Source organism: Bos indicus x Bos taurus, chromosome 26, assembly GCF_003369695.1.
Source record: "Bos indicus x Bos taurus breed Angus x Brahman F1 hybrid chromosome 26, Bos_hybrid_MaternalHap_v2.0, whole genome shotgun sequence".
In the NCBI taxonomy this organism is placed as follows: Eukaryota; Metazoa; Chordata; class Mammalia; order Artiodactyla; family Bovidae; genus Bos; species Bos indicus x Bos taurus.
The window spans coordinates 50604551-50748729 of NC_040101.1; the positions used below are offsets into that span (position 1 = coordinate 50604551).

The 144179-nt window shown below is 42.2% G+C and overlaps 1 protein-coding gene across 2 annotated transcripts; it reads left to right on the forward strand.

Annotated features, from left to right (window-relative positions):
• The first annotated feature begins 7149 nt into the window (after positions 1–7149).
• Positions 7150–44971, forward strand: UBE2D1 (ubiquitin conjugating enzyme E2 D1). Of its 2 annotated transcripts, XM_027528556.1 has the most exons (7): positions 7150–7424; positions 33896–33959; positions 34053–34084; positions 36101–36178; positions 37588–37693; positions 42014–42107; positions 42826–44971. In XM_027528556.1, exons 1-7 carry the CDS (start codon positions 7401–7403, stop codon positions 42869–42871), a joined length of 444 nt encoding a protein of 147 aa, XP_027384357.1. In that variant the 5' UTR covers positions 7150–7400; the 3' UTR covers positions 42872–44971. The 2 variants fall into 2 exon arrangements, with proteins under 2 accessions (XP_027384357.1, XP_027384358.1); XM_027528557.1 differs by lacking the exon at positions 36101–36178 and having other exon boundaries at positions 7178–7424.
• Positions 44972–144179: the final 99208 nt, after the last annotated feature.

A 144179-nucleotide genomic window follows, 5' to 3' on the forward strand; every position in this document is an offset into this window, starting at 1 on the left:
TCTTCACTGTTTGCCAAGCGGCTGACTTCTTTTTACTTTTAAGTTTTACAATAGTTGCAGCTCTAGGCACACAGGCTTCAATAGTTGCAGCCACCTGGACTCAGTAGTTGTGGCATGTGGGCTTGGTTGCCCCGGGGCATGTGAAATCTTCCTGGACCAGGGATCAAACTGGTGTCCCCTGCAATGGCAGATGGATTCTGAACCACTGGATCACCAGGGAAGTCCATTTTAAATAGTTTTTATAGCATTAACATGCTTAATATTGTTTAAACTGGGGAGAAAAGTTACTAACATCCCTTTCTCAGTAAATTGTCATTAATTGTCCTGGATTACTTGGAGAATTTACAGTGGAGCAGTCATATATTGCCTCTAAAGAATAATCTTTACCACTACATGGTAATATAAAATGGAAAAGGAACTGTTGTAAAATAGAACGAAAATTCTCAGAGCAATGAAATCTAGGGGTGAAGATGAAAGGCTGCATCCATAATATTTATATCATAGCCTAATATAACAAGTTGTATCAAAGAATGAAAAAACTAAGTTAATGAAAATACTTGTGGAGAGGCAAGAGATGTCCTGGATAGAGAGAGAATTGGTAAATGGAATTGCAATAAATAAGAGAGAGATCTGAGAAGGAAGAATTCTTCAAAAGAGTAGAGCACATCTAATCAGAATAAAATTCTCTGTACATATAGCTTTCCGTTCTAGGACTATCACTGCCTTAATCTGTTTTACATTAAAATTTTGAACTGAGTTAATTCATGACATTTTCTTACAGAGATTTTTCCCCCTCATTTTAGAGAAGAAAACATGAGGGGAGACTGCTGTATGGTCATTGTTACTTCTTTAAAAAAATTTACACAAATGAATTCATGTAATATTTATATAATTTATCAAAACACTTTTTTAATGAGGGCCACATCAGTGAGTCCCTAACCCATTTTTCAAGTACAAAGAAGCTAATCTTCTAACCAAGTCTAAAATAGAATCCAAACACAATAGCAGTTAACATTTTTCTGAAAAGTGCCATGATCCCCTCACTGTGATAAGCGCATCACATGCATTACCTCGTTTTATTATATGAGGTGGTGCTATTAAACCCATGTTTATATGAGGAAACTTACCCACGTCCACTAAGATAGTTTAGAAAAACAAGAAAAACAAGTGCTCCAGTTCCTTTTGAGGTTGAGAGAAGCCAGGCCTAGAGCTTCATCTACCCATCTGCCCTCACCCCTGTTTTGTCCTGCCTTCCACAATCCTAGTCCTAGTGTCTGGGACTTCAGTGAAACACTGCTCTGCCTCAGAGAGAACAGTCTGGAGCCTGCTTGCTGGACACTGTGCTAAAGAATAAGGTGACTCAGCTGCTCTGTTTAAGAAGAGTTCTAGCTACCCAGATGTGCTTAACTTTATGTGTCCACTTGACTGAACTAATGGATGTCAAGGCAGCTGGGTGAATGTGAGACAGTGACCACTAGACTGAGTAAAGAAGAGCCACCCTCACATGTATACACTGTGTGTGTGTGTGTATGCTCACTCAGTCGTGTCTGACTCTTTACGACCCCATAGACTATAGCCCGCCAGGCTCCTCTGTCCATGGGATTTTCCAGACAGAATACTGGAGTGGGTTGCTATTTCTTTCTCTGGAGGATCTTCCTGACCCAGGGGATCAACCCGTATCTCTTGCATCTCCTGCATTAGCAGGAAGGTTCTTTACCACTGCGCCACTTGGGAAGACCTGTATATATACACTACTATGTATAAAATAGATAACTAATGAGAACTGGGGCGGGGGGCTTCCCCGATAGCTCAGTTGGTAAAGAAGCCACCTGCAAAGCGGGAGATCATGGTTCGATTCCTGGGTCTGGAACATCCCCTGGAAAAAGGATAGGCTACCCACTCCAGTATTCTTGGGCTTCCCTTGTGGCTCAGCTGGTAAAGAATCCACAGGCAATGTGGGAGACCTGGGTTCAATCCCTGGGTTGGGAAGATCCCCTAGAGAAGGATACAGCTATCCACTCCAATATTCTGGCCTGGAGAATTCCATGGACTGTATAGTCCATGGGGTCACAAAGAGTCAATCAGATACAACTGAGCAAGTTCCACTTTCACTTTTCACTTAATGAGAACTGATTGTATAGACAGAGAACTCTACCCAGTGCTCTGTGGTGACCTAAGTGGAAAGCAAATCCAAAAAAGAGGGGATATATGTATATGTAAAGCTGATTCATTTTGCTGTACAGAAGAAACTAACACAGCATTGTAAAGCAATTATAATCCAATAAAATAAAAATACAGAAGATCCACCCTCACCAATGTGGGCAGGTGTCATCTAATCCTTTGAGGGCCGAATAGATCAAAAAGGCTGAGAAAGGGCAAATTCTCTCTCTCTCTTCTTGAATTCAGACATCCATTTTCTCCTGCCTTTGGACATAGGAGGACACAAGAGTCCCTGATGTGGGACCTTTAGACTCCAGAGTTTACACCAACACCCCTCTCTTTTCTTCCTCTGTCTCAGGCCTTTGGCCTAAGTTTGAAAATTATATTATAGGTTTCTTTGATTTTTAGACTTTCAGGCTTGGACACCACTGGATTTCCTGGTTCTGTAACTTGCAGACAGCATATCATGGCATTTCTCAGCCCCCGTAATCATGTAAGACAATCCCCATGAAAAATCTCCTCTTACCTATCAATGTACCATACACCTTATTGGTTCTGTTTCTCCTGAGAGTCCTGCCTAATACACAGGGCTGATTAAAACTTTATTAAAATAGATTATGACTGGCACCACAGAACACTTTCTTTTTCAGACCTCATCAAACAGAAAACAAAAAATAAACATTCTTGTGCTTGCTGTTCATCATTCAGTTGGTTTTAATTAACTATTTAAAAAATATGTTAAAAAATGGACAAAAACAGTTTTGAAGGACAAAAGGCCCTAGAAGGGTACACGTAACAGAAAATACCCATAAAGGAAATACCTGCCTGTCACTCCTGAAAAGTTTATAGTTGATTTCACAACTTTTGAGGCTGTCTGCACTGTGCCCTTCTTAATCCATGGTTCTGGCTTAGTTTCAAGCAGACGCTCAGTCAACACTGGGTCCTGACCCTATGGAAATTTACTTGCGCACAGGGAAGTTCGTGCTTCAAGCCCAAGCCCCAACTGCGGAATGGTCCCCTTGAATCTTCTGGCCTTTAGCTAGAGAGAGTTAGTGAGGGAGGGTGTAAGGATAGAATCTGTGAGCCAACAAGCCAGACAGATATTATGGAAATACTTTTGAAGGTATTCAAGAAAGAATGCTTGAATTATATGTGTGCCAAACACCTGTTCTGAGCCATCCCAACTCTCCTGACTGAGTTTCGGCTCCTGATGATTCTGGTTTTCAGTTATGGGACAATAGACTCACAAGGGAAAAAGGCCCTGCTGTGTCTGAAGACCATACCATGGGTCGACTGTCCTAGGACAAATGAGAGATCTCATCAGCCCAAAAGAGCACACAGAGGTCAAAAGAAAGGGGAGCACTCGAGTGGGGAGGTCTTTCACAAAGGCTTTTATTTATTCAATTATTTTTGGCTGCACTGGATCTTCATTGCTGCATGGGCTTTTCTCTGCAGAGAGCTGAGGCTACTCTTCATTGCAGTGCTTCAGCTTCTCATCCTGGTGGCTTCTCCTGTTGCAGAGCACAGGCTCTAGGTGCTCCGGATTCAGTAGTTGTGGTGCGTGGGCTCAGTAGTTTTGGTGTACAGGCTTCATTGCTCCACAGCATGTGGGATCTTCCCACACCAGGGACTGAATCCATGTCCCCTGCATTGGCAGATGGATTCTTAACCATTAGTCCGCCAGAAAAGCCCTGCAAAGACTTTTGACAGCACAGCCACAAAGAGGCACAAAGAAGAAACCAAAGAGAGCTCTTATATTTGCAAAGACAAATGTGTTTTCATGGAGAACAGGTGGAAGAGAAGCAAAATTGGCAATCAGTGACTGTTCCCAGAAGTACCTAGGAAACAAGTAACTTCCGTTCCAAAGAGGCAGAGCTGGTGGTGATATTCCTAGCAGGGCAGTCACTCTGCTTGCCTAACTTATTCATGGTTAAGTTCAGGAACTATCGACTCTGGACTCCTGACACATGCCCTGTTTCATCATGCCACACTCATCAGGAGTGCCTGAATCTTTTCATCAAACCCTTCCTTTTCACTCTACTCTGAAAATTTCTGGTTAGAACAATGTGTTAGTTTCTCTAGGGTCTTCATTAAACTGCCCAGATTGTTGCTTTGATCCTATCAAAGAGTCAGCACTCTCCTCTTGGTCTCAAGAAGCTCTTCATTCATCTCTTTTACTCAATGAGCAAACCTCTCCAGAGACTTCTCCAAATGGTTTAATTCCTTATTTCAGTTTCTTCCCCAGGATCATGCTTTTTCCTGATAAACAGCATCTGGCAACCATTCCATATTCCAAGTGCTAAGAATGACTGTTTCATATCCTGAAATATGAGTTTCTGAAAGTAAGCACAATCCCTCTCATAAAGTCTGTATCATTTGAGTTGGGTCATGAAGGATGTGTTTGTCAGGTGCATGGTGGGAGGTCATTCTATGCAAAGAGAATACATTGTGCATAGACACATGACCATGTGTGAGCTAAAAGATGAAAAGGAGGCATCTAGGGACAAATCAGGATGGGTATTTTTCAGTACACTGAGGCATTGAACTTCCAATAGAAATTTTTAAGCGGTGGAGTGATATGAATAGTATGTCTTTTAGTAGTATGTATGGTAACCTGGGGAGAAGGCAATGGCACCCCACTCCAGTACTCTTGCCTGGAAAATCCCATGGATTGAGGAGCCTGGTGGGCTGCAGTCCATGGGGTCGCTAAGAGTCGGACACGACTGAGCAGCTTCACTTTCACTTTTCACTGTCATGCATTGGAGAAGGAAATGGCAACCCACTCCAGTGTTCTTTCCTGGAGAATCCCAGGGACGGGGGAGCCTGTTGGTCTGCCGTCTATGGGGTCGCACAGAGTCGGACACAACTGAAGTGACTTAGCAGCAGCAGCATGGTAACCTGGAAACCAACTCTTTGGAAAAGACCCTGATGCTGGGAAAGAGTGAAGGCAAAAGGATAAGGGGGCAGCAGAGGATGAGATGGTTAGATAGCATCACCGACTCAATGGTAATGAATTTGAGCAAATTCTGGGAGACAGTGAAGGACAGGGAAGTTTGGCATGCTGAAGTTCATGGGGTTGCAATGGGTCAGACATGACTTAGCAACTGAACACACATACACACACACACAATAGCCTTGAAAAGGGAGAAATTAATGCCAATGTCTTAGACTCTCAGTGTCTTTTGAATGAAACTGCCCTGATTGTCATCTCTGACTGTGTGTTTTTATCTATAGAGTGGTGATAGACTGACTTATCAGGACTGTCCATTTAACAACACTGGAGGGTTTTTTCCTGGGCTTTCTGGTAATGAGCACTTAATTGGAATTAGTGCTTCCCGTAGTGTGAGTGGCTGGGGATGGCCTCACTTGCTGCATTATATCCAGATTCTATCAGCTTGAGAATGTAACTCTCCAACGCAGCTGGTGCCCAAACCCAGACTGTTTCTCCCCTATTTACAAGGACATTCTCACACTTGCCCTATGAAAAGGAAGAGCAATGTTTTGTAGGGTCCCACTTTCAGGAGCCCAAAGATGGTGCATCAAGCTAGCCCCAGTACAGCTCTCTGCAGGATCATATGACCTTGCTGGCGTGTTTCAGAAACCTGTTTGCCCCAAAGTACTTTAAATTTCCCACAGCTGATTGGACCATGGTTGGCAAACTAATCCAAGAGTGGTCAATCTATACTTTGCTCATTAGCTGAAAATGTATAGCCTGAAGTAAAAAGATGAATTGTGTCAATGGGATTCTTCCCTTTAGGGAGATAAATAGGGAGTACCAAAAGGCTTGGCCATTTAGCAGCAGAAACAGTTGCTTGAAGAGTGTCAGAAAGTGGAGTAAGGGCGGTGGGAGCTCATACCCTGTACAAGAGAAGTTAAGGGGGAGCTGGAAAAAGGAGGGTAGGCCAGCATGCAGAGAGAACCAAGATCTCAGGAAAAGAAAAATAAGAGAGTAGTCAGACTCCAGACTGGTTTTAGTTTTTATGTTTATTTTGGATGTAGGGGGTGGTGAGAAGGGAGAATGAAAGGCTTCTAAATTAAGTTTCAGATTCTATTAATATTTCTATCATTCTTTCACTATCTTATTTCCCTGAACATTTTCTTTTAAGTTACCTGAGTGGATTTTTGTTCCTTGCTCTTTGTAAGCATTTAGAATGGTATGGTGGCTATTGTTTAGGTTTTCCTGGAAAGCTTTCTTCCAACCCTCGCCTTATAACACATTCTGATTCCTGGCCACAGGGAATAAATGTGGACATGTCCAGGAGGTTTTTGGACATGAAATGCTGAAACTGGGGTAAGAGTTTGGCTGGAAAGAGAGATCTTAAAATCATTATCATGTACATAAAAACAAGGAAATAATTTTTATAGAGCACTTTCAACATATTAGGTAGTGTGTTTAGCACATTATATTAATATCAGTTAATTCTTACAATAATATATGGAGATTATTTTTTCTTTGGACTCGCAGAAACTGAGGCTTAAAGAATTTAAGTGCTACAAGGTCACACAGTGGATAGGGATCAGAGCTTGGATTCTATCCCAGGAGAGGGGTCAGTCCACAAAGCCCATGCTTCTCCAGCTATGCTAGGTGGCCTTCCAGTTCACGGGAGGATACAAGGTCTATCGTCTAGGAAGATATTAATGGCGAGAGGTCTGAGATTGGAACTCCAGGGCACTCTAACTCTTGAGAAGAGGATTTGGTAACAGAAAAGGGGAAGATGAAAAAAAAAAAAAATTACAAGATGAGCTAGCTGTAGCACACATTAGAATCCGGTACATGTTTTTCGAGCTAATTTGTTATTCTCATTTTACAGATTGGGAACTCCAGTTTCAGTTACTTGATCAAAATCCATCTGCAGAGACTAACCCAGACCTGGCACCTCTGAGCCCAGACAGTGGGTGAAGGTCTCCGACCTGGGCAGTGGCCGAGTAGGATGCAGGAACTACATTTCCCAGTATGCTCGGCGGGAGGGGGCGGGGCCGGGCGGCCGCAGGTTCCTTCCCAGAAGCAAAAGCGGAAACAAAAGAGTCTCGCCGGCGTCCCCGCCCGCACACTCGCACACTAGTGCTCGGGCGCACTCGGAGCAGGCACCCGCGCCCAGAGCTAGCTAGACAGCAGCGAACCGGGGACCCATCCGGCTGAGCCAGCCGAGCAGCCGGCGATCCGAGCCCGCACTACCCCACGCCCCCGAGCCCTGCAGCCGTGCCCCGCCGGCCGGTGTCCCCGCTGCCCTCCCTGACCGATGGCGCTGAAGCGGATTCAGAAAGTGAGTGCCGGGGCCGGGCCTGGGGCAGCGGGGCGGGCTTCGGCTCGCTGCCCACGCTGAGCCCAGTGGTGGTCCCAGGAGACGCGCTGGGAGGGAGCGTGCAGGGAGGATGGGCTAGGGCGGGGACCGGGGGCCAGAGATGCCGGCGGGGCCAGCGGGCACCCGACAGGTGAGGTGGGAGCAGCGACAGGTCCCGGGTGCTGGAGGTGCTTGGAGGCAGGGGGCCCGATGTGCGCTCATGCCGAAGCTGCGCCCGGGGATCCCTGTCAAGAGAGCCTTTTCTGTCTCCAGACCTTCCCAGAATATGTGCCGCTCGGCTACTGTTGGATTTTGCCTCACACCCGGCTAGCTTTGGCCCTTGTCATGCTGCTTTCTTCATGCTGTTTCTGAAGCCTGTCCTCTTTTATGATCTTGCCTTCCCGTGCTCCCGGGAGGGCATGGAAGGTGTGGTGGGCCTGCAACCTTTCTCTGCGGAGCTGTTGGGTTTGTTCTTTCTCTCCTCTGCGGTTGGCTCTTGCTCAGATGCCCGAATGGGCTGGGAAAGACCATTTGGGGCCGAGAAACCAGGAGAAGCCTCCTGCCCTTTCTATTTTGGTGCCTCTGCTGCTGCCACTTGAGGTCACATAGCTGTAGTGAAAACATAGTTGCTGATACACAACAAGATGACCTCCTGGCTGTGATTCATGGTGAGTCAAGCCAAGCAAGTTTTTTTTTTTTCCTCGCCATGATAAACTTATATGTAAAGTTTGAGACACAACAGAAACTGTCACAAATTTAATAGTTACATGCTTTGACACATGGGTATAGAATGAGGAAGAAATATGTGTATACATTAAACAAATATGTGTCCGTCCCAACTCAGTGTAAAGAATTGTTTTCTCTTAAATGTTTTTTGCTACCGTCTCTAATGTGAACATGTTACAGACCTGAGGTTGGGGCGTTTTCTTTCTGTTCACTTTGTTTCTTGTTGGGTTATTTGGTCTGTTCATTTTCACAAGTTTTAGGCTTTACTGTTATGGTTCACGTGGAGAACACTGAGAATTTGTTTTTTTTAATGGGAAGTGCGTTCAGCAAGTTAAGCCAGCAATGGACAGCATATTTTGTAAAGGATTTCAGAAGAAATACTACCAAAAAATTTTTTTATCAACTTTTTCAGGCACGAATCAATAGGGCAGTGATAGGCAAGTATACATTGTATTCTCAGTCACCATTGATGTCATCTTCTGGTACAGAGGACAGCAACTTTCTGACCCAGCCAATTTGGTGGTGGTGAAGGGGAGGGGTCAAATGATAGATCTGAGAAATCTGTTCTTTTTTGTGCCTGTTAAGGTTACTCTCACTGTAAAGCACATAGCTAAAATCAGCATGTATTGATTAATATGTTTTCTGATTGGAAGATAATGCAGTTACACACTTTTTTTCATATACATGATTCTAATTTTGAAACCCCACTCAGCATCTTTGCCATGCCTTGTGTACTTTTAAATGATGATGTAATGTTGGCTCACATTTGAGGTCAACACACATTTTCCAAGCAAGTCTTAAAATTCCATTTCCTTCTTCCATAGTTGTGAGAGTTTTTTGCAAGACTGCATGTACAGTAGCTTCAAATAGTGTAAAATTTGTCGACAGTAAGTGGACATTCAAAGAAAATGGACACTGTTAAGTGTCCTGGGCAGTTTATCAATCTCCTTGCTGAGCCAATGTATTTGGCTTATAAAAATATGGCACATACCCAAATTATATTTTTAGTCACTATTATTATTAGTTTATAACAGAGTTGTCTGGTTAAAAAAAACAAAACGGGGATGACATAGCATCCCATTTCTCTGTGTGTCAATCTTTGGCTTCCCTTCTCTGTTACCAAAAAAAGTGACTTGTACAGATCTCTTTCCCATTAATCACTTGTTCAGACCACTCTCAACTTTAGGAAGTATTTTGTTTGATTCACCACATTTTCTCTTTCTTTACTACCTTCTTGATGAGAAGTGAATTCCAGGGGAGGTGTGCTGTTTGCCATATAAACAGTTAAGTTACAGAGCCCTCTTTGATATCATCAATATATAAATTCTTTTTGAATCTTCCGTGCTTCAACAAAAGAATCCATGTTATTAACTTCTGGCCTTTCTTTTAAAATGTATTAAAGTAACACTGTCAGGTAAGGTCATTGGGTTGCAATTTTCCTGGGCCTACAGTGGCAGGCTTTGGAACTGTGCAGAACCTTAAAGAACTTTCAGGAGTGAAAGGCAGGGGAACAGCTTCTAGGGTAGTACATCAGAATCAACCATGGGACATTTCAGACCATCCCCACTGTTGTAGTCCATGAGGTTGCAAAGAGTTGGACACGACTGAGCCACTGAACTGAATGAACCACTGCTGTAAATGGAGAGATGCTGGTGAGTCCCTCAGATGGGCTGCTGTGGAAAAAAGGTCGTGAACCACTGACTTGACATTCTAGTGTACTCACTGTTGTTCAGAGAAGGAGCTTGAGGTCTGGAGTGGAGTGCTTTGTCCAAGTTAATCTCTTAAGAAGTGATTTGGCGTGTTTTAAAAAGGTCATGACTTCACGGTTTTTCACTTCATAGGAAAAGATGAAAGATGGTTGAATTAAATGTATTTGTATGAATATACAAAGCATGTGGATATGAGTGCTTAAAATATATTTCTATGCTAAGAGTATGCTAAGTAATTTAATACTCTAATTTAGACATCCAGTGCCAGTTTTGCATTTCAGCTCATAAATTCACACACTCTTTCCCTATTTTTAGATACAGTGGAAGATGTTGTCACAGTCACTTAAATCACCAAAGGGAAAAAATTCGAAGAAAGTCTGAGGAAGGATACCCTCAAACATGTCTGAAAAAGGAGTATAGTTTTTCAGGTGGACATTTATTATTTTCCAGAATTAATTCTGAAGTGTTTCTTCTTCTTTATTCTTTTCTTTTTTTTTTTTTGAAGTTTTTCTTCTATCAGTGGGGCTTCCCTGGAGGCCCAGATGGTAAAGCGTCTGCTTGCTAAAGCGTCTGCTTGCAATGCGAGAGACCAGAGTTCGATCCCTGGATTGGGAAGATCCCCTGGAGAAGGAAATGGCCACCCACTCCAGTACTCTTGCCTGGAAAATCCCATGGACAGAGGAGCCTGGCAGGCTACATTCCATGGGGTCGCAAAGAGTTGGACACACTCTCTCTCTCTTCTATCAATACCAACTTTTGTAAACATATTTTGGAAATCATTTTTTAAATTGCAAATATCATAGTCCTAAATGTCTTGAAAACCAGAAAAAAAAAAAAGGAAATTCTAACACAGTTATCATCTTAGTATTTTCCTTCTAGATTTGAGTTTTGCTTTGCAAATATAGCAACACAGATGACTGTTCCTCAGTGTATATATACTTATGTCAACAAAATGGAATATTTATATTTTTAATTTAATTTCAGTTTAACTTAAAATGTATATATATAATATAGATTAAAATACAACTTTATAAGTGTTTTGAGCTGTTGAATTTTTTGATTTGTACAATTTCAGATTACACTGATTTTTGTCAGTCTAGAAAACCTTCTGATACTTCAAAATTGCAACAACAACAACAAGCCCCAACAACAACAAAACCCCAGCCTTTTGTGGATGAAACATCAAATGGGAGAAGAAGCTATGGTTTCTATTCCTGGCTCTGTGACTTACTAGCTTGTTTCCCTATCCATACAGTTATGCTGCTGCTAAGTAAAATTGGCATGTATGACATATAATGGTTACTGTCTGCTAAACACTGGATTAAGTACTTGACATATATTAGTTGATTTAATCATTAGTGGACCCACGAGGTAGAAATGATTATTATCCCCATTGTACAGATGATGAAACTAAGGCACAAAGATGTTGAGTAATGTACTCAGAATCACATTCTGTAATTGTAAGTGGCAGCGCTAGGAGTCCAAACCAGACAGTTGGCTCCAGAATCCATGCTCTTAACTATTTCGGTATATCCAGATGGACTCACATCTTCTATCTGTTGTACTTAAATTGAAGGACATAGAGTCAAATGAATTTATGGACATGTTTTGCAAACTGAAACATTCTATACAAATGTAAAGTGGTGTTATAATTAATACCTTGGAATATTTAATCATCTTCATAGATACATCACTCAGTGTGTTGACTGTGCATTGTAAATTTCAGCTTTAAAGTGATGTGCACTAGACCAGTTAACATGGTAAAAGAATAATATAACTTTGTTTATCTTTGTTCCATAACTTAAAATTTTTCCCCTGTGAAAGAATTTAGGAAAAAATGGTTGTAATTCATAAATGTTCTGTCAAAAGAAAATTTCATTGTGAAGTTTTTTTTGAGAAAATGTTTTATGAATTAATCTAGCTGTTAGTTCCTATAATGGCTTTGAAAAGTAGTCAACAGTTCAGATATGTTAGAAAGATTTTCAGATTATAAGATTAAGACTCCAGGTTTCTTCCATTAAAAAGGATATGACTTAAAAAGTTTTAAAAAGAAGGAACACAGTATTTGTGCTTCTTGGTAGATAAATGGTTTGCCTTGAGATGAAAGGAAGAAAATATGCTTTTTCTAAAAAGACACTGTATGAATTTTTCTGCCTTTAAATCTTTGTAATTAAGTTCAGTCTTTCTTTTGCCTCCAGGATCATGTATTTGTTCTTCCTTTATCACAACAAAGTTGTAAAAAGATTAGATAACCTATCCTACTTTAAAAGTTCTGAGGTTCCTTCTCTGTGGAAATAAATAGCATAGATCTAAATATGGCAGTTTATGCCTATTTTAGGAAGCCAGGCACATACAAAAACTAAACCTAGCAGGATGTGGGATTGCCTCCAGCAAAGCAAAGTAGCATCCTTATTCATTTTATTTCCCTGAAATACATGTAGAAAACATATTTAATGAACACCACTAATCAGAGTGATCAGTTAGTAATACTTTCCATCAAACTGAGCTAATGGTTGTCTATAATGAATTGGCTCCCCCTTCCCCTTTTTGAACACTGGATAAATTGAGAGTATGTTTAATTAAAAATAAGTATTTAAATACTTATCCTGTCTCCTCTTAACCCTGTATGCTGGCTTAAAAAATACTGGAATAGGGCTTCCCTGGTGGCCCAGTGATTAAGAATCTGTCTTGCAGTACAAGGGACATGGGTTCAATCCCTAGTCCAGGAAGATCCCACATGCCTTGGAGCAACTAAGTCCATTTGCCACAACTACTGACGCCCATGCACCTAGAGCCAGTGCCTGCAACAGAAGAAACCACCATGATGAGAAGCCCATGCACCACAATGAAGAGTAGCCCCTACTCACTGCCACCAGAGAAAGCCCACTCACAGCAACAAAGACACACCACAGCCAAAATAAATCTTAAAAAAAAAACACACAAAAACTGGAATATTTAATATAATCCAGATTTGCAGGTTTGGGTATTGGAGGGAGCCTCAGGGCACCTCAGAATAATTGAAGGCAAGACAGTTTCTATTTTTGTTGGTCTAGATGGCCTCTGAGAAGCTGAGGGTTTTCCCCCCCAAATTTTACTTGGTTCTGGGCAGAATCTGAAGGTTCAGTTACTTACATTAGACAGTAGTAATAGATAGGCTCTTATGCTCCAGGAGCTGTCCTCAGTATGGGGAGGAAACCACCATGACACACTTTATCTACCACTGTGGGTCGAATCACCACCATGCTCTGCAGCTTCCTGTCTTGCCTTTTCCTGGATGTTGTCCCCACTCTTCTCTATTCATATTATCCTGTTTGCGTGGCTCTTCTCTTTCACTGACAGCTTATTAGATTCCTACTCTCTTTTCAGATTTAGGAAAGCCTTTCTATCTGGGGTGAGGTGGGGGTTGATTCCTTCACCTTTATTAGCAGTAAAATTAACCCAACGGTTTTCCCTCCAGGTTGCCACCCTCATTTTGTGAGCAGTTTGGATTGCTCTAGGGCATCACCGACTCAATGGACATGAGTTTGAGTAAGCTCTGGGAGCTGGTGATGGACAGGGAAGCCTGGAGTGCTGCAGTCCATGGGGTCACAAAGAGTCGGACACGACTGAGCGACTGAACTGAACTGAGAGGGAACCCAGCTGAGGTGGTGACCTGGGCCTGTTGTTCTTCTCTAAACCCGTAAAACTCTTGAGGGTGTTTTATTGCTTCCCCCTAGTTTTAATGTGTTATATTTTCATTTAGTTAAAAATACTTTCTAATTTACCTTTTGATTTCCTTTTTGGTCCTTGAGTTATTTAAAAAACATGATTTATTTTCCAAATAATTGGGATGTTATAGAGCTTTCTGTTACTTACTTCTAACTTAATTCCATTGTGATCATAATATATGTTATTTGATGCCTTTAAAATTTTTGACCTGTTTTATGGTCTTTATTTTTTACTTACACAATAATAACATCCTTCTGGCATTCAACATAGATTTTGGAATGAATAGTGTTTAGTGATTTCTAGTCTTAATTTTGCCCATCTCTAGTTGGCATCTTTTGTTTAATTGCTTAGTTGTGTCTGACTCTGTGACCCTATGGACTGTGGCCCACTAGGCTCCTCTGTCCATGGGATTCTCCAGGCAAGAATACTGGAGTGGGGTGTTGCTATTTCCTTCCAGGAAACCTTCCTGATGACCCAGGGATTGAACCCCAGTCTCCTGCATTGCAGACGGGCTCTTTACCGTCTGAGCTACCAGGGATTTCTAGTCTTCATTTTGCCAGTGTCTGGTTGGCTTCTAGGCTATGGTCTAAGGAATCAATGCACCTTGCTGATATTTTAATGTTTTCTTGCACTTTTATGAGCTTTCAGAACAGGGGTGACAAAATCAGTTTAGTGGATCACAAACAGCAGCTTTAAAAATAGAATAGAAAATATTAGTGCTTTGGATATAGTAATGGTGTTTCATGAGACCTTAGTTTTAGTTATGTATGTGTGTTCCTGTGCATGTGTGTTATATGTACTAGGTTGTGGTGTATAATCCTTTTTTTTATTAGTAATTGCTGTAATTAAAGTTTCAAAATCACTGTCCCATAGCATAAGATCTTTAGGTAAGATCACTATTGTCGGAAATACATGCCATATATTTATGCATCCATGCATGGTCAGTCGCTCAGTCTTTGTGACCCCATGGACTTTAGCCCACCAGGCTCCTCTGTCCATGGCATTACCCAGGTGAGAATAATGGCATAGATTGCTATTATTCCCTTCTCCAGGGGATCTTCTTGACCCAGGGATCGAACCTGGATCTCCTGTCTCCTGCATTGGCAGGCTGATTCTTTACCACTGAGCCACCTGGGAAGCCTACCATATATTCATACATATACCTATATGTGTACATATATAGAGAGAGAAAGCCAATGAACCCATATACATACATACAAGCACACATACAGACATACACGTACACAACACGTAAAATGTTCTAGTCTTGGAACATTTCTGTTTGATACAAACTGTCAGTGCTCATTATTTTCTACTACAAGTAGCAGCATTTTATAGTCACTGAGGTACAGCTGCAGTATTCAAGAATAGTACTGGGTGATACTAAGAGAGATTTCTTATCTTATTATGAAAATGCTTATTAAGTGCCTACTATGTGCCAGTTATTAGGGATGAAACTGTAAAAATGTAAATATTGGTAGATAGGTTTATGTTTTAAGTAGGCTTTGAGAAATAGGCTGCTGCCTTTTTTTCTTTTTCCCTGAAGCATATCTTTCTTGGTTACTATGAAATAAATGATAACTTTTGATAATGTAGCATTTAAAATGCTCTGTGTTGCATGTTCCATCATGTGTCAAAATTCTATTATGTATGTAATTTCCTATCATGTTTTTCTTGCTTTTCAGAGTGTCTGAACACAGACGCCCTCAAAGCTTGTAAAGTAGTGTTCATTTCTATCCGTTTATAAGGGAGAAGCCTCCTGGGAAAAGATAATAAGAATTCCTTTTCATTCCTTCATTCGTCACACTTTGGTTTCTCTTGAGCATGACTGAAATGTGCAAATGGCCTTAATTCAGTACTGGAGCATTGTTGGCTTTAGTGTCAATTGAAAATAATGTGCTCTAGTTATTACAGCCTTGAGATGAGTATTGTTTTGCAGTAGGAAGAGTGCTTAAAGTGGAAGTCAGATGGTCTGAGCCTTTGTCCTGGCTTTCGCTTTGTGACCTTGGCCAAGAAACTCATAGTCCTTATTTTCTTTATCTAGAAATTTAGTGGGTTGAACTAGGTAACTACAGTGGCCTTTTCTGACTTGTAATTTTCATCACATTTAACTAATGTTATGTGCTGTTTTCCTTTTGTCCTGCAAACAGCAAAAATGGTCATAAAAATAAATACAGAGCAGTGGTACTGTTTTGCTGCTACATGAAACTTGAATTAAAATTGTATTTTAAATTGTCAGAAGTGAAATAAATGTGGGGATCTTCAGTTCAGTTCAGTTCAGTCTCTCAGTCATGTCCAACTCTTTGCAACCCCATGAATCACAGCACGCCAGGCCTCCGTGTCCATCACCAACTCCTGGAGTTCATTCAAACTTATGTCCATCAAGTCGGTGATACCTTCCAGCCATCTCATCCTCTGTCTTCCCCTTCTCCTCCTGCCCTCAATCCCTCCCAGCTTCAGGGTCTTTTCCAGTGAGTCAACTCTTCACATGAGGTGGCCAAAGTATTGGAGTTTCAGCTTCAGCATCAGTCCCTCCAATGAACACTGAAGACTCATCTCCTTTAGGATGGACTGGCTGGATCTCCTTGCAGTCCAAGGGACTCTCAAGAGTTTTCTTCAACACCACAGTTCAAAAGCATCAATTCTTCATCACTCAGCTTTCTTCACCGTCCAACTCTCACATCCGTACATGACCACTGGAAAAACCATAGCCTTGACTAGACGGACCTTTGTTGGCAAAGTAATGTCTCTGCTTTTTAATATCCTATCTAGGTTGGTCATAACTTTCCTTCTAAGGAGTAAGCGTCTTTTAATTTCATGGCTGCAGTCACCATCTGCCGTGATTTTGGAGCCCCAGAAAATAAAGTCTGACACTGTTTCCACTGTTTCCCCATCTATTTCCCATGAAATGATGGGACCAGATGTCATGATCGTAGTTTTCTGAATGTTTAGCTTTGTGTATAATACAAAATTAATGAGTCTCTAAATATATATTACCTTTTGATTAAAGAGCATTTATTTGAGATGCAAATAAGATTTATTTCTCTTTTTATACTTGTAACATAATGTGATTTTCTCATTCCATTTAGCACCCATCTGTTTCACAGGTATCTTTTGTACTTTAAAGATAATTTTAGGACTTCCCTGGTGGTACAGTGGATAAGAATCCTACCAATGCAGGGGACATGGATTCAATCCCTGGTCTGGAAAGATTTCACATACCACAGAGCAGCTAAGCCTGTGTGCCACAACTACTGAGCCCACAAGCTGCAACCACTGAAGCCCCTGTACCTAGAGCCTGTGCTCCACAGCAAGAGAAGCCAGTGCAATGAGAAACCCAGCATGCACTGCAAGTAGAGAATGGTCCTTGCTCACTGCAACTGGAGAAAGCCTGTGAATAGCAACAAAGACCCAGTACAACCAAAAAAAAAAAAAGATTATCCATATATTTAGACAACTGCCTTACACAACTGCTTTACATATAGTAGATATTTTAGATTCAAATTAATGCATTTATGGAGCACCTTATGTATATAAGGCATATGCAAAATATGATAAGAAGATGTATGGGAAAGCAAGGTATGAGCAGTATTATCTAAAAACTTTTAAACTAATAAATATATGAGATGTATCACAACAACTTGGATACTAAGGAAAATACACCATACTTGAGCATAAAGGGAGTCAAAGGTGGGAGAGGCCAAATTTATTTGGGGGAAATCAGGAAAAAGTCTATGGAGAAGTTAGAATTAGATATAGGTTTGGAAGATTGGGTAGCATTTTTTTTCCTATTGTAAAAGAAATCCATGTTTATTGTAGAAAATTCAAACTGCAGACTAAAAAAGAGTAGAATGGGATTTCCCTGGTGGTCCACTGGCTAAGAATCCATGTTCCCCATACATGGTGCCCAGGTTCATTCCCTGGTCAGGGAACTAGATCCCACATGCCACAGCTAAGACTGAGAAGAGCCAGATAAATAAGTAAATATTAAAAAAAAAAAAAAAGTGAAATGATGGTGTTGGTTAACAAAGACATGGAAACCAGGTTCATAGAGGAAGCTACAGAAATGCAAGCACTAGAAAGTACATGACTTATTTGGAAAGGAATAGATAATCCTGTTTTGGGGGGTCAGAAAATAGTATGACCTTAACACTGTGGAGGGCCTTGAATACCTGTACTGACAAGTGTTAGCCTCTCAGTTGTGTCTGATTCTGCAACCCCATGGGCTGTAGCCCACTAGGCTTCTCTGCCCATGGGATTCTCCAGGCAAGAATACTGGAATGGATGCCATTCCCTTCTCCAAGGGATCTTCCCGACCCAGGGATCGAACCCAGGTCTCCTGCATTGCAGGTGGATTCTTTACCGTCTGAGCCACCATGTGGACAAATGTGTTCTTAATGCAGAAGTTGGTGGATACCATTGAAGGTTTTTAAGTAAGAAAGTAACATTCTTAATCCTATTGCTAGATATACATTCTTGCCCTCATAGAACACAGATTCTTTACCGTTTATAGATTTGTCACAAAAAGGGATGTATAGAGTGCCATGTGAATATAGCAGGGACCCTTTGGAGGGTTCAGGGAAAGCCCCCTTAAGGAAATGATATTTAAGATGTGACAAAGTGATTGTGTGTGTGTGGGGAAGGGGGGTGGGTCGTGATTAAGAGTCTTCTGTCTAAAAAGAAGTCATGTTTGAAACTAGAGACAAGACAGCATTTTGGGGAAGTGAAAGTCATTATGACTGATACAGAGAATGGTTGGGGGAAAGTGGTTGCACATGTGGGGCTAGAGAGGGGACAGATCCTCAAAGTCATTTTAAGGATTTATAAATCTTCTATTAAGGCTAATGAAAAACATTGAAACGGTTTGACAGGGTACTTTAAGATACTTTGACCACAGAGTGTTGGTAGAGAAATAGGTTAGTTAAGACTTTATTGCACTGGTTCAAGTGAGGTCCAGGAGGGTCTGAGCTAGCCTGATGGCAGAGGACATTTGGAAAGAGGGATATATGAGAAGAGTTGTAGGATGATTGTACCACCCAGCCTTTTTGAGTTGGTCTGACCCACCACACCTCCCTGTGCTTGGCCCTTCTGGTCACATCTCAGGCTCTGGGCCTTAGAGTCTCTACAGACTCTTTGGTCTACTGCCCAGTCTGATCCCAGATTCTTTAATAGTGTCTCCCTGGTTCAGACCTTTGGCTTGTTATTCTGAAATGTCTCTCTGACTTTTCTCAGAGTCTTCTGCCCTTTGGATCTCAGTTTTTCTACATGATGGGCCTCCTCCTGGGACATTTCATTGGGAGGATTTGGACTAAAGGGGAATCTGAACAACCTGGTACTGGTTAGTGTAGAGGGGGATGGGGTGTGCAGGAAGGAAGGAATCATGGTGATCCCAAGGTTTAGAGTTCAAGTTACTGGAATAAGTGCATTTTTACCATAATCTTCATAAGGTGGACTCAAACACAGTTTTTACTGGGATACCTTGAATTTGTCAAGATATATTTTTATTTATGTAAGTCCTATGGTGGAAATATTATGTATGGTGGTGGTTTAGTCACTAAATTGTGTCCGATTCTTGGGACCCCATGGACTGTAGCCTGCCAGGTTCCTCTGTCCATGGGATTTCCCAGTTGAGAATGCTGGAGTGGGTTGCCATTCCCTTCTCCAGGAGATCTTCCTGAGAAAATATTATGTATGAAGTGAAAGTCGCTCAGTCGTGTCCCACTTTTGCGACCCTGTGGACTGGAGCCTGCAAGGCTCCGCTGTCTGTGGAATTCTTCAGACTAGAATACTGGAGTGGGTAGCCGTTCCCTTCTTCAGGGGATCAGGGATCTAATCCAGGTCTCCCACATTGCAGGCGGATTCTTTACCAGCTGAGCCACCAGGGAAGCCCAAGAATACTGGAGTGGGTAGCCTATCCCTACTCCAGTGGATCTTCCTGACCCAGGAATTGAACTGAGGTCTTCTCATTGCAGGCAGATTCTTTACCAGCTGAGCTACCAGGGAAATATGTATAAAGGAAGATTATTGAGTCTTTTCTTTAAAAGGAAGTCATGTTTTAAACTAGAGGCAAAATAACATTTTGGGAAATTGAAAGTCATCATATTGTGGTACTGTAGAGAGCACTGGGGGAAAGTGGTTACAGATCTGACTGAGACACTGGCTAGATAATGTCCCTAAATGACCTCCAACATTTATTCTAAATTGTGCTCTTTATAGTTCAGACTCAATAAATAATACTTTGATGCAGCAAAGTCAATAGTGTCATTTCTTTCTTCATCATCTTTTTGTGTGGGATTTGGCTGTGATATCATCATTTTTAATAGACAGTCTTTGCCAGAGATACCTGATCCAAAGAGACAGTGAAGCAGCCAGGACCTTTTTATTGAAATTAATTTGGTTCCTCTAATTTAATTAATTGGATGTCGTCAGCATTTTGAAGTCTTCCAGAAGGAATCTTCATGGTCTAAAATACTTTTTTTTCTTTTCTTTTAAATTCAAGGGCTTGGAGAGGTTCTGTATTCAGAGACATTTCTGAGAATTGTTTGACATCTCCTTATTGAAATAGCTCTAGTCAACTGGATAAGGAGATCAGAGTCTGAACTGAAAGCCCATGAATTGTTTATTTACAGACAAACCAAATATAGCTCATATATCCCTTTAGAGACAACATCAAAAATGCAATCCAGTAAGAATTGCTGTCTTGTTTTAGGAGTTTTGAGATAAAGATGGTTGTGTCACATTAATTAATTGCCTGTTGAGCCAGGATTTTTAAAATAACACTTTCATATGCTTTGGGTTCAGTAATTTAGATTTTGGACTGTTAATCAGTTCCTGTGCATGGGCTGCTAATGTCTTTTATGCATACCCATTGGGGTATATATTTTATCTATTATGGAGATTGAGACCTTCTGAATGTTGAGACTAGAGAACAACAAAGCATTTTCAGTATGGTCAGCACAATTTGTTGGAGAATATTTACTGCATCCTGTCATATTAAGGATGATGGTAAATAAGGAAACTCTGACTTGTCAGCTTTCCTTCTCCACTGTTCAGATTGGGCTCTTACCCTTCTGAGAGCTGAGAGATTAATGAGGCTTCTCTGCTCTTACATTCCCTTCTTTGTTTCCTTTTGTTTGTTTACTCTCTTTGAATTAGGCTGCCTCATCTACTTTTAGATTTTAAGTCCCTTCGAGGCAGGGACTGTGTCTAGGTTGGTTTTATGGAGAACACTCAGCATATTGTAGGGATATTATAAACATGCCATCTGTGCCAATTTAAAATTCAGTTTCAGGCCTCTCAGTACTTTTCTTTGTGTCTGGTTGGATGTACAAATCTAAACTAAAGTAGAGGTGCTTAGCTGTGTAAGGCTGTATAAATTCATTAAGTACATGTTTTTGTGGACTCATAGTGCTTTTATAGTGCTAGTCATAATTCAGGAACAGTATCTTGTAATCTGCCTTTCATTGCTGTATCTGGTATTTTTTTTCGAAATTTGAATACCCTAATTAATTTTTTTTTTAAATTTGAGTGTCAGATTGGAATAGAAAACTGCTTCATTGACTTGGACTATTTTGGGGTATACATTCACCACTTTGATATTTATTGCATAGTCTCTGTTTAATTATAACATTAGTTTGTTTTAGGAGAAGGCAATGGCACCCCACTCCAGTACTCTTGCCTGGAAAATCCCATGGACGGAGGAGCCTGGTGGGCTGCAGTCCATGGGGTCGCTAAGAGTCGGACACGACTGAGCGACTTCCCTTTCACTTTTCACTTTCATGCATTGGAGAAGGAAATGGCAACCCACTCCAGTGTTCTTGCCTGGAGAATCCCAGGGACAGGGGAGCCTGGTGGGCTTCCGTCTATGGGGTCGCACAGAGTCAGACACGACTGAAGCAACTTAGCAGTAGCAGCAGCAGTTTGTTTTAAGCTTACATTGTCTCAAAGAAGACAAAAGATGAAACTATGTATTTCAGTTTTCAATTTAAAAAGCCACCAGAAATGAAATGAAAGATACACACACAAAACCTATGTATACACAGTGTGTTAACTATAACGAGTTCTTTTCATATATAGACTTACAGCTATATATATAGTCTCATTATTTGGTGACCATCTTTTACATTATGTGATTTCTCTCTGTGTAACTAGCAGTAGAATTCTGGATCATGGTATATTCCTGTGTTCACCTTTAATGGTCACTGTCAAACTTTTTTACTAGCAGCATGTGAGAGTTCCAGTTGCTTCACATCTTTGCTATCATTTGTACTTTTCTTATAGTTTCACCATCCTTTGAGGGGTATAGTGACATAATATTTTGGTTTTAATTTGCATTTCCTCGATGACAAATGAAGCTGGTGCATGTCGGCCAGTTGGATACTCTCTTTTGTAACGTGCTTATTTGTCTGTCTTTGAAAAATTGATCTGTAGGAATATATTTTTTTAAACATATTCTGGATTCAAGCCTTTTGTCAGATATATGTATTACAAGTATCTTTTATTTCATGGTTTACCTTTTCACACTTTTAATGTGTCTTTTCTGTGAACAAATAGATGTTGTTTATTTTAATCAAGTTCATGTTTTTCTCTTTTTTTCTTATAGTTAATGCTCTGTGTGTCTTATTTAAGAAATCTCTGTCTCCCCCAAGGCCATGAATACATTCTATGTTTTCTTTTTAAAGTACTACTACTTTACCTTCCATATTTAAATCTATGACCTGTTTAGAATTGGTTGGCTTTTTTTGATAAGTTTGAAATGGAGGAGATCAAGTCTTTTTTTTTTGCCCTACATTTTTTCCTCAAGTTGACCTGGCAGCGTTTATCAGAAAAAAAACTTTCCTTTTCCCTCCACTAAAATGTCACTGTCTTCACTTTTAATTTTTGAATTCCAAGCTTGCTATTTTCTTTCCATTTTCAGTACATTGTTGAAGTAAAGTAAATGCTAGTAGTACCACTCAGATGTCAAACACTATCCCTTTTGCTTCTACATCAAAAGTGTTATTTGTTTATTCAAAATAGATCATATCCTAAGTTGGGTTTAAAAGATATGCTTTCCATTTTTTAAACATGCAGCTTTCTGTAGTGAAGTTTTGTAGAGCCCCGGGGAACACCAATCACATTGAAATCTATGTGAATGGTGCCACTTAGAGTTGGTGCACATGGCCTATGGGACAAAATGTAGCAGCCCTGAGTGCTGTGTTTAGTAACTGGCAAATTAAAAAAGAAAAACTATTACCTTTTTCTGTGCGCCAGCAATCCACATTTTTAACAAATAAGCATTATTTGTGTTCAAGTATTGTGATGTGCCACAATTTTAAAGAAGTGGAATGAAAAAAGAAAACAAAACTCTGAGGTGATTCGTGTGGCTGTTCAGAATTTACTAGCTCTTATAACTTTTTTAATGTTTCACATTTGAGTTTATTTTTTATCTAGAAAATAGTTTGTGTCAGACAAGATATTTTATACCAGTTCCTTTCTAGATCACACTTTGTGTCCTAGGAGAAACTTTCCAGGACTCCCTTGAGTGATCTAAACTTTAATGGACACATTCCAGAGGTGACCCTTGAGGCCTGTAGCTACTCTTATATATATTTTCCTGGAGACATGTAAGGTTCCAGAGGACCTCTTTTATATATCTTTTAAGCTATATCTAATGAAGTTACTTTTCTCCACAAATAAGTTCTCCTCAAATTTCATGCCCCGGTTTTAATCATCAGCAAATGTGCCTGACCAGTGACTTGTGAGGATTTTTTTTTATTAACATCATAATCTTATACCATTAAAAGAAATCTTGAAAACATTGGGAATGGAGTTGGGATGAGAATGTAAAATCAAAATCATGACCCCTATTAGGAAGGATATGGAAGTGCTTCATTCCTGCTAGGCTCAGAACTTCATTCCTTGGTACAAGTAAGAAAAAAAACCTCTGTTGGTGCCACAGACTGTAGCTCTGCTGTGGGTATCTCTGCCACCAAGGATCGCTGGTGACTGGCAGACAGCTTAACTTTGAGACTAGGTCAGCTCAGCACAAAACCCTAACTCATCTTGGAAAGGCAGCCCAAAGCTATGTTCTCAAAGTAGGTCAGCAGCATCTTAAATAAATAATAAGGATGGAATATTTAAACTTTTGAGGTCTTCCAAATCAGAAGAACCACAACAAAAAATGTCTAACAAAAATTTTGTGTGGCTTTAGACATTTCACTAGAATATAATATATTCTGTAAATTGAAAATAGTTGTCATGGCAGCATATGTTTTTGATACCTTAATGATGAATATTCTTTAGAGATGCATTTCTAGATGTTGTTATATGTTATTTAAAAGGCTGCCCCTGCCTTTTTAAGTGACCTGCACTGTTCTCTAACACCTGTTTTTAAGATTTTTTTTTTTTTATTATAGGCAATCTACATAAGGGAGCATTGATTCTGATTCTGTTGTCAAATCTAGTTAGTTGCATTTTGGAAAAAATAGAAATTTGAGAGATTTATGCTCTTCTGATCACACTGTTTCTTCAACTGTATTAACTCAAACAATATCAAGCACATTATGTGAAAGGCATTGTGCTAAGTATAGTGGAGGAGATCATGAATAAATGCAAAAAAATTTCTAGTTTTAAAATAATATTCTGGTAGAAGAGGAGAGGAAAGGAGAAAATTAGTATTTCTTGAGGTTCTATTATACATGCTAGGCATTAAACTACTTCAGTTACATGTTTTCATTTAATTCTCAATGTGGCAACCCACTCCAGTGTTCTTGCCTGGAGAATCCCAGGGACAGGGGAGCCTGGTGGGCTGCCGTCTATGGAGTCGCACAGAGTCGGACACAACTGAAGCGACTTAGCAGCAGCAGCAGCAGCATAGTTCTTCCAGTGATGTCCTCATATGAGGCCTTTGAGCAAGGGGTTAAGGGAGTTGCCCAAGGTCACATAGCTAGTAAGGGTCAGTAGTAAGGCCAGATCTGTCTCCAAACCTCTTGTTTTTAAAGTGCCCATTGAGAAGACAGCACTGTTACTGTTAAGAAGAAGGGGTAAAATTTGGGCATAGGGAGATAGACGGAAGGTTGTTTTAGGGGAGGGAAAATTTTGAAGGCCAGAAAACTTAGCCATGTTCAGCGAACATTCAGGTACTCAGGCCAGACCTGACTACATGGTTCTCAAATTTTTGGTCTCAGGAGCCCCTTATATTAAAAGCATTGAGTGCCTCAATGAGCTTTTGTTTGTATAGGCTGTATCTATTAGTATTTACCACATGGGAAATTAAAACAGAAATATAAAAATATTTAGCAATTTAAAAATATCAATAAACTCATACAGTTAGAACTGGACATGGAACAACAGACTGGTTCCTAATAGGAAAAGGAGTACGCCAAGACTGTATACTGTCACCCTGCTTATTTAACTTATATGCAGGGTACATCATGAGAAACGCTGGGCTGGAGGAAGCACAAGCTGGAATCAAGATTGCCAGGGGAAATATCAATAACCTCAGGTATACAGATGACATCACCCTTATGGCAGAAAGTGAAGAAGAACTAAAGAGCCTCTTGATGAAAGTGAAAGAGGAGAGTGAAAAAGTTGGCTTAAAGCTCAACATTCAGAAAACTAAGATCATGGCATCCGATCCCATCACTTCATGGCAAATAGATGGGGAAACAGTGGCTGACTTTATTTTGGGGGGCTCCGAAATCACGGCAGATGGTGATTGCAGCCATGAAATTAAAAGATGCTTACTTCTTGGAAGGAAAGTTATGACCAACCTAGACAGCATATTAAAAAGCAGAGACATTACTTTGCCAACAAAGGTCCATCTAGTCAAGGCTATGCTTTTTCCAGTGGTCATGTATGGATGTGAGAATTGGACCATAAAGAAAGCTGAGCGCCGAAGAATTGATGCTTTTGAACTGTGGTGTTGGAGAAGACTCTTGAGAGTCCCTTGGATGGCAAGGAGATCCAACCAGTCCATCCTAAGGAAATCAGTCCTGGGTGTCCACTGGAAGGACTGATGTTGAAGTTGAAACTCCAATACTTTGGCCACCTGATGTGAAGAGCTGACTCAATTGAAAAGACCCTGATGCTGGGAAAGATTGAAGGCAGGAGGAGAAGGGGACAACAGAAGATGAGATGGTCAGATGGCATCACCAACTCAATGAACATGAGTTTGGGTAAACTCCGGGAGTTGGTGATGGACAGGGAGGCCTGGTGTGCTACAGGTCATGGGGTCACGAAGAGTCAGACATGACTGAGCGACTGAACTGAACTGAACAATATGTATTAACATAAATAACATTTTTATTAAAAACAACTATATATTCCAAAACAGCAACAACAAAAATAAAGTGCCACTGTTTTATACATGTTCAAACCTCATTATAGTCCGGCTTATAAATGATAGTTGAATTCTCACATCTCATGCATTCAGTCTGTCACAGTATTACTTATCTTTAACCTGGAAAATTCTACTGTATACCCATGAGATAATTGAGAGTGAAAAATACAAATATTTTAGTCTTATTATGAAATTAATTTTGACTTCACAGATCTCCCCAACGTGTTTTAGAAAGCCCAAGGGCATTCTTTGGAGAATTATTGGACATGTTTGTGAATGGGAGCCCTATTGAAAGAGTAGGGTTAGGACTAGAAAATGAAAAGACCTTCATTGGTTGAATTTGGTTTTTAATAAATAATAGGGAGCCACTGACATTTTCTAAACAGAAAAATGAAATAAATCAAACTGTGCTTTTAGAAGATTGTTATGCAAGTAATTGGTAGAGTATTGGGAAGCAATTATAGTTGAATTGTAATAGGTTTTTGAGGTAATAGTTTACTGGGGACTTCCTAGGTGGCTCAGTGGTAAAGACTCTGTCTGGCAAGCAGGGTTCAATCCTTGGGTCAGAAAGATCCCCTGGAGAAGGAAATGGCAACCTACTTCAGTATTCTTGCCTGGGAAATCCCACAGACAGAGAAGGCTGGCAGGCTATAGTCCATAGGGTCACAAAAGAGTCAGCCACAACTTAGTGATTACACAACAACAGCAAATAGGTATTGGGGTAGAATATATTATTTTGTTTGTCTGACGAGGTGAACAAGAAAAAGGGGAGTCAAAATGAGCCTGGTGACTAGGAGACTAATAATTCCATTAATAAATAAAGGGAACACATAAAAAGAAGGAAGCTTGGAAGGAAAATTGTGAATTAAATTTTAGAATATGTAAAAAATATTTTTCATTATTTTTTATTCTGAAATAATTTAGTCATATAGAAAATTTGCCAAATTAGTACAGAAAGTTCTCATAAATCCTTCACTTAATTTCCCCTATTACTTACAATTTACATAACCATAGATATAGCTCATTTGGTAAAGAATCTGCCTGCAATGCAGGAGGCCCCAGTTTGATCCCTGGGTTGGGAAGATCCCCTGGAGAAGGGAAAGGCTACCCACTCGAGTATTCTGGCTTGGAGAATTCCGTGGACAGTATAGTTCATGGGGTCGCAAAGAGTTGGACACGACTGAGTGACTTTCACTTCAATTATAGTACAGTTATCAAAATAAGGAAAGGAACATTGATACAATATTGTAAACTAAGCCACTGACCTAATTCAGATTTTACCATTCAGTTTTTCACTATTGTTTTCCTGTCCAAGGATCCAGTCTGGGATCCTTTCCTGTCCAAGGATCCAATCTGGGATCCCAGATTTAGTGGTTGTATCCCCTTTGTGTGTGTGTGTGTGTGTGTGTGCGCACGCGCTTCAATCTGTGACAGTTCCTCAGCCTTTCCTTGTCTTGTAAAAATTTTTAATTAAAAATAAATGACAGAAGGACTTCCCTTGTGGCACAGTGAATAAGAATCTGCCTGACAATGCAGGGGACACAGTTTGGTCCCTGATCCAGGAAGAGGGCATCTAAACCCATGTACCACAACTACTGAGCCCGCATGTTGCAACTACTGAACCCTGTGTGCCTAGAGCCTGTGCTCCATGACAAGAAAAACCAGTGCAGTGAGAAGCCCACGCATCTCAACAGAGTAGCCCTGCCTCACCACAATTAGAGAAAGCTGGTGCACAGCACCGAAGACCCAGGGCAACCAAAAATAAATAAGTTAAAGTGATCTTAAAAAGAAGATGCTTATATGTAGTGGGGGAGAAAAGTGTCATTTAATCTCTCTTAAAATGCACAAGAAGCTGAGAAAAACAGCATTTTTTCCCTCTAAAAAGTTGAAAAATTAGGGAGGGTGGGAGGGGAGGCTCAAGAGGGAGGGGATGTATATGTAAAATTTTATATATATATATAAAATTATGACTGATTCATGTTGTATGGCAGAAACCAACACAACATTGTAAAGCAGTTGTCTTTAAAATTTAAAAAAAAAATTGAAAAATTATTGTGAAAATTTAGAACAATGTAAAAAGAATAAAAGGTGACAACCCACCCCTAGAGATAACTACTATTAAGAACTTGGTGTGTATTCTTCTAGTTTATTTTCTATGCATGTATAGTATTATGGGATCTTTTGGGCATACTTCTGCCACATATATTTTTCACTCAAAAACTGTTTTATTTTCACACAACATTGTTTGATGTCAACATACATCATACATATCTCATTCTTTTTTTCTTGGCTCTGTAGTATGTGGGATCTTAGTTCCCTGGCCAGGATTTGAACCTATACCCTTTTCAGTGAAAGCACAGAGCCTTAACCACTGGACCACCAGGGAAGTCCTCTCATTCTTTTTTTTTTTTTTTTAAACATTTATTTATTTGGCTGCATCAGGTCTTAGTTGCGGTGCTCAAGTCATTTGGGATCTTTCCTTGAGGCATGTGGGCTTAGTTGCTCCACACATGGGATCTCAGTTCCCCAACGAGGGATTGAACTCATGTTCCCTGCATGGCAAGGCGTATTCTTCACCACTGGACCCCCAGGGAAATAAATCTCAGCTTATACTCCCTCCAACAGCAAGTGACATGCTTTCCTGCCAAAGTCATAATGGAGGTATTCTAATAGGGTGATAGTGGTTTGATTTGGGTAATAACCTTATGGGTGTCTCACAGTTTATACATTGCTTTATCTTATTTTTCCCTACAAAGCATTATTTTGCTTTGTTTTGCTTTTGTATACACACACACACAATAATTAAAATGAATGATTCTGAATGCTTTGTCTTTGAGATCTTTTGCTTTTGATCAGCATGGAATACATTGGGTCTTATGGGGATCTTATGGACTTGAGCAGCTTGTGTAATTCACAAGACGGTAGCTCAGTATTAATTCTTAAAGAGTGGAGAGAAGAGCAAAGGAAGAGATTACTGACCCTGGCATTGCTTTTTAAAATAAGAATCATTAAATTATTTTTAATACTCCATATGTGGCTGTGATGCTTGAAGTAGATACATAAGAATTCCAGTTATGGTAGAGAAAGCATAAATCAGGTAACAGGGCAGTTTCTGGAAAACTTTGAGTAAATTAAATCAAAAGGGAGAAGTATAAGTAGTCTTTGATTTTTTGTGTTTAAAAGTACACTGGCTTCTGAACAGACTTAGAGCAAAAAGGTACAGTTTTGATATGTCAAGTTATAGTATTTTGTTTTATATTTTTACCTCCCTAGGATATCTCAGAATTTTTCCTTTTCCAAATATGAGGTCTGTCTTTTTGCAGGCAGGGGAGGGTATATATTGTGTTTTTTGTGGGTCACTCTGTCTGTGCATATATACCATAGATTCAGTCACATATTTCCAAACAGTGTAACAGGACATATTTCCAGATACATATTTTTTTTAATATAAATTTATTTCAATTGGAGGTTAATTACAATATTGTATTGGCTTTGCCATATATCAGCATGAATCTGCCATGGGTGTACGTGTTCCCCATCCTGAACCCCCTTCCCACCTCCCTCCCTGTACCATCCCTCTGGGTCATCCCAGTGCACCAGCCCCAAGCATCCTGTATCCTGCATCAAACCTGGACTGGTGATTTGTTTCATATATGATATTATACATGTTTCAATGCCATTCTCCCAAATCATCCCACCCTCTCCCTCTCCCACAGAGTCCAACAGACTGTTCTATACATCTGTATCTCTTTTGCTGTTTCGCATACAGGGTTATCGTTACCATCTTTCTAAATTGCATATATATGCATTAGTATACTGTATTGGTGTTTTTCTTTCTGGCTTACTTCACTCTGTATAATAGGCTCCAGTTTCATCCCCCTCATTAGAACTGATTCAAATGTATTCTTTTAAATGGCTGAGTAATACTCCATTGTGTATATGTACCACAGCTTTCTTATCCATTCATCTGCTGATGGACATCTAGGTTGCTTCCATGTCCTGGCTATTATAAACAGTGCTGCAATGAACACTGGGGTACACGTGTCTCTTTCAATTCTGGTTTCCTCGGTGTGTATGCCCAGTAGTGGGATTGCTGGGTCATAAGGCAGTTCTATTTTCAGTGTTCTAAGCAATCTCCACAGTGTTCTCCATAGTGGCTGTACTAGTTTGCATTCCCACCAGCAGTATGAGGGTTCCTTTTCTCCACACCCTCTCCAGCATTTATTGCTTATAGACTTTTGGATCGCAGCCATTCTGACTGGCATGAAACGGTACCTCATTGTGGTTTTGATTTGCATTTCTCTGATAATGAGTGATGTTGAACATCTTTTCATGTGTTTGTTAGCTACCAGATACATATTTTGATAAAGGGATAGAACATTAGAAATTTCAGTTCAGTTCAGTTCAGTCGCTCAGTCATGTCCGACTCTTTGCAACCCCGTGAATTGTAGCATGCCAGGCCTCCCTGTCCATCACCAACTCCTGGAGCCTACCCAAACTTATGTCCGTTGAGTCAGTGATGCCATCCAACCATCTCATACTCTGTCATCCCCTTCTCCTCCTCCTGTCCTCAATCTTTCCCAGCATCAGGGTCTTTTCAAATGAGTCAAGTCTTCGCATCAGGTGGCCAAAGTATTGGAGTTTCAGCTTCAATATCAGTCCTTCCAATGAACACCCAGGACTGATCTCCTTTAGGATGGACTGGTTGAATCTCCTTGAAGTCTAAGGGACTCTCAAGACCCTCCTAAAAATTCTAGAATGTGTAAATCTCACCAAAGCACTTGTGTCATTTTTAGTAGTAACTAATGATTGATGTGACTATTAAGAATGTTTGATGTACCATCAGCTGCCTCTTTTCTATAATAAGTGAGCTTTCCTATAATGTCAGCTTTAAATAGACAACTTAAGAACCTGGCTTTTGCAGGAGTTCTCTTATTAGATTTTATCTTTCTCATCCTTAGCTCTAACTTCCAGCAGGAGGTAGAATCAGGGCACAAAAATTTAAGAACGTGATAACGAGTATTTTTCTATACTATTTTGAAGGGATTTGAAAGAACAGTCTGACATTTGAAATTTGAATGCTATTCAAGGCTATTCCAAGTAAAATATGGTTTGGGTTTTTTTGTTAGTAAAGTTAATTTTGTATGATTTACTCACATATGCATTACTCTGTAAAATATATACATGCAAATCATTAACAGTTTTTTAAATCTCAATTAGAGACTTTTTTTCCTTTTTAAAATTATTTTTAAATTAAAGTATAGTTGATTTACAATGTTAATTACTGCTATGCAGCAAAGTGTTTCAGTTATACATGTATATATACATGAACACTCACACACATTCTTATGTATATTTTCTTTTCCATTATGGTTTATCATAGGAATATTGAATATAGTTCTCTGTGGTATATAGTAGGGCCTTGTTGTTTATCCATTCTATATTTAAAAGCTTACATCTGCTAACCCCAGCCTCCCATTCCACCCCTCCTCCAGCTATGTGTGTGATTCTGTTTCAGTTTCATAAGACACTGTCATTTTTCACTTAATTAGTTTTCTAGTTAAAATAAGGGCCAAGAAGTTCCATTTATTCATTTACACTAATGTTTAGAAAACACAACATGATGAATCTTTTTAAAAGCAATCTCCTATAAGTCCAAATTAGAAAATCGTTAAATAAAGCGGTCATTCTAAAATGAGGCTATGGGGAATTCCCTGGCGGTCCAGTGGTAAGGACTCTGTGCTTCCACTTTTGGGGCCCCAAGTTTGATCCCTGGTTGGGGAACTGATTCCTCAAGCCACTTGGAGAGGGAAAAAGAGATTTTGCCCAAGATCATGTGGCAAATAAGTGATGGTACTTGGACTTAAACTTCAAAGCCTTGCTTTTTTAACACTATCACTGACATCTTGCACTTTATCGTTGAACTATACTGGGACCAAAGAAGTTGCTAACTCTGTTAGTTAATTCTTGTTAGGAAGAGAAGCACAGCACAAGCTGTGGGGAAGAAACAACAGAAACAAAAAGGAAAGTACCGAGTTACACTGGAAGGGACTAGAAAACTTGGAAGGAGACCTGAGTTTGCACTTGGCTTGGTTATTTAGCTCATGTATCAGATTCTTAGGAAAGAAAGAAATTCTTAGGAAATCTAATCATGTATTAGATTCTTTTCCCTACCACATCCTCTTTCTTGTTTGTCTCTGTTAGAGCACTAAACTCATTGCAATGATGCTAAGATGCCCATCTTTTTCATTTTAACATTTCTAAAATCTGGATGTGCCTTGTAATTGATGTGTCTTAAAATTAATCAGCAACATTTCTGCTTAATTATTGGTACATAAGGATGTGATTTACCATTGACAGCATCTTAGATTTGATGAATGCAATATTTGTTTACGTGTGTTCCCATGAAATTGTTCACATCATCCCCACAGTTTTCAAATACAGAGTATATACAATGATTTTCTAATTTCTAGTATCATCCTCTTTTAAGCTCTAGCCTTGTATGTTGAATAAATTTTTCTTTGATATCACTGGGATCACAGATTTGGTATATCTACTTTCCAGATCAACATCATCTAGTATATTCCCACATCTCAGTAATTGGTATCTACACCTGTAGAAGGCCTACTGGCAGGGTCTGAATCCCAGTTCCACACTATACTAGTTCCGTGAGCACATAGTGAACCATGTCACTTTTATTCTTTGTTTGTAAAATGGGAAGCATAATAACACCTACCTGACAGGATTATTAAGATGATAAAACATTGAGTAAATATTAGCTGCTGCTTGTTGTCATCATGTATATTTGTGACTTTTCTCCTTCCTCTATACACGTAATTCATCATCAATCCTGTCCTAAGTAGTGTTTTCACAATATCCCAAATTCATCCTCTTTTATCTCCCTCTTCTCTAGTCCAAGCCCCTATTATTGCCTGTAGCAATTAATTTTGTAGCTTCCCTTTTTTCCCGTCTCTGATCCATTCAGTACATAGTCAGAGCCATCTTTTAAATCAGATTATGCCACTTCTTAAAACCCCTCCCAATGCACTTGGTATAAAGCCCCCAATCCTTAATATGATGTATATTGTTCTCAGTTTTCTGCCTGGCCTCTGCCTGCTCTTTCAACCTCATCTTATGCTGCTGTGCCTGACAGTATCAGTTCTCCCAAAACTAACTTCTACTCATCCCTTTAGATTCAAGCTGAAATGTCACTTTCTCAAAGACATCCCCTAACTGATTGCCTAACTAAATTAGGTTCTTCAGTCCTAATTTACAGTCTTTTATATTGAATTTATGCCTTTCAAAGTTGGTGGTGGTCATTTCCTTCCCAACTGAAGGTAAATTACTTCCCCACAGTCATAGCGTTAGTTATGGTAGGACTGGAATGCCAGCCTAGGACTGACCAACTACGACTGTGTCATTTCCATGATCTTTTGCTTCCTTGAAAGCAGAAAAGAGCATATGAATCAATGTGCTAGGCTTTAAGATATGGCCCAGCTGCTCTCCTTTCTTTCCATTTAACCTTCATGTTGTTCCTTAAATATCCATTTGTCCGTGAGCCTTCACTCTCCCAAATTAGATTATAAACTGGTTGAAGTAGGATCTGTGTGTGTGTTTTTTTTTTAATCTATATTATATACCTAGTACCTATATAAGTACTAGGTGTATAATATTGATTTGAGGGAAAAAAAAAATTCTAAGTTACACTGCATATAATAGATACTCAAAAATATTTTGTATTAGGGATGCTAAAGAAAAACAGTATTTTAATTCATTTAATTTTTTAAAATTTGGAGCTGTCTCATGAAGGAATTTAATATCTTATTCCATATTCTTGTATCCATCAGTGACGTAGTACATTTTATGTGTCCATATTTTGAATAGAACTGCCTAAAATGATATTTAAATGAATTGTTTGTGTCTTCATGGATTATTGCACTTGTTTCACTGGAAAAGAATTACTCTGAACTATTTTTGCTTTGCTTCAGGAGTTAAGTGATCTACAACGTGACCCACCTGCTCACTGTTCGGCTGGACCTGTGGGAGATGACTGTAAGCTTGACTCTCTTGCTAGGATTTTGGTACCATTAATAGTACAGGTTTGAACTCTTATTAATGACTCCAAAACTCCTTTGTTTGTTTCAGTGTTCCACTGGCAAGCAACTATTATGGGGCCTGTAAGTATGATTCATATATGTGAAATTAATCCCTTCAACCATCCTTCATTCTTACCATTTCATCTTTGATCAGATGTTTGTGGCTAGGGTTGAATTTTCTTGTACTCTGAGTCACTCAGAAAGCAAAATATGAGTAAAGGATTTATGATGATTTTCTAGTGCTCTGGTGGCAAATACTTGCTTGGAACACATTTACAGTGCTTTACCAAATCCCTGATCATTATGCATAGTTTGCAACCAGGCTTCGTGTTTGCTTTATCTTTCTTTAAATACAGAAAGTTGTTTGGAACTAAGCGTAGTTACTCTCAACGTTTTAGTAGGTTAGATATAAGTCTAATTAACCCAATAATGGAATTCCTACAAGTAACAAGCAGTAAGTTTCACTGCAGTGTTTCATCACTGTGTGAGAGATCAGATACAATTTTGCAGTGGCTCTGTTGGCATCTCATGAGCTTGCCTCTTGTTGCATTGTCCTGAATTCAAAATCACCTGCTGTTCTGTAACTGGCTTCTCATTATACTCATTGCCTTTGTTAAGCTTATTTCTTTCTACACCTGAGAAGCAGTTGTGACTTTTCTTTTTGTGGGCAAAAATCTGATTGTATGAGAATGGGCACTGACACCTCAGGTCTGCTTCTAGACAAGAGTATGTTAGTAACATGTTTCCATGAGCATCATTCTGTCCTCCCTCCTTTGAAAGAGCTTTATCCAGGAAGCCATAGAGTTTTTAATCATTGCCTCATGCTAAGCTTTTAAAACATACACCAGTTACTGAATTTTCAGAGCAAGGGTCCTGGGCAAATGTTTAAAATCACTAAATTGTTACATTAAGTTCTTTTTTTAAAGGGTGAAGTGCATCATGTTTATTTAACTACTTTGATAGGAATCTTTTTTCATTGCTTACCAAGAACTTTCAAAACATCACCTCTCACTCTTACGAATTATAGCCCTCCACAAATATTTCGCAGGTGAATCACATGTAGCAATTTATGTTACTCATACCCCCCTTTATTTTAGTAATGTAAATATGCCACTGTATAGTATAATTGAGTAAGAAGATCATATCTGTTGATTGTAATTAACTTATATTTTCTACATTCCTTATAATTTTTGCTAAACTAGAATTAAACAATGTATATAGTAAGAATAATTATACAGTATGGTCCTCTAATATCTATGTAGAAACTTAAGTAGGAAGTAATGATAGCCTTCTGTTCTTACCAACATGTTGACAGAGTATAACATGATACATTTAATTAAAATAAATGAATTAAAATAGAATTTAAAGGTATTTTTGCTACTTTTTTCCCCTTTCCTCCTTTTTTAAATCATCCTTTTTTTTTTTCTTGCTTGTAACATAAGTATTTCCTAATTGCTATAAAGGCATATGGCGAAATTTAAATTCCTCTTATAAAGTTGATTCCTAATTTGATAATTCTATGAAACTGAATTTCTCTAGTTTCATTAGTGGCTTTTTCGCATTTTCCACATTATTTTGTAAACTGTTACTAAGTGAAGATTTGAGGTTTAAATTATGTAATAGTGTCACTTAGCCTTTTCTTTTCATAAATCGGTCATTTCAATTTATCTCTATTCTTGCCCCTTTAAGGGAAGGAGCATGAAAACCTAGGTTTTATAATTAAGAAGAAATATACTAGCCTCAACCCTTTTCTTTGATATTGATTACTGCTGCGAATCATCATTCTTTTCTCACAAAGTCTTGTGTGTATACTTATCTTTAACAACCGGTACTCACAAACAGGTTTATTTGGTCAAGTCATACCACTCTACTGTGTGTGTCCTATTTTTGTTTTGTTTTAAACTATGATTTTGGCATGATTGCTGGAAAATCCTCCTTCATGCCTACAAAGAGAAACCTGTTTTCAAGGTAAATGATTTGAACTTAAGACAAAAGGATGGCATTTTTTTTTTCAAACCATTATATTTGGAGGGAATCATCTTGGATTACTAATAAATACAGCAGTCAGACACTGATGTAATTATTTTGTAATTTCAGCCTGATAGCGCATATCAAGGTGGAGTCTTCTTTCTCACTGTACATTTTCCGACAGACTATCCTTTTAAACCACCAAAGGTATTTTTATTTTTATCATTGATGTCACCCCTATGTCAGGGAATTTACTTTCTATCCAGAGATGTTTTCATGATGTCAAAAGACTGTGGGTGGGTTGGCGTGTCCAAACTTTTACATAAAGCCACTGAATCTAAAATATGTTTCCTCATCAAATATTTTACTATGTCTGTAAACAAAAAGCAGTATCTGTTAGGTTAGAAATTAGCTTCCCTAACCTATCTTACCTTCCTCCTTACATATGTGTAGTTTGGAAGTGTTTATGGTCAAGAATTAGACTTTTCCATTCCGGGGATTTTCTTTCCAAGGCTGATCCTTCTTTCTCAATTTTTAAGTATTCAACCAACATTTATTGAGCACCTACCATATTCTGTTGCACTGGGGAATACAAAATATAATAAATAAGATACAGTCCTTTTATTATATTTAGTATAGGAAAGATTAAGGGCTTCGGTAGCTAGCTAAGCTGGTAAAGAATCTGCCTGCAATACAAGAGACCCCGGTTTGCTTCCTGGGCTGGGAAGTTCCCCTGGAGAATGGATAGGTTACCCACTCCAGTATTCTTGGGCTTCCCTGGTGGCTCTGTGGTAAAGAATCCACCTGCAGTGTAGGAGACCTGGGTTTGATCCCTGGGTTGGGAAGATCCCCTAGAGGAGGGCATGGGAACCCACTCAAGTATTTTTGCCTAGAGAATCCCCAGAGACAAAGAAGCCTGAAGAGCTGCAGTTCATAGGGTCACAAAGAATTGGACACAACTGAGCAACTAAGCACAAAAATAGGAAAGGTTAAAACACATTCTTATTAAATTTAGCTTAGCTCTAAAAAGGAAACCAACAAATGATGGGGTGTCAGTGAGGGAGCGAATCATTAACAAATTCTGTCACTCATGAGATAATTACCTTAGATTTTTAAAAACATCTGATTATATATGAAATGATACAACAATTCTTGTGAAAGATTGGAATTCTTGGTAGCTTTCTTAGCACAGGTAATAAGCTGGGGCCCCTTAACTTTCCTCCAGAATAGGGTCAGCATTCTATTTCTAGACTCAGGTGTCAATTGATCATTAAATTAAGGAAAGGGTCGCTTTGAGGGGTGATGAAAGCCATGGTTAATTATCTCAGGTGCTACTCAACTAGTCATACCAGCTATTACAGACTTATTTATTACAATTTCTAAAATACTTCTCAATTGCTTGGTGTTAGGAAGAACAGGAAACTGAATTTATTTGCTTTCATATTATCAGTAGCTAAAGCTACACTCGGATAAAGTAGATGCTCATCTAGTTTGTGTTGAATACATTTCTCCTCTAAGGTCATATGAAATTGAGGACATTTTACCTTAGAGCAAATTGGTTCTGTTTGCTTTCATAGTTCATGGATTATCAACAATTTTTTTTGTTTTATGTTTAGATTGCTTTCACAACAAAAATTTACCATCCAAACATAAACAGTAATGGAAGTATTTGTCTTGATATCCTGAGGTCACAATGGTCACCAGCTCTGACTGTGTCAAAAGGTAATTTCATTTATCAGACTTAAAACAGTTAATAACAGTGAGACAGAAAAAATATAGCAAAAAGGTCTTAGGGACCAAAGTTTGAAACAAAAAACCAATCGACTGTTTTCTTCTGCTTTGCTTTTGCTTTCCTTTCATAGCTTTTGTATTACTTATGCTTAGGGGTGTTGATGGGCTGATCTAAATGATGAAATGAGAGAAATTTAAAACGGTAGAACTAGAAATTTGGGGATAAGCCTGTTGACATTTCATTCCTTTAGTTTGGGCTTTATCTTTAAAAACAGACAGGGACACAGAAAGAGATGCACACACAGAAGTAAAAATAAGATTTTAGGACCAGTTGTCCGGTTCATTAAATGGAATTATTTATTGACATAATAAAGCTTTACCTCTCTTTTACTTCATCTAAGAAGTAATGGCAAACTAGGCAGATAAAATAAATGATTTAAAAAGACAGGAATTTGCTTGCAGTCCAATGGGTAGGACTCTAGACTTTCACTGCCAAGGGCCCCAGGTTCAATCTCTGATCTGGGAACAAGTCTCATGGTATGGCCAAAAAAAAAGAAAGACATATTTACACTTTAGAATAATGCAGTACGTATAGCATGTTAGTCTAAACTTTAGGCAATCAATAGCATCATTGTAAGGACTGATAAATACTCCATACAGATTCTCAACTTTCACAGTTATATAGCATTATTCTTTGAGATGTGTATATAGGGCATCTGAAGCTGTTTGTTTCATTCACTAACGCTGTTTGCTTTGCCACCCTCTTGTCTTGTCTCTAACAGAAGAGAGCCTGAGTTACTATTTTGATATAGAAACATCTGCCCCTCAAAGTAACTTGGTAGTTTTCCCTTTTTATAAAATTTAAGGAAACTATTTCTCTTGAAGAATTTAGAGGAAGAATTGATGATCATTAAAAAAAATTTAAATAAATGCTACCTGATTACATAACTTGTGTAAAAATTGATAAGCTTTATAGGAAGCAGTGTCTACAGCCATGATTATTTCAAGTATTAGACAAGTAACAGCCCTTCAGATGAGTTAGTTATTTATGAATGGCATTTTTTCTGACCTAAAATGTCCCTATAAAATGTTTGTGTAGATGCTAGTGTTTTTAAAAAAATCTTTCACATAACTGTTACATACTAGATATAGGAAAGATAACTGTCATAAAGTTATTCAGATTAATAAACTTTCCTGGAATAGTATCACAAAATGAAATTCAGTTAGCTTATGCAGGAGGAGAAGGGGATGACAGAGGATCAGATGGTTGGATGGCATCACCGACTCAATGGACGTGAGTTTGAGCAAGCTCCAGGAGTTGGCAAAGGACAGAGAAGCCTGGTGTGCTGCAGTCCATGGAGTGGCAAAGGGTTGGACACAACTGTGCGACTGAACTGACTGAACTATGCAGCTAAATAATTACAAGAGAAAGTGCAGACTGTCAGGTGTTAAATACTTACCTTCTGATATTGGTAGCTTTTTATAAAAAACAATTCATTTTGTCGACTTCTAGAAACTTAAAAAAAAATTGTTGGAGTATATTTGCTTTACAATATTGTGTTAGTTTCTGCTGTACAGCAAAGTGAATCAACTTTACATATATATGTATCCCCTATTTTTTGGATTGCCTTCTCATTTAGGTCACCGTAGAGCATTGAGTAGAATTCCCTGTGCTGTACAGTCGATTCTCATTAGTTAGCTTAGGAGCTGTCCTTTAAGAACAGTTTCACGTAACCTTAGTTTCCTCATATGTCAAATAAGAAATTATAATAGTATTACTACATATGGTCACTATGCAACTAGCACATAGTAAAGCACTCAGTTCAGTTCAGTCGCTCAGTCATGTCTGACTCTTTGCGACCCCATGGACTGCAGCATGCCAGGCCTCCCTGTCCATCACCAACTCCCGGAGTTTACCCAAACTCATGTCCATTGAGTTGGTGATGCCGTCCAACCATCTCATCCTCTGTCGTCCCCTTCTCCTCCTGCCTTCAGTCTTTCCCAGCATTAGTGTCTTTTCCAGTGAGTCAGCTCTTTGCATCAGGTGGCCAAAGTATTGGAGTTTCAGCTTCAACATCAGTCCTTCCAGTGAACACTCAGGACTGATCTCCTTTAGGATGGACTGGTTGGATCTCCCTGCAGTCCAAGGGACTCTCAAGAGTCTTCTCCAACACCACAATTCAAAAGCATCAATTCTGCGCTCAGCTTTCTTTATAGTCCAACTGCCATAGATGACTACTGGAAAAACCATAACCTTGACTAGACGGACCTTTGTTGACAAAATAATGTCTCTGCTTTTTAACATGCTGTCTAGGTTGGTCATAACTTTTCTTCCAAGGAGTAAGCGTCTTTTAATTTCATAGCTGCAGTGACCAACTGCAGTGATTTTGGAGCCCCCAAAAATAGTCAGCCACTGTTTCCCATCTGTTTGCCATGAAGTGATGGGACCAGATGCCATGATCTTCGTTTTCTGAATGTTGAGCTTTAAGCCAACTTTTTCATTCTCCTCTTTCACTTGCATCAAGAGGCTTTTTAGTTCCTCTTCACTTTCTGCCATATGGGTGGTGTCATCTGCATATCTGAGGTTATTGATATTTCTCCCATAATCTTGATTCCAGCTTGTGTTTCATCCAGCCCAGCGTTTCTCATGATGTTCTCTGCGTATAAGTTAAATAAGCAGGGTGACAATATACAGCCTTGATGTACTCCTTTTCCTATTTGGAACCAGTCTGTTGTTCCATGTCCAATTCTAACTGTTGCTTCCTGCCCTGCATATAGATTTCTCAAGAGGCAGGTCAAGTGGTCTGGTATTCCCATCTCTTTCAGAATTTTCCAGTTTATTGTGATCCACACAATCAAAAGCTTTGGCATAGTCCATAAAGAGAAATAGATGTTTTTCTGGAACTCTCTTGCTTTTTTGATGATCCAGTGGATGTTGGCAATTTATCTGTGGTTCTTCTGCCTTTTCAAAATCCAGCTTGAGCATCTGGAAGTTCACGGTTCACATATTACTGAAGCCCGGCTTGGAGAATTTTGAGCATTACTTTACTAGCGTGTGAGATGAGTGCAATTGTGTGGTAGTTTAAGCATTCTTTGGCATTGCCTTTCTTTGGGATTGGAATGAAAACTTACCTTTTCCAATCCTGTGGCCTCAAATGAACATTAACTATATTTACCTTTTCCCTTAAAACATTTGTTTTGTATGCATAATAGTGAAATCAGGGTACAGGGCTCTTGGTAGCAGGAGGGAGGAGATGAGGAACCTCCTTCTTGCTTAGTTTATAAAGTAGCGTGTATTTTCTTTATATGTGTTCATTTTTCACTTTTTAATATTTTAAATGTTTTATTTCACTTTTTATCATGAGTTAAGTTTGGAAACTTTCTGGAGACATGAGCCCAGATAATTTACCCTGTTTGTTTAATATACAGACTTAAATTTTCTTTGGGTAGACGGAAGATAAAAGAGGAATGAAATGTTAGTTTTTCTTAGCCCTTATCGCCCCCTTTCCAGGTCATTTAAGGATCACCTCTGCCTTATAAATTCACCTTTGGATGTGTAACAGTAGAAAAAGATAAATGAACATAGTAGAGGAAGGTGAAGATGGAAGATTGTTCCAAAGACTCCATGTATCCCCTTGGAAGTGGTGGCATGGAAGCAGACAATGAGGAACCAGAGTCCTTGATCCCTTCTTTTTCAGACACTTAGTTTTTTTGTTGGTTTGTTTTTGCTTTTTAAAATATAGCTATTTGCATTAGTATTTGGATTCAACATGGCAAGAAACAACTACTATATTTTTTCAATTTTAATTTACATTGTAAAATATACAAGTTATGTAATGATAGCTGTGCATATTATTTTTAAATGCATTTGATACAAATACTGTACATGTAATAAAAAATTTCATTGAAAATAATTTACAAATCTTCCCTCTTTAGCTCTAAGCTCAAATAAAAAGTGCATGGGCTCAGTCTCCCAAAATAGTTTGAACTATTACCTATAATTTGATTGTTTTACCTTGAATTGATTAGAACACAGATTTTTTGCATTAAAATAGAATAAAAAGTGGACAGTTTTCTTGTTAAAGTAAAAAAGTATCTCTAAGAAACATCTGAGGTTAGGATGCTATACTAATATTTTCCAGCTGTGTATTTGGAGTCTGTATGTTTTAATCTCAAATGTAATTTAATGTGTTCATTTTGCTTTTTTTCTTTGTAAGTTTATTGTGTATTCATTAAAATTATTTTTACATATGTACTTTTGTATAAAGTAGAAAACTCATTACCTAATATGGTGTTCTCTTTTAAATCTAGTTTTATTGTCCATATGTTCTCTGCTTTGTGACCCTAATCCAGATGATCCCTTAGTACCAGATATTGCTCAAATCTATAAATCAGACAAAGAAAAGTAAGTGTTTGCTTACATTGGTTTCTATGCATTTCTATGTAGTCTGCCAAAACATAAGTATTATCAGTGTATTTAAGTACATTTAGTTACGCTTAGTATTTTTCTTGTTTATCTTTCCAAAGGAGTAAATCTTTCTTTTAAAACTGTTACTCTTTTTACAAAAAATCTCACCCCTTCCCACTTATTGTTTCATCCTTTACTGTTTAATAGTACTTATTTTGCCTTTGCATAATATGCATGTTTTTTGATAGTAACTGTCAAGCTATATATAATTCTAAGTAGTAAATCTAAAACTTAAGAAGTTGGTAATTGAAAACTACGGAATATCATATTCCTTACTTTCTCCAGGAAGAGAAGTTATCCCTAACTACCCCTAAACTGACCTACATCTTGCTGGTACCATTGATTCATACGCATTTTACAGATAATGGCCATTCAGGGTTGGCTTTTATGGATTTGTATTAGAAATTGACTTCTTTATTTTGTTATTTATAACTTAGGTACATTTTCATATAGGTTGTAAAGAGATCTATTAGTTTAAGAAATCCCTTATGTTTTCTGTTTTATTTATGTATGAACCAAAGTCACATTGACCCAATAATTGGTATATGTATGATTATTGTGATTAAATGTAAAAAGTTAGACAGTTTTACATAGACAGATCTTCTAAAACATTTAATTTGTATGTTTTTACTGTATCCCTTTTGTATATCTACAGATACAACAGACACGCAAGAGAATGGACTCAGAAATATGCAATGTAAAATCAAAAAAAATTTCATATATACCAGAGTACTGTAAAATCTAGGTTTTTTTCAACATTAGCAGTAAATTGAGCACTGTTTACTGTTTCATTGTACCATGAAATCCTGATTTTTACCCATTTTAAATGTATTTCTGAAGCAAGACAAAACAAACTTCCAAAAATATTCTTGAGACTGTGATGAGAGCATTTATCATTTTGTATGCATTGAGAAAGACATTTATTATGGTTTTTAAGATACGTGGACGTCTGCGTTTTCAGCTTACAAGATCTACAATGCATCTGAAAAGCAACCAAATTATTTTTTGCTGAAACTAGATGTTTTTACATGAAAAATACTGTATGTGTTATCTAAGATGTTGTCAGTTTTATAAATCTGTATTCAGATTTCATTCTTTGTTAGCTCACTTTATAATTTGTATTTTTTTACTGTATAGACTAAATATATTCTATTTACATGTATGTCAACTTGTTACTTTTTTCCTGTGAACAGTATTGAAAAAACCCAACATCTGATAATGAAATGAATTAACTGTCTCCCTTGTCTTGGGGTATTCTGTAGATTGATTGCAGATTTCTTAAACCTGAAATGATCTTTACACTGTAATTCTCAGTATACTGATTATGGTAAAACGTTTTGATTTTGTTATACTTGACTTAACTTTATTACAATGTGAATTAATTGCACTGCTAAGTAGAAAGCTGTATAACTTTTATTTGTTGCTATTCACATCTGAATTTTTTTCTGTATAGGCAATATTATATTGACACCTTTTACAGATCTTAATGTAGCTTTTTCCATTTAAATAAAATGCTTTTTCTACTATTTGTCTTGATTACTTTGAAAGATAAAAATTTGCCTTATCTACAAGTAAGGATCAATACTCTATATAAAATTTTGCATGAAAATTAATTCCAAATTGTAAGGATGAAGTCTGTTGTACTTGGTATTGAGTGCGTGCTTAGTCTCTCAGTTGTGTCCAACTTAAGCACCATTAATTATATAAACTTTGCTTTAGATTTGTATCTGTCTACTAAATTGTCAATCTAAAGGATGATATACATTAGTTGTTATAGAATAGAATTTAGAATATGTCGGAGTTTGTCTTGGATCACATATAAAATGAATTATTTTCTAGAGTACTGAGATGAATATAAGGCAGTGTCACCCACATTGAAGAAAAAGTCTTTATAGACTTAAAGAGTAATTAGGTTAATTCATTAAAATACCCCTCTAGATGTAACTAGCGTTGTATTTCTTAACATTTTAAAATCTAGAATTTCAAAAACAGAATTTTAGTGCTATCACAGTTTGAAAGAGGACATCCATGTTTTAACCATAGAAATTATAAAGAAAATTCTAAAATGACACCTTTCCTCTGTTTTATAATTTGTCAGTTTAAAGTGGCTTAAATGAGCAGATTATCTTTGCAGATTAAAAAAAAAAACAAACTAGAAAATCCTGATGATCTAACTTAGAAAAAAATACATCTCTAATTATTAGCATGTTTACCAAACTTGAGTGTCATTTTTAAGAAGAATTGTAGGTCTTCTGATTATTGCAGTAGCTGTATAAGTATCCAAAAAATCTGTAATGGGTATAGTCATTAGCAAAGATTTTAAATCACTGAAGTATTTTACCATGGTTCATTATTATTAAGCACAAAATAACCCAGTGTTAGAAAATGTGTTTTACAAATGAATGTAAAATAAATAAATGAATTTTGAAATGGATGTTTAAGAAAATATACGTTTAAAAAGTAACTATATTAAGTGATGTCTTAAAACAGCCTTATCATGAAAAACACTACTTTACTATGTTATTATAAGCTACACTGGCCCAGAATTTGAACCCTCAACATCATTAGATTTAAGTATTTAGTATATTTTGATAATAAAGGGTTTTGTTCCATGAATATCTTTCACTTTTTAAAAACCTTTTATTTGTGTGACATTTATTTTTGGAAGTGTCTTTTTTTCTGTATTAAAGTTTTGAAGCTTGCCTAACTCTTGTTTGCCTTTGCTTACATATGAAATGTACAGCCACTCTCTTGAGTGAGTACAGATTCTCGTCATTAATTAAAAGTCAGAAGCAGCATAATGATCAGTCAGATCACTATTTTGGGTTTATTGATGTGTTTAATTCTAAAAAAGAGTACATTAGTACCTAACTAAATCTGAAGACAAGGACCTTCTTCCATAGATTAGCCATTAATTTAAGGACCTCTTGGGAATGAGGAAAATGGGTAGTCTTTTGAATCCCACCTTTTAAGGTCCTCAGTGCTTTGAGACAGTTAGAAACCGTATTGAAATTGGATTCTGGACACTGACAACTGCCATATACAATAAATCCATGATTTATTGTATATTTATCAGGCTATGCAGGATAACCTAACCCTTATCCCCCAACTATCTCAAAAGCATACGATTCCTGAACAAGCTTTACACATGCCTGTGTGAACCATATATGATTATTCATTTTTGCTACCCCTCCATGAATTCTGTTAGGGGAATTTTTAAAGTTACTTAGTCAATTTCAAAAGAATCAAAATGGGTTAGGTGAGAAACAAACTGCACAAGCGTAACTTGTGCTGAGTTAGTATTCAAAAGAGTAACTTTTTAAAAAATGATAAAAACATGACCATATGTAGTGTTTCATTTCCTTTATTGTTTTATCACAATGACCTGCTTTGTACATGATTCAGTCATTGATGTTTTACAGAATCCTGCTCTGTCACAGTTGTGTATTTTTAATGTGGGAAGATTAGGGAAATTTATTTTCTCCTTGGATTAAGAGACATTCTTGGTGAAGCTGTTGAAGTGACTATTAATATAATAAAATAATGACAAATCCAGATTTTAAAAGTTTATTTCCATCACTCTATCAACTGTTAACTATGACTTCCAAAAATTTTTCTTAAAGCAGAAGTTTAATTGCAGTTTAATGGCCCTAAAATGTGATGCCGATTATTTGTGACAGTTCTCATTTTTTTATAGTACTTCTCTGACTGCTCTGACAGTTGTGTTGTACAGACAAGATAGCAGGTAGAGATTCATTTGATTTCACTAATAGAAATTCCTATGTGTAGATTGCTGCTGCTGCTGCTGCTGCTGCTGCTGCTGCTTAGTCTCTCAGTCATGTGTGACTCTGCGACCTTACGGACTGTAGCCCATGAGGCTCCTCTGTCCATGGGTTCTCTAGGTAAGAATACTGGAGTGCATTGCTGTTCCCTTCTCTAGGCGATCTTCCTGACCCAGGGATAGAACACAGCTCTCCTGCATTGCAGGCAGATTCCTTACCATCTGAGCCACTAAGGAAGCCCATAACTAGTCATTTCTAAAAATTTTTTTTTGCACTGAGATCTGCAAACTCCTAAACTTCATATTGATACACTTTGACCAGGAATTTTTTCATTAATAGTAATAATTTTGTAGTAGTAATAATTTTGTACTAGAAATTAGTAGAAAATTTGTGGACAGCTGACATTTTTGGTTCTAGAAATAATTTGTGATGCAATAGTGTCTGGGTGATAACCTAAAATAGTGTTCTATCACTTATTTATATCATGTTACATTTAAATTTCTGCTCTCATTATGTAAGAATGTGGTTTTATATTAATAGGAAGAGGGAATATTCACCTAAAAGTTCTAGCAGTTGAAGGCATCTTCATATAATAGGATATTTATTTAAAAACTTACTTTCAGCCCTCTCTTAGGTTCTGTGGTTGCAGAGGGAGGGGCATGCCTTTCTCACCCCAGGAGGAAGTTGTTTTTATTATGCTGTCATGTGTCCAAGTTCTGAGCTATGCTTTCCTCATATCTTTTGCTTGCTTTTGTTGAAATCTTTTTAGTGCAGAATAACACTATGAGTAGTGTGTACAGTATTTTATTGTAAACTCTTAATATACATTTTGGGGAACAGTTGTGATGCTATTTGTGTAAGCACTTCCAATACACTCGTCTTGGTCCCATGACCATCCACACATTCAATGTGCCAATAGAAGAATTCACAAGATGAAGCATATGCTCATACTCACAGCTAAGATTTGTTGATTTGTTTCAGCAACACAGAAGAGGTATGCAGCTGCATCTGTAAGGAGAAAAGACAGATCAGAGTCTAGAGGAAACCGTGAAGCTCCCTCTGAAGGGGCCACACAGAGTGGAGTCTTCCTCCAGCAGTGAACGCAGGAACACGGGCACAGTGTTCAGGGGCTTTACTGGGGGCTAAACCATGTAGGCATACATGGCCCACCAAAATTCTAGGCTCCCAGAAGGTAAGCAGGTGTTCACTGAAATGATGCCAGCACAGCAGATACAACCTCACAGTGCATAGGAAGAGTTTCAAAAGCTAGATGCCAGCTGAGGGCCAACCTGGTGCACCATTTGTTGACAAGACTGTTCTTTCTTCTTGAAAGGTCAAGTTTGTTAATTGTGCTTATGATATTTGTTCTCACAGCCATTATGGGTGATGTGTGCAAATTTACCCCCTCTTTTAAAAAAATATTTATTTGACTGCATCACATTTTGGTTTCTTCTCTCTAGTTGTGGAGTGAAGGCTTAGTTGTCCCATGCAAGGTGGAATCTTAGTTCATCTACCAGGGACCAGGGATTGAACCCATGTCCCCTGAGTTAGAAGGCAGATTCTTAACCAGGGAAGTCCCAAGTTTCCCCTTTATGATTGTGAAATTGTCTATTTTTTAGTTTATATTTGCTGTAAAGATTTTGAAGTCATATTGTTGGAAACACACACACACACTACACTCATAGGTGAAGTCATGATATTTTACTGGCAGAATGATCCCTTTCTCATTAAGAAATGTCTTTATCTCTAATAATGCTTTTAGCTTAAAGTCTACTTTAATATTAATACAGCTTTCTTTTTGGTTAGTATTGTAGTGTATCTCTGTGTTATTTAATTTTGGGCCTTTCTGTGTCTTTTTAAAAAACGTGTGTCTCCTGTACTAATTATAGTTTTGTTTTCTCTGATTTGGTTTTTAATCCAACATGACAATTTTATTTATTTATTTTATTTATTCATGCATGTGGGATCTAGTTCCCTGACCAGGGATCGAACCTGGGTCCCCTGCATTGGGAGCTGAGAGTCTTAACCACTGGACCAGCAGGGAAGTCCACAACATGACAATTTTAGTATTTTAATTGAAATATTTAGTCCTTTGCATTTGATATAGTTTGGTTTCTACCTACTACATTACTGATTTTTTAAAATAAATTAATATTTTGGCCGTGCTGTTCAGTTTGTGGGATCTTAGCTTCCCCACCAGGGATTGAACCCAGGCCACATCAGTGAAAGCACCCAGCCACTGGATGGCCAGGGAATTCCCATGTTCCTGATATATTTAAAATCATGTTTTATTTTTTCCTCCTTTCTTGTCCTCTTTTGTTTCAGTTTTTATAATACTCCCATTTTTCCCTCTAATAACTTATTAGACATCCTTTTATTTTTTTGTGATTACCATGAATTAAAAGATCCATCTTTGTCTTATCTCAGTTTAATGTAAATTATTACTTATACAATTTTCCCATAATGTAAGAGCTATTTGAGCCCTGTTAACTCCTTTCCCACATTTTGCATTATCATTATGAAGTTTGATTCTACATATATGTTAAATTCCACAAGACAGTCTTCTTGTGTGTGTTATTGCCAGTATACTGATCTCCATATATACTTTTCCAGTGGTCCTCATTGCTTCTTGAATTTTCATGTTTCTATCTGAGATCATTTGCCTTCTGACTAAAGAACTTCATTTAGTTTTGCTTTTAGTGCAAGTCTTCTGGTGACAAATACTCTTTTTCTTTCTTTTTTTGTTTTGCTATAATTTATATAGGATATTTTCTTTGGAAGCAGGATTTAGCTTGCTATTTTCTTTCAGCACTTTAAAGATATCATTCCATTGTCTTCGGATCCCACAATTCTGTTGAGAAATCTGCTATTAGGTTTATTGTTGCTGCTTTAAAAAGTATCTAATTTCTCTGACTGCTTTTAAGATTTTATATATATATATTTTTTACTTAAGAGGTTTATTGTGATGTTACAACATATAATTTTCTTTGTCTTATTCTGCTTGAGGTTCATAGAGCTTCTTGATCTATAGGTTGATACATTTTCATGAGTTTTGGAAAATCTTGGCCCTTATTTCATCAAATATTGCCTCTGTCCCATTCTATTTTTCCCCTTTAGGACTCCAGTATAAAATGTACTAGATCTGTTTCCTAACGTTTTCCCTATATTTTCTCTTTTTTTCCTTTGAGTTTCTGTTTCGAAATTTTGTATTCATCTTTTCTTTTCCAGTTCACTAATCCTGTCTCCTGCATATCAATCTGCTCTTAAAACTATCTCCTCAATTTCAGATATTGTAGTTAACTGCAGATTGTCTTTCTCAGTTCTAGAACTATCATTTGATTTTTTAACATATTTCAGTTTTCTATTTTGTTCCAAAATTGTTTATTTTGTCCATGTTTCTGTTTTTGAAGTCCTTAATTACCATTATTTTAAGTCTTTGTTAACTTCAAGGAAATGAATCACCTGTGTGAATGTGCTTTCATGCTTTTATTGAAACCATATACTGTGTATAGAAACTGTAGAGTCTAGACACTGTTCTCTTCAACAAGAGATGGCTCACCCTCTCCTCTGCCAGACAAATAGTATGCAAAGATGATCACTGTAAGGCAATCAGGGTCTGTGCTTAGTTGAAGCTGGTTGCAGTTTTATGAGATTCAGTCTATGTCTAGTTTACCCTTGTGCATAGTGCACAACCCTCTAGGATTCTCTTGCTTTCCTTAGACCAGAGAAATTACAAGAAATTTCATTCTGCTTTTCAATGGTATTTTTGATTCAAAGGTTTAGCCTCTTGCTTCTAAGATTTACAGAATATGGCAAATATCTTGATGGAGGACTAACCATATGTTTGAAGTCTTTCAAATCTACCATTTTGTCACTTCTGCTCAGTACAGTCATCAAAAGTACTACTAGCTTTTCTGTTATGAACAGCCACTCTCAGAGATCAAGCCTGAATTCTCAGCCTTATACCACATCCAGATTAAGTGCCCCAGGTTAAAAGGGAGGCTGTAGATCATTAGTGTTAGATCTCCACATTAGTCTTTTAACTGCTAGTACATTCTTTGGGGACTGGAATGCAAAAGTAGGAAGTCAAGAAACACCTGGGGTAACAGGCAAATTTGGCCTTGGAATACAGAATGAAACAGGGCAAAGGCTAATAGAGTTTTGCCAAGAGAACACACTGGTCATAGCAAACACCTTCTTCCAACAACACAAGAGAAGACTCTACATGGACATCACCAGATGGTCAACACTGAAATCAGACTGATTATATTCTTGCAGCCAAAGATGGAGAAGCTCTATACAGTCAGTAAAAACAAGACCGGAAGCTGACTGTGGCTCAGATCATGAACTCCTTATTGCCAAATTCAGACTTAAATTGAAGAAAGTAGGGACCACCACTAGGCCATTCAGGTATGACCTAAATCATATCCCTTATTATTATACAGTGGAAGTGAGAAATAGATTTAAGGAACTAAATCTGATAGAGTGCCTGATGAACTATGGACGGAGGTTCGTGACATTGTACAGGAGACAGAGATCAAGACAAGCCTCATGGGAAAGAAATGCAAAAAAGCAAAATGGCTGTCTCGGGAGGCCTTAAATATCTGTGAAAAGAAGAGAGGCAAAAGGCAAAGGAGAAAAGGAAAGACATAAGCATGCAGAGTTCCAAAGAATAGCAAGAAGAGATAAGAAAGCCTTCCTCAGTGATCAATTCAAAGAAATAGAGAAAAACAACAGAATGGGAAATACTAGAGATCTCTTCAAGAAAATTAGAGATATCAAGGGAATATTTCATGCAAAGATGGGCTCGATAAAGGACAGAAATGGTATGGACCTAACAGAAGCAGAAGATATTAAGAAGAGATGGCAAGAATACACAGAAGAACTGTACAAAACGATCTTCATGACCAAGATAATCATGATGGTGTGATCACTCACCTAGAGCCAGACATCCTGGAATGTGAAGTCAAGTGGGCCTTAGAAAGCATCACTACGAACAAAGCTAGTGGAGGTGATGGAATTCCAGTGGAGCTATTTCAAATCCTGAAAGATGATGCTGTGAAAGTGCTTCATTCAATATGCCAGCACATTTGGAAAACTCAGCAGTGGCCACAGGACTGAAAAAGGTCAGTTTTCATTTCAATCCCAAAGAAAGGCAATGCCAAAGAATGCTCAAACTACCGCAAAATTGCACTCATCTCACATGCTAGTAAAGTAATGCTCAAAATTCTCCAAGCCAGGCTTCAGCAATATCTGAACCGTGAACTTCCAGATGTTCAAGCTGGTTTTAGAAAAGGCAGAGGAACCAGAGATCAAATTGCCAACTTCTGCTGGATCACTGAAAAAGCAAGAGGGTTCCAGGAAAACATATATTTCTGCTTTATTGACTATGCCAAAGCCTTTCACTGTGTGGATCACAATAAACTGTGGAAAATTCTGAAAGAGATGGGAATACCAGAGCACCTGACCTGCCTCTTGAGAAATTTGTATGCATGTCAGGAAGCAACAGTTAGAACTGGACATGGAACAACAGACTGGCTCCAAATAGGAAAAGGAGTACGTCAAGGCTGTATATTGTCACCCTGCTTATTTAACTTCTATGCAGAGTACATCATGAGAAACACTGGGCTGGAAGAAGCACAAGCTGGAATGAAGATTGCTGGGAGAAATATCAATAACCTCAGATATGCAGATGACACCACCCTTATGGCAGAAAGTGAAGAGGAACTAAAAAGCCTCTTGATGAAAGTGAAAGAGGAGAGTGAAAAAGTTGGCTTAAAGCTCAACATTCAGAAAACGAAGATCATGGCATCTGGTCCCATCATTTCATGGGAAATATATGGGGAAACAGCGGAAACAGTGTCAGACTTTATTTTTTTGGGGGGCTCCAAAATCACTGTAGATGGTGATTGCAGCCATGATATTAAAAGACGTTTATTTTTTGGAAGGAAAGTTATGACCCACCTAGATAGAATATTCAAAAGAAGAGAGGTTACTTGGCCAACAAAGGTCCATCTAGTCAAGGCTATGGTTTTTCCAGTGGTCATGTATGGATGTGAGAGTTGGACTGTGAAGAAAGCTGAGTGATGAAGAATTGATGTTTTTGAACTGTGGTGTTGGAGAAGACTCTTGCGAGTCCCTTGGACTGCAAGGAGATCCAACCAGTCCATTCTGAAGGAGATCAGTCCTGGGTGTTCTTTGGAATGACTGATGCTAAAGCTGAAACTCCAATACTTTGGCCACCTCATGTGAAGAGTTGACTCATTGGAAAAGACTCTGATGCTGGGAGGGATTGGGGGCAGAAGGAGAAGGGGATGACAGAGGATGAGATGGCTGGATGGCATCACCGACTCGATGGACATGAGTTTGAGTGAACTCCGAGAGTTGATGATGGTCAGGGAGGCTTGGCGTGATGCAATTCATGGGGTCGCAGAGAATTGGACACGACTGAGTGACTGAACTGAACATTCATTGAGGCCCCTGTCCTCTGGCAAGTGTTTGTCTTCTCAATGCTATGAAACTGCAAAAATTTATTCTTTGTTTTCAAAAGTTTATTTCTTTAGCTCAAGATTCTGAGAAAACAAGTTGCATGTTGAGGTCCTTTAATTTTCTAGCTTTGTCACTCTAGCACTGTGCAACCACAGATAGCTCTGTTAGCTTCTCTTCCCCAGCAGCGGCCTGCTGCCTGTGCTAAGGCCAAACTCTCAGCTGTAGCCTGTACTCCAGGAGAAGAATGACCACCCAAATTCAGAGATTACTTTTGATATATTTCATCTCATTCAGGTTTTCAGTAAGACCACCTATCTGGAGACCGCTACCCTATTTCTGCACTCTTTAAATGCACTACTGGCACAACCTCCTATCTTTCCCCCATCCTCAGATTAACCATCCTGAGAAAGTCAAAACTATTCCATCTACTAATAACTGGAATTTAATCTTGTGGGTTATCATTTTGAAAAATATTGAGAGACTTCCCTGGCAGTTCAATGGTAAGACTCTGTGCTTTCACTGTGGGTTGAGTGGAGAAGCTAAGATCCTGCATGCTGCATAGTGCAGCCAAAAAAATATATATAATAATAATAAGTTTATTAATAGTTCTCCACAGCCTCAGAGGTTTTGGAGAGGAGTCTGGGAAAGAGAGAATGGAGATTCTAATGGGTTAGCCTGTGAATCCTACACTTCTGCTTTGAAGCTCATTTTTATCAGATTTATATGTGTCCTATGGCTCACACATTCATTTCCAATTTCAACCAGCAGAATTAAATTTCTGAGCCCTTAAACCTGGACTGTCATGATCTGATGTGGCTTGCATCTCCAGACTCATTTTCCACTCCCTGCCTCCCACCAAACTTCCTGCATTTCCCATTGGCCACCAACCTCTTCCACTTCCAGTAGAGTGGTGCTTCTCAGTCTCACACTTGGGTCAATCTGTTCATGGTGCCTAAAATGCCATCTTCAATCCTTTAACTACCTCACCAAGTGCTGATAGCTTCCCTTTTGTTTTCCCAAAGGTGGTGCTAAAGCTATGGTTTTCTTTCTGGCTTGCAGATTCTGGCTGGCTTTCTGTGTGTGCTCAGTCGTGTCTGACTCTTTGTGACCCCACACATTGTAACCCACTATGCTCCCCTGTGTATGGAACTTTCCAGGCAAGAATCCTGGAGTGGGTTATTATTTCTTTACTCCAGGGGGTCTTCCTGACCCAGGGATCGAAACTGTGTCTCCTGCATCACTTGCATTGGCGGGAGGATTCTTTTCTGCTATGCAACCATTAAGTAGAATGAGGGATATCTACATGCACTAACATGGGTGTGTTTGAATCTGCCCTTCGGAATTCAGGGAAGGTCATGAAGGCTGGACTCTTGCCTAAAGAAATAGATATCAAAATGATGCCTCTGTGCCTGGGGGCCCCGTTCAATTTCATCACTACTGTTGTCAGAAATGCACACAGGGAGCTGGACACAGGGTGGGAGCATGTGTGTATATTAGCTTGTGCCAAGAACTGGGGGAGCTTGTGGACCAGTTATGGGGATCATGAGTGATGCATCCCCAGCAGCTTATAGTTTCTTGATGGAGTCCACAGCACAGTATGAACCGTGTTCTTTCAACCTTCTCCAGGAATTCTATCTGGTGTCCTCCCAGACTCTTCCCACTCCCCAGTCCTGAAGTTTGTGATTAAGTTCATGGATGGGCTGAAAAGGAAATGAGCTCCTTTCTGTGTTCCACACAGCTGGGGAGGCCAGGTGGTCACTCACACACTCTCACTTTCCCTTGTTGGAGATATCACAGGCTCAGAAGATAGCTCCTGGCCCTAAGCTGTGCTGTGTTGGGGGAGGGTTGATGTGGTAAAATCATGTTTGTTTGTTTGATTTTAACCCCTTCTGGTATGTCCAAACTTGTAATTCTTTTGCTTCAATATTGTCCTGGAAGTTCTCTGCTAGAAACCTTGAGCTCCACAATGGATCTTTCATCCATATGTGATTGTCTAAGACAGTGTTTTTCAGGAGTTTCTGAGCTGAGGACATGAAGGGCTGGAGCCAGTTCATGGGCCACTGCAGGGTCCAACGCCAGGACGAAGATCATGGTTTGTATGTCTATTACTCAGTGCACATTTGGCAAGATTCCTCCCAGATCCCTCATTATAGACACTTATAGTTCCCACAAAGGCACTTTTGTCTGTGGAGAGATGCCAAATTTTTCTTAGGAGTGGGGCACAAGCAAGGGTCAACTTACACAACTATAGTCCTGACATCACTCTATCCCCAGTGTGTATCTTTATCAGTACCCTCACTATGCTGTATTATCCGTGTCATTAACCATGAGATCTTTAATGTTTCTCATTTTTGATTCCTTGGGACCTACCACAGTATCTGGCACACAAGAGCTCAAACATTTATTGAGTAAACAAATGAGTGAACTGGGTCTCAGAAGATACTTATGATTTTAAGTGGCATATTTTAGTGGGCTGGAAGAAGCACAAGCTGGAATCAAGATTGCTGGGAGAAATATCAATAACCTCAGATATGCAGATGACACCACCCTTATAGCAGAAAGTGAAGAGGAACTAAAAAGCCTCTTGATGAAAGTGAAAGAGGAGAGTGAAAAAGTTGGCTTAAAGCTCAACATTCAGAAAACGAAGATCATGGCATCTGGTCCCATCACTTCATGGGAAATAGATGGGGAAACAGTGGAAACAGTGTCAGATTTTATTTTGGGGGGCTCAAAAATCACCACAGATGGTGATTGCAGCCATGAAATTAAAAAAACACTTACTCCTTGGAAGGAAAATTATCACCAAGCTAGATAGCATATTGAAAAGCACAGATATTACTTGACGAACAAAGGTCCATCTAGTCAAGGCTATGGTTTTTCCAGTGGTCATGTATGGATGTGAGAGTTGGACTGTGAAGAAAGCTGAGTGATGAAGAACTCATGCTTTTGAACTGCGGTGTTGGAGAAGACTCTTGAGAGTCCCTTGGACTGCAAGGAGATCCACCCAGTCCATCCTGAAGGAGATCGGTCCTGGATGTTCATTGGAAGGACTGATGCTAAAGCTGAAACTCCAATACTTTGGCCACCTCATGCAAAGAGTTGACTCATTGGAAAAGACTCTGATGCTGGGAGGGATTGGGGGCAAGAGGAGAAGGGGATGACAGAGGATGAGATGGCTGGATGGCATCACTGACTCGATGGACATGAGTTTGAGTGAACTCCGGGAGTTGGTGATGGACAGGGAGGCCTGGTGTGCTGTGATTCATGGGGTTGCAAAGAGTCGGACATGACTGAGTGACTGAACTGACTTTAGTGGGGAAGACATTCATTCAAATAAGAGAAACCAAACAGAGATAAAACAGTAAAAACAAGTAAAAATGGGCTTGGTAAATCTGTGTGCAATTAATGAGAGAAAAGCTTAGGTGGAGAAGGCAGATTACCTCAATGTGAAACCTTGATTTGATGGCCTGTAAGAGATCAGTGGGGCTTCCCCCATAAAGAACCCACCTGTCAATGCAGGAGATGGACACAGGAGACCTGGGTTCGATCCCTAGGTTGGGAAGATCCCCTGGAGGGGAAGGTATGGCAACCCACTCCAGTATTCTTGCCTGGAAAATCCCATGGACAATGAAATCTGGTGGGGTAGAGTCTGTGGGGTCACAAAGAGTCAGACATGCTTGACGTACTTAGCACACATGCACAAGAAATCAGTGTAAGTTTTTAATCAGCAAAATGATGTAATAAAAGTGTTTGTTTAGGGCTACTTACTTAGCAGAGTACAGAACTGGAATTAGATCAGTTTGTCATACTAGAATCCTCAGAATCATTCTTGGCTTCCACCTATTAATGAAAGCCTGCTGATTGTACTTAGAAATGCCTTTGGAGTGTGAGCCATGGCAGAATCTTGGATCAGGATCTTAACCTCTTTCCTAGGTTATGGCAATAGCCTCCTAATTCATCCCCTTCTTTACAGTCTCATTTTCATCACTTTCCATATGCCTGCTACTGCTACTGCTGCTAAGTCACTTCAGTCGTGTCCGACTCTGTGTGACCCCATAGATGGCAGCCCATGAGGCTCCCTTGTCCCTGGGATTCTCCAGGCAAGAACACTGGAGTGGGTTGCCATTTCCTTCTCCAATGCATGAAAGTGAAAAGTGAATGTGAAGGCGCTCAGTTGTATCCGACTCTTAACTACCCCATGGACTGCAGCCTACCAGGCTCCTCCATCCATGGGATTTTCCAGGCAAAGTACTGGTGTGGGTTGCCATTGGAAGAGATATTTCTAAAAATGAGTTTAAGCTGCCTAAAAAGCTATTTGTCCATCTTTTACTAACAAATTCCTTAGCATATCACACATAGCCTTTCACAAACTAATGCCGCCCAATCTCTTAGGTTGTCTCAGACCACTCCTTTTCACATATATTTTATCTTTCTGAGGACACCATATCGTTGTGCATCTGTGACTTGCACATACTGTTTCCCTTTTCTGGAAAGCACTTCTACCCTTCCTTGCTTGAAAAAAATAGTTCAAATGTCACCTACTCTATGAAGCCATTCCCTACTCTCCCAGGAGATTTAAACAGATAGATCATGCTTTAATCACCTTTGTATTTTTAGAACTCACTGCAATATTTAGCATAGCAGTGGCTTCTACTAGAAACAGAGTTTTAAAAATGTTTAATGATAAATATTATTGTTGTATTCTGGAAAAAATGCAAAACAATACAGGTGTATAAGGTAAAAAGTGAGTAAAATAAAAACCATCAGCTCACACCTGCAATACTGAGGTATCAATTCAGTTCAGTTCAGTCGCTCAGTTGTGTCCAACTCTTTGCGACCCCATGAATCACAGCACATCAGGCCTCCTTGTCTATCACCAACTCCTGGAGTTCACTCAAACTCATGTCCATCGAGTCGGTGATGCCATCTAGCCATCTCACCTTCTGTCGTTCCCTTCTCCTGCCCCCAATCCTTCTAAGCATCAGGGTCTTTTCCAATGAGTCAACTCTTTGCATGAGGTGGCCAAAGTATTGGAGTTTCAGCTTTAGCATCAGTCCTTCCAATGAACACCCAGGACCGATCTCCTTTAGGATGGACTGGGTGGATCTCCTTGCAGTCCAAGGGACTCTCAAGAGTCTTCTCCAACACCGCAGTTCAAAAGCATGAGTTCTTCATCACTCAGCTTTCTTCACAGTCCAACTCTCACATCCATACATGACCACTGGAAATATCATAGCCTTGACTAGATGGACCTTTGTTGGTCAAGTAATATCTGTGCTTTTCAATATGCTATCTAGCTTGGTGATAATTTTCCTTCCAAGGAGTAAGTGTTTTTTAATTTCATGGCTGCAAGCACCATCTGTGGTGATTTTTGAGCCCCCCAAAATAAAGTCTGACACTGTTTCCACTGTTTCCCCATCTATTTCCCATGAAGTGATGGGACCAGATGCCATGATCTTCGTTTTCTGAATGTTGAGCTTTAAGCCAACTTTTTCACTCTCCTCTTTCACTTTCATCAAGAGGCTTTTTAGTTCCTCTTCACTTTCTGCCATAAGGGTGGTGTCATCTGCATATCTGAGGTTATTGATATTTCTCCCGGCAATCTTCATTCCAGCTTGTGATTCTTCCAGCCCAGCGTTTCTCATGATGTACTCTGCATATAAGTTAAATAAGCAGGGTGACAATATACAGCCTTGATGTACTCCTTTTCCTATTTGGAACCAGTCTGTTGTTCCATGTCCAGTTCTAACTGTTGCTTCCTGCATATGGGTTTCTCAAGAGGCAGGTCAGGTGGTCTGGTATTCCCATTTCTTTCAGAATTTTCCACGGTTTATTGTGATCCATTCAGTCAAAGACTTTGGCATATAATCACCATTAAATCAGATCTTGTGTGTAATATTTTACACACTTGTGTGTGTATAGTTTTTAAAAATTCAAACCTGTTTTTGAATGAATGAATGAGTGAGTAAAGGAACTTCAGATGTTATTTATAACAATCCACTAATTCGTTGAAGTCAAGAAAGAATTTTTATGAGGTTTGAAAAGAAACAATAGACTGTGCAGGAGTACTGAAAGAAACAAAAACCAAAAAACAGGGAATTCCCTGGTGGTCCAGTGGTTAGACTCCACACTTCCACTGCAGGGGACATGGGTTCCATCCCCTGTCTAGCCAAAAAACAAAAAACAAAATAATAAAAAACTACTGCAACTTCATGACTGAGTTGCCTGTGTTACGCTTAACATAGAATCAAATATAATTTCAAAGCTGCAAATTGTGGATACATAGGTGGAAAGTTTTAACAAGATGCAACAAGGAAGATAATCCTTCTTATATATCTCTCTGAATTCCAGTTTTCATACTTGTACAACACAAGTAATCCCAAATTGTAGGGTTTATGAAAGGATTAGGGATAAAATATATTAACATGTTTGCCATGTAGTTGAGCAATAAATTATAATTATTATCATTTGTATTGATAGAGTGTTTTACAATAATGTGAGGGCAGACAATGTAGGTTATCTTGTTTACTAACAACATTATTCCCTCAAAATAATCATGCTGAATTTCTTCTACTCTTTAAGTCGGCTTTTAGCAATATCCAACGATATGAATTTTGGTTCAAAATTGGGAAAAGAGTATGTCAAAGATGTATAATTGTCACCCTTCTTATTTAACTTATATGCAGAATGCATCATGTGAAATACTAGGCTGGTTGAAGCACAAGCTGGAATCAAGATTGCTGGCAGTAATGCTAATAACCTTAGATATGGAGATGATACCACCCTCATGGCAGAAAGTGAAGAGAAACTAAAGAGCCTCTTGATGAAGGTGAGAGAGAAGAGTGAAAAAGCTGGCTTAAAACTCAACACTCAGAAAAATAAGATCATGGCATCCCATAACATCACTTCATGGCAAATAAATGGGGAAACAGTGGAAACAGTGAGAGATTTTATTTTCTTCAACTCCAAAATCACTGCAGATGGTAACTGCAACCATGAAATTAGAAGACACTTACTTCTTGGAAAAAAAGCTATGACAAACCTAGACAGCATATTAAAAAGCAGAGACATTACTTTACCGACAAAGGTCCATGTGGTACATATACACAATGGAGTATTACTCAGCCATTAAAAAGAATACATTTGAATCAGTTCTAATGAGGTGGATGAAACTGGAGCCTATTATACAGAGTGAAGTAAGCCAGAAGGAAAAACATAAATACAGTATACTAACGCATATATATGGAATTTAGAAAGAGGGTAACAATAACCCGGTGTACGAGACAGCAAAAGAGACACTGATGTATAGAACAGTCTTATGGAGTCTGTGGGAGAGGGAGAGGGTGGGAAGATTTGGGAGAATGGCAATGAAACATGTAAAACATCATGTAGGAAACGAGTTGCCAGTCCAGGTTCGATGCACGATGCTGGATGCTTGGGGCTGGTGCACTGGGACGGCCCAGAGGGATGGTATGGGGAGGGAGGAGGGAGGAGGATTCGGGATGGGGAACACATGTATACCTGTGGCGGATTCATTTTGATATTTGGCAAAACTAATACAATTATGTAAAGTTTAAAAATAAAATAAAATTAGAAAAAAAAAAAAAAGCTATGGTTTTTCCAGGGGTCATGTATGGATGTGAGAGTTGAACCATAAAGAAGCCTCAACACCAAATAATTGATGCTTTTGAACTATGGTGTTGGAGAAGACTCTTGAGAGTCCCTTGGATTGTTAGGAGATCCAACCAGTCCATCCTAAAGGAAATCAGTCCTAAATATTCATTGGAAGGACTGATGCTGAAGCTGAAGTTCCAATACTTTGGCCACCTGATACAAAGAGCTGGATCATTAGAAAAGACTTTGATGCTGAAAAAGATTGAAGGCAGGAGGAGAAGGGGACAACATAGAATGAGATGGTTGGATGACATCTCCAGCTCAATGGACATGAGTTTGAGCTAGGTCCAGGAGATGATGAAGGATGGGGAAGCCTGGCATACTGTATTCTATGAGGTTGCAAAGAGTCGAATATGACTGTGTGACTGAACAGCAGCAACATTCACAAATTAACCTCAACAATATTATCCAGAGACAGAAACACATACTGAGACTTACATATATACCCAGAAAGACAGAGATCTCATAGTTTCTGCTTTATATTTAAAATGTCTCTTGCCACCCCCCCCCCCCACACACTTTTTTCCCCCTTGGCTTGAAGTTGTACTATTAATAATTAACCTAAAGCTGAAGTCTCAGAAAAGTAGTCTGTGTATCTCATGGACATGATAACTTCAAGTTTTCTCTAGGCATTAAAAAAAATAAACTAGTTGTTTTTAATCTCATGTGCAAAAAAAAGCCAGTTTTGCAAATTGAAAAGAAATTTTGTCTTAGCCAATTTTTTTCCAGAGTCTAAAGAATATTGTGTCCACACTGTCTTTTTTCTTTCTGTGGTCATGGTCTCTAGCTAAAATTTAAACCAGAGAGAGCTCCAATTGATTCTGATAAAATCTTGTCCCAGAGGGGTTGCCTCTCTAGCTAGGTGAGGTCTTAGTCCCATCAGAAGAATCTGAACAGTAAGGGAAATTGTAGGAGTGTGGGAAGCTTGGTTCTTTCCTCTCCCCCATTCCCTCCTCACCAAGAGACAGGAGAAATTAGAAGGGAATTCTTTAGAATGTTAGGAGTGTTTTTCTGAATGCTTAGGCTTTTGATTATAAGAGACAGTCCTGGACATAAGGGAACCTCAATCCATTTTCCCATCTTTTGGCAATAAGATTGAGACTCATTTTCAGGCGCCCCCCACCCCACACACTTTTTTTTCATGTGAGGTGAAAGTCGTTCAGTTGTGTCTGACTCTTTGTAACCCCGTGGACTCTAGGCTGTCAGGCTCCTCTGTCCATGGAATTCTCCAAGCCATGGAGTGGGTAGCTGTTACCTTCTCTAGGAGATCTTCCCAACCCAGGGATTAAACCCAGGTCTTCTGCATTTAGGTGGATTCTTTACGGTCTGAGCCACCAGAGAAATAAAGACCAGGTGCTGCTACAGTAAGACTTAATTCTCCCCCTCCCTTCTTAGCCCTTACAAGGGTTTTCTTCTAGCTTAGAAAGGGATCCTCCCATGTTGAATAGCCTACAACCAAGAACTGAGTGCTCCTAGAAATGCAATCCAGTGTTCCAGATACATTTGGGAGGCACCAGAAGGGGATTCAGAGCATTCCCTGAATTCCCTTGAACCTTTTTGTCTGATGGAGTTTTGAGCATCCTCTACTTCCCCATCAAATAATAGCCAGACATCTCTGGGCCCAATCTGGCATGGCTGGAGAAGGGCTTTTATTCTCCAGTGCATTGCCAGAGCTTTCCTTGAGAGAGGTCTGTTGCAGCATCATGGTCTGCACTACAGTGGCCAACTCAAGAGGCTATTCATTTCAGTGTATGGTTTGCCAAGGCCTGGAATTAAGGGGGAACTCATGGAGAAACTGGAATTGGCCACAGTGGGAAATGTCACAGGAATCAGGATTTAAGGGCTGAGAGTATTCCCATAGAGGATTTTTGGTCACAGAGCAAGATAGGAGAATATACAGCAGAAGAACCCCAAGTCTATTACCTGATGTTTGGCGTCTAAGATAAAATTGAAGAGGATAAAAGTGTTAGGTGAAAAAGAAACCTTACTTTCTGGGTAGAGTACGTAAGAAAATTGCAGGAGAAAAAGTAAAGGATGGTGCATGTGCAGGCGAGCCTCTCAGGGGAAAAGATGCTGGAAGGCAGAGGAACCTGGAAGATATAATTTTTATACCCCAGGAAATAAGTGTATCATGTAGCAGGGTGCAATTTATTGGCTAGCAGTGGCAGGTGCCGAGCTCTGATTTCCCAGTGCACTACTCGCAAAGTTGATGAAGATATAGCCCTTGGGCATGGGGGATGCTGCGAGTTGTAGTTTAGGCAAAGTGAGAGAAAGAAGGAGAGAGAAAAGAGAAAAACTCCTGGGCTCCTTCACTGAGGTGATTAGGACTAAGCCTTGATGGTCTTGGAAAGAGGGAGAGTGACAGCAACCAAGTTCTCATGGGGGAGAGACAGACAGCACAAGTCAGAAGTCTCCAGCCAGCAGATTGGGTGAAACCCGCAGTTTACCTTAAATCTCAGTTTGGGAACCATCTGATCTCAGAGAGACAGGAATGAGCAGTTGAAGTGAGATCTTAATTCTTTGCCCAGGAATTGAACCTGGGTAACCTGGGTAGCCTGGGTGAAAACCAGTGATCCTAGCCACCAAAGGAGAAAGGGCTAGAGGCTGTTTTGCCCTGGATCTTTTCCCCAATGAAAAATGCAATATCAAGGAGGCAGAAACTGTAAATGCAGGTACAAAGTTTATTATTAGAGACATAGCACAACAGCAAGTGGGAGAGCACATAGAGAAATGGTTTGTTTAGCTGAGACAGAAGCAAGGCAGAGATGCACACCCAGAGAGAAAGGGTGTGGGTGTCCCCTTAGTGAAGAAGAACTCCGTAAAGAAGCAGTTAAGTCATTTGTATAGGTCAGTTCTTCCAGGTTTTTGTCTTCCTTCAGGCCAATTATCTAGTTTCTTTTCCCACACCTCACCTACCCTTGGGCCCTCCCCTGGGGTGCACATGCACCCCTCAGCCAAAGTTTCTGGGAGGTGCAAGACTCATTATGGTCTGGCATTATCCCTTGACTTTTAACCCACAAGGATCCTCTCCAAGCATGTGTAGTGTCTCCCTTGTCCCAAAAGAGAGGGGAGGGAGATCCCTTAATACTTTACTCTTTGTAAAAGATTTTGCCTCTCTTTGTCCTTGCCATAATTATTTCCTTGAGATGTTTGTATAAGAGACAAAGAATGGCTATTTATCCTGTTTCTGTTGTTAACTCCATTCAAAGGGCAAACAGGGGGCTGATTGTAAATGCCTCAACTGGAGTCCAACTAACCCTTATCTCAGGAAATGCAAACAAGAGGCTAGTTGTAAATGTCTAACCTGGAGCCCATCTATCTCCTACTTCAGTGGGACCTGGTTTCTAGGGCAGGAGGACAGAGCTGGGGACAAAGGAAACTCTTCAGAGAGGAACATGTGTGTACATCTTTCTTCTCCTGACTTGGGCAGGGGGACAGGAACACTCACACCCTTCCTTCCCCCTGTTCCCATCCTGTCCTCCCCCAGCTGCCTAGACAGCACATGGAGGATTCTGGCCATCACAAGCTGCATCACCATTGTGCAGGCTCCACAAACCATGCCTGTCCTCTTCTTGACCCCCTCTCAATCTGGAATCAGGAATGAGGAGGCAGGATGATTCTGCACACACTTCTAAGCAATATTTTGAACATTTCCAGGAAATGTTCACTTTTCCAGGAAAGTGAGCATGTGAGCTAAAATGAAAAAGGGCAGTGCTGATTAGAATGAAAGCATCATGTGTGGAATCTATGAGGAGCATTGCCTTCTCTAAACCCCTCATTCAACCAATGAGCAAAATCTAGAGAAGGGAAACAAAGCATCCAGGCTCAGGTTTGCACTCCATCATGGGCATGTTGATGAGTCCAGCATGAGGTCTCCTACTGATGGCAGCAGCATCCACTATGAGAAACTTGGTCTCTAGAGCCCCCCAATACCTCTGGGTTAACATACCCATGAGAAATACCAACTTAATGTTGTTCTTCTCCAGTAAGTCAGGGCACGTAGTCAGGGCAGTGTCCAGGCAGGTCAGAAACAAGGTCAGAGGCCTGTTCTTCTTTCTTTGTCTCTGAAGCCTGATTAATGCTGCTGCTGCTGCTGCTAAGTCGCTTCAGTGGTGTCTACTCTGTGCGACCCCATAGACGGCAGCCCATCAGGCTCCCCTGTCCCTGGGATTCTCCAGGCAAGAACACTGGAGTTCTACCCTTGGGCGAACTGGTGCTCCCAAAGATGCTCCTTGGGAGGGCTCAGCCAGGTGGCCATACCTCCTCTCTCTCCCCACAGGCTTCCAGCTCAGCAGGCCCCTTCTGCAGCTGATTGTCCTGAGGTATACAGACCAGGAACTCCAACTGGGCTTCAGTGGCTTCCTAAACTGCCTGGTCCAGCTGGAGAATGCAAGCCGTAAGTGTCCAGAAGGGCTGTGTGTTCTTGGCCTCCAGGGGTAGCCCAGTTCCTCATCTCCTTCCAAGAGCACGTAAGAAGCAACCTGCTGGGAACTCCAGCAAAGGCAGGCTGAGCCACCCCCCGCTCCACCCACATCCTTGTGACTTGTGTGGTTAGCCAAAGGGTGGGAGTGCATGTATCTTCTCTTCAGTGTGTTTTTGACAGTCATTCTCCATTCATTCAGTGTCTTTGTGGGAGGGTAACTGAGTGAGGAGGGGGTTCCCACGTTATAATTGAGAGAAGGCCAAATCTCATCACAGCACACAGAATTGAAAGAATTTCTCTTCCTCTCTCCCTCTGCTCTCTCCCCCCACCCCTCCACTGTTCTGTGTTTTGTAAGCCCTAGACACTGACCCAGTTGTCTCAGAGAAGATCTGTTACCCCAGGAAGAGAAAGAGATTATGTGTAGGTGGTCCTTAGCATTTGCATTTTATATCCACCTACCCCTCACTGGGTGGTTATGCAGTTGAACTGAATAAAGCCCTTCCAGGGCCTGTAACTCAATATCAGGGTGGCTGCTGTGGGGGTGCCATCTGTGCAAATGCCCCCCAGATGCCCACATTTGGGTAAATGCTCTGGGGTCACCATTTTGAATCTTAACAATATTTTTTAACAAGGGGTTCAACATTTCCATTTTGCACCGTGACCCACAGATTATGGAGCCAGTCCTATTTGGCACTTTCTAAAGTGTGTTTGCTGTATGACTTCCAAGCACTGGCTAAACAGTTGCAAGGTCTATGCCCCTTGGTTCCACGGTGGAGATCCCCCTCTGTTTCTTTAGGGACTCTTAGAACACAAGGAGTTACTGTTTTAAAGCATGTCTCTTCCAGGCTCTCCAAGAGAGCCCTACTGAGTGGAGAAGCAAGGTACACATGTTGACTGATGCTGCAAACGGTCTGAGACAGGCGGGCAGGCTCTGAAAAGCCTGATCTGCCATGCCATGGCTGGGCTTTCTCTGGGTGTGACTGGGAGCCAGTGAGAGGTGCATTTTAGAAAGAGCTTCCTGAAAGACCATCTCTTATTAGACTTACAGGTGGTCAGAGCTGATCTGACATAATGAGATTTGGTAGCTTCTCTTCTCTCAGCTGCCATTTTCCTTCTGAATTCCTTCAGGCCCAACCCTTTTCCTGCAGGAAGTTCCAAGCTTATTCTCATAATGAAGGAATATTAACAAAAAGGCACTCGAAACTGGACATCATCCCCCTGGATCCTTGTGTTAGATTCACCGTCTAGAGAACTTCAAAAATACCAAAACTAGGGCTTTACCCCAGATGAATTTTAACTTTTTATCCTAGAAATTTTTGCTCATACACCTAAGTATAAAGAATAATAACCAGTCTCCATGTGCCTTTCACCAGTACCTCTCAAATCCTGCCCCATGGAAATACTGGGAGAACTTCCAAAAATATTAATGACCAGTATACACAGACGAATTAAATTAGAATCTAAAGGGTAGTAACATAGTATCATTTTTATTAAAATTTCCCAGTGGTTCCAGCACCTTCTACCCAGCTTCAACAATAATCTCGCTAATCTTTTCCATATGATCCCCTGAGGCATGCTTTTCCCCCTGAGTTTGGTCCCCTCATCTGTAAACATTCCTATCAGAAAGACTTCTTTTTAACATAATTGCCATGCCACCTGCACTCTCACAAAATTCTCAGTGAGTCCTCAAAATCATCTAAGATCTGGTCCACAATGAGATTCCCTAGATCATCTTAGGATCCACTCACTGCATGTGGTTGCTGGGTTCTCTTTTGTTCTATGAAAGTTCCTCCCCCTTCTTGCTTTTTTGTTTTTTTTTTAAACCTCCCAGGGTGACTCTCAGGTAAAGCCAGTGTTGATTGGTTCCACCACTTGGATGAAGATGGGGAGACTGGCCCAGGAGAAGAGAGTAACTGTCTCAGGTTATTCATTGCAGTAAATGAGCTCTCTTTTTAACCCCAGCTCTGCCTACATGTGGGGCCACCCAGAGCTTACCTTCCCAAAAAGAAGGACTCTTAGAGACTGAGCAGTTTTTAAGACTACCATGCAAACATTATGTATCTGCACTGTTTTATTCCAAAGAGAAGGTCCATGGATCACAAGGGTAGCCCCAACAGTTAAGATAGGGGAGCTATTTTAGATCCAGGAGCTGGCTGGCTGACCCTCATACAGTAGATGAAGAGACCTGCTACTGATGCTAAGGGCACTGGCTTCTGCCATCACAGGGATTCCAGAGGCTCCCCTAGTTGAGAGAAACCTCAGTCCAGTGGCTGCCCTAGAAGAGGCTCATTTCCCACCAGAAGAGTGAGCAGCTTCCCTGCAGGCCTCTCCATAATGGGGAAATAACTAGACCTGTTGAAGGAACTTCTCCACAATCATGCCTATCTCACATCTCTCCCACCAGGAATGTTCCAGGCTCTCAGTATGAAGAACAAGGAGTTTATTCATCTCAACATAGATGAGGTATGACTGAGCCAGACTTCCCACTCAGAAACCCCTCCAGGGCTAGGTAGAGGCCATACTTCACAAATGCTTGCTGAACACATGATCGCATATGAGGGTACACATCTAGCCTCGGGGTAATAATAATAATAATATTGCTAATGGGCTCAGAGGTTAAAGCATCTGCCTGCAATGCGGGAGATCTGAATTCGATCCCTGGGTGGGGAAGATCCCCTGGAGAAAGAAATGGCAATCCACTCCAGTATTATTGCTTGGAGAATCCCATGGATGGAGGAGCCTGCTGGGCTACAGTCCACGGGGTCATAAAGAGTCAGACACAACTGAGCGACTTCACTTCATTCATTTAGTAGTTGATATAGTTTGACTGTATGGATCACAATAAACTGTGGAAAATTCTGAAAGAGATGGGAATACCAGACCACCTGATCTGCCTCTTGAGAAATTTGTATGCAGGTCAGGAAGCAACAGTTAGAACTGGACATGGAACAACAGACTGGTTCCAAATAGGAAAAGGAGTTCATCAAGGCTGCATATTGTCACCCTGTTTATTTAACTTCTATGCAGAGTACATCATGAGAAACGCTGGACTGGAAGAAGCACAAACTGGAATCAAGATTGCTGGGAGAAATATCAATAACCTGAGATATGCAGATGACACCACCTTTATGGCAGAAAGTGAAGAGGAACTAAAAAGCCTCTTGATGAAAGTGAAAGTGGAGAATGAAAAAGTTGGCTTAAAGCTCAACATTCAGAAAACTAAGAACATGGCATCTGGTCCCATCACTTCATGGGAAATAGATGGGGAAACAGTGGAAACAGTGTCAGACTTTATTTTCTGGGGCTCCAAAATCACTGCAGATGGTGATTTCAGCCATGAAATTAAAAGACGCTTACTCCTTGGAAGGAAAGTTATGACCAACCTAGCTAGCATTGAAAAGCAGAGACATTACTTTGCCAACAAAGGTTCGTCTAGTCAAGGCTATGGTTTTTCCTGTGGTCATGTATGGATGTGAGAGTTGGACTGTGAAGAAAGCTGAGCGCCGAAGAATTGATGCTTTTGAACTGTGGTGTTGAAGAAGACTCTTGAGCATCCATTGGACTGCAAGGAGATCCAACCAGTCCATTCTAAGGGAGATCAGCCCTGGGATTTCTTTGGAAGGAATGATGCTAAAGCTGAAACTCCAGTACTTTGGCCACCTCATGAGAAGAGTTGACTCATTGAAAAAGACTGCTGGGAGGGATTGGGGGCAGAAGGAGAACGGGACGACAGAGGATGAGATAGCTGGATGGCATCACCAACTCGATGGACATGAGTTTGAGTGAACTCCGGGAGTTGGTGATGGACAGGGAGGCCTGGCGTGCTGTGATTCATGGGGTCACGAAGAGTCAGACAAAACTGAGTGACTGAACTGAACTGAACTGAACTGATAGTCATATAATAGCTCTTTGAGGTAAAGACTAATAGCCATCCCCATTTTGTGGGGCTTCCCTGGTGGCTCAGACAGTAAAGAATCTGCCTAGCAAATGCAGGAGACACAGGTTTGATTCACAGGTCAAGAAGATCCCCTGGAGAAGGAAATGGCAGCCTACTCCAATATTCTTGCCTGAGAAGTTCCCATGGACAGAGGAGCCTGGCAGGCTACAGTCCATGGGGTCTTAAAAGAGACAACACAATTAGTGACTAAGCAACAACAAATCCCTATTTTGCAGAGGTGAAAACTGAAGCATAGAGAGATTTAATCCCCAGAAGAGTGAGTGAACAAACCCTGCCCTTTTGTCCTTGTCCAGGCTCTTCAGCCTCCTGCCTTCTGCCTTCCAATGTCCACTACTTGCTCATGTCATCCTGGGGTCTTGTGATTCTTGGTGCATGTGTGTTTGTGTGTGTGTGTGTGTGTGTGTGTGTGTGTGTGTGTTTATGCATATGCACATATACCTCACAGACCCTGAAGAATACACAACTTTTACCAGTGCAGGGGCTGATGATAGCAAAAGTGATGGAGGGGAGAGAATGGGTCAGTTTTGAAGGCTTGGATGAGGGGGTCCCAAGAGTGGATAATGCAACCCCTCACCTCCCTGCCACCACCCAGAGTGTGAGCCAGGGACCAGCTGCATGGCCATCATCTAGAGAAGTTTGTTGGAAATGCAGAGTACCACATAATAATTGCAGTCAACAGTACCGTGTTATAAACTTCAAAGTTGCTAAAAGATTAGATCTTAATTGTCCTGAACTCAAAAAAGAAATGATGTGATGTGATAGAGGTGTTAGCTGATGTCAGAGTGGTGATCATCTTTCACTATATCAATGGATCAAATCAATGCATTTATATCTATGCTTATACAATGTCATATGTCAATTATATCTAAAAATAAATCAATAAAAACAAAAAAGAAATGCAGAGTACCAGGCCCACCCCAGATCCACTGGGTCAGCTCTCATTTTATCAGGATACACAGAAATTCCTAAACCCACTGAAGTCTGAGAACACTGTTTAGACATCCTTCTGCCCAAAAATGGTGGCAGGGGAACTACAAGACACTTTCCTTCAATGGGATCATAATTTTTATTTCCCTTTTTTCCTTTTCTCTCCCTGTGCATCCTGTCAAGCTCTGATTTCCTCTGGACCTAAGGGCAGAAAAGTCAAGCAAACAGCCTGTGTCTCCTTGCCCATCTCTGAGCTCTTTCTTCTCCCCACACTGAACACATTGGCTCACTTCCAAATTCAGTCATAACTTTGGATGTAGGTACCATTTTATTGACTATTCTTAGATAAAGAGGTTGATACTGGCCTGATACCATTAGGTGGGAGATGAAACTGTCAGTCTCTGTGTCTCAATTCCACCATCTGCAGAAAGAGATATAGGCCTTCATCTCAATCCAGAAGTTTGGTTTATAATAATATCATGAAACTTAGTAATTTATTATGCTGACTCATCACTAGTTTCCCAAGATTCCTGTATTTTATAATTTCACTGAGAAATAGAAACTGGACATTTTTCTTTTCTAGTACTCTCTTTCACCTTTAACATGTATAGCACAGTCAGTAAATATAACTCCTCTGATCGATAACGTATAAAACACCCCAAGGATGTCAAGGAAAGATGTACATACTCAAAACAGTCCATTATGAAAAAAAGACAGACCGTTACTTCTCATTTGCATCAAGGTTTTGCCTCCAATAAATACGAAGAGAGTGTGAGAAGTGCCATGTATCCATAGTGCAAAGAGAGAGTGAGCAGATTTGGAATTTGGTAGCTCTTAGTTTCAGAGAAGGGGATGGCACCCCACTCCAGAACTCTTGCCTGGAAAATCTCATGGGCAGAGGAGCCTGGTAGGCTGCAGTCCATGGGGGTGTGAAGAGTTGGACACGACTGAGTGACTTCCCTTTCACTTTTCACTTTCATGCATTGTAGAAGGAAATGGCAACCCACTCCAGTGTTCTTGCCTGGAGAATCCCAGGGACGGGGGAGCCTGGTGGGTTGCTGTCTATGGGGTCAGACAGAGTCAGACATGACTGAAGCGACTTAGCAGCAGCTGCAGCTGCAGCTCTTAGTTTAGCCAGTCGAAGGCCCCAGAGTACCAGAAGCATGGATGGAAGCATTTCTTCAGGTTCTAGGTCACTTCTAGCCCAAGTGTCACAGGTATGATGGCTGGAATGAACTCTATATTCCTATTTCTTCCTCTTCAACAGGCCAAGTCATTTTGTTGTAAACTCTTGCCCTTGCCCCATACTTACCACTCTCCAAGACAACAGGAAAGATCTTCCAGTCTTCCCCCTCTCCTCCTTTTAAATCTTCCATTTTCAATTCTGGCAGCAAGTTAGAATCATCTGAGATTTTACAACCTCAATGGCCTGATTACATCCCAGACCAATTAAATTCAAATCTCTGGGGGTGGGACCCCAAGCATTGATATTTTGCCAGGAGCTAGCATGGGAGATCCCACCCATGACAAAGGTCATGCGGAGAGGACCTGACAGGCAAAGGCGAATCAGGACTCGAGGGACCCCCTGGACCTGCTTGAGCACCTACCCCAAAACCAGAGTCTGTCTGTCTTACTATTTTATGACTTTCACCAACTCCTCTGACATTAACAGGGGGGCTATCCGTGACCACCTTTCTCTAAAAAAATAAACTTAAAGCTCTAGTTAATAAGTCTCCTGGGCATAATAGGTGTGTTCCAATTCAAATCCCTCAGATAGCTTTCTAACTTGCCTGACAGGCTTATCTGGACTCTTACAGCTACGCATGTGATTGTTTATAGCCTCCCAACCACGAGAGGCACGGGAAGCTTAAGATATTATAACAATGCAGAGCTTCTCAGGGAGTTAAAAATTATTAGAATAGAACTGGTAGAGGATTTCATTGTTGAGCTAATGCTTGCTGCCAAGTTTCCATATCCCTTACCCATTGTGTCCTTGTGAGTATATTAATTAATATAGTTAGTATATAGGAAAAATAAGTAGTAGCCTTGATGTTAACAACTTTAGACCCTCGAGGTAATAAATTCTTTCCTTGTTACACCCCACTGCATCTTTGCCCTATAGAAATGCAACTTTATCTAGTGTCTAGTGCTTTTGGGGAGTGGCGCCAAACTTTAGAAAGATCACCTTTGGAGAAAATAAGTTTTCTGGTTAACTAACCTTTATAAGAAGAAAAATGTTAGCAGGCCTCCTGGCCAGAAGATGATGTAATTCACCTAAAGCCTTTGTATATGTTAAGTTTGCAGAAAGAAAGCCTGGTCTTGATAAGGGTCAAGGACTGCTGACCTTGCATGACTCTGCACCCCCCTATTATCCTCTATGTACAACTGAGGGTATAAAAGCTCCTTTAAAAAATAAAGTTACGGGCCTTGCTCATCAGGCTTGGTCTCCCCGTGTCATTCTTTTTTCCTTTTCTCTCTTTTTCTCTCTCTGTTCTTCTTTCAGGATGACTACTTGGAGCACAGGGGCTCTTTGAGTCCACTTATCAGCCTGGGCTTCTAAGATTCAATCGGGAAGGCGCCTAGCATCTTCAGGGGAAGGGCGCCCTGCGTCTTCACCCCACCGAGAGGGCACCGGTGGCCTCCGTGGACAGAGCAAGTCCCATGTCATGGACTTTATTGGCTTTCTGTGTAAACCAAGGTAGATCAAGCTTCTTTCTCTCTCCTTTTACTTTCCTTATCACCGACGCTGTCCTCCTGAGGGAATCCCTGGATCCTACTGGGGCTGGACCCTGGCAGTATTTTAAAGATACTTCTGGTGAGTTGAGTATGCAACCAGGTTGAGAGCTACTGCTCTAAATGCCTCTTCTCCACCCCCGCCCCCAAAACAACTCTAGTCTTTCTGTTCCAGATCTGGCCTCATCTGAAGTTACTCAGCTAAGAGTAACTTCTAATTTCCTTCACCCAACCATTTCCCATAACCAAGACCTTGTCATGTGCCACACCCAGGAAGTAGGGCAGAGAGGAGAGGAAAAAATCCACCTACATAATAATTTTCCCCTAAGTCACCATGTCACGATGATAAAGCTGGTGGGAAGGAGGCAAATAGCCTCAGGAGAGAGGCCAAGAAAGAGGAAGTCCATCCACTTCTCCACCAGCTCACTTGAAAAATGCCCAGATGCTGAGTCTGCTTCACTTCCCTGCAGTCCCTCTCTGACAGAGGATACCTCTGTCCTAAACGTCCTCATCAAAAAAGGAAAATGCTTATTTTATACTGCCCTGCTCAAGGTGCCTCAAGGTGTCTCTTTGACAGGGAGAGAGCACATTTCTCTCTCTCTCTCTCTCACCATCCACACTTGACTTGAGTGTGCTCAGAAAGAGCTTAGGACCTCTGGGAAACGTAAAAAGCTAAGAATTAGTTTTTAAAAATGTTTCCTGTTGAGGCAAAAGTCCATGTTTGTAGCAAAATAATCAGAAGTCAGAGTTCCTGTGGAACAAACAAACTGGGGCTGGTAAGGGAGTGGAAAGATGATGCTCTCTTTCTCTCTTTATTCCCAGTTCATCACATTGACAATGAACATTTGAGGCTATCCTGGCAGAAGTGCACTTTGTCCAGCTGAATCTTGCTTTGGGCCATAAACTTCAAAACGTCTTTAGGTGTACAGCCATCATGCCCAGAACTCTCTCCCCTTCCATTGTCCACTTTGATACTGCCACTCCACCACCCCCAATCCCCTGCCACCCTCTTGATCTTGGGCGAATGAAATGGACTTAGGATTCATTGATTTTGTGCTCTTTCTTTGTAAGATCACTTACCTGAGATGGTTGATGCTAGTACCTGTGCCTTACAAACAGGTTTAGGCATCACAAACAATTCCCCACCCCCAACTTTTCCTATCACATCTCTTTACTAATTTTTCAAAGTGCAACTCAGTGCACATATTCTGGCTTCCATGCAATTTCCATCATTGTACTCAAATGTCTTCTGTGTGACAATGCTTTTGTAAATGTATATGTGGCTTCAGATGGCAAGGAAAAGGTATGAGGTCATAATTAAGCATTTTCTACATCATAGACATGTTTCCTTGTTGGGAAAACATCAAGGAATTCTGGATGCTTAGTGATAAGAATAGAACAACATGAAGATTTCTAACCCCTCCAAGAGCTGATTACTAAGACAGCCTTTACCCAGACATTTTTTTGTGTCAAGAGCTTTTGGATCAAAAAAGCCAAATGTAATGCTATTTCTCAGGAAGTCCAGGTTCAGGTCAGATTTTATCTCATTCATCTCCCCCATTGTTAGGGAAATTAAATAAATAGTCTTGTTTAGGCTTCAGAGACCAAGGAGAGCAGGCCTCTGACCTCGCTTTTAACCTGCCTGCTGTGAGTGCAAGACTTGCAGCACCTTAGAAAAGATGGGGGAGGAATCTTAAGATTGTTGAGCCCCCGAAGGGGGCCTGGCCAACCAAGTCCCAGGTTTAGCAACATTCCAAGTTTTGCAAGATAAACAAACAGCATTAACATGAAACCAGGCTTGCCATTTGGTCATAGATTGATATGATATCAGCTTGTCCTGGGATTATAAGCAGAAACTCCAAACTGCAATCTTTTAAGTCTCACCCATGAAGTGAGTGCACTGCCTGGGAACCTTTCCTAACTGGGACTCCAGATATTCTGTAACATGGGACTTTCCAATGCTGATTAAGTCTGGATGTTGGTCAAAACCCAATTTGGTGATGTATTCTCTGCTCTTTCTATTTCTCTTTTCTTTTAATGTTAATATACTGAAAGTAAGCTAATTCTCTAATAACTATTGGTATTATTTACTTATGTATAATGAGTGGCCTATTTGTTAACAAACCCTTTGAACCTGAGATGAAAGTGAAAACTTTCGGCGAAACACCCGTGATGAGGGAGAATAGAGTGAAGCCTTGTTCTAGCTCCCCTAACACTGAAACAGAAAAACCCTCTAAATTGGAATAATAGAAAGACCATGATAAGATACTTGCTCAATAAATGCTAGGTCTCATTTTCTTATTAATACACTTGTGGCAGATGAGGTATAATGGAGGAGTGTGTAGAGCAGAAACAAGGGAGAATGGTAGAGATGATGACCCCATTAGAACATAGCTTCATCAGAACTCTGTCCCTGGTTAAAGATGCCAAAGCAAGATGGTCTCTTCCCTCATTTTCAGCCCTTCCCTGAGTCACTAAGCAATGGATGGTTGATAAGAGTGTTATGTAATAAACGTATTTTCTAGTTTTCATACTTGAGATTTGTCATCTTGAAGCTTTGCTAACCCTGGAAGTTTCACCCCTCCCAAGGATACTTAATTCTTAGGGAGAGTAAATAAGGCACACATGAGAGTGTGCCTTTCATATGCAAACCAACCATTGGAGAGCCTCTACTCCCACTATGTTCTTTATCAGACCCTAGGCCACTATCCATCTGCCCTCATTGCCCCACTGCCAGATATAACAGGAACAGACTTTATGCCCTAGACCCTGTTGAATTTATTTAAGCTAGCCAATTCTCAGCCTGCTTACACTGCCTCACTTATTCCTTCACATAGAAACCACAACAAAAACTCTGGCCAATAATTTTCTTCACTCTGCCTCATGACTTGTCTTTGTGCTTCTCCATGGCTTATCACCATGCAGATGATCCTAACCATCTTCTTAGGATCTGTGAGTGTAACAAGTTATCTTATCAATGGCAACTGTATTCTGATCTGTTGGCCTCATACTATCTCACCCTCTGTCTCCCCCTTCTCCTCATACTCTCATTCTTTCCCAAGATAGGGTATTTTTCAATGAGTTGGCTGTTTGCATCAGATCACCAAAGTTTTGGAGCTTCAGCATCAGTCCTTCTAGTGAATATTCAAGACTAATTTCCTTTAGGATTGACTGGTTTGATTTCCTTGCTGTCCATGGGATTCTCAAGAGTCTTCTACAGCACCACAATTCAAAAGCTTCAATTCTTTGGTGCTCTGCCTTCTTTATAGCCCAACTCTCACATCCATACATGACTACTGGAAAAACCATAGCTTTGACTTGTCAGCAAAGCGATATCTCTGCTTTTTAATACACTGTCTAGTTTTGTCATAGCTTTTCTTCTTAAAAGAGCAAGCATCTTTTAATTTCATGGCTGCAGTAACTGTCTGCAGTGATTTTGGAGCCCAAGAAAATAAAATCTGTTACTTCTTCCATTTTTTCCTCATCTATTTGCCATGAAGTGATGGGACTGGATGCCATGATCTTAGTTTTATGAATATTGAGTTTCAAGCCAGCTTTTTAATTTTTCTCTCTCACCCTCATCAAAAGGCTCTTTAGTTCCTCTTCCCTTTCTGCCATTAGGGTGGTGTCATCTGCATATCTGAGGTTATTGATATTTCTCCCACAATCATGATTCCAGCCTGTGCTTCATCCAGCCTAGCATTTTGCATGATGTACTCTTCATTTAAGTTAAATAAGCAGGGTGACAATATACAGACTTAATGTAATCCTTTCCCAATATTAAACTAGTCCATTGTTCCATGTCCAGTTCTAACTTGCTTCTTGACCTGGAAAAGGTTTCTCAGGAGGTAAGTAAGGTTGTGACAGGTGCGCTAAAGAGCAGGCAGCTGCAACGGGCACGCCAAAGCGCGGCCGAGAGGAGCCACCCCAAGTCTGAGGTCAGGGGCAGAAGCTGGGAGGACCCCATGCCCTAAGGGTGGCGGCCAAGAGGAGTTACCCCACGTCTGAGGTCAGGGGCAGCAGCCGATAGTACCAGACTGTGATGGCGCAGGAACGGCCAAGAGGAGCTACCCCACGTCCGAGGTCAGGGGCGGTGACGAGAGGAGTTACCCCATGTCTGAGGCCAGGGGCGGTGGCTGGGAGGAGATACCCAATGCCCCAAGCCTGTGGATGGGGGCGGTGGGTGGGAGGAGCTACCCCACGCCCCCATGCCCGAGGTCAAGGGCGGCGGCCAGGAGGAGCAACCCCACGTCCAAGGAGCCATGATTGCGCGGGCGCAGGAGGGCCTAGAGGAACTATCCCATGTTTAAGGTCAGGAAGGGCGGTGGTGAGGAGATACCCCTCGTCCAAGGTAAGGAGAAATGGCTGCACTTCGCTGGGGCAGCCGTGAAGAGACACCCCATGCCCAAGGTAAGAGAAACCCAAGTAAGATGGTAGGTATTGCAAGAGGGCATCAGAAGGCAAACACACTGAAACCATACTCACAGAAAACTAGTCAATCTAATCACACTAGGACCACAGCCTTGTCTAACTCCATGAAACTAAGCCATGCCTGTGGGGCAACCCAAGACGGGCGGGTCATGGTGGAGAGATCTGACAGAATGTGGTCCACTGGAGAAGGGAATGGCAAACCACTTCAGTATTCTTGCCTTGAGAACCCCATGAACAGTATGAAAGGGCAAAATGATAGGATACTGAAAGAGAAACTCCCCAGGTCAGTAGGTGCCCAATATGCTACTGGAGATCAGTGGAGAAATAACTCCAGAAAGAATGAAGGGATGGAGCCAAAGCAAAAAGAATACCCAGCTGTGGATGTGACTGGTAATAGAAGCAAGGTCCGATGCTGTAAAGAGCAATATTGTATAGGAACCTGGAATGTCAGGTCCATGAATCAAGGCAAATTGGAAGTGGTCAAACAAGAGATGGCAAGAGTGAATGTCGACATTCTAGGAATCAGCGAATTAAAATGGACTGGAATGGGTGAATTTAACTCAGATGACCATTATACCTACTACTGCAGGCAGGAATCCCTCAGAAGAACTGGAGTGGCCATCATGGTCAACAAAAGATTCCGAAATGCAGTACTTGGATGCAATCTCAAAAATGACAGAATGGTCTCTGTTCGTTTCCAAGGCAAACCATTCAATATCACAGTAATCCAAGTCTATGCCCCAACCAGTAACACTGAAGAAGCTGAAGTTGAACGGTTCTATGAAGACCTACAAGACCTTTTAGAATTAACACCCAAAAGAGATGTCCTTTTCATTATAGGGAACTGGAATGCAAAAGTAGGAAGTAAAGAAACACCTGGAGAAACAGGCAATTTTGGCCTTGGAATACAGAATGAAGCAGGGCAAAGACTAATAGAGTTTTGCCAAGAGAACACACTGGTCATAGCAAACACCCTCTTCCAACAACACAAGAGAAGACTCTACACATGGACATCACCAGATGGTCAACACTGAAATCAGACTGATTATATTCTTTGCAGCCAAAGATGGAGAAGCTCTATACAGTCAGCAAAAACAAGACCAGGAGCTGACTGTGGCTCAGACCATGAACTCCTTATTGCCAAATTCAGACTTAAATTGAAGAAAGTAGGGAAAGCCACTAGACCATTCAGGTGTGACCTAAATCAAATCCCTTATGATGAGAAATAGATTTAAGGGCCTAGATCTGATAGATAGAGTGCCTGATGAACTATGGAATGAGGTTTGTGACATTGTACAGGAGACAGGGATCAAGATCATCCCCATGGAAAAGAAATGCAAAAAAGAAAAATGGATGTCTGGGGAGGCCTTATAAATAGCTGTGTAAAGAAGACAAGCAAAAAGCAAAGGAGAAAAGGAAAAATATAAACATCTGAAGGCAGAGTTCCAAAGAATAGCAAGAAGAGATAAGAAAGCCTTCTTCAGTGATCAATGCAAATAAATAGAGGAAAACAACAGAATGGGAAAGACTAGGGATCTCTTCAAGAAAATCAGAGATACCAAAGGAACATTTCATGCAAAGATGGGCTCGATAAAGGACAGAAATGGTATGGACCAGGAGCAGAAGATATTAAGAAGAGATGGCAAGAATACACAGAAGAACTGTACAAAAAAGATCTTCACGACACAGATAATCATGATGGTGTGATCACTCACCTAGAGCCAGACATCCTGGAATGTGAAGTCAAGTGGGCCTTAGAAAGCATCACTACGAACAAAGCTAGTGGAGGTGATGGAATTCCAGTGGAGCTATTTCAAATCCTGAAAGATGATTCTGTGAAAGTGCTGCACTCAATATGCCAGCACATTTGGAAAACTCAGCAATGGCCACAGGACTGGAAAAAGTCAGTTTTCATTCCAATCCCAAAGAAAGGCAATGCCAAAGAATGGTCAAACTACCACACAATTGCACTCATCTCACACACTAGTAAAGTAATGCTGAAAATTCTCCAAGCCAGGCTTCAGCAATATGTGAACTGTGAACTTCCAGATGTTCAAGCTGGTTTTAGAAAAGGCAAAGGAACCAGAGATCAAATTGCCAACAATGCTGGATCATGGAAAAAGCAAGAGAGTTCCAGGAAAGCATCTATTTCTGCTTTATTGACTATGCCAAAGCCTTTCACTGTGTGGATCACAATAAACTGTGGAAAATTCTGAAAGAAATGGGAATACCAGACCACCTGATCTGCCTCTTGAGAAATTTGTATGCATGTCAGGAAGCAACAGTTAGAACTGGACATGGAACAACAGACTGGTTCCAAATAGGAAAAGGAGTTCGTCAAGGTTGTATATTGTCACCCTGCTTATTTAACTTATATGCAGAGTACTTCATTAGAAATGCTGGACTGGTAGAAACACAAGCTGAAATGAAGATTGCCGGGAAAAATATCAATAACCTCAGATAAGCAGATGACACCACCCTTATGGCAGAAAGTGAAGAGGAACTAAAAAGCCTCTTGATGAAAGTGAAAGAGGAGAGTGAAAAAGTTGGCTTAAAGCTCAACTTTCAGAAAATGAAGATTATGGCATCTGGTCCCATCACTTCATGGGAAATAGATGGGGAAACAGTGGAAACAGTGTCAGACTTTATTTTTTTGGGCTCCAAAATCACTACAGATGGTGACTGCAGCCATGAAATTAAAAGACGCTTACTCCTTGGAAGGAAAGTTATGACCAAGCTAGATAGCATATTCAAAATCAGAGACATTACTTTGCCAACAAAGGTTCATCTAGTCAAGGCTATGGTTTTTCTAGTGGTCATGTATGGATGTGAGAGTTGGACTGTGAAGAAGGCTGAGCACCAAAGGATTGATGCTTTTGAACTGTGGTGTTGGAGAAGACTCTTGAGAGTCCCTTGGACTGCAAGGAGATCCAACCAGTCCATTCTGAAGGAGATCAGCCCTGGGATTTCTTTGGAAGCAATGATGCTAAAGCTGAAACTCCAGTACTTTGGCCACCTCATGCGAAGAGTTGACCCATTGGAAAAGACTCTGATGCTGGGAGGGATTGGGGGCAGGAGGAGAAGGGGACGACAGAGGATGAGATTGCTGGATGGCATCACTGACTCAGTGTACGTGAATCTTAGTGAACTCTGGGAGTTTGTGATGGACAGGGAGACCTGCCGTGCTGCGACTCATGGGGTCTCAGAGTTGGACAAGACTGAGCGACTGATCTGATCTGATCTGAAGTAAGGTTGTCTAGTACTCCTATCTCTTTAAGAATTTTCCACAGTTTGTTGTGATCCACACAGTCAAAGGCATTAGCATAGTCAATGAAGCAAAAATAGATGTTTTTCTGGAATTCTCTTGCTTCTTCTGTGATCCAATGGGTGTTGGCAATTTGCTTTCTGAATCCTCTGCCTTTCATAAGATTATATAAAGTAATAATTGCAACACTATATTGTTGGGTTGCTGCTGCTGCTAAGTCACTTCAGTCGTGTCCGACTCTGTGGGACCCCATAGATGGCAGCCCACCAGGCTCCACCGTCCCTGTGATTCTCCAGGCAAGAACAGTGGGGTGGGTTTCCATTTCCTTCTCCAATGCAGGAAAGTGAAAAATGAAAGTGAAGTCACTCAGTCGTGTCCAACCCTCAGCGACCCCATAGACTGCAGCCTACCAGGCTCCTCTGTCCATGGGATTTTCCAGACAAGAATACTGGAGTGAGGTGCCATTGCCTTCTGCGATTGTTGGGTTAGAAACATATAAACATATAATGAATACCTATAGGACCTTCCAGAGCTAACACCACACACAAAAAGCAAAAGTCCTTTTCTTCATAGGAGATTGGAGTGCAAAAGCTGGAAATCAAGAGATACTTGGGGGAAAAAAGAGGTACCTGGAGTAACAGGCAATTTTGGCCTTGGAGTGTAAAATGAAGCAGAGCAAAAGCTAATAGAGTTTTGCCAAGAGAACACACTGGTCATAGCAAACACCCTCTTCCAACAACATAAGAGATGACTCTACACATGAATATCACCAGATGGTCAATACTGAAATCAAATTGACTATATTCTTTGCAACTGAAGATGGAGAAGCTCCAGTCAGTCAGCAAAAATAAGACCAGGAGTTGACTGTGTTCAGATCATCAGCTGTTTATTACAAAATTCAGACTTCAGTTGAGAAAATAGAGAAAACCATTAGGTCATTCAGGTATGACCTAAATCAAGTCCTTTATGAGTATATAGTGGAAGTAACAAATAGATTCAAGGGATTAGATCTGATAGGCCCGGTGCATGAAGAACTATGGATGGAGGTTTGTAACGTGGTACAGGAGCTGTGGTCAAAATTATCCCAAAGAAAAAGAAATGCAAGAAGGCAAAATGGTTTTCTGAGGAGGCCTTGCAAATAACTGAGATAGGAAGAGAAACAAGAGGCAAAGGAGAAAGGGAAAGATATACCCAAATGTGTGCAGAGTTCCGTAGAACAAGGAGAGATTAAAAAAAAAAAAAAAAACCTTTCTAAGTGAACAATGTAAAGAAATAAAGGGGAAAAAATAGGATGGAAAAGACTAGAGATCTCTTAAAAAATTAGAAATAAAAAGGGAACATTTCATGCAAGGATGGGCAGAATAAAGGACAGAAAATGTATGAACCTAACAGAAGCAGAAAAGATTAAGAAGAGTTGGAAATAATACACAGAAGAATTGTACAAAAAAAAAAAAAAAAAGATCTTGGAGTGTGAAGTCAAGTGAGCTTTAGAAAGCATTGCTATAAATAAAGCTAGTGGAAGTGATGGAATTCCAGCTGAGCTATTTCAAGTCCTAAAAGAGTTCAGTACTTAAGTGCTGCACTCAATATGTCAGCAAATTTGGAAAACTCAGTAGTGGCCACAGGACTGGAAAAGGTCAGTTTTCATCCTGATCCCAAAGAAGGGCAATGACAGAGAATGTTCAAACTACTGCACAATTGTGCTCATTTCACATGCTAGCAAGGTAATGCTCAAAATCCTTCAAGTTAGGCTCCAACAGCTTATGAACTGAGAACTTCCAGATGTACTGTACAAGCTGGATTTAGAAAGGACAAAAGAATCAGAGATCAAATTGCCAACATTCACTGGATTATAGAAAAAGCAAGAGAAGTCTAGAAAGACATCTGCGTCATTGACTAAGCTAAAGCCCTTGATTGTGTGGATCACAACAAACTGTGGAAAATACTTAAAGATATGGGAATACCAGATCACCTTACTGCCTCCTGAGAAACTTGTATGCAGGTCAAGAAGCAAGTTAGAACAGGACATGGAACAATGAATTGGTTTAATATTGGGAAAGGATTACATTAAGGCTGTATATTGTCACCCTGCTTATTTAACTTATATGCAGAGTACCTCATGCAACATGCTGGGCTGGATGAATCACAAGCTGGAATCATGATTGTGGAAGGAATATCAATAACCTCAGGTATGCAGATGACACGACCCTAATGGCAGAAAGTGACAAACTAAAGAAACTTTTGATAAAGGTGAAAGCGGAGAATGACCTAAAACTTAAATGGCTTTAAACTCAACATTCAAAAACCTAAGATCATGGCATCTGGTCCCATCACTTCAATGCAAATAGATGGGGTAACTGAGACTCATTTCTTAGGCAGGTTGATAAGAAGCCTAGTTGATAAGAATTCCAGATCCCAAGGAGAGAGGGGCCTGGAATTCTCAAGGAGGAAGAAAGGACAAACTCCCCCCCCCCCCCCCCCCGATACATTCCTTAGGATTATGTATCCTGCCTAAGGACAGTCTCTGGATTAAATCTTCTGGCTAATCCTGTTATCTTAAAATGTAAATTATGGGAGTAGGTCTGGTCTTTACTAGCCACTAGCTTCCCTAGTGGCTCAGAGGATAAAGCGTCTGGCTGCAATGTAGGTAGACCTGGGTTCGAACCCTGTGTCAGGAAGATCCTCTGGAGAAGGAAATGGCAACCCATTCCAGTACTTTTGCCGGGAAAATCCCATGGACGGAGGAGCCCGGTAGGCTACAGTCCATGGGGTCACAAAGAGTCTGACACTGAGCGACTTCACTTTCCCTTTCTGGTCTTTACAGGGATTATATAACAATAATGTATCCTGCCTGAAGACAGCCTCTGAATTAAACCTTCTGGCTAATTCTGTTATCTTAAAATGTAAATTATGGGAGTAGGTTTGGTGAGGTCTTTACAACCTCCAGACATTCTTTGGATTCATTGGAGAGTATATTGCTCCATTGCTAACACTAGCAAGTGGGTACTCTTTCTACCCACTTCTGATGTCTATGTCAGAAGCTTTCTCTATCTCCTTTATACTTTACTAGAACTTTATTACATAAAAGCTCTGAGTGATCAAGCCTCGTCTCTGGCCCTGGATTGAATTCTTCTCCTCTGGAGGCCAAGAATCCCAGCGTCTTTGTGTGATTCAAACAATCTTTGATAACCATGACAGATTTTATTTTCTTGGGCTCCAAAATCACTACAGACAGTAACTGAAACCACAAAATTAAAAGACACTTGCTCCTTGGAAGAAAAGTTATGACCAACCTAGACCACGACCTTATTCTGCCAACAAAGATCCATATAGTCAAAGCTATGGTTTTTCTAGTAGTCACGTACAGATGTGAGAATTGGGCCATAAAGAATGCAGAGCACCACTAATGCTCAAAAGCAAAGAATTGATGCTTTTGAACTGTGGTGCTGGAGAAGACTCTTGAGAGTCACTTGGACAGCAAGGAAATCAAATCAGACAAGCCTAAAGGAAATCAACCCTAAATATTCATTGGAAGGATTGATGCTGAAGCTGACGCTCCTAAACTCTGACCACCTGATGTAAAGAACTGACTCATTGGAAAAGACCCGGATGCTGAGAAAGATTGAGGGCATGTGGAGAAGGGGGCGATAGAGAATGAGATGGTTTGATGGTATTGCTGACTCAATGGACATGAGTTTGAGCAAACTGTGGGAGATAGTGAAGGACAGGGAAGCATGGGGTCCCAAAGAGTCAGACATGGCTGAGCAACTGAATAACAACCATGATATTGATATAAAAAAGCTAGTGGGGGAGAAATGAAAAGATATTAAAACAATATTGCTATATTTTATGATAATTGTCAGTATTAACCCAAAGTAAATGGTATAATCGGAAAAGGCAATGGCAACCCACTCCAGTACTCTTGCCTGGAAAATCCCATGGACAGAGGAGCCTGGTAGGCTGCAGTCCATGGGGTCGTGAAGGGTCAGACATGACTGAGTGACTTCACTTTCACTTTTCACTTTCATGCATTGGAGAAGGAAATGGCAACCCACTCCAGTGTTCTTGCCTGGAGAATCCCAGGGATGCTGGTGCCTGGTGGGCTGCCATCTGTGGGGTCGCACAGAGTCAGATACGACTGAAGTGACTTAGCAGCAGCAGCAGCAAATGGTATAATAGTGTGCATATTGTAATTTGTAGAGGCACCAATAAGAAAATAACTCAAAACTACAATAAAGCAACATAAGAATCAAAATGATACCTGAAAATATTGTTTGGTACAAAAGCAGTGAAGAGGGAACAAAATTTTTTTTTTTTGATAGATAAGAAGTGAATTTATTTAGAGCCAAACACATTCCACCAAGTGTGGGTGATCTCAGAAGGCGAGAGGTCAGGGAACAGATTTTAAAAGTGAGACATAGAAAAAAATCGGCAGACCTAAGTCCAACCATGTCAATAATTATATTAAATATAAATAGACTGAACACTATAATCAAAGAGCAATTATTGTTAGACTGTGTAAAAAAGCAAGATTCAATGGATACTGTTTAAAGAGACACATTTCACACACACACACACACAACCCACAAATAGGTTGGATGTAACTGATGTAAAGGATAAAATGATGGAAATGGTAGCAACATGAGAGTCAGATGGGACATTTTGCTATCAGACAAAATAAACATTAAGAAACAATATTACTACAGACAAGGAGGGGCATGTCATGATGACAAAGGGTAAAAACATTTGAAAGACATAACAATTTAAAATGTAAAAATACCTACTGGCAAAGTCTTAAATTTTATGAAGCAAAAATAGATAGAATTGAAAAAAGAGATAAACAATTAGAAAATTATAGCTTGAGATTAAATACCCCACTTTCGGTAATTGATAGAATAATTAAACAGAAAAACCAGCAAAGATGTTCAAGAAGACTTGAACAGTACTCTCAATCAATTTGACATGTATATAACACTCTACTTTAAAATAACAAATATACAATTTTTCAAAAGCTTATAGAACATTCTCCAGTATATACCTTGTTTGAGGCCATAAAACTAATTTTGATATGTTTACAAGGGTTTAGATCACTTAAAACCACAAAAAATAGAAGTTGGGAATGAAGAAATTTGGAAAATACTCAATTTTTAGACGGAGAAGGTAATGGCACCCCACTCCACTACTCTTGCCTGGAAAATCACATGGACGGAGGAGCCCAGTGGGCTGCCGTCCGTGGGGTCACTGGGAGTCGGACACGACTGAGCGACTTCACTTTCACTTTTCACTTTCATGCATTGGAAAAAGAAATGGCAACCCACTCCAGTGTTCTTGCCTGGAGAATCCCAGGGACAGGGGAGCCTGATGGGCTGCCGTCTCTGGGGTCACACAGAGTCGGGCACGACTGAAGCGACTTAGCAGCAGCAGCAGCAGCATCGCAGCAATTTTTAGAAATTAAACAACACGTTTTTAAATAACTTGAATCAAAGAAAAATCACAAAACTAGAAATATTTTGAGGTGAGTTTAACAAGAATGCAACATTTCAAAATTAATGGGATGGAACTAAAGTAGGATTTAGAAGAGTAAAAAGTTCTCAAATAATTTAAGCTTCTCTCTTAACAAACAAGTGAGAGAGAAAGAGAGGCAAATTAAACCCAAAGAAAAAAATAAGAGAGGTCAGAGAAGAAATCAATGAACTAAAAACTGAAGAATAGATAAAATCAAGAAAATAAAATTTGGTTCTTAGAAAAGATCAATAACATTTACATAATTTTAGTTAAACTGAAAAAAAAAATACAGAAGATACAAATTTACAACATCAGGAATGTAAAAGGGACATGACTGCCAACCTTACATAAAATAATTATAGTGAGTATCATGAAGGACTTTATGTCAACAAATTAGACAGCTTGAATGAAATTAAAAATTCCTTAAAAAAAAGAAATTGTAAAAACTGACTTCAGTGGAAATGGAAAGTCCTGAATAGATTTGTAACAAGTAAAGAAATTCAGTCCATAGTTCATCAGGCACTCTATCTATCAGATCTAGGCCCTTAAATCTATTTCTCACTTCCACTGTATAATCATAAGGGATTTGATTTAGGTCGTACCTGAATGGTCTAGTGGTTTTCCCTACTTTCTTCAATTTAAGTCTGAATTTGGCAATAAGGAGCTTATGATCTGAGCCACAGTCAGCTCCCGGTCTTGTTTTGCTGACTGTATAGAGCTTCTCCATATTTGGCTGCAAATAATATGATCAATCTGATTTCGGTGTTGACCATCTCGTGACAGGGATCAAGACAAGCCCCATGGGAAAGAAATGCAAAAAAGCAAAATGGCTGTCTGGGGAAGCCTCACAAATAACTGTGAAAAGAAGAGAAGTGAAAAGCAAAGGAGAAAAGGAAAGATATAAACATCTGAATGCAGAGTTCCAAAGAATAGCAAGAAGAGATAAGAAAGCCTTCCTCAGCAATCAATGCAAAGAAATAGAGGAAAACAACAGAATGGGAAAGACTAGAGATCTCTTCAAGAAAATTAGAGATACCAAGGGAACATTTCATGCAAAGATGGGCTCAATAAAGGACAGAAATGGTATGGACCTAACAGAAGCAGAAGATATTAAGAAGAGGTGGCAATAATACACAGAAGAACTGTATAAAAAAGATCTTCACATTCCAGATAATCACGGTGGTGTGATCACTCACCTAGAGCCAGACATCCTGGAATGTGAAGTCCAGTGGGCCGTAGAAAGCATCACTATGAACAAAGCTAGTGGAGGTGATGGAATTCCAGTAGAGCTATTTCAAATCCTGAAAGATGATGCTGTTAAAGTGCTTAATTCAATATGCCAGCAAATTTGGAAAACTCAGCAGTGGCCACAGGACTGGAAAATATCAGTTTTTGTTCCAATCCCAAAGAAAGGCAATGCCTGGAGAAGGAAATGGCAACCCACTCCAGTACTCTTGCCTGGAAAATCTCATGGACAGAAGAGTCTGGTGGGCTGCAGTCCATGGGGTAGCAAAGAGTCAGGGAAGACTGGGCAACTAACACTTACTTGCATATATCCAGAAGATTCCGGGTGGACCCATCTCAAAAAGATGAGATTCTAATGAACATGCCCTTCTCCTTAACTTTGGGGATCGTTGGGAAAGTCTTGGAGTCATGAAAACCCCATTACTCCTAACTCTTAGTGGGCAGGAGGACAGACAGAGGCCTTGGATTAAGGGGTGAAGCTTGGATGCAGCCTGGGGTTGGGGTGGGGGAAGGTGTGCTGTCAGCCAAGCGAGCATCAGGACCTACTAAGTTCGCTGCCTGCGGGGTGGGGACCAACAACCAGACCTGGCCTTTGCTGGGAAAGACCAGACCCCTGCGGCCCCCTGCTGGCGCGAACACCTACAGGCTCTGCAAGGACCTCTGCCGCCCGACTTGGGGTCCAGACGGCGGGGCTGGAGGCGCTCCTGGCCAGTGCCTCATAGTAAAGTGTCTCCCATCCACCATGGATTGAAATTATACCTTCTTTGAAGACCTGCATTTTGGAGAGTTCCCTAATAGTCCAGTGATTAGGACTCTGCCCTTTCACTACAGAAGCATGGGTTCAATCCCTGGTTGGGGAACTAAAATCTCACAAGCTAAGTGGCATGGCCAAAACCAAGAAACCACAATGACATCCCTGCTTTTTTATTGGTGAAGTCGTGGACAGCTACCTGTCTCCTGCATTTCATCAAGGCCTTCAAAGGTCTCTGGTCTGGGCTGATGGTCTTCTAAACCCTCCTCTACCTGGTGTACATCTGGAGCATCGACTGGAACCGTGTGGCAGCGCAGATCTGTCCATCCTGGAGAAAGAAGCACCGGCTGGGGCCATCCTGCTGGACCTCATCCGACCCAAGAGCCAGACTGCACAGCTGATCAGGGCGGCCCCTGCCATGACGTCCTGACGGGGACCCAGCTGATTGTGTAGGGCAGGGCTGCTGCAGTTTTGGCCGTTGCTATCCTCGCAGTGGGAATTTTAATAAGACTCTTCACCGACCGTGGCTGAAATAGAATCATCCCAGCCCCAAACTACCAGTGAGAACGCTATGCCACACGTGCAGCATGGGAGGCGAGCTCTTTGCCTGGACCGTGGCTTCGGCCCCAGAGAAGCAGGGAGAGGATGCCAGCTTCATGTTCTTACTCTGAGGATTCACACTATCGTTCTGGACATCAAGAAAAGCCTTACAATTTTATGTGCACTTTTCTCCCAAACGTTAACTCTTGCCGTGGTTTTTAAGTCTGCACATTTGGTGTCCTGGCTGGCTGTGTTCCTTATCCCACCTTACATTTAATACCTTCTGTCTTCCAGGAGAGCAGGTCCTCCAACAGTAACTGCTGGCTACGGTGTGTTTGTGGCCCTCTTGTGCGTCCAGTCTCGTGAAAAAAAAAAAAAAAAAAGAAAGGCAATGCCAAAGAATGCTCAAACTACCGCACAATTGCACTCATCTCACACGCTAGTAAAGTAATGCTCAAAATTCTCCAAGCCAGGCTTCAGCAATATGTGAACCATGAACTTCCAGATGTTCAAGCTGGTTTTAGAAAAGGCAGCGGAACCAGAGATCAAATTGCCAACATCCTCTGGATCATGGAAAAAGCAAGAGAGTTACAGAAAAATCTGCTTCTGCTTCATTGACTATGCCAAAGCCTTTGACTGTGTGGATCACAGTAAACTGTGGGAAATTCTGAAAGAGATGGGAATACCAGACCACCTGACTTGCCTCTTGAGAAACCTATATGCAGGTCAGGAAGCAACAGTTAGAACTGGACATGGAACAACAGACTGGTTCCAAATAGGAAAAAGAGTACGTCAAGGCTGTATATTGTCACCCTGCTTATTTAACTTATTTGGAGAGTACATCATGAGAAACGGTGGGCTGGAAGAAGCACAAGGTGGAATCAAGTTTGTCGGGAGAAATATCAACAACCTGAGATATGCAGATGACATCACCTTTATGGCAGAAAGTGAAGAGGAACTAAAAAGCCTCTTGATGAAAGTGAAAGAGGAGAGTGAAAAAGTTGGCTTAAAGCTCAACATTCAGAAAACGAAGATCATGGCATCTGGTCCCATCACTTCATGGGAAATAGATGGGGAAACAGTGGAAACAGTGTCAGACTTTATTTTTTTGGGCTCCAAAATCACTACAGATGGTGACTGCAGCCATGAAATTAAAAGACGCTTACTCCTTGGAAGGAAAGTTATGACCAACCTAGATAGCATATTGAAAAGCAGAGACATTACTTTGCCAACAAAGGTCCATCTAGTTAAGGCTATGGTTTTCCCAGTGGTCATATATGGATGTGAGAGTTGGACTGTGAAAAAAGCTCAGCGCCAAAGAATTGATGCTTTTGAAGTGTGGTGTTGGAGAAGACTCTTGAGAGTCCCTTGGACTGCAAGGAGATCCAACCAGTCCATTCTGAAGGAGATCAGCCCTGGGATTTCTTTGGAAGGAATGATGCTAAAGCTGAAACTCCAGTAGTTTGGCCACCTTATGCCAAGAGTTGACTCATTGGAAAAGACTCTGATGCTGGGAGGGATTGGGGGCAGGAGGAGAAGGGGAAGACAGAGGATGAGATGACTGGATGGCATCACTGACTCGATGGATGTGAGTCTGAGTGAACTCCGGGAGTTGGTGATGGACAGGGAGGCCTGGCATGCTGCGATTCATGGGGTCCCAAAGAGTCGGACACGACTAAGAACTGAACTGAACTTAACTGATAGCCCATAGAACTGAGGGTTGGGTTTCCTCAGGTAAAAAGTATCAGGCAGGAATGCAACCTCACTCATCAGCAGATAATTGGATTAAAGCTTTATTGAGCAAGGCCCTATACCCCAGAGAAAGTTCCAATTTTTCCCACCACCAGTCCCTCCCATCAGAAGGCTTACACAAGCCTCTTATCTTTCTCCATCAGAGGTAAGAGAGAAGAAACAAACAATGACAGTCCTACAGCAACTATAACAAAAACCACATTACAGAAAGTTAATCAGCATGAAAAAGCAGAAAACTATGTCCCAGATGAAGGGACAAGATAAAACCCCAGAAAAACAACTAAATGAAGTGGAGATAGGCAATCTTCCAGAAAAATTCAGAATAATGATAGTGAAGATTAAGGTGTTGGAAAAAGAATGGAAGCAAAGATTGAAAAGAAGCAAGAAATATTTACCAACGACCTAGAAGAACTACATAACAAACACAGATGAATAATAACACTAGAAGAAATCAACAGCAGAATAACTGATGTAGAAACACAGATAAATAACCTGAAGGACAGAATGGTGAAAATCACTGCTGCAGAACAGAATATAGAAAAAAGAAGGAAAAGAAATGAAGACATTCTAAGAGACCTCTGGGACAATATTAAGCACACGAACATTCACATTGTAGGGGTCCCAGAAGGAGAAGAGAGCAAGAAAGGACCTGAGAAAATATTTAGAGATAATAGCTGAAATATTCCCTAAAATGGAAAGGAAATAGTCAACCAAGTCCAGAAAGCACTGAGAATTCCAGGCAGGATAAACCCAAGGGGGAACACACCAAGGCATAGAGTAATCAAACTGACAAAAATTAAGCAGAGATAAAATATTAAAAGCAACAGAGGAAAATGACAAATAACATTCAAGGGAATTCCCATCAACTATCACCTGATTTCTCAAGAGAAACTGTACAATCCAGAAGGGAATGGCATGATATATTTAAAGTGATGAATGGGAAGAACCTACAATCAATAATACTCTACCTAGCAAGACTGTCCTTCAGATTTGATGGGAAAATCAAAAGCTTTCCAGAGAAGTAAAAGTTAAGAGAATTTAGCACCACCACACCAGCTTTACAACAAATGCTAAAGGAACTTTTCTAGGCTGGCAATGCAAGAGAAGGAAAATACCTACCTACAGAAATTAAGCCCCACCAAATTAAGAAAACAATAATAGGATCATACATATTAATAATTACCTTAAATGTAAATGGATTAAATGCACCAACCGAAAGATATAGACTGGCTGAGCAGATGAAAACATTTGCTTGTATGCACTTCCACTTACCACATCACTGTGCTTGACCCCCTCTCCACCCAAACTGTATGTAATTATTTTATATTGTTTGGTTAATCATGTTCCCATTATGGCTTACAACTGTAATTATTATTACTATTTTTGGTCTGGCTATTGATTATGAAAACTGATACACATCTTTCACTATCGTGATTATGTAACTATTAATATTGTATCATGCTTGGTCAACAGAAAAGTAATAGAATTCTATATCACCAAAACTACCATTTAATAGAAAAACCTGTAATTACTTTTAGAATCCAGATGCATATCAGAATTATGTTGGAATTTTTTGAAAAATACAAATGCCCAGGTATTGCTTTTTTTTTTTTTTTAATTAACCAGAGATTCAGGTATGTTTCTTTTTTTTTTTTTTTTATGTTCTTTTATTTTATTTTTTTTTAATTTTATTTTATTTTTAAACTTTACATAATTGTATTAGTTTTGCCAAATATCAAAATGAATCCATCACAGGTATACATGTGCTCGCTATCCTGAACCCTTCTCCCTCCTCCCTCCCCATACCATCCCTCTGGGTCGTCCCAGTGCACTAGCCCAAAGCATCCAGTATCGTGCATTGAACCTGGACTGGCATCTCATTTCATACATGATATTTTACATGTTTCAATGCCATTCTCCCAAATCTTCCCACCCTCTCCCTCTCCCACAGAGTCCATAAGACTGTTCCATACATCAGTGTCACTTTTGCTGTCTCGTACACAGGGTTATTGTTATCATCTTTCTAAATTCCATATATATGCGTTAGTATACCGTATTGGTGTTTTTCTTTCTGGCTTACTTCACTCTGTATAATAGGCTCCAGTTTCATCCACCTCATTAGAAATGATTCAAATGTATTCTTTTTAATGGCTGAGTAATACTCCATTGTGTATATGTACCACTGCTTTCTTATCCATTCATCTGCTGATGGACATCTAGGTTGCTTCCATGTCCTGGCTATTATAAACAGTGCTGCGATGAACATTGGGGTACACGTGTCTCTTTCGCTTCTGGTTTCCTCAGTGTGTATGCCCAGCAGTGGGATTGCTGGATCATAAGGCAGCTCTATTTCCAGTTTTTTAAGGAATCTCCACACTGTTCTCCATAGTGGCTGTACTAGTTTGCATTCCCACCAACAGTGTAAGAAGGTTCCCTTTCCTCCACACTCTCTCCAACATTTATTATTTGTAGACTTTTGGATTGCAGCCATTCTGACTGGTGTGAAATGGTACCTCATAGTGGTCTTGATTTGCATTTCTCTGATAATGAGTGATGTTGAGCATCTTTTCATGTGTTTGTCAGCCATCTGTATGTCTTCTTTGGAGAAATGTCTATTTAGTTCTTTGGCCCATTTTTTGATTGGGTCATTTATTTTTCTGGAGTTGAGCTGGAGGAGTTGCTTGTATATTTTTGAGATTAGTTGTTTGTCAGTTGCTTCATTTGCTATTATTTTCTCCCATTCTGAAGGCTGTCTTTTCACCTTGCTGATAGTTTCCTTTGATGTGCAGAAGCTTTTAAGGTTAATTAGGTCCCATTTGTTTATTTTTGCTTTTATTTCCGATATTCTGGGAGGTGGGTCATAGAGGATCCTGCTGTGATGTATGTCAGAGAGTGTTTTGCCTATGTTCTCCTCTAGGAGTTTTATAGTTTCTGGTCTTATGTTTAGATCTTTAACCCATTTTGAGTTTATTTTTGTGTATGGAGTTAGAAAGTGTTCTAGTTTCATTCTTTTACAAGTGGTTGACCAGATTTCCCAGCACCACTTGTTAAAGAGATTGTCTTTAATCCATTGTATATCCTTGCCTCCTTTGTCAAAGATAAGGTGTCCATAGGTGCGTGGATTTATCTCTGGGCTTTCTATTTTGTTCCATTGACCTATATTTCTGTCTTTGTGCCAGTACCATACTGTCTTGATAACTGTGGCTTTGTAGTAGAGCCTGAAGTCAGGTAGGTTGATTCCTCCAGTTCCATTCTTCTTTCTCAAGATTGCTTTGGCTATTCGAGGTTTTTTGTATTTCCATACAAATTGTGAAATTATTTGTTCTAGCTCTGTGAAGAATACTGTTGGTAGCTTGATAGGGATTGCATTGAATCTATAGATTGCTTTGGGTAGTATACTCATTTTCACTATATTGATTCTTCCAATCCATGAACATGGTATATTTCTCCATCTATTAGTGTCCTCTTTGATTTGTTTCACCAGTGTTTTATAGTTTTCTATATATAGGTCTTTAGTTTCTTTAGGTAGATATATTCCTAAGTATTTTATTCTTTCCATTGCAATGGTGCATGGAATTGTTTCCTTAATTTCTCTTTCTGTTTTCTCATTTTTAGTGTATAGGAATGCAAGGGATTTCTGTGTGTTGATTTTATATCCTGCAACTTTACTATATTCATTGATTAGTTCTAGTAATTTTCTGGTGGAGTCTTTAGGGTTTTCTATGTAGAGGATCATGTCATCTGCAAATAGTGAGAGTTCTCCTTCTTCTTTTCCAATTTGGATTCCTTTTATTTCTTTTTCTGCTCTGATTGCTGTGGCCAAAACTTCCAAAACTATGTTGAATAGTAATGGTGAAAGTGGGCACCCTTGTCTTGTTCCTGACTTTAGAGGAAATGCTTTCAATTTTTCACCATTGAGGATAATGTTTGCTGTGGGTTTGTCATATATAGCTTTTATTATGTTGAGGTATGTTCCTTCTATTCCTGCTTTCTGGAGAGTTTTTATCATAAATGGGTGTTGACTTTGGTCAAAGGCTTTCTCTGCATCTACTGAGATAATCATATGGTTTTTATTTTTCAATTTGTTAATGTGGTGTATTACATTGATTGATTTGTGGATATTGAAGAATCCTTGCATCCCTGGGATAAAGCCCACTTGGTCATGGTGTATGATCTTTTTAATGTGTTGCTGGATTCTGGTTGCTAGAATTTTGTTAAGGATTTTTGCATCTATGTTCATCAGTGATATTGGCCTGTAGTTTTCTTTTTTTTGTGGGATCTTTGTCAGGTTTTGGTATTAGGGTGATGGTGGCCTCATAGAATGAGTTTGGAAGTTTACCTTCCTCTGCAATTTTCTGGAAAAGTTTGAGCAGGGTAGGTGTTAGCTCTTCTCTAAATTTTTGGTAGAATTCAGCTGTGAAGCCGTCTGGACCTGGGCTTTTGTTTGCTGGAAGATTTTTGATTACAGTTTCAATTTCTGTGCTTGTGATGGGTCTGTTAAGATTTTCTATTTCTTCCTGGTCCAGTTTTGGAAAGTTGTACTTTTCTAAGAATTTGTCCATTTCTTCCACGTTGTCCATTTTATTGGCATATAATTGTTGATAGTAGTCTCTTATGATCCTTTGTATTTCTGTGTTGTCTGTTGTGATCTCTCCATTTTCATTTCTAATTTTATTGATTTGATTTTTCTCCCTTTGTTTCTTGATGAGTCTGGCTAATGGTTTGTCAATTTTATTTATCCTTTCAAAGAACCAGCTTTTGGTTTTGTTGATTTTTGCTATGGTCTCTTTTGTTTCTTTTGCATTTATTTCTGCTCTAATTTTTAAGATTTCTTTCCTTCTACTAACCCTGGGGTTCTTCATTTCTTCCTTTTCTAGTTGCTTTAGGTGTAGAGTTAGGTTGTTTATTTGACTTTTTTCTTGTTTCTTGAGGTGTGCCTGTATTGCTATGAACTTTCCCCTTAGGACTGCTTTTACCGTGTCCCACAGGTTTTGCATTGTTGTGTTTTCATTTTCATTCATTTCTATGCAAATTTTGATTTCTTTTTTTATTTCTTCTGTGATTTGTTGGTTATTCAGCAGCGTGTTGTTCAGCATCCATATGTTGCAATTTTTAATAGTTTTTCTCCTGTAGTTGAGATCTAATCTTACTGCATTGTGGTCAGAAAAGATGCTTGGAATGATTTCTATTTTTTTTTGAATTTACCAAGGCTAGCTTTATGGCCCAGGATGTGATCTATCCTGGAGAAGGTTCCATGTGCGCTTGAGAAAAAGGTAAAATTCATTGTTTTGGGATGAAATGTCCTATAGATATCAATTAGGTCTAACTGGTCTATTGTATCATTTAAAGTTTGTGTTTCCTTGTTAATTTTCTGTTTAGTTGATCTATCCATAGGTGTGAGTGGGGTATTAAAGTCTCCCACTATTATTGTGTTATTGTTAATTTCTCCTTTCATACTTGTTAGCATTTGTCTTACATATTGTGGCGCTCCCGTGTTGGGTGCATATATATTTATAATTGTTATATCTTCTTCTTGGATTGACCCTTTGATCACTATGTAGTGACCTTCTTTGTCTCTCTTCACAGCCTTTGTTTTAAAGTCTATTTTATCTGATATGAGTATTGCTACTCCTGCTTTCTTTTGGTCCCTATTTGCATGGAAAATCTTTTTCCAGCCCTTCACTTTCAGTCTGTATGTGTCCCCTGTTTTGAGGTGGGTCCCTTGTAGACAACATATGTAGGGGTCTTGTGTTTGTATCCATTCAGCCAGTCTTTGTCTTTTGGTTGGGGCATTCAACACATTTACGTTTAAGGTAATTACTGATAAGTATGATCCCCTTGCCATTTACTTTATTGTTTTGGGTTCGAACTTATACACCGTTTTTGTGTTTCCTGTCTAGAGAATATCCTTTAGTATTTGTTGGAGAGCTGGTTTGGTGGTACAGAATTCTCTCAGGTTTTGCTTGTCCGAAAAGCTTTTGATTTCTCCTTCATACTTGAATGAGATCCTTGCTGGGTACAATAATCTGGGCTGTAGGTTATTTTCTTTCATCATTTTAAGTATGTCTTGCCATTCCCTCCTGGCTTGAAGAGTTTCTATTGAAAGATCAGCTGTTATCCTTATGGGAATTCCCTTGTGTGTTATTTGTTGTTTTTCCCTTGCTGCTTTTAATATTTGTTCTTTGTGTTTGATCTTTGTTAATTTGATTAATATGTGTCTTGGGGTGTTTCACCTTGGGTTTATCCTGTTTGGGACTCTCTGGGTTTCTTGGACTTGGGTGATTATTTCCTTCCCCATTTTAGGGAAGTTTTCATCTATTATCTCCTCAAGTATTTTCTCATGGTCTTTCTTTTTGTCTTCTTCTTCTGGAACCCCTATGATTCGAATGTTGTAGCGTTTAATATTGTCCTGGAGGTCTCTGAGATTGTCCTCATTTCTTTTAATTCGTTTTTCTTTTATCCTCTCTGATTCATTTATTTCTACCATTCTATCTTTTAATTCACTAATCCTATCTTCTGCCTCTGTTATTCTACTATTTGTTGCCTCCAGAGTGTTTTTAATTTCATTTATTGCATTATTCATTTTATATTGACTCTCTTATTTCTTCTAGGTCCTTGTTAAACCTTTCTTGCATCTTCTCAATCTTAGTCTCCAAGCTATTTATCTGTGATTCCATTTTGATTTCAAGATTTTGGATCAATTTCACTATCATTATTTGGAATTCTTTATCAGGTAGATTCCCTATCTCTTCCTCTTTTGTTTGGTGTGGTGGGCTTTTATCCTGTTCCTTTATCTGCTGGGTATTCCTCTGTCTCTTAATCTTGTTTAAATTGCTGAGTTTGGGGTGTCCTTTCTATATTCTGGCAGTTTGTGGAGTTCTCTTTATTGTGGCTTTTCCTCGCTGTGTGTGGGTTTGTACAGGTGGCTTGTCAAGGTTTCCTGTTTAGGGAAGCTTCTGTCGGTGTTCTGGTTGGTGTCCAGTAATGAGTTATGAGATATCTATGGTTTTGGGGTGACTTTGGGCAGCTTGTATCTTGAAGCTCAGGGCTGTGCTCCTTTGTTGCTGGAGAATTTGCTTGGTATGTCTTGCCCTGGAACTTGTTAGCCCTTGTGTGGTGCTTAGTTTCAGTGTCGGTTTGGAGGCGTTTGATGAGCTCCTGTCAATTAATGTTCCTTGGAGTCAGGAGTTCCCTGGAGTAAGGGTTTGGACTTAAGCCTCCTGCTTCCAGTTATTGGTCTAATTTTTACAGTAGTTTCAAAACTTCTCCTTCTATACAGCACCATTGATAAAACATCTACGTTAAAGATGAAAAGTTTCTCTACTGTGAGGGTCACTCAGAGAGGTTCACAGCGTTACATGGAGAAGAGAAGTGGGAGGAGGGAGTTAGAGGTGGCCCAATTGAGATGAGGTGGAATCAATAGTGGAGATAGTGGGGGTAGCCAGTAGTCACTTCCTTATGTGCACTCCACAACTGGACCACTCAGAGATGTTCACGGAGTTATACAGAGAAGAGAAGAAGGAGGAAGGAGACAGAGGTGGCCAGAGGGATAAAAGGGGGGAATGAAAAGGAGGGAGACAGATCCAGCCAGTAATCAGTTCCCTAAGTGTTCTCCACTATCTGGAACACACATAAACTCACAGAGTTGGGTAGAGTAGAGAGGGGTTAGGGAGGAGACACAGGCGACCTGGTGGAGAAAAAGGAGAGTCCAAAGGGAGAGAGAGCAGTCAAGCCAGTAATCTCGCTCCATAGTGAAAAATGGGTCCTGAACATTGGGTTCTTAAAGGTACAAAATTGGTAACAAATATATAAAAGCAAAAATTAAGAATCTAGAGTAGAGTTTGGAATTTCAAAAATACGATGTTAAAGAAAAGAAGAAGGAAAAGAAAGAGAAAAAACGAACAAAGAAAAACAAACAAGGTCGCGAAAATTATAAAGAAAATACAGGTACAAAATTGGTAACTAATACCAAAAAGCAAAAATTAAAAATCTAGAGTAGAGTTTGGAATTTCAAAAATACAATGTTAAAAAAAGGAAGAAGAAACATAAAGAGAGAAAACAAACAAACAAAAACAATGTCGCAAAAATTATAAAGAAAATACAGGTACAAATTTGATATCAAATACCAAAAAGCATAAATTAAAAATCTAGAGTAGAGTTTGGAATTTCAGATATATAATGTTATATAAAAGAAGAAGAGAATGAAACAGAAAAAAAAAATCACAGAAATTATAAAAAAGAAAACTGTAGGTACAAAATTGATAATATATACCAAAAAGCTAATATTAAAAAACTAGAGTAGAGTTTGGAATTTCAAAAATACAATGTTAAAGAAAAGAAGAAGAAAAGAAAAAAAAACAAGGTCAAAAAATTATAAAATATATATATATGAAGTTTGCTGAAGAAGAAAAAAATAGGGTCTTTTTTATTTTTTCTGCAAAGTAATAGGTTATAGAAGTGAAAATTAAAGGAACAATAGAGGACTTAAAATTTTTTTTTTAATTAAAAAGACAAAAGAAAGAAAGAAAGAATGATCGTAAAAATAGTAAAAATATATCTAGGACTTTCTCTGGTTTTGTTGTATGGTGGGTTCAGTTCATTTTTGGCTAGTTCCTTGGTCCAACTTATATTTCTCAAGATCTATAGGCCCCTTCCTATGTAGTCCATAGTAACCACAGGTTTTAATCTATTGCCTGTAGCTTCCAAGGCGTTTCCCTCTGTTATAACTTCTTCTGTTTGCTGGTCTCTTCAGTGTCTGGCTTCCACCCTGACACAAAGGGGACGGTGGGGGAAACTTTTTTTTTTTTTTTTAGGCTCACTTGTTCAGTCGCGCTGTGGGGAGGGAGGGAGGGATGCTGCAAACAAATAACACTGGCGTGCGCTCACAGTGCCTCAGCCACACTGGGTCTGCCCCCACTCACGGCGCGTGTAGCCTCCCTGCCCACACTGCTCCAGCTCTAGGTTGTTCCGCCGAGAACAATCTGAGGCCAGCCCTGGGCTGCATGTACCTCCCAGGTCCAAGCCGCTCAGGTTCAGGCACTCGGGTAGTCCTCAGAGGCGCAGACTCTGTTGGGCCTGCATTTTGTGCTCTTCCCAGGTCCAAGCAGCTCAGGTGATGAGGTGTTTGGCGAGCGCCAAGGCTACGACTTATCGCCTCCCCACCACTCGGTTATCTGGGTGTAAAACCGGTGCACCTTCTCAGGCAGATGTTGACCGTCCAGACCCCCAAGAAGTTTTAGTTAGCAAAGAAGCCTACTTACAGTTTTATAGATAATGTCTCTCTGGGGCTGCGATTGTCCCCTTCCAGCTCTGGCTGCCTGTTACCGGAGGGGGAAGGTCTGCAGCCGGCTATCTCTGTTCAGTCCTTTGTTCCGTGCGCGGGCCTGGCGGTGTCTTAGGTTGGGGCTCGCTTTTCGCGTGGTAGATATCCCACAGTCTGGTTTGCTAGCCCAAATTATTTCGCTCAGATAGTGCTCAGGGTATTCAGGCCAGATTCTTACTCTCAGCGATGCAGCCCGCGCCGCGCCTCCCTGCCCAGCTCCCGCTTGCTAATGGCGTGTGCAGGCGTCTGCGCTGCTTCTCCGCTGGGGGAGTTACTGTAGGGCTCGCAATCTGCGAGTTTTAATTGTTTATTTTTTCTCCCTGTTATATTGCCCTCTGTGCTTCCAAAGCTCGGCACAGATTCGGCAGTGAGAAGGTTTCCTGGTGTTTGGAAACTTCTCTCTTTTTAAGACTCCCTTCCCGGGATGGAACTCCGTCCCTCCCTCTTTTGTCTCTTTTTTTTTGTCTTTTATATTTTTTCCTACCTCCTTTCGAAGAGTTGGGTTGCTTTTCTGGGTGCCTGATGTCCTCTGCCGGCATTCAGAAATTGTTTTGTGGAATTTACTTGACGTTTAAATGCTCTTTTGATGAATTTGTGGGGGAGAAAGTGTTCTCCCCGTCTTACTCCTCCGCCATCTTGGCTCCTCCTCTTCAGGTATGTTTCTGTTAGGAAGTTAGACATGAGCTGTGAGGGGAGGCGTGGCTGAAAGAGATGCAAGCCTGCCTCTAAACTCCACTCCAGACACATCCAGGAGAGCTCATACATACACTACAAAATAACCACAGAGATCTTCAGTTCTTGCACATGTGTTCTAGGCACACAGTGGATACAAAATGACCACAGGGGCTTACCCAAGTAACCTTAGGCAGTTAGGAGCCAATTAAGGGCTCATGAATATTCTATACCTAATTATAAAAGATGAAATTATGGGAAGATATAGTACAACTTGTTGTTATATAACTTACAATTGTCAACAGCCTTGGGCACATACCCATTTGCATTCCCTTTCATTGATTGGTGGTGGGTGCAAGCCCTACTTTGCACTGGGTGCAACCAAAAGGATACTGGAAGGGTAAAATGGGGAAGCTAAGAGGGATTGATAGAGAGGATGAGGAGGACTCCTTTGGGAGTTTTGAACTAATGAAAGATCTATCTGCTTGAACTGAAGTGAGCTGTAACTTGTCTGCTGTTCTACACCTTTTGGTCCATTGCTCCAAATTTTTGTTGGAAGACGGGAACCAAGGAAGAGAAACAAACCAACCTGACATTTCTAATGAGCAGCCATGTTTAAAAACAACCGGACCACATGAGGATCTATCACTTTCATTTAGTTTGTTCTACTTTTCTATTTCATATTCAAGGCTCTCATTTCACTTAGCCTATGCTTCCAATTTCTCTATCTCTTCTTCTTCCTCTTTTTTTCAAACTCTTCCTCAAGCCTTTATCAAGCATGGTAGAAAAGCTCTTGTATACATATATATAAATAATATGTATATACACATATTTTGGAAAACATGAATTTTTACCTAACTAAAAAATTTGACATTTTGAATCCACTTGTTCGACTTAGTATACATAGAATATTAGATTTAAAAAAATAGATATGCAACAAGCAACAAAGGTTTACTGTATAGCACAGGGAGATATAGTCAATATCTTATAATAACCTATAATGGAAAATAATTTCAAAGCTAATATATGTGTATATGTATAACTGAATCACAAGAAAAAAGAATTCTACGTTTTGAAATTTTGTAATTTTTCTAAATGTCCCATGGACATCTAATAACAATGTAGGATGTACAAAATTTTAAATGTATTTGTGTAGGATATAAGATTAATGTAAGTTAATATAAATAGAAATCTATTATATTTAAATTTTTAAAGACTATTAGAGATGCTCCAATTCTTATTTTTCTGCATTTGATAAAATATTCTCAGAGAAATATTAATATGTCTCACTATGATTATATATTTTTTATTTTCTCATATGTCTCTTCTGATTTTTGCTTTATGTATATTTGTTTCTTTGTTGTTAAGTATCTAATGGTTTATGATGTCTATTTTCTTTGTGAATTGCACCTTTTATCATTAAAAATATTCATCTTTGTTTCATTTAAAAATTAAAAAAACACAGGCACACAAAGAAATGAAATCAACTATTATTCATTTCCCAATTACAAACAGTAAAGAATTTGAGAAATGTTCCACTTTCCTGAAGGATAACCTGAATACCAAATTTACAGGTAACCAACCTAGAATTCAGGGCTTTGCTGGTGGCTTAGATGGTAAAGAATCTGTCGTAATATGGGAGACCCAGATTTGATCCCTGGGTCAGGAAAACTCCCTGGAGAAGAAAATGGCTAACCACTCCAGTAGTTTTGCCAGGAGAATGCCATGGACAGAGGAACCTGGTGGCTTATAGTCCATGGGGTCCAGTTTGCAAAGAGTCAGACACAACTGAGCAACTAACACTTTCACTTTCAACCTAGAATTCAGCTTTATTTCTTCTATCTGTCAGTGATTCTAAGAAAGTTTGGTGCTGGAAAACTCTCCTGGAGGAGATTCACCTTAAACAACCACTACAGGTAGGTCATTGAGGAACTTTCTTGCCTAGCTGACTGATATAGGGCTTTAAGGTTGATAGCTTACAGTGAGCACTGTCAATTCATGGTCTCTGAAGGAGAAGAATTTGCTCCACGTCCAAAGATGCGGCCTCAGTCATGCAGAGCTTTGTGTAGTGGAGATGTTATTAAAGTGAAAGGATAGAGGAAAGCTTCCAACAAAAGGCACTGGAAGAGGGTAGAAGAGTATCCACCCTTACGAGTTTAAGTGGGGCATTATATACTTTTTCGGAGAAGGCAATAGCACCCCACTCCAGTACTTTTGCCTAGAAAATCCCATGGACAGAGGAGCCTGGTAGGCTGCAGTCCATGGGGTCGCTAGAGTTGGACACCACTGAGCGACTTCACTTTCACTTTTCACTTTCATGCATTGGAGAAGGAAATGGCAACCCACTCCAGTGTTCTTGCTTGGAGAATCCCAGGGATGGGGGAGCCTGGTGGGCTTACATCTATGGGGTCGCACAGAGTCAGACACGACTGAAGCAACTTAACAACAACAATATACTTTTTAGAAGACTGCTAAGCATAGATAAAAGAAGTACCTTAAGGCTGTGAAAATTTTACCAGGCTCCTCTCCTACAACATACATCTTGAGATAATATGGAAACAAGATTAACCAAGGGGAACAGTCTCTGGACAAGATGTCTCTGGATGGGATATATTGTATCCATATTATCAGGGGCATAGGTTTTGAAGAAAAACAGGTTTCCAAGTAAGATATATTGTTTTGTTGTGTAATCATTAGCTTTGGGTTTAAGAAAGTTGATTTTAAGTGAAATAGATTATTGCCATAGCAACTCCAAGCTTAAGAAAAAAAGTCTTACATGACTAAGGTGAAGGAATGTAAACAATGTTTGCCTCCTCCACCTCGAGGGCCCTGGACTCCTTATCAACCTGCATAAGTCAGCTCTCTCATTCCCTCCTTTTTCTTTTAGGAGAATTTTGTTGCCAGGGAAGAGGGCAAAGAAAGCGTTATTTAGCTGCTTCCTGCTGATGAGGGATGTTGACCCTAAGTTGTCGAAGCAACATATTCTCCTTACCCTCTTATTTAGTGTTTCTGATCCAGGAGCCCCAAGTAATAGCTGGAAGAGGTTGTAGAAACCATAGGGCATGAACAGTCATTTGTAACTTAAAAGCTTTCAGATGGTTAGAAAAAAAAAAAAAAAACTTTGTTATACAGTTACAGATGCAAGGGGCAAACAGCAAAAACAAAATGATTAGCAAAATTAAAAGTCACATTCAGTTCAGTTCAGTCACTCAGTCATGTCCGACTCTTTGTGACCCCATGAATCGAGGCACACAAGGCCTCCCTGGCCATCACCAACTCCCAGAGTTCACTCAGACTCACATCCATTGAGTCAGTGATGCCATCCAGCCATCTCATCCTCTGTCATCCCCTTCTCCTTCTGCCCCCAATCCCTCCCAGCATCAGAGTCTTTTCCAGTGAGTCAACTCTTCACATGAGGTGGCCAAAGTACTGGAGTTTCAGCTTTAGCATCATTGCTTCCAAAGAAATCCCAGGGCTGATCTCCTTCAGAATGGAATGGTTGGATCTCCTTGCAGTCCAAGGGACTCTCAAGAGTCTTCTCCAACACCACAGCTCAAAAGCATCAATTCTTCGGCGCTCAGCCTTCTTCACCGTCCAACTCTCACATCCATACATGACCACAGGAAAAACCATAGCCTTGACTAGACGGACCTTTGTTGGCAAAGTAATGTCTCTGCTTTTGAATATGTTATCTAGGTTGGTCATAACTTTCCTTCCAAGGAGTAAGCGTCTTTTAATTTCATTGCTGCAGTCCCCATCTGCAGTGATTTTGGAGCCCAAAAAAATAATGTCTGACACTGTTTCCACTGTTTCCCCATCTATTTCTCATGAAGTGATGGGACCGGATACCATGATCTTCATTTTCTGAATGTCGAGCTTTAAGCCAACTTTTTCACTCTCCACTTTCACTTTCATCAAGAGGCTTTTTAGTTCCTCTTCACTTTCTGCCATAAGGGTGGTGTCATCTGCATATCTGAAGTTATTGATATTTCTCCTGGCAATCTTGATTCCAGCTTGTGTTTCTTCCAGTCCAGTGTTTCTCATGATGTACTCTGCATATAAGTTAAATAAGCACATTATGTCCATAATTAAGGTACAAAGTATTGCACCAGTCCATTTTGGGACTGTCGGATGTCAACAGATTAAGAAGAGGCATTACATATGATTGTTGTAACGTAGTCACAGAATAAAAGCAAAGAGATATAAATGATTTTTATTTAATCCTGGTCATGAATCAATCCCTGGCATTTTGACAGCTGTGGGAGAAGAAAGAATAACTTGGTATGGGCCTTCCCAGAGGGCCTCTAGAGATTGCCCTCCAGATCCCAAACTCTTTATCAGGACTTCTGTTCCTGACTTGAACAGTGGCTTGTCTGACTCAGAGGCTGGATCAGGAGCCACTTTCCAGAGCTATTATAATGTCTGTTGAAAACTTGGCAGTTTAATGACATAGTCTATGACAATATCTGTGCAGAAAAATGGCTTGCCATAGAGACGTTAAAAAGGAGGCAGTCCCTCTTTTCCAGGGACAAGTCTAACCCTCATCAGAGCTATGTGTAAAACTTTAAACAAATTGTCCTTTGTCTCTTGAGGTAGTTTACACAGTTGTTTTTTAATAGGATCATTAGATTTTTCAACTTTAAGGACTGGGGTCTCCAGGAACAGTGTATATAATATTTTATTCTCAGATCTTTTGACCTTCCTTAAGTTTCAGTAGCCTTAAAGGCAGAGCCATTGTCGTCCTGGAGGCTCTGAGGCAACCCAAACCTGGGAATTATTTCATGAATTAAAATCTTTATGATTTCTTTAGCTTGCCAGTACAGCAAGGAAATCCTCAATCCATCCAGTAAAGGTATCTATCCAAACCTGTAAGCAAGAGAATCCATTAGCTTTTGGCAATTTCACAATCCTCTCCTGGATATTTTCCACTTGGTTGTAACCCAGATTTTGCTAGTTTTTCACTTTTTTTTTTTTTTTTTTTTTGTGCAAACCTCACATCTCTTAATAATGTTCTTTAAAGTTTTCATTATATTTTTACCTTCAAACAATCGAGAGGCCATCTGTTAAGTACTTTCAGGACCTAAATGAAAATTCTGGTATAAACCTTTGAGAATTTTCCATTGACAATTTTCAGGAATCACCAGTCATCCATCCTTGGACTGTAACCACCCTTTGTCAGTGATGTTTGCTCCTCATTTTCCATACCTTTCTAATTCTCCCTCAGTATATTGTGGCTTTTCCTGTTCAGTACAACCTGTCCAAATTAGAGGCATTTGCAGAGAAGGGAGTTCATAAAAATTGCCACTTTCTGACTTTGGAGTTGGCCAATTGTTTTATCTCAGCCACTTAACTCTCATCTCTATTATGCCCTTTACAATGCACAGCAGCTACTTCTTTAGGAAAATATACTGCAATTAATAGTCTCTCAATCTCTTTAAAATGTTTAATTGGCTTTCCTGTCACTGCTTTATTTTTTATTATAAATTTATTTAATTAAATTGGAGGCTAATTACTTTACAGTATTTTATTGGTTTTGCCATACATCAAAATGAATCCGCCACGGGTATACACAGGTTCCCCATCCTGAACCCCCTTCCCACCTCCCTCCCTGTACCATCCCTCTGGGTCATCCCAGTGCACCAGCCCCAAGCATCCTGTATCCTGCATTGAACCTGGACTGGTGATTTGTTTCATATATGATATTATACATGTTTCAGTTCAATTCTCCCAAATCATCCCACCATCTCCCTCTCCCACAGAGTCCAAAAGACTGTTCTATACATCTGTGTCTCTTTTGCTGTCTCGCATACATGGTTATCGTTACCATCTTTCTAAATTCCATATATATGCATTAATCACAGCAGGATCCTCTATGACCCACCTCCCAGAATATGGGAAATAAAAGCAAAAATAAACAAATGGGACCTAATTAAACTTAAAAGCTTCTGCACAACAAAGGAAACTATAAGCAAGGTGAAAAGACAGCCTTCAGAATGGGAGAAAATAATAGCAAATGAAGCAACTGATAAAGAACTAATCTCAAAAATATACAAACAACTCCTGCAGCTCAATTCCAGAAAAATAAACGACCCAATCAAAAAATGGGCCAAAGAACTAAATAGACATTTCTCCAAAGAAGACATACAGATGGCTGACAAACACATGAAAAGATGCTCAACATCACTCATTATCAGAGAAATGCAAATCAAAATCACTATGAGGTACCATTTCATGCCAGTCAGAATGGCTGTGATCCAAAAGTCTATAAGCAATAAATGCTGGAGAGGGTGTGGAGAAAATGGAACCCTCTTACACTGTTGGTGGGAATGCAAACTAGTACAGCCACTATGGAGAACAGTGTGGAGATTCCTTAAAACACTGGAAATAGAACTGCCTTATGACCCAGCAATCCCACTGCTGGGCATACACACCAAGGAAACCAGAATTGAAAGAGATACGTGTACCCCATTGTTCATTGCAGCACTGTTTATAATAGTCAGGACATGGAAGCAACCTAGATGTCCATCAGCAGATGAATGGATAAGAAAGCTATGGTACATATACACAATGGAGTATTACTCAGCCATTTAAAAGAATACATTTGAGTCAGTTCTAATGAGGTGGATGAAACTGGAGCCTATTATACAGAGTGAAGTAAGCCAGAAAGAAAAACACCAATGCACTATACTAACGTATGTCGGAGAGTGTTTTGCCTATGTTCTCCTCTAGGAGTTTTATAGTTTCTGGTCTTATGTTTAGATCTTTAATCCATTTGAGTTTCTTTTTGTATATGGTGTTAGAAAGTGTTCTAGTTTCATTCTTTTACAAGTGGTTGACCAGTTTTCCCAGCACCACTTGTTAAAGAGATTGTCTTTTCTCCATTGTATATTCTTGCTTCCTTTGTCAAAGATAAGGTGTCCATAGGTGCGTGGATTTATCTCTGGGCTTTCTATTTTGTTCCATTGACCTATATTTCTGTCTTTGTGCCAGTACCATACTGTCTTGATGACTGTGGCTTTGTAGTAGAGCCTGAAATCAGGCAGGTTAATTTCTCCAGTTCCATTCTTCTTTCTCAAGATTGCTTTGGATATTCGAGGTTTTTTGTATTTCCAAACAAATTGTGAAATTATTTGTTCCAGATTTGTGAAAAATACCATTGGTAGCTTGATAGGGATTGCATTGAATCTGTAGATTGCTTTGGGTAGTGTACTCGTTTTCACTATATTGATTCTTCCAATCCATGAGCATGGTATATTTCTCCATCTATGAGTGTTCTCTTTGATTTCTTTCACCAGTGTTTTATAGTTTTCTATATATATATAGGTCTTTAGTTTCTTTAGGTAGATATATTCCTAAGTATTTTATTCCAATGGTGAATGGAATTGTTTCCTTAATTTCTCTTTCTATTTTCTCATTATTAGTGTATAGGAATGCAAGGGATTTCTGTGTGTTGATTTTATATCCTGCAACTTTACTATAATGTTACTGCTTTAAATTGTCTTTCTTTCCATATTACAGCATGAGCATGTAACATCAAATAAGAATACTTAGAATCAGTATTTATTTACATGCTGCCCTCTGCTTAACTCTAAAGCTTGGGTCAAAACAACCAGTTCAGCCAGTTGGGCACTTGTACCTGGGGGAAGGATTTAGCTTCCAAGACCTGTTCACCTGTAGCCATGGCATAACCTGCTTTCCAATTTCCATCCTAAACAAAAGAACTGCCATCTGTAAATGTATTCATGTCAGAATTTTCCAATGGTATGTCTATCAAATCCTCTCAAGCTGTATAATTTAAGGTTAGAAATTGGGAGCAATCAGATCAGGCATTTCATTTTCTTTCTTGGGAAGAAAAGTGACAGGGTTTAAGTTTCCAGAGACTGTAAGTTTAGTTATTGGTCCTTCCAATAATAGTGATTGATATTTAAAAAGCTGACTGTCTGACATCCAAATGTCAACTTTGGAATTTAATATTCTACTTACATCATGGGAAGTCTATACTGTAAGATTTCACCCATTAGTGAATTTAAGAGCTTCAGCCACTAACAAGGCAACAGCAGCAATCCCTTAAATAATGTGGCCATCTTTGAATGACAGTATCTAATCCTTTGCTCAGATAAGCAACAGATTGCTGGTGAGGTCCTCAAGGCTGTTTCATAACTCCTAAGGCAATTCCTTTCGTTTTGGTAATGATAACTTATGGTGAACAGTGTTGGATTCATGATCTTCGAAGAAGATTTAGCTTTAAGACCAGGGACCAGGCTTGAATACTCAGAGCTTTTGTGTGGCAGAAGTTTTATTACAGTGAAAAAGGACAGAGAAAGCTTCTGACACAGACATCGGAAGACGGACAGAGTGCCTCCTGGTAGATGTTTCTCCTGGCAAACTTGATTCCAGCTTGTGCTTCATCCAGCACAGTTTCCCATGATGTACTCTGCATATAAGTTAAATAAGCAGGGTGACAATATACAGCCTTGACATACTCCTTTTCCTATTTGCAACTAGTTGTGGCATCAGGCTCGTCTATTTTGGGGCTGGCGGCTCCTCTCTAAGTTGGTTTCCAGAGGCTCCTGTCTAGTTATGCGGGGGGGTGGGGGGGGTGGGGGGGTGGTTTCTCTCTACTTTTGATGTTCTGACTCCTCTCTAGTTTTGGCAGGGTACAACTTTCTTGTTATGGCAGTGGAATCCATGCTAATTGTGGTGTTCATGGGGTTCTCTAGTTGTGGTGGGGCATCTCTGTACTTGCAATGGTGGGCTTCTCTCTATTTGTCTCAGAGGCACATATCAATTTGCTGCAGGGGCTTAGTGCTCCTTTCTAGCTTTGATGTGTGGTATGCTATGCTATGCCAAGTCACTTCAGTTGTGTCCAACTCTGTGCAACCCCATAGACGGCAGCCCACCAGGCTCCCCCGTCCCTGGGATTCTTCAGGCAAGAACACTGGAGTGGGTTGCCATTTCCTTCTCCAATGCATGAAAGTAAAAAGTGAAAGTGAAGTCACTCAGTCGTGTCCGACTCTTCGAGACCCCATGGATTGCAGCCTAACAGGCTCCTCCGTCCATGGGATTTTTCCAAGCAAGAGTACTGGAGTGGGGTGCCATTGACTTCTCCGTGATGTGTGGTAGGCTACTATATAATTATGGCATGGGTCTCCACTGTAGTTACAGTGGGGTCAACTGACGTTTCTGTTTCAGCTCCTTTCTAGATCTTGTTTGTAAACTCCTCTCTAGTTGTGGCATGGGGACTTCTTTTCAGTTGTGGTAGTTGGGCTCCTCTCTAATTATGGTAGAGTGCTCTTCTCAAATCGTACTGGGGGTGGCTTCTCTCTGGTTGTGGTGTGAGGGGATAATTTTTCTAGTTGCAGTATGCAGGAGGCTACTGTCTAGTTGTGGCAGTGGGAGTCCTCTTTAGTTGTGGCATGGTGGGCTCCACTGTACTGATGGCAGGGGTCTTCTTTCTAATTGTGATGTATGGATATTCTCCTCTTTAATGGAGATGTTCTGGGACAGCTTATGTCTAGTTGCAGAAGAGGTCAATCTCCTCTCTAGTTCCTGTGTTGCCCTCCTCTGTCGTTATCCATGTGGTAGTTCCACTCTAGTTGTGATGTGCAAGGGGACTTTTCTCTAATTGTGATGTGTGTGGAGGGCTAGTATCTACCTGTGGCAGGAGTGTCCAGTCTCATTTTGTGGGTGGTTCTCCACTCTAGTGGCAATGTGTGGCACGTTGGGGGTGGCACCTCTCCAGTTTCAGTGGTGTGCTTCTCACTAGTTGTGCCTGAGGGTCAACTATCTAGTTATGACATGTATTCGGCTCTCTAGTTTTGGTGGTCGGGCTTCTCTCTAGTTGTGATGCGCTGGGGTGGTCCTCCTTAGTTGTGCTGTGCTTGGGGGATTCCAGTCTAGGTGTGGAGTGGGAACTCCTGTCTTGTTGCATTATGCTGTTCAGTTCTTCCAGGTTCAATTTGCAGGCTCATTTCTATTTGTAGTTTGAGGGTTACTCTCTAGTAACCCTAGAGATGTAAAGCCTAGTGATGTAAAGCCTCCTCTCTAGGTGTCATGTGCAAGATTGCTCCTCTCTAGTTACAGGGTTTGGGGCTGCTTTTCTACATGTATTGTCTGGGTGGGCTCCTCTCTTGTTGTCGTGTGTGGGCTCCTCTCTAATTGTGGTGGGAGATTCCTCTTGATGTGTGTCAGGGGAGTTTGTGTTCCTCTCGAGTTGTGGTGGAGCCTCCATTCAAGCTGTGGTGGGGTGGCTTCTCTCTAGAAACATTGTGCGGTGTTGCTTCTGTTTAGTTGCTATGTGTAGGTGGCTACACTACCTTTGGCATGGGACTCCTCTCTACTTGGTGTGGGGGCTTAACTCTTAGTTGTGTCGGGTGGGCTCCTCTCCATTTTTGATGTTCAGGCTCCTCTCGAGTTGTGTTAGGCGGGCTCTTCTCTAGTTGTGGTGTGTGGTTGGCACCTCTAGAGTTGCAGTGGATTTTTCCTTTCTGATTGTGGTGGGAGTTTCCTCTCTGGTAGTGATATGCACAGGCACTCTTTCCAGGTGTGATATGCACGAACTGACTCTCTAATTTTGGCATGGCCCCTCCTCTTTAGTTGTGGTATGGGGGTCTCCTCTTTAGTTGTGGAAGGAGTGAAAGTGAAAGTGAAGTCGCTCAGTCGTGTCCGACTCTTTGTGACCCCATGGACTGTAGCCTGTCATGCTCCTCCATCCATGGGATTTTCCAGGCAAGAATACAGGAGTGGGTTGCCATTTCCTTCTCCAGGAGATCTTCCCAACCCAGGGATTGAACCCGGGTCTCCCGCATTGTAGGCAGACACTTTACTGTCTGAGCCACCAGGGAAGTCTCAAAGGAGGCTTCTGTTTAATTGCGATGTGTGGTAATGCTCCTCTCAATTGTAAATGTTCAGGGGCCTGCTCTCTAGTTGCGGCATGGGGTCTGCTCTGTAACTGTGGCAAAGATGCACCTCTCTGATGATGGTAGCGGAATCTACTCAACTTGCAGGAGGGGTTCATTTCCATTTGCAGTGGAGGGGACCCTTTCTAGGTGCAATGTCCGGGATCATCTCTTATTTGTTGTGGGCGGACACTCTCCAGTTTTGCCGGGTGGGGTCCTCTCTTGTTGTGGCCATGCATTCCTTTTGAGTTGTGGCATAAGTCTCCTCTCAATTTCAGGAGGGGACTCGGGGCACCTATCTAGCTGTAGTGTTGCCACCTCTGGGGGTTCTCTGTGGGGAGGGTTTTCTCTCTACTTGTGGCATTGGGGGCTTCTCATTAGTTTTCAAAGGATTGCTCTGCTCTAGTTGTGAGGGCTTCCTCTCAAGTAACTTCAGGGGCCTTGTCTCTATTTGTGGCAGAGGGGCTCCTCTCTAGGTGCAATGTGCTGGAGAGCTCTGCTCTAGTTTTGGCAGGGGAATCCTCTCTAATTTTGGCGGGTCCCTCCTATGTCTTTGTCCCCTGGAACTCCTTCCTTGTGACAGTAGAGGGCTTCTGTTCAATTGCCGTGGGGGACTCGGCGTTCCTCTTGAGTTGTGACAGGTGACTTGGGGTTCCTTTAGAGTTGTGGAGGGGCCTCCTCTTGAGCTGCATGGGGAAGCTGCTCTCTAATAGCGGTTATCAGACTGGCTCCTGTCTACTTGTTATATGCGGTAGGCTACTGTATAGTTACAGAATGTGGCTTCACTTTAGTTGCCATGGGGTTCAATGAAGTTTTTGTTTCAGTTTCTCAGTAGTTTTGGTTTGCAGACTCACTCCTCTGTAGTTGTGGTGGGGGGTGCTCTTTAGTTGTGGTATGGGTGTTCCTGTCTAGTAGTGGTAGAGTGCTCCTCTCGAATTGAGGTGAGGGTAACTTGTCTCTGCTTGCGATGTGAAGGGGCACTTTTTCCAGTTGTGATGTGAAACAGCATACTCTCTAGTTGAGACAGAGGGCACCCTCTTTAGTTGTGGCATGTTGTGCGCCTGTATACTCAAGGCAGAGGGCTTACATTTACTTGTGATGTGTGGGTGTGCTCCTCTCTAGTGCAATGTTCAGTGGGGCTAATTTCTCCTTATGGTGGGGTTCTCCCCTCTAGTTGTGGTGTAGGGATCCTCTCTTATTATGATGAAAGTGAGAGCACCTCTCTAGTTGTGGGGACCTTATCTCTAGTTGTGGTGTGCAGGCTCCTCTCTAGTTTTGGAAGGGTGCTCCTTTCTAGTTGTGGCAGGGGGCTCTAAGATATTTGTAGGGTGCTCCCAGCTCTCAATTTGTGACTCCTCTCTAGTTGTAGTGGGAAGCACTTTTTGATTTGCTGTAGGTAGCTCCTCTCAAGTTTTTGTGGGGGGCTCAACTGTAATTGTGGTGGGGCACTCCTCTCTACTGTGGCATAGTTCCTCCTTTCTAGTGTGATATGCTGGTGAGATCCTCTTAAGTCAGTGGGCTGCTCCTCTCTAAGTTTGGTGGTGGACTTCTCTAAAGCTGTAAAATGGTGGCTTGTTTCAGTTGCAGTGCACAGGCTCCTCTCTAGTGGTGGTGAGGGGCTCTTCTTTAGTTATGATGTCTAAGAGGACTTCTCTCTCACTGCTATGTGCAGGAGGGGTCCCCTCTCTAGTTGTGGTGTGGGCCTTGTCTGTATTTGCAGTGGATTGGCTTCTCTCTACGTGTGATACCCGGAGGGTTCCTCTCTAGTTGTTGACAGTGGCCTCTCTCGACTTGTGTCAGAGGGCTCCTCTAGAGTTGCTGCAGGGTACTCAGGCCTCCTCTTGAGTTGCGGTTGGGCTTCCTCTCATGTATGTCATGTCGGGGGCTCCATGGTGAGGGGTCTTCTCTACTTTTAGCCTTAGGGGTTTCTCACTAATTTTGGTGGGGTTGACCCTCTCTAGTTGTGATGGGTGGTTAACTCTCTAGTTGTGTTGAGGGAGCTCTTCTCTTTTTGCATTGGAAGTGGCTTTTCCGCAATGGGTCTGATGTCTATGTGGCTCTTCTCTACATGAGGAATATAGGCTCCTCTGGAGTTGTGGCAGGGCGCTTATCTATTGTTATGGCAGCGGGCTCCTCTCTAAGTCGATTTCCAGGGGATCCTGTCTAGTTGTGGGGGGCTTCTCTCTAGTTGTGATGTGCAGGCTACTCTTGAGTTGTGGCAGAGTGCAATTTTGTTGTTGTGTCAGGGTTTCCATGCTAGTTTCGATGTTCATGGGGCTCTCGATTTCTGGTGAGGGCATCTCTGTACTTGCAGTGATGGGCTCCTCTCTGTTTGTCTCAGGGAGCGCATATCAATTTGCTGTGGGGGTGCGCACTCCTCTAAAAAGAGGCAGGATATCCTGTCAAAATGAAGCAGGGGGCTCCTTTCAAGTTTGGTGTGGAGATCCTCTCTCACTGTGATTGGGGACTCCTCTCTACCTGTGGCTTGTGTTCTTTCTTCTAGTTGTGGTGTGCTGGTGAGCTCCTCATGAGTATCAGGGGGGCTTCTCTCTAATTGTGGTGGGGGATTATCTCTAGCTTTGTTGTGGCTGCTCTTTTCTAGTTGTGCTTTACTGGTGCTCTACTCTCTAGTTGTGGTGTGTGGGCTGCTTTCTAGTTATGGTGGGGGCCCTTTAGTTTCAATATCTGAGGGAAGTCCAGTCTCATTGTAATATGCAGGGGCCCCCTTTCTTGTTGTGGTAGGGGAACTCATCTCTATTTGCCGCAGAGTGATTCCTCTCTAGGTATGATATTTAGGGGCATCATCTCCCATTGTGGCCAGTAGGAGAGTAGCAGTGGAGTCCTCCTCTTGACTTGTGGCCGTGGACTTGGGGATCATAAAGAGTTTCAGTGGTCCCTTCTCTTAGATTGTGATGGGAGTCTCTGCAGAGGAGGCGTCTCCTCTTCTTTTGGCACTAGGTGTTCCTCACAAATTTTAGCATGGTTGCTCCTCTCTACTTGTGAGGGCCTCCTCTCAACTTACTTCAAGGGGCTCATTTCTGTATGTGGCAGAGGGGCTCCTCTTTATGTGTGGTGTCTTGATGGACTCCTCTCTACTTGTGGCAGGGGACACCTCTCCAGTTATGGTGGGAGGTTACTCTGTCATTGTGGCCAGTGACTCTTCTTGTGTTGCAGCAAAGGACTATGTGGTTCCTTTTTAGCTGTGTTGGACAGTGTTGTTCCTCAATCATTGTGGTATGTGGTGGACTCTTCTCCATATGTGGTGTGCAGGCTCTTCTCTCATTTTGACGTGTGGTCAACACACTAGTTATGGCCAGGGTCTCTCTATCTGTGCTGTGCTAGGGGTTTCTCTCTAGTTGTGGTGTGGTGACTCCTTCATGTTGTTGCAGTTGTTACTCTAATTGCTGTGGCCAAGGGGCTGCTCTCTAGCTGCGGTTTGGCTTTGTATCTAGTTTTATCTGGAAGCCTCCTCTCTAGTTGCAGTGGGGGTCAAGTCTCTAGTTTTTGTGGGGGTCTCCTCTCTATTTGGATTGGGCAGGGGTTTTCCTCAGTAGTTGGAAAGTGCACTGGGGCTCTTCTCCAGATGTGGTGTGTAGGCTCCTTCCTAGTTGTGGTGAGTTGCACTTCACTAATTGTACCATGTGTCCTCCTCTCTTGTAGTGATGTGTGCCTGGGCTCCTCTCTTGTGGTGACGTGGTGCTCCTCTGTACTGTGCTGAGGTCTTATCTCGATTTGCTGTGAGAGCTCCTCCAGAGTTGAGGCAGGGGACTCAGAGCTCCTCTCAAGTTCTGCTGGTTCCACCTATCGATTTGCAGCAGGTGGCTCTGGGTCCTTTCGAGTTACAGCGGGAAACTTGGGGTTCCTCTCGAGTTGCAGCAGTAGACTTGTGGCATTTGTCAAGTTTCAGTGATGCCTCATCTCATGTTGCAGCGGGGTGTCTCTGTGGGGTGGGGAGTCCTCTCTAATTTTGGCATTGTTGTCTCTTCACTAATTTTTTTTGTGTTCCTCTCTAATTTGGAGGGGCTTCTCTAAAGTTACTTAAGGGGATCATCTTTATTTGAAGCAGAGAGACTTCTTTATAGGTATAATGTCTTGGGGGCTCCTCTCTAGTTGCAGTGAGGGTATCCACTCCAGCTTTGGCAGAGAATCACCTCTGTCTTTGTTGTGGGAGCTACCCTCGTGATGCAGAAAAAGTCTCCTCTTGAATGGAGGTGGATTCTCAGGGTTCCTTTTGAGTTATGGTGGTGTCTTGGGAATCCTCTCGAGTTGCATCATGGGGCTTGGGGCTTGTCGAGAGTTGAGATGGGGAATTCAGAGTTCCTCTCGAATTGAAGCAGGGAATAGGTGTTCCTCTTGACTTGAAACAGGGAACTTGGTGCTCCAATCGAGTTGTGACTGGTAAGGTGGGATTCCTCTCGAATTGCAGTGGGAAACTCAAGGTTCCTTTCAAGATGCGGTGGGAACCTCGGGGTTTCTCTAGAGTTGTAACAGGGGACTTGGGGCTCCAGTAGAGTTGTGGGTGGAAATACAGGCTTCCTTTTGAATTGTGGGGAATACTCAGGGATGCTCTTAAGTTGCAGCAGGGCAGTTGGGCTTCTTACCAAGTTGCAGCAGGTAATTCAGCATGCCTCTCGAGTTCTATTGAGAAACTCAGGGTTCCTCTTGAATTGCAGCATGGGTTTCATGGTTCCACTCAAGAAGTGGTGGGGAGCTCGGGTTCCTCTCTGATTGGGCGGGTACTCAAGGATCCTCTGGACTTGTGGTGGGGCATCCTTTCGAGTTGTCTTGGGGAGACTCATCTCTATCAGGGATGTACAGGGTGGCTCCTGTCTTGTTGCAATGTGCGGGTAGCTACTCATTAGTTTTGGCATGGTTTTTTTTTCTCTACTTGTGGTTGGGGTCAACTCTGTAGTTGTGGTGGTTTTGATTCTATGTAGTTGTGGTGTGCAAGCTCCTTTCTACTTGTGGTGTGAGGTTCATCTCTATTAGCAGCAGAGGGGCTCTTCTCTGTGATGTCCAACAGGCTCCTATTGAGTTGCAAGGCTGTGTCCCCTCTGGTAGAGGTGTGGTTGGCTCCACAGGGGAGGTTCTCTACTTTTGGCGCTAGGGGCTCCTCACTAATATTAGTGGGATTGCTTCTCTCTAGTTTTGAGGGACTCCACTCGACTTACTTCAGGGAGCTCATTTCTATTTGTGGCAGAAGACTCAGCTCTAGTTGTTCCAGGGTAATACACTTCAGTTTTGGCTGGGGAGACACTCTATCATTTTTTCCAGTGGCCACTTTTCTTGTTACAGCCAAGCTGCTACTGCTGCTAAGTTGCTTCAGTCATTTCCGACTCTGTGCGACCCCATAGACGGCAGACCACCAGGCTCCCCCATCCGTGGGATTCTCCAGGCAAGAACACTGGAGTGGGTTGCCATTTCCTTCTCCAATGCATGAAAGTGAAAAGTGAAAGTGAAATCGCTCAGTCGTGCCCGACTCTTAGCGACCCCATGGACTGCAGCCTACCAGGCTCCTCCATCCATGGGATTTTCCAGGCAAGAGTACTGGAGTGGGTTGCCATTGCCTTCTCCTGTGTTACAGCCAAGAGCTGCTGTCAAATTGCAGTAGTGCACTTGGGGTTCCTCTTGAGTTGCAACAGGTGACTCGGGCTTCCTTTAGAGTTTTGGTGGAGCCACCAGCTGAGCTTCAGTGGGGAAGAGCCTCTCTAGTAGCGATGTCCAGGCTGGCCCCTGTCTAGTTGCAATGTGCAGGAGGCTACTCTTTAGTTGCAGTATGGGGCTCCAGTCTAGTTTCAGTGGGGGTTCACTCTTTATTTGTGATGGGTTAGCTCCTCTCTAGTTGTTTGCACACCCCTTTCTAGTTGTGACAGGGTGGTGGGGCTGCTCTTTATTTGTGGTAGCTGGGCTCCTCTCTAGTTGTGGTAAAGTTCTCTTCTCAAAGAGTGATGGGGGTGGCTTCTCTCTGATTGTGATGTGAAAGGGCACTTTTTCTTGTTGTGATTTGCAGGAGGTTACTCTATAGTTGTGGCAGAAGGAGTCCTCTTTAGTTGCAGCATGGTGGGCTCCTATCTACTAGTGGAAGGGAGCTTCTGTCTAATTGTGATGTGTGGGTATGCTCCTCTCTAATGGCTATGTTCATGGGGGATTATCTATAATTGTGCATGGGTCTCCAGTCTAGTTGCGGTGTTGGCCTCCTCTTTTGTTATGATCCGTGTGGGAGTTCCAGTCTAGTTGTAATGTGCATGGGCACTTTTCTCTAAATGCGATGCATGGGTTGAGCTCCTACCTGTGCCAGGTGTGTCCACTCTAGCTGTGGCAGAGGTTCCCCCCTCTAGATATGATATACAGGATGGGGGGTTCTTCTCTAGTTGAGGCTGTTCACTAATTGTGCCTGAGGGTCAACTCTCTAGCTGTGGCGTTTTTTCAACTCTAGTTTTGGCGATTGGGCTTCTCTCAAATTGTGGTGTGCCGGGGTGCTCCTCCCTAGTTTTGCTGTTCCTGGGGAAGTCTTCTCTAGTTGTGGAGTGGGAACAACTGTCTTGTTTCATGATGCTCTGTGGCTATTCTCTTGGTGAATTTTGTTGGCTCATCTCTATTTGTGGTTTGAGGGACTATTGTTTAGTTGTGGTAGGATCCTCCTCTCTAGATTTGGTGTATGAGATTGCTCCTCTCTAGGGCCACAGGGCGGGGCCTCCTTTCTTAATATGGTGTTCAGATGGGTTCCTCTCTTGTTGCAGTGTGTGAGCTCCTCTCTAGTTGCGGTGGGGGACTCCTCTCGAGTTGTGTTGGGGTACTTGGTGTTCTTTTGAGTTGAGGTAATGCCTCCACTTGAGTTGTGGTAAGGTTGCTCCTCTCTAGTAGCAATGTGCAGGGTGGTTTCTGTTTAGTTGCAATGTGTTGGTGGTTAAACTACCTGTGGCATGGGGCTCCTCTCTAGTTGGTGTGGGGGGTCAACTCTTAGTTGTGTTGGTGGGCTCCTCTCTAGTTGTGTTGTGCAGTATCCTCTCAAGTTGTGTTAGTGGGGCTCTTCTCTAGTTATGGTGTTTGGGGGGCACCTCTAGAGTTGGGGTTGATTATTTCTGTAAATGCAGAGAGTATTTACTCTCTGGTAGCAATGTGCACAGATACTCTTTTCAGAATGTACAAGCCTACTCTCTAATTTTGGCATGGACCCTCCTGTTTAGTTTTGGCATGGGAGCCTCCAATCTAGTTGTGGAAGGAGGCTTCATCTAACTCTGATGTGCAGGAATGCTCCTCTTAAGTGGCGATGTTCAGGGGGCTGCTCTCTAGTTGAGGTGTGATGTCTACTCTTTAGTTGTGGCGAGATTATTCCTCTCCAATGGTGGTAGGGGAATCTACTCGACTTGCAGGAGTGGGCTTATCTCTATTTGAGGTGGAGGGGACTCTCTCTAGGTGAGATGTCCGTGGTCTCCTCCTCAGTTGTGGTGGTGGGACACTCTCCCCTTTTGGCAGGTCAGTTCCTCTATCATTGTGGCCATAGGTTTCTCTTGAGTTTTGGCATAAGTCTTCCCTCAAGTTCAGGTGGGGACTCGGGGCTCCTCTCTAATTGTGATGGTGCCACCTCTGGGGCTTCCCTTTGGGGAGGGTGTTCTCTCTACTTGTAGCATTGGGAGATCCCCACTAGTTTTCACAGGGTTGTTCCGCTCTAGTGGTGAGAGGCTCACCTCAAGTTACTTCAAGGGCCTTGTCTCTATTTGTGGCAGAGGGGCTCCTCTCTAGATGCAATGTACTTGAGTGCTCCTCTCTAGTTTTGGCAGCAGAATCCTTTCAAGTTTCGGCAGGGGATTCCTCTGTTTGTCCCTGAGGCCTCCTTCTTTTTGATGATATAAGGCTCCTGTCAAGTTGTGGTAGGGGACTCAGGGTTCCTCTTGAGCTGGGGCAGGTGACTTAGGGTTACTTTAGAGTTGTGGTGGGGCCCCCTCTTGAGCTGCGTGGGGCAGCTCCTCTCAAGGAGTGATTAGCAGGCTGGCTCCTGTCTAGTTGTAATATGTGGTAGGCTACTATAGAGTTATGGCATGGGGCTCCACTCTAGTTGCAGTGGGGTCAACTGACGATTTTGTTTAAACTCCTTTCTATTTGCAGTTTGCAGATTTAACTCTGCTTGTGGTGGGGTCAGGGGAGCTTCCTCTTTATTTGTGCTATGGGGCTTCTTCTCCTGTTTTAGTAGAATACTCCTCTCAAATTGTGGTGGGGGTGGCTTCTCTTGGAAATATTCTTGAATTGCATCAGGGGGCTTGGGCTTCTTCTTGAGTTGCTTTGGGTAACTTGGGGATCATCTCGAGTCACAGCAGGGGACTGAGAGCTCCTCTTGAGTTGCAGCAGGAACTTAGTGTTCCTCTCAAGATTCAGCATGGGATTCAGTGTTCCACTCAAGCCATGGCAGGGAACTCGGGGTTCCTCTCAACTTGCAGTGGGGCCTCCTCTCAAGATGTCTTGGGGCGACTTGTCTCTAGCAGGGATGTGTAGAGTGGCTCCTGTCTTGTTGCAATGTTGGGTGGCTACTCACTAGTTTTGACATGGGACTTCTCTATCCTTGTGGTCGAGTTCAATGCTGTAGTTGTGGTGGATTCAATTCTCTCTAGTGGTAGTGTGCAAGCTCCTCTTTACTTGTGGTGTGAGGTTCATATCTATTAGCAGCAGAGGGGTTCTCCTTTCTATGTATAATATTAAGCAGGGTCCTCTTGAGTTGTGGTGGAGGGCTCCTCTCGAGGTGCGGGGCTGTATCCACTTGGGTTGTGTTTGAGGTGGCTGCATGGTGAAGGTCCTCTCTACTTTTGGCACTAGGGGTTCCTCATAAATATTAGTGGGATTACTTGTAATTGTGAGGTACTCTGCTCGGCTTATTTCAGGGAGCTCATCTCTATTTGTGGCGGTAGGGTTCTCTCTAGGTGTGATATCCTGGGGGAATCCACTCTAGTGATGTCGGGGGAATGCACTTCAACTTTGGCTGGGGAGCCAATCTGTCATTTTTGCCAGTGGCCCATTTTAATGTTACAACCTAGGGCTCCTGTCAAATTGCAGCCGGGAACTCAGGGTGCCTCGAGCTGCAGCAGGTGACTCAGGGTTCCTTTAGAGTTGTGGTGGAGCCTCCTCTCGAGGTGCATTAGGGCAGATTTTCTCAAGTAGCAATGTGCTGGCTGGCCCCTGTCTAGCTGGAATGTGTGGGAGGCTCCGCTCTAGTTGTCATTTGAAGACACCTCTCTAGCTGTGGCAGGGGTATGCATCTGTAGTTGTGGTAGTTGGGATCCTCTCTAGTTGTGGTAGTTTGCTCTTTTCAGATTGTGAGTGGGGTGACTCCTATCTGGTTGTGATGAGCAGGGGGTCTTTTTCTCTTTGTGATGTGCAAGAAGCTACTCTCTAGTGGCAGGGGTGGGGAACTCAGGGTTCCTCTTGAGTTGGGCTGGTACTCAGGGTTCCTCTCGACTGATGGTGGGGCCTCCTCTCGAATTGTCTTATGGAGACTCGTCTCTAGCAGGTTTGTGCAGAGTGGGTCCAATCTTGTTACAATGTCAGGTCATGGGACTACACTATCGTGTTTGGAGTCAAATCTGTTGTTGCGGTGGGTTCGATTCTCTCTAGTGAGGGGTACTAGCTCCTCCCTTCTTGTGGTGTGAGGTTTGTCTCTATGAGCAGCAGAGGGGATCATCTCTATGTGTGATGTACAGCAGGATCCTCTCGAGTTTGGTGGAAGGCTCCTCTCGATATGTGGGGTTGTGTCCTCTCTGGTCGGGGTGTGGTTGGCGACACGGGGGAGGTTCTCTCTATCTTTGGTGCTAGGTGTTCTTCATTAATATTAGTAGGAATGTTTCTCTCTAGTTGTGAGGGACTCCATTCTACTTACTTCAGGGAGCTCCTCTGTATTTGTAGGAGAAGTACCTCTCTCTAAGTGTGATATCTTGGGGGGCACTACTCTAGTTGTGCCAGGGAATCCTGCTTGTTTTGGCTGGGGAGCCCCTTTGTCATTTTGTCCAGTGGCCCCTTTTCTGGTTACAGTCTAAGGCTCTTGTCAAATTGCGGCAGGGAACTCAGGGTCCCTCTTGAGTTGCAGCATGTGACTCGGGGTTCATTTAGAGTTGTGGTGGAACATGCTCTTGAGCTACAGTGGGGCAGATTCTCTCTAGTAGCGATGTGCAGGGTGTGACCTCTCTAGTGGAAATGTGCCGAGGCTGCTTTCTAGTTGTAGCCTGGGGCTCCAGTCTAATCGCAGTGAGGGTCTGCTCTATTTGCTATGGGTTGGCTAGTCTCTAGTTCTCATTTGCAGCCAGCTCTCTAGTTGTGGCAGGGGAATTCTTCTTTAATTGTGGTAGTTGGGCTCCTGTCTAGATGTAGTAGAGTGCTCTTCTAAAATTGGGAGGTGGGTGATTCCTCTATGGTTGTAATGAGAAGGGGTGCTTTTTCTAGTTGTGAAGTGCAGGAAGCTTCTGTCTATTTGTGGGAGAGCCTGCCTCCTGCTTAGCTGTGGTATGAGGCTTCTTCTCTTGTTGTGGTAGCGTGCTCCTCTCGAATTGTGGTGGGGTGGGCTGCTCTTGGGAATGCTCTGCAGTTGCATGGATGTCTTGGGGCTCGAGTCGAGTTGGGATGGGGAACGTGGGGTTCCTGTTGAGTCACTACAGGGGAATCGGGCCACATCTCAAGTTGAGGTGGGGAACTCGGGGTTCTTGTTGAGTTGAGGTGAGAAATTCGGGGTTTTTCTCCAGTTGTGACGGGGAACTTGGGGATCCTTTTGAGTTGAAACAGGTGAATCAGTTCCCCTCTTGAGAGGCAAGGGGGAACTCGGGATTCCTCTCGAGTGGAAGCACGGGAAATGGGCCTCATCTCGAAATGAGGTGGGGAACATGATGTTCTTCTCAAGTTGTGATGGGAAGCTCAGGGTTCCTCTCGAGTTGTGATGGGTATCCTGGGGAACCTCTCAAGTTGCAAAAAGGGAGTCAAGCCTCCTTTCGACTTGCAAGGGGGGACTCGGGATTTGTCTCAAGTCGCTGCAGGGGTATCGGGCCTCATTTTGGGTTGAGGTGGGATCTTGTTGTTTTTATCGACTTGTGGCAGGAAGCTTGGAGTTCCTCTCAAGTTTCAATGGGGGTCTCAGGGACCCTCTTGAGTTGCCTCAGGGAAGTCATGCCTCCTTTTGAGTTGTGAGGGGGAACTCGGTATTCTTGTGAGTCGCTGAAGGGGAATGGGGCCTCATCTTGAGTTGAGGCGGGAAACTCAGGGTTTCTCTCCAGTTGCGACAGGGATCTCAGGGTTCCTCTCGAGTTGCAACAGGGGAGTCAGGTCTCTTCTTGCATTGTGGCATGGAACTCTGGTTTCCTCTCGAGTTGTAAAAGGTATGACAGGCCTTCTATTGAGTTGAGGCGGGGAACTTTGTTTTTTTCTTGGTTTGCAACAGGGAAGTAAGACCTCCTCTCATGTTGTGAGGGGAAACTTGGTGTTCCATCCTTATCGCTGCAGGGGAATCAGGCCTTATCTTGAGTTGAGGGAGACCTCAGTGTTCTTTTGACTTGTGGCGTGATAGTTAGTTTTGATCAGGATCTCAGGATTCCTCCTAATGGCAATAGGGAAGTCAGGACTCCTCTCAAGTTGAGGTGGGGAACTCGTGTTTCCTCTTGAGTTGCAGCAGGAGAGTTGATCCTCCTTTCGAGTTGCAACAGAAATTTGGGGTTCTTCTCTAGTTGTTGCTGGAAACTCGGGGTGTCCTCTAGAGTTGCTGCTGGGGACTCAGAGCTCCTGTACATGTGCAGTGGGAAATCAGTGTTCCCCTGGAGTTGCAACTCAGGATGCAGGATTCCACTGGAGTTGTTAGGGAACTTGGGGTTCTTCTAGAGCTTGGTTGGTACTCAGGGTTCCCTGCGACTTGTGGTGGGGCCTCCTGTCGAGTTCTCTTGGGGTGACTCACCTCGAGCAGTGATATGCAGGGTGGCTCCTGTCTTGTTGCAATGTTGAGTGTATACTCAGTTGTTTTGGAATAGGACTTTCCTATTATGGTTGCAGAGTACATCTTGAGAAACGCTGGACTGGAAGAAACACAAGCTGGAATCAAGATTGCCGGGACAAATATCAATAACCTCAGGTATGCAGATAACACCACCCTTATGGCAGAAAGTGAAGAGGAACTAAAAAGCCTCTTGATGAAAGTGAAAGAGGAGAGTGAAAAAGTTGGCTTAAAGCTCAACATTCAGAAAACGAAGATCATGGCATCCGGTCCCACCACTTCATGGGAAATAGATGGGGAAACAGTGGAAACAGTGTCAGACTTTATTTTTTGGGCTCCAAAGTCACTGCAGATGGTGACTGCAGCCATGAAATTAAAAGACGCTTACTCCTTGGAAGGAAAGTTATGACCAAGCTAGATAGCATATTCAAAAGCAGAGACATTACTTTGCCAACAAAGGTCCGTCTAGTCAAGGCTATGGTTTTTCCTGTGGTCATGTATGGATGTGAGAGTTGGACTGTGAAGAAAGCTGAGCGCCGAAGAATTGATGCTTTTGAAGTGTGGTGTTGGAGAAGACTCTTGAGAGTCCCTTGGACTGCAAGGAGATCCAACCAGTCCATTCTGAAGGAGATCAGCCCTGGGATTTCTTTGGAAGGAATGATGCTAAAGCTGAAACTCCAGTACTTTGGCCACCTCATGCGAAGAGTTGATTCATTGGAAAAGACCCTGATGCTGGGAGGGATTGGGGGCAGGAGGAGAAGGGGACAACAGAGGATGAGATGGCTGGATGGCATCACTGACTCGATGGACGTGAGTCTGAGTGAACTCCGGGAGTTGGTGATGGACAGGGAGGCCTGGCGTGCTGTGATTCATGGGGTCGCAAACAGTCAGACACGACTGAGAGACTGATCTGATCTGATCTGATTATGGTTGTCGGGGTCAACTCTAAACTTGTGGTGGGTTCAATTCTTTCCAGTCTTGGTGTGCAAGCTCCTATCTACTTGTGGTATGAGGTTCGTCTGTGTTAGCAGCAGAGGGGCTCCTGTCTATGTGTGATGTCCAGAGGGCTCCTCTCAAGTTGTGTTGGAGGGTTCCTCTCGAGGTGCGGGGCTGTTTCCTTTCTGGTTGTGGTGTGGGTGCCTCCACAGAGGAGGTCCTTTCTACTTTTTGAGCTAGTGGTTCCTCATTAATATAAGTGGGATTGCTTCACTCTAGCTGTGAGGGCCTCCAATCAACTTTCTTTAGGGAGCTCGTATCCATTTGAGGCATAAGGTCTTCTCTCTATTTTTGATATCCTGGGGGATTCTACTCTAGTTGTGCTGGGGTAATCTGCCTCAGTTTTGGCCAGGTATGCCCTGTCATTTTGGCCAATGGCCCCTTTCCTTGATACAGCCTAAGGATCCTGTCAAATTTCAGTGTGTACCTTGGGGTGCCTCTTGAGTTGCAACAGTTGACTCGGAGTTCCTCTAGGGTTGTGTTGGAGTCTCCTTCTGAGCTGCCGTGGGGGCATATCCTCTGTAGTTGTGATGTTTAGGCTGGCCCCTCTCTAGTTGCAGAGCACGGGCAGCTGCAACGGTGCACAGAGCATGGGCGGCTGCAATGACGCACAGAGTGTGGCTGAGGGGAACTACCCCATGTCCGAGGTCAGGGGCAGAAGCCAGGAGGACCCCATGCCCGAAGGGTGGTGGCCGAGAGGAGCTACCTCATGTCTGAGGTCAGGGGCAGCAGCCGAGAGGAGCTACCCCGCGTCCAAGGTCAGGGGCGGCAGTCAAGAGGAGCTATGCTGCACCCGAGATCAGGGGTGGTGGCTGAGAGTGCCAGGCTGCGACAGCACAGGAGCAACCAAGAGGAGCTATCCCCGCCTGAGGCCAGGGGCAGCGGCCAGGAGGATCTGCCCCACGCCTGAGGAGAAGTGACTGCACAGGTGCCAGAGGGCCTAGAGGAGCTATTCCATGTTCAAGGTCGGGGGGGAGGGGGCGGCGGTGAGGTGATACACCTCGTCCAAGGTAAGTAGCAGCGGCTGAGCTTTGTTGGAGCAGCCTTGAAGAGATAATGCACATCCAAGATAAGAGAAACCCAAGTAAGACGGTAGGTGTTGCAAAAAGGCATCAGAGGGCAGACACACTGAAACCATAATCACAGAAAACTAGTCAATCTAATCACACTAGGACCACAGCTTTGTCTAAATCAATGAATCTAAGCCATGCGCTGTGGGGCCACCCAAGATGGGTGGGCATGGTAGAGAGGTCTGACACAATGTGGTCCACTGGAGAAAGGAATGGCAAACCACTTCAGTATTCTTGCCTTGAGAACCCCATGAACAGTATGAAAAGGCAAAATGATAGGATACTGAAAGAGGAACTCCACAGGTCAGTAGGTGCCCAATATGCTACTGGAGATCAGTGGAGAAATAACTCCAGAAAGAATGAAGGGATGGAGCCAAAGCAAAGACAATACCCAGTTGTAGATGTGACTGGTGATAGAAGAAAGGTCCAATGCTATAAAGAGCAATATTGCATAGGAACCTGGAATGTCAGGTCCATGAATCAAGGCAAATTGGAAGTGGTCAAACAGGAGACGCCAAGAGTGAATGTCGACATTCTAGGAATCAGTGAACTAAAATGGACTAGAATGGGTGAATTTAACTCAGACAACCGTTATATCTACTACTATGGACAGGAATCCCTTAGAAGAAATGGAGTAGCCATCATGGTCAACAAGAGTCCATAATGCAGTACTTGGATGCAATCTCAAAAATGACAGAATCATCTGTGTTCATTTCCAAGGCACACCATTCAATATCACAGTAATCCAAGTCTATGACTCAACCAGTAATGCTAAAGAAGCTGAAGTTGAATGGTTCTATGAAGACCTACAAGACCTTTTAGAATTAACACCCCCAAAAGATGTCCTTTTCATTATAGGGGACTGCAATGCAAAAGTAGGAAGTCAAGAAACACCTGGAGTAACAGGCAAATTTGGCCTTGGAATATGGAATGAAGCAAGGCAAAGGCTAATAGAGTTTTGCCAAGAGAATGCATTGGTCATAGCAAACACCCTCTTCCAACAACACAAGAGAAGACTCTACACATGGACCATCACCAGATGGTCAACACCAAAATCAGATTGATGATATTCTTTGCATCCAAATATGGAGAAGCTTTATACACTCAACAAAAACAAGACCAGGAGCTGACTGTGGCTCAGATCATAAGCTCCTTATTGCCAAATTCAGACATAAATTGAAGAAAGTAGGGAAAACCACTAGACCATTCAGTATGACCTAAATCAAATCCCTTTTGATTATACAGTGGAAGTGAGAAATAGATTTAAGGGTCTAGATATAGATAGAGTGCGTGATAAACTATGGACAGAGGTTCATGACATTGTACAGGAGACAGGGATCAAGACCATCCCCATGGAAAAGAAATGCAAAAAAGCAAAATGGCTGTCTGGGGAGGCCTCATAAATGGCTGAGAAAAGAAGAGAGGTGAAAAGCAAAGGAGAAAAGGAAAGATACAAGCATCTGAATGCAGTTTCAAAGAATAGCAAGAAGAGATAAGAAAGCCTTCCTCAGCGATCAGTGCAAAGAAATAGAGGAAAACAACAGAATGGGAAAGACTAGAGATCTCTTCAAGAAAATCAGAGATACCAAGGAAACATTTCATGCAAACATGGGCTCAATAAAGGACAGAAATGGTATGGACCTAACAGAAGCAGAAGATATTAAGAAGAGATGGCAAGAATACACAGAAGAACTGTACAAAAAAGATCTTCAAGACCCAGATAATCATGATGGTGTGATCACTGACCTAGAGCCAGACATCCTGGAATGTGAAGTCAAGTGGGCCTTAGAAAGCATCACTACGAACAAAGCTAGTGGAGATGGTGGAATTCCAGTGGAGCTATTCCAAATCCTGAAAGATGATGCTGTGAAAGTGCTGCACTCAATATGCCAGCAAATGTGGAAAACTCAGCAGTGGCCACAGGACTGGAAAAGGTCAGTTTTCATTCCAATCCCAAAGAAAGGCAATGCCAAAGAATGCTCAAACTACCACACAATTGCACTCATCTCACACACTAGTAAAGTAATGCTGAAAATTCTCCAAGCCAGGCTTCAGCAATACATGAACTGTGAACTTCCAGATGTTCAAGCTGGTTTTAGAAAAGGTAGAGGAACCAGAGATCAAATTACCAACATCTGCTGGATCACTGAAAATGCAAGAGAGTTCCAGAAAAACATCTATTTCTGTTTTATTGACTATGTCAAAGCCTTTTACTGTGTGGATCACAATAAACTATGGAAAATTCTGAAAGAGATGGGAATACCAGAGCACCTGACCTGCCTCTTGAGAAACCTATATGCAGGTCAGGAAGCAACAATTAGAACTGGACATGGAACAACACATTAGTTCCAAATAGGAAAAGGAGTACATCAAGGCTGTATATTGTCACCCTGCTTATTTAACTTATATGCAGAGTACGTCATGAGAAACATTGGGCTGGAAGAAACACAAGCTGGAATCAAGATTGCCGGGACAAATATCAATAACCTCAGGTATGCAGATAACACCACCCTTATGGCAGAAAGTGAAGAGGAACTAAAAAGCCTCTTGATGAAAGTGAAAGTGGAGAGTGAAAAAGTTGGCTTAAAGCTCAACATTCAGAAAACGAAGATCATGGCATCTGGTCCCATCACTTCATGGGAAATAGATGGGGAAACAGTGGAAACAGTGTCAGACTTTATTTTTCTGGGCTCCAAAATCACTACAGATGGTGACTGCAGCCATGAAATTAAAAGACGCTTACTCCTTGGAAGGAAAGTTATGACCAAGCTAGATAGCATATTGAAAAGCAGAGACATTACTTTGCCAACAAAGGTCCGTCTAGTCAAGGCTATGGTTTTTCCTGTGGTCATGTATGGATGTGAGAGTTGGACTGTGAAGAAAGCTGAGCGCCGAAGAATTGATGCTTTTGAGCTGTGGTGTTGGAGAAGACTCTTGAGAGTCCCTTGGACTGCAAGGAGATCCAACCAGTCCATTCTGAAGGAGATCAGCCCTGGGATTTCTTTGGAAGGAATGATGCTAAAGCTGAAACTCCAGTACTTTGCCCACCTCACGGGAAGAGTTGATTCATTGGAAAAGACCCTGATGCTGGGAGGGATTGGGGGCAGGAGGAGAAGGGGACAACAGAGGATGAGATGGCTGGATGGCATCACTGACTCGATGGACGTTAGTCTGAGTGAACTCCGGGAGTTGGTGATGGACAGGGAGGCCTGGCGTGCTGCGATTCATGGGGTCGCAAACAGTCGGACACGACTGAGAGACTGATTTGATCTGATCTGAGGCTCCTCTTGGAGAAGGCAATGGAACCCCACTCCAGTACTCTTGCCTGGAAAATCCCATGGATGGAGGAGCCTGGTAGGCTGTGGTCCATGGGGTCGCTAAGAGTCGGACACGACTGTTCGACTTCACTTTCACTTTCATGCATTGGAGAAGGAAATGGCAACCCACTCCAGTGTTCTTGCCTGGAGAATCCCAGGGACGAAGGAGCCTGGTAGGCGGCAGTCCATGGGGTCGCACAGAGTTGGACATGACTGAAGTGACTTAGCAGCAGCAGGCTCCTCTTGGCAATCCTCTGGAGTTGCATCAGGCAGCTTGTGGGTGGTCTCGAATTACATGTTACTCCCTGCTCCTCTCGAGTCGCTGCTGGTGATTCAGGCCTCATGTGGAGGTGAGGTGGGGAACTCGGTGTTTTTCTCAAGTTGTGCTGGGAAGCTAGGGGTTCCTCTTGAGTTGCAACAGAGGAGTCAAGCCTCCACTCGAGTTGCGAGGGGGCACTTAGGGTTCCTCTTGACTTTCAGCAGGGGAGTTGGGCCTCCTCTTGAGTTGCTTTGGAGAACTCAGCGTTCCTCTCAAGTTAAAAGAGGTGACTCAGAGTACCTCTTGTGTTGCAGCGGCAACTCATGTTCCTCTCAAGTTGCAGTGCCAGACTCAGGGTTTCATTTGATTCGTGGTGGAGAACTCGGGATTCCTCTTGACTTACAGTGGGGCCTCTTCTAGAGTTGTCTTTCAGCAACTCATCTCTAGTAAGGATGTGCAGTATGGTTCTTGTCTTGTTTCAATGTTGGATGGCAACTCACTAGTTTTGGCATGGGACTTCCCTATTGTTTTGGTTGGGGTAAGCTGTAGTTGTGGCGGGTTCAACTCTCCAGTGGTGGAGTGCAAACTCCTCTCTACCTGTGGTGTTAGATTCGTCTCTGTTAGCAGCAGAATGGCTCCTCTCTACGTGTGATGTCCAGCGGGCTCCTCTAGAGTTGTGGTGGAGGGCTACTCTCAAGCAGGGCTTTGTCGGCTTTGGTGTGGTGTGGGTGACTCCATGGGGGCATGGAGTCCTCTCCACATTTGGCGCTAGGGATTCCTCACTAACAGCAGTGGGATTGCTTCTCTCTTGTGAGGGACTCCACTCGACTTACTTCAGTGAGCTCTCTCTACTTGCGGCAGAAGGGCTTCTCTATGGTGTGATATCCTGGGGAGCTCCACTCCAGTTGTTCCATGGGGATCTGCTTCAGTTTTGGTTGGGGAACCCCTTGTCATTTTAGCCTGTGACCCCTTTTCTTGTTACAGTCTAGGGCTCTTGCAAATTGCAGTGGGAAACTCGGAGTGTTTCTTGAGTTGTAACAGGTGACTCGGGAATCTTTTAGAATTGTATTGGAGCCTCCTCTCGAGCTGCAGTGGGGCAGATCCTCTCTAGTAGCGATGTCGAAGCTGGCTCATATCTAATTGCAATTTGTGTGAGTCGTCTCTCTAGTTGCGGTATGGGGCTCCACTTTAATTAGAGTGAGTTTCCACTCTTAGTTGTGATGTGTCAGTTCCTCTCTAGTTGTCATATTCAGACTTCTCTCTTTGTAGCAAGGGGGCTCCTCTTTAGTTCTGGTAGTTGGGCTCCTCTCTAGTTGTGTTAGAGTGTTCTTCTCAAATTGTGGGAGGATTGAGTACTCTCTGGTTGTGCTGAGAAGGGGCTCTTTCTCTATTTGTGATGTGCAGGAGGTTACTCTTTAGTTGTGCCAGAGGGGGCTTCCTCTTTAGTTGTGGCATTGGGCCTTCCTCTCTTGTTGCTGTAGAGAGCTCCTCTCAAATTGTGCCTGGGCAAGTTATTCTTGGGAATCCTCTGGAGTTGTTGTAAGAGGGCTTGTGGCTTGTCTTGAGTTGTGATGGGGAACTCAGGATTCCTCTCCAGTCGCTGCAGGGGAATCAGCCCTCATCTCTAGTTGAGGTTGGGACCTCGGGTTTCTTCTTGAATTTTGGCATAAACTTGGGGTTCGTCTCAAGGTTCAGCAGGAATCTCAGGGTTCCTCTCGAGTTGCAACAGGGGAGTCAGGCCTCCTCTCAAGTTGTGGTGTGGAACTCGGGTTTCTTTTCAATTTGCAACATGGGAGTTGGGCTTCATCTCGAGTTGAGCTGGGGAACTCAGGTTTCATATGTATTTGCAGCAAGGGACTCAGAGCTCCTCTTGAGTTGCAGTGGGAGCTCAGTGTTTCTTTCAAGTTGCAGCACAGGATTCAGGGTTCCACTCGAGCCATGGCGGGGAATTTGGGGTTCCTCTTGATTTGTGGGAATACTCAATGTTCCTCTTAACTTGAGGTGGGGCCTCCTCCCGAGTTGTCTTGGGGCTTCTGTCTAGTTGTGAGGAATTCCATTCGACTTACTTCAGGGAGCTCATCTCTATTTGCAGCAGAAGGACTTCTCTCTAGGTGTGTTATCCCAGGGGATTCCACTCTAGTTATGCTGGTGGAATCCACTTCAGTTTGCCTGGGAGCCACTTCATCATTTTGGCCAGTGGCTCCTTTTCTTGTTACAGCCTAGGGCTCCTGTCAAATTGTAGCAGGGAACTCAGGGTGCCTCTTGAGTTGCAGCAGGTGCCTTGGGATTCCTTTAGAGTTGTAATGAAACCTCCTCTCGAGCTGCAATGGGTCAGATCCTCTCTAGTAGAGATATGTAGTTTGGACCCTGTCTATTGTAATGTGAGGGAGCCTCCTCTCTAGTTGTAATATGGCACTTCAGTCTAACTTCACTGAGGGTCCACTCTTTACTTGTGGCGGGTTGGCTCCTCTCTATTTGCCGTTTGCAGACTCTTCTCTGGTTCTGACAGAGGGGCTCCTCTTTAGTTGTGGTAGTTGTGATACTCTCTAGTTGTGGTAGCATGCTCTTTTCAAATTGTGATGGGGGTGACTCCTCTCTTTTTGTGATGAGAAAGGACGCTTTTTCTAGATCCGATGTGCAGGAGCCCGATGTGTAGTTGTTGCAGGGTGGGGGGTGGCTCCTCTTTAGTTGTGGTATGGGGCTTCTTCTCTTGTTGCATTAGAGAACTCCTCTCAAATTGTGCTTGGGTAGGTTCTTCTTTGGAATCCTCTGGAGTTGCATCAGTGAACTTGGGGGTTGTCTCGAGTTGCGATGGGGAACCCGGTGTTCCTCTTGAGTTGCTGCTGGGAATGTGGCCTCATCTCGAGTTGTATTAGGAACTCAGTGTTCATTTCATGTTGCAAAGGGATCTCGGGGTTCATCCCGAGTTGCAAGAAGGGAGTCAGGCTTCCTCTTGAGTTGCAACAGGGAACTTTTGGTTCTACTAGAGTTGTGGGGGGAACTTGGGGTTTATCTTGAGTTGTGGGGGGAACTTGGGGTTCATCTTGAGTTGTGGGGGGAACTTGGGGTTCATCTTGAGTTGCAGCAGGAAACTCGGGGGTCCTCTTGAGTTGTAGCAGTGGACTCAGAGGTCCCCTCGAGTTGCAGGGGGAACTCAGTGTTCCTCTCGGGTTGCACTGCAGGACTCAGGGTTCCATTTGAGCTGTGGCAGGGAACTAGATGTGCCTCTTGAGTTGCAAAGGGGATTTCTGTGTTCTTCTCGAGTTGCAACAGGGGACTCAGGCATTCTCTTGAGCTGATGCGGGGAACACAGGTTTCCTCTCGAATTGTCACAGGGGAGTTGGGCCTCCTATCAAGTTGGAAGGGGGAATTTGGGGTTCCTCTCCAGTTGTGACAGGGAAGTTGTGCCTCCTCTCCAGTTTCAGCAGGGAACTCAGAGTTCCTCTTGAGTTATGTAAGGAAATTCAGGGTTCCTCTTGAGTTGAAGCAGGGTCTTAGAGTTTCTGTCAAGTAGAAGCTGAACTGAGTGTACCTCTCGAGTTGCAGTGCATGTCTCAGGGATCCCCTCGAGCCGTGGCAGGGAATTTGGGGTTCCTATCAAGTTGGGGAGTACTCAATGTTTCTCTTGACTTGCCTTAGGGACTCCTCTTGAGTTCTCTTTGGGTTACTCATCACAATCAGGGATGTGCAGAATGGCTCCTGTCTTGTTTCAATGTCTGGTGGTTACTCACTAATTTTGGTATGAGATTTCTCTATCGTGTAATCGGAGTCAACTCTGTAGTTGTGGGTTCAATTTTCTCAAGTTGTGGCGAGCAAGCTCCTCTCTACTTGTTGTGTGAGATTTGTCTCTATTAGCAGACTAGGTGTTTCTCTATATATATGATGTCCAGTGGGTTCCTCTCATGTTTAGGTGGAGGGCTCCTCTTGAGGTGTGGAGCTTTGTCCTCTCTGGTAAGTGTGTGTGTGTGTCTCCACAGGGGATATCCTTTCTAACTTTGGTGCTAGGGTTTTCTTACTATTAATGGGATTGCTTGCCTCTAGCTGTGAGGTACTCCACTCGGCATACTTCAGGGAGCTCGTCTCTATTTGTGGCAGAAGGGCTTCAATCCAGGTGTGATATCCTGGGGTACTCCACTGTAGTTGTGCTGGGGATATCTGCTTCAGTTTTGGCCAGAGCCCCTCCATCATTTTGGCCAGTGGGCCATTTTCTGGTTACAGCCTAGGACTCCTGTCAAATTGCAGCGGGGAACTCAGGGTGCCTCTTGAGTTGCAGCAGGGGATTCAGGGTTCTTTTACAGTTGAGGTGGAGCCTCCCTGTGAGCTGCAGTGGGCAGATCCTCTCCAGAAATGATATGCAGGCTTGCCCCTGTCTAGTTGCAACATGCAGGAGGCTACTTTCTAGTTGTGGCAGGAGGATCCACTCTAATTGCAGTGAGGGCCCACTGTTTATTTATGGCGGAGTTTATTCTCTGTAGTTGTCATTAGCAGACTCCTTTTTAGTTGTGAAAGGGGGGGCTCATCTTTACTTGTGGTAGTTGGTCTCCTCTCTAGTTGTGGTAGAGTGCTCTTCTCCAATTGTGAGGAAGGAGATTCCTCTCTGGCTGTGATGAGCAGGGGTGCTTTTTCTAGTTGTGATGTGCAAGACGCTACTCTCTATTTGTGGCAGCGGGGAGCTCCTCTATAGTTGTGGTATGGGGCTTCTTCACGTGTTGTGGAAGAGTGCTACTCTCTAATTGTGCTGGGGTAGGCTCCTATTGGTAATCCTCTGGAATTACATCAAGGGCTTGGGACACATCTTGAGTTGCGATGGGGACATCGGCATTCGTCTTGAGTCATTGCAGGGGAATCAGGCCTCCTCTAGATTTGCGGCACTGAACTCGGATTTCTTCTCAAGTTCCAGTGGGAAATTCGAGTTCCTCTTGAGTTGCCTCGAGGACCTTGGTGTTCCTTCAAGTTGCAAAGGAAGTCGGACCTTCTCTAGAGTTGCTACGGGGAACTCAAGGTTCCTCTTGAATTGCGATGGTGATCTCGTTTTTCCTCTCGAGTCGCAACACGGGAGTTAGGCCGCCTCTCAAGTTCCTTTAGAGTTGTGGCAGGCAACTGGGGGTTCCTCTTGAGTTGCATCAGGGGTCTCAGGGTTTCATTCGAGCCAAGGCAGGGAACTCGAGGTTCCTTTTGACTTGCGGGGAGGGGGTGGGGCACGGGGAGGGTACACAGGGTTCCCCTTGACTTGCAGTGGGGCCTCCTCTCGAGTTTTCTTGGGTTGACTTATGTCTAGCAGGGATTTGCATGGTGGCTTCTGTCTTGTTGCAAGACAGAATGTTGCAACAACATGGCTATTGGATGTTGGATGGCTATTCACTAACTTTGGCATGGGATTTCTTTATCATTGTTGTCGGGGTCAACTCTGTAGTTGTGGTGGGTTCGTTACTCTCCAGTTGTGGTGTGCAAGCTCTTCTCCACTTGTGGTGTAAGGTTCATCTCTATTAGCAGCAGATGGGCTCTTCTCATGTGTGATGTCCAGCTGGCTCCTCTTGAGTTGTGGTGGAGGGCTCCTCTCGAGGTGAAAGGCCGTGTCCTCTCTGGTTGGGGTGTGGGTGGCTCCAAGTGAGGGGTCCTCTCTTCGTTTTGGTGCTAGGGGTTCCTCACTAATAACAGTGGTATTGCTGCTATCTAGTTGTAAGGGACTCCACTCTACTTACTTCTGGGAGCTCGTCTCTATTTTTCTCAAAAGGGCTTCTCTCTAGGTGTGATATCCTGGGGGGCACCACTCTAGTTGTGCCGGGGGAATCTGCTTCAGTTTTGGCTGGAGAGCTCCTCTGTCATTTTTGCCAATGGCCCCTCTCCTGGATACAGTCTAGGGCTCCTGTCAAATTGCAGCTGGGAACTAGGGGTGACACTTGAGAGGCAGCAGGTGACACTGGAGTCTCTTCTCAAGCTGCAGTGGGGCTGATCCTCTCTAATTGCAATGTGCATGTTGGACCCTGTCTAGTTTCAATGTGCAGAAGGCTACACTCTATTTTTGGTGTGGGGCTGCAGTCATATTGCAGTGAGGGTCCACACTTTATTTGTGGTGGGTCAGCTCTTCTCTAGTCATTTGTAGATTCTGTTCCAGTTTTTCCAGGGAGGGAGCGGGGCTCCTCTTTACTTCTGTTAGGTGGGCTTCTCTCTAGTTGTGGTATAGTGATCTTCTCAAATTGTGAGGGGGGTGACTCCTCTATGGTTGTGATGAGAAGGGGCTCTTTTTCTATTTGTGATGTGCAGGAAGTTACTTTCTAGTTGTGGCATGGGGGCCTCCTATTTAGTTGTGTTGTGGGGCTTCCTCTCTTTTTGTGGTAGAGTGCTCCTCTCGGATTGTGGTGGGGTAGGCTCCTCTAGGGACTCCTCTGGAGTTGCTTCAGGGGGCTTGTGTCTTGTCTTGAGGTGCAAAGAGTAACTCGGTGTACCTCTCGAGTTGCTGTAGGGGAATCAGGCCTCATCTTGAGTTAAGGCGGGGATCTCAGGGTTCATCTCGAGTTGCAACAGGGGAGTCAGGTCTCCTCTCGAGTTGAGCGGTGGCGGCAGGGAGCTCAGCTTTCTTTCTTCTCATATTGTAACAGGGAAGTCAGGCCTCCTCTTGAGTTGAGGTGGGGAACTCAGGTTTCATCTCGAGTTGCAACAGTGGATTCGGACCTCTTCTCTAGTTTCAAGGAGGAACTCGAGAGGTTCCTCTGTAGTTGCAGCAGGGAACTCAGAGCTCCTTCAAGTGGCAGTGCATGATTTGGTTCCACTTGAGCCGTGGTGGGGAATTCAGGGTTACACTCGGGTTGGGGGGTACCCAGGGTTCCTATCAACTTGTGGTGGGGCCTCCTCTCAAGTTGTCTTGGGTTGACTCGTCTCTACAAGTGATGTGTAGGGTGGCTCCTGTCTTATTGCAATGTCAGGTGGCTACCCACTAGTTTTGGCATGGAACTTCTCTATCGTTGTGTCGGGGTCAACTGTGTAATTGTGGTGGATTCGATTCTTTCTAGTTGTGGTGTGTAAGCTCCTCTCTACTTTTGGTGTGAACTTCCTCTCTATTAGCAGCAGAGGGGCTCCTCTCGATGTGATATCCAGTGGTCTCATCTTGAGTTGTGGTGGAGGGCTCCTCTCGAGGTGTGGGGCTTTATCCTCTCTGGTTTGGGTGTGGGTGGCTCCATGGGGATGTCCTTCTCTGGTTTTGAGGGTTTCATCACTAATATTACTGGGATTGCTTCTCTCTAGTTGTGAGGGACTCTACTCAACTTACTTCAGGGAGCTCATCTCTATTTGTGGCAGAATGGAGTCTTTCTAGGTGCGATATCCTTAGGGACTCCACTCTAGTTGTTTTGGGGAAATCTAGTTTATTTTTGGCTGGGGAGCCTCTCTGTCATTTTGTCCAGGGGCCCCCTTTCTTGTTACAGCTTAGGGTTCCTGTCAAATTGCAGCGGGGACTTGGAGTGCCTCTTGAGTTGAAGCAGGTGACTTAGGTTTCCTTTAGAGTTCTGTTGGAGCCTCCTCTTGTGCTGCAGTGTGGCAGAGCCTCTCTACTAGCAATGTGCAGGCTGGTACTTGTGAGGTTGCAATCTGCAGAAGGCTACTCTCTAGTAGCTGCATGGGGGTTCTGTTCTAATTGCAGTGAGGGTCCACTCTTTATTTGTGGTGGATTGTCTCCTCATTCCTTTTATTCCAGACTTCTCTCTAGTTGTGGCACAGGGACTCCTCTTTAATTGTGGTATCTGGGCTCCTCTCCAAATGTAGTAGGATGCTCTTCTCAAATTGTGAGGGTGGTGACTCCTCTCTGTTTATTATGACAATGGGTGCTTTTTCTATTTCCAATGTGCCAGAGGCTACTCTCTAGTTGTGGCGGCGGTGGGGGGTGGGGGAATGTCTACTCTTTAGTTATGGTATGCAGCTTCCTCTCTTTTTGTGGTAGAGTGTGCCTCTCAAATTGTGATGGGGTTGGCTCCTCTTGTAAATCCTCTGGAGTTGCATCAGGGGGCTTGGGGCTCATCTCTAGTGCAGTGATGAACTCGGGGCTCCTCTTGAGTCGCTTCAGGTGAATTGGTCCTCACTCGAGTTGAGGTGGGGAACTCAGGGTTCTCAAGTTGCAGCAGGAAACGGTTCCTGCCAAGTTGCAGTGGGGATCTCGGGGTTCCTCTCAAGTTGCAACAGGGGAGCCAAGCCCCATCTCCAGTTGAGGCAGGGAACTACGGCTTCCTCTTGAGTTACAACTGGGGAGTGGGGGCTCCACTCGAGTTCTGTGGGGGAACTCGGTGTTCCTCTTGAGTTGCACCAGGGGAGTCAGGCCTCCTTTCGAGTTGCAGTGGAACAGGTCCTCTCTAGTAGTGATGTGCAGGCTTGCCCCTGTCTAGTTGCCATGTGCAGGAGGCTACTCTCTAGTTGCAGCATAGATCTCTACTCTAATTGCAGTGAGGGTCCACTCTATTTATGGACGGATGGCTCCTCTCTAGTTGTTGTTTGCAGACTACTTTCTAGTTGTGGTGGGGTAGGGGCGGGGCTCATCTTTAGTTGAGGTAGTTGGGCTCCTCTCTTGTTGCGGTACAGTGCTCTTCTCATATTGTGAGTGGGGTAACACCTCTCTGGTTGTGATGAGATGGGGTGCTTTTGCTATATTTGATATGAAGAAGGTTACTCTATAGTTGTGGCAACAGGGGTGGGCTACTATTATCTGTGGTATGGGGCTTCCTCTCTTGTGGTGGTAGAGTGCTCCTCTTGAATCGTGGTGGGGCAGGCTCCTCTTGGGAATCCTCTGGAGTTGTATCTGGGGCTTAGGGCTCATCTAGAGTTGCAACAGGGAACCCGGGGTTCTTCTTGCCTTGCAGCAGGGGACTCAGAGCTCCTCTCTAGTTGCAGTGGGAACTCAGTGTTCCTCTTGAGTGGCAGCACATGACTCAGGGTTCCACTCGAGCCGTGGTGGGGTACTCGTGTTCCTTTAGAGTTGTGGGCATACTCAGGGTTTCTCTCAACTTGCAGTGGGGCATCCTCTCGAATTGTCTTGGGGCGATTTGTCTCTAAGAGAGATGTGCAGGTGGCTCCTGTCTTGTTGTGATAAGTGGCTATTCACTAATTTTAGAATGGGACTTCTCTATAATTGTCAGGATCAACTCTGTAGTTGTGGTGGGTTCAAATTTCTATAGTGGTGGTGTGCAAGCTCCTGTCTACTTATCATCACTATTAGCAGCAGAGGGGCACCTCTTGATGTGTGATGTCCAGCGGGCTCCTTTTTTTTTTTTTTTTAATTTTATTTTATTTTTAAACTTTACAATATTGTATTAGTTTTGCCAAATATCGAAATGAATCTGCCACAGGTATATTTGCGTTCCCCATCATGAACCCTCCACCCTCCTCCCTCCCCTACCCTCCCTCTGGGTTGTCCCAGTGCACCAGCCCCAAGCATCCAGTACCGTGCATCGAACCTAGACTGGCGACTCGTTTCATACATGATATTATACATGTTTCAATGCTATTCTCCCAAATCTCCCCACCCTCTCCCTCTTTTTAGTTGTGGTGGAGGGCTCCTCTCGAGGTTCGGAACTGTGTCCTTCCTGGTTGGGGTGCAGGTGGCTCCAGGAAGGATGTCCTCTATAATTTTGGTGCTAGGGGTCCCTCACTAATATTAGTGGGATTATGTCTCTCTAGTTGTTAGGGACTCCTCTTGAATTACTTCAGGGAGCTCATTTCTATTTGTGGCAGAAGGGCTTCTCTCTAGGTGGATATCTTGGGTGTCTCCACTCTACTTTTCCAGGGGAAATCCACTTCAGTTATGGCCAGCGAGAGCCTCCTTCCTTTTGTCCAGTGTCCTCTTTTTTTGTTACAGCCTAGGGCTCCTGTTAAATTGCAGCCGGGAACTTCTGGTGCCTCTTGAGTTGCACCAGCTGACTCCGGGTTCCTTTAGCGTTGTGGTGGAGCCTCCTCTTGAACTTCAGTGGGCAGATCCTCTCCAGTAATGATGTGCAGGCTTGCCCTTGTCTAATTGCAATGTGCAGGGGGCTACTCTCTAATTTCAGCATGGGGCTCCACTCTGATTGCAAGGAGGGTCCACTCTTTATTTGTGGTGGCTCGTCTCCTCATTACTTGTTTTTTTTCAGTCTCCTCTCTAGTTGTGGCACGGGGGCTCCTCTTTAGCTGTGGTAGTTGGCCTCCTGTCTAGTTGTGGTAGATGCTCTTCTCAAATTGTTAGCAGGGTGATTCCTCAGTGTTTGTGATGAAAAGTAGCACTTTTTCTAGTTGCAATGTGCAGAAAGCTACTTTCTAGTTGTGGAAGGGGGTGCCTCCTCTTTAGTTGTGGTATGGACTTTCTCTCTTATTATGATAGATTGCTACTCTTGAATTGTGGCGAGGTTGGCTACTCTTGGGAATCCTCTGGAGTTCCCTGAGGCAGCTTGGGCCTTATCTCGAGTCCCAGGAGGGGAATCGGGCCTCATCTCCAGATGAGGTGGGGAATTCGGGGTTCTTCTCGAGTTGTGGTGGGAAACTTGGATTTCCTCTCGAGTTGTGATGGGGATCCCAGGATTCATCTCGAGTGGCCTCATCTACTAGTTGAGGTATGTCAAGCCTCCTCTCTAGTGGAGGCGGGAAAATCGGTTTTCCTCTCGAGTTGCAATAGGGGAGTTGGGCCTCTTCTGTAGTTGCAGTGGTGAATTCGAGATTCCTCTCAAATTGCAGCATGGGAATTGGACCTCCTCCTGAGTTGTAGTGGGGAACTCAGGGCTCCTCTCGAGTTGTGGTGGGAGACAAGGGGTTCCTCTCGAGGTTCAGTGCAGTACTCAAGGTTCCACTCTAGCTGAGGATGGGAACTTGGTGTTCTTCTCGAGTTTTGGGGGTACTCAAGTTTCCTCTCTACTTGTGGTGTGGCCTCCTCCGAGTTGTCTTGGGCCGACTCGTCTCTAGCAGGGATATGAAGGGTGGCTTCTGTGAGTGGTGAAATTTGTCTCTGCTTGTGATGAGCAGGGGCGCTTTTTCTAGTTGTGATGTGCATGAGGCTAGTCTGGTTGTGGTGGGGGGGCTCCTCTTTAGATGTGCTATGGGGCTTCCTCTCTTGTTGCAGTAGAGTGCTCCTCTTGAATTGTGGTGGGGTAGGCTCCTCTTGTAAAACGTATGGAGGTGTATCAGTGGATCGGGGCTTGCCTTTAGTTGTGGTGGGGAACTCAGTGATCCTCTGGAGTTGCTGCAGGAGAATCAGGTCTCCTCTTGAGTTATAGCAGAGAACCCGGGTTACCTCTCAAGATGAAACAGGGGAGTTGGGCCTCCTCTTGAGTTACAGTAGGGAACCCGGGTTCCCTCTGGAGTTGCAACAGGGGAGTCGGGCATCATCTGAAGTTGAGGGGGGGAACTTGGTGTTTCTCTCGAGTTGTGTTGGGAAAATTGGGGTTCCTCTAGAGTTGTCATGCAGATCTCAGGGTTCCTTTCGAGTTGCAACAGGGGAATTAGATCAGGCCTCCTCTCAAGTTCAGTCTGAGAACTCGGGTTTCCTCTCGAGTTGCAACATGGGAGTCAGGACTCTTCTTGAGTTGCAAGGGGACTCAGGCTCCTTTCAAGTTGCAGCAGGGGAGTTAGGCCTCCTCTCAAGTTGCAGCAGGGAACTCGGGATTCCTCTTGACTTGCAACAGGGGAGATAGGTCAGGCCTCCTTTCGAGTTGAGATGGGGATTTGGGTTTCCTCTTGAGTTGCAACATGAGAGAAGGGAATCCTCTTGAATTTAGGAGGGGAAACCAGCATTCCTTTTGAGTTGCATCAGGGGACTCAGAGCTCCTCTTGAGTTGCAGCAGGAACTCAGTGTTGTTCTCAAGGTGTGGCATGAGACTCAGGGTTACTTTCGAGTCATGACAGTGAACTCAGGGTTCCTCTCGAGTTGGGGGGTACTCAGGGTTTCTCTCGACTGCAGTGGGTCCACCTGTTGAGTTGTCTTAGGGCGACTTATCTCTAGCAATGATATGCAGGGTGTCTCCTGTCTTGTTGCAATGTTGGGTGGCTGCTCACTACTTTTGACATTAGACTACACTAATGTTATGGCTGGGGCAAACTCTGTAGTAGCAGTGGTTTCAATTCTCTCTAGTGGTGGTGTGCAAACTCCTTTCTCCTTGTGGTGTGAGGTTCGTCTGTATTAGAAGAAGAGGGGATCCTCTTGGCATGCAATGTCCAGCGGGCTTCTTTCAAGTTGTGGTGGAAGGCTCCTCTCAAGGGGAGAGGCTGTGTCTTCTCTGGTTGGGGTGTTCATGTCTCAGTAGGGGAGGTCCTCTCTGCTTTTGGTGTTATGGGTTCCTTACTTATATTCGTGGGATCACTGCTCTCTAGTTGTGAGGGTCTCCACTCGACCTCCTTAAGGGAGTTCATCTCCATCAGAGGCAGAAGGTCTTCTCTCTAGATGTGATATCCTGGGGGACACCTCTCGAGTTGTGCCTGGGGAATCCACTTCAGTTTTGGCCAGAGATCCCCTCCGTCATTTGTTCCAGTGACCCCTTTTCTTATTACAGGCTAGGAATCCTGTGAAATTGCAGTGGGGAACTCGAGGTGCCTCTTGAGTTGCAGCATATGACTCGGGGTTCCTTTAAAGTTGTCCTGGAGACACCTCTTGAGCTACAGTGTGGCAGATCCTCTGTAGTAGCCATGTGAAAGCTGGTCCCTGTCTAAATGCAATGTGTGGGAGGCTACTCACTAGTTGCAGCATGGGCTCCACTCTCATTGCAGTGGGGGTCTGCTCTTTATTTGCTGTGGGTGAGCTTATCTCTAGTTGTCGTTTGCAGCCACCTCGCTAGTTGTGGCAGGGCAACTCTTCTTTAACTGTGGCAGTTGGGCTTCTCTCTAGATGTGGTAGAGTGCTCTTCTCAAATCGGGAGGTGGGTGACTCCTCTATGGTTGTAATGAGACGGGGCAATTTTTCTAGTTGCAAAGTGCAGGAAGCTACTGGTTATTTGTGGCAGGGCGGGCCTCCTGCTAAGTTGTGGTATGAGGCTTCCTCTCTGTTTGCAGTAAAGGGCTCCTCTGGAATTGTGGTGGGGTAGGCTCCTCTTGAGTATCCTCTGCAGTTGCATTAGGGTCTTGGGGCTTGTGTCGAGTTAGGACGGGAAACTCGGGGTTGCTGTAGAGTTACTGCAGGGTAACCAGGCCACATCTTGAGTTGAGATGTGGGAACTCAGGGTTCTTCTCGAGTTGTGGTGGGAAACTCGGGGTTTCTATCTAGTTGTAGTGGTGAAATCAGGGTTCCTCTCGAATTGCAACAGGGGAGTCAGGCCTCCTCTCACGTTGAGGCATGGAACTGTGGTTTCCTCTTGAGTTGTAAAAGCATTGCCAAGCTTCCTTTCGAGTTGAGGCGGGGAACTAGCTTTTTTTCTCTAGTTGCAACAGGTGAGTCATTCATTCTATGTGTTTTGAGTGGAATTTTGGAGTTCCATTCAAGTCACTTCCAATTTGCCTTAATTCATAGACCTAACATTCCAGGTTCCAAGGCAATATTGCTCTTTACAGCATCAGACCTTGCTTCTATCACCAGTCACATCACAACTGGGTATTGTTTTTGCTTTGGCTCCATCCCTTCATTCTTTCTGGAGTTATTTCTCCTCTGATCTCCAGGAGCATATTGGGCACCTACTGACCTGGGGAGTTCCTCTCTCAGTATCCTATCATTTTGCCTTTTCATACTGTTCATGGGGTTCTCAAGGCAAGAATACTTAAGTAGTTTGCCATTCCCTTCTCCAGTGAACCACATTCTGTCAGACTTCTCCACCTTGACCTGCCCATCTTGGGTGGCCCCACATTGCATGGATTAGTTTCATTGAGTTAGACAAGGCTGTGTCCGTGTGATTAGACTTACTAGTTTTCTGTGATTATGGTTTGTGTGTCTGCCCTCTGATGCTTCTCACAATGCCCATCTCTTTCAGAATTTTCCACAGTTTATTGTGATCCACACAGTCAAAGGCTTTGGCATAGTCAATAAAGCAGAAATAGATGTTTTTCTGGAACTCTTTTCCTTTTTCCATGATCCAGTGGATGTTGGCAATTTGATCTCTGGTTCCTCTGCCTTTTCTAAAATCAGCTTGAACATCTGGAAGTTCACAGTTCATGTACTGCTGAAGTCTGGCTTGGAGAATTTTGAGCATTACTTTACTAGCGTGTGAGATGAGTGCAATTGTGCAGTAGTTTGAGCATTCCTTGGCATTGCTTTTATTTGTGATTGGAATGAAAACTGACCTTTTCCAATCCTGTGGCCACTGCTGAGGTTTCCAAATTTGCTGGCATATTGAGTGTAGCACATTCACAGCATTGACTGTGTGGATCACAATGAACTGTGGAAAATTCCAAAAAAGATAAGAATACCAAACCACCTGACCTGCCTTTTGAGAAACCTATATGCAGGTCAGGAAGCAACAGTTAGAACTGGACATGGAACAACAGACTGGTTCTGAATAGGAAAAGGAGTACGTCACGGCTGTATATTGCCACCCTGCTTATTTAACTTTTATGCAGAGTACGTCATGAGAAACATTGGGCTGGAAGAAGCACAAGCTGGAATCAAGATTGCCAGGACAAATATCAATAACCTCAGATATGCAGATGACACCATCCTTATGGCAGAAAGTGAAGAGGAACTAAAAAGCCTCTTGATGACAGTGAAAAAGGAGAGTGAGAAATTTGGCTTAAAGTTCAATATTCAGAAAACGAAGATCATGGCATTTGGTCCCATCACTTCATGGGAAATAGATGGGGAAACAGTGTCAGACTTTTTTTTTTTTTTGGGGGGGGGGGGTGGCTCCAAAATCACTGCAGATGGTGATTGCAGCCATTAAATTAAAAGACACTTACTCCTTGGAAGGAAAGTTGTGACCAACCTAGATAACATATTCAAAGGCAGAGATATTATTTTGCCAACAAAGGTCCGTCTAGTCAAGGCTATGGTTTTTCCTGTGGTCATGTATGGATTTGAGAGTTGGACTGTGAAGAGGGCTGAGCGCCGAAGAATTGATGCTTTTGAACTGTGGTGTTGGAGAAGACTCTTGAGAGTCCCTTGGACTGCAAGGAGGCCCAGTCAGTCTATTCTGAAGATCAGTCCTGGGTGTTCATTGGAAGGACTGATTATCATCAGTTCTTTATCAAGGTGAAACTCCAATACTTTGGCCACCTCACGTGAAGTGTTGACTCATTGGAAAAGACTGTGATGCTGGGAGGAATTGGGGGCAGGAGGAGAAGGGGACGACAGAGGATTAGATGGCTGGATGGCATCACTGACTCGATGGACATGAGTTTGAGTGAACTCCAGGAGTTGGTGATGGACAGGGAGGCCTGGCATGCTGCAATTCATGGGGTCACAAACAGTCGGACACTACTGAGCGACTGAACTGAACAGAACTGATTCAAGTCACTGCAGGGAATCAGATCTTATGTCCAGTTGAGGTGGAACTCAGTGTTCTTGCAACTTGCAGCAGGAAACAGGGGGTTCCTCTCGAGTTTTGATGGCTATCTTGGGATTCCTCTCAAGTGGCAACAGGGGAGTCAGGACTCCTGTCGAGTTGAGGTGGGGAACTCGTGGCTCCTCTTAAGTTGCACCAGGGGAATTGGGCCTCCTCTCAAGATGCAACAGAAACTCGCGGTTCCTCTCAAGTTGCAATCAGGATCTTCGGGTTTCTCTCTAGGCGCAATAGGGACATCGGGATTCCTCTTGAGTAGGAAAGGGGAGTCAGGCCTCTTCTCGCATTACAACATGGAAATCCGGTTACTTCTCGAGGTGTAAAAGGGGTGTCAGGCCTCCTATCGATTGAGGTGGGTCGGGGTTTCTTTCAAGTTGTGACGGGAACCTCAGGGTTGCCTCGAGTTGTGATGGGGAACTAGGGATACCTCTTGAGTCAAAGCAGGGCATTTGGGCCTCATCTCAAGATGAGGTGGGGGAACACGGGGTTCTTCTCCCATTGCGGCTGGAAACTCGGGGTTTCTCTTGAGTTGCAATGGGTTCTCCTGGAACCTTTTGACTTGCCAAAAGGGAGTGAAGTATCCTTTCAAGTAGCGAGGGGGAACTAGGGATTCCTCTCAAGTCGC

Bases quoted from the DNA above. Each gene is read 5' to 3' on its own strand.
- UBE2D1 (XM_027528556.1), top strand. From the start codon at position 7,401: ATGGCGCTGAAGCGGATTCAGAAA. The intron at 33,960-34,052 runs GTAAGCTTGACT...TGTTTGTTTCAG, and splicing joins TGGACCTGTGGGAGATGACT to TGTTCCACTGGCAAGCAACT. The intron at 42,108-42,825 runs GTAAGTGTTTGC...GTATATCTACAG, and splicing joins TATAAATCAGACAAAGAAAA to ATACAACAGACACGCAAGAG.